Genomic DNA, 144,179 nt, shown 5'->3' on the forward strand with positions numbered 1-144,179 from the left:
CCACTGCAACTTGAGACCATTACTCCTTGTTCTGTCATCTGCTTCCACTGAGATCCATCCTCTTTGGAACCCCGCTTTAGGTAGTTGAAAGCAGCTATCAAATCCCCCCTCATTCTTTTCTTCTGCAGACTAAACAATCCCAGTTCCCTCAGCCTCTCTTCATAAGTCATGTGCTCCCGCCCCCTAATCATTTTTGTTGCCCTCCGCTGGACTCTTTCCAATTTTTCCACATCCTTCTTGTAGTGTGGGGCCCAAAACTGGACACAGTACTCCAGATGAGGCCTCACCAATGTCGAATAGAGGGGAATGATCACGTCCCTCGATCTGCTGGCAATGCCCCTACTTATACAGCTCCATTAGCCTTCTTGGCAACAAGGGCACACTGTTGACTCATATCCAGCTTTTCGTCCATTGTAACCCCTGGTCCTTTTCTGCAGAACTGCTGCCTAGCCATTAGGTCCCCAGTCTGTAGCAGTGCATGGGATTCTATAAATCATGAGGAGAAGGGGGATGGCAATGGAGTTCTGTGTGTTTGCATGCAGTCCTAACAGACGGTATCGGAAACCATGGGGATGCACTAGGCCATGCTGATGCTAACACAGAATTCTGTTGATTCCCTCATGAATTCTGACCTAATCCCAGGTGCCGATAGCTGCAAACTTTTCCTGTAACAGGAACTCCAGACAGGTAGTCACATTTCAGGGAAGTGTATATTTTCAGGGCTACCTCGGTAGCTCACCATCCCACTCCATTTGTAGATGTGCTGTTCAGTCACTATGTGTTTGAATACTTTGGTGGTATACATTCCGTCAGTAGCTTGGAATTACACCTCTCTTTGCCAATTGGAGAACTATTATGTCCTCCAAAATGTGCAATGTCTGAAATGATAGAAAAAACTAATATAGCATGCTGTGGCCACCAACTTCTCCTCAAACTCCATTAAAAAAAAGAAGCGTAAAGGAAACATGATGATGATGATGATTCTCTCAGCACTTCTTTCACTGAGATTAATACAGCTTGTCCACATTGATTCTGTGCTCTGAAGCCGATGTAGTGATGTTCAGTTTTTAAAAGTAACATTTTCTATCCTTGAAAATCCAAAACGATTTTTTCTGTGCTCCTGTACCAAGCTATTCAAGACAATAACCCTCTGGGTCATGTCCTATTCCAGGCCCCTCGATCTCTACAGGCTGCAATAACTCCACAGCTCGCCCACACTATAGAAGCTTGGCTCACTGTACCGTCACGGACCATTCCAAGAGGAAGTGTTTCTGTGATGAACTTATGGTTGAAGTTCTGAACAGGGCCAACAAGCAGGTTGAGCAATAAAGGCAAACAGACTTGTGACGAGAGGAAAGACATGCTGAGAGGCAAGTGGAAAGGATCAGGCTATCTTCACAGCTTGAGGACAGGGTAGCAGTGAAGGAGTAGGCAATCACTTCGCAGTTCCTGGAACAGGAACAGTTGTTAAGGGAGGAAGATAAAGCACAATAGAGAGAACTGTTTCAGCAGCTGCTGGCTCTAATGGCCGCAAGAGTACAGGCTCCTGTTGTGCCAGCATCATGGGCTGCGTCCCTTCCGTGGTAGCCTGGCTTGCATTTCAGGAGCAGCTTGGACAACTCTGTAGCTGGGTGGCCCATGCCACCCAGGCTCTATATGCAGCAGGACAGGCCGAATGCAGACTCCCATGCAGTCCTTAATGCTGAATCCCTTTCCCTTTGGATGCCTCCAGCCCCCTTCCCGGGCACCAAGTGATGGCAAACGTGGAAGGAAAGGAAAAGAGAAGGGGGGGGGGATGGGCAGGGGACACACAATACTGTGGTGGGTGCCTTGTACATAGTTTAACTGTTTGCACTTGTTTATGCAATTTGTTCTTTGTTACTTCTAAAGCTTTTTGTGTTCCTGGTGTTTTGGTGTTCTAATGGCAGCTGGCCTGCCAGGCAATGGTGTAATATTGTACTTTTCCAATACATGTGTAAAAATAAAGGTTTTTATTTTATAAAGAAATGTTATTGCCATCACTGCAATACATCACATAATATGTATTTCAAATAATAAAGTAAACTCATGATCAGGAACAACTGAGAGGTTGTACACAAAATCCATTGTCTCAGCACAACTATATACATCAATCCATACATCAGTTATTTACATCAATCCATACTGTTCTCCCCCCTCCCCATTTCATAAGCAGTCATGTTATTCAAATTATTATGCAGGGAATCAACCTTCTCCAAGCAATCAACACCCTCTCTCACAAGTACATTCATAAAGGTGCTATTTTCCTTCTTCCATTGGCCCATACAAACCCATAGCGTAGGAGCACAAAGTACTCCTGATTTCTGTTGCCCTTGTGCATCCAGCTTCAGCTGTGGTAGGTGGACTTTCTGTCTGAGGTGGCCCTGTTCTGTTCAGTGGCCCCTCACTGACACAGGTCCATTCAGAGAGCAATGGCTCACCTTTGGCTTCACAAAGATTGTGAAGAGGACAGCAAGACACAGTAATGAACACAGCACTGAGGACACAAACAGGTCTGTAGACAGCTCCAATAGGATTTAAATCTGCCAAACATACATTCAATCACCATTCTACACCTGCTGAGAGTGCAATTAAACTTTCCTTTGCCAAGGTGCATTTTCATAAGCAAAGACACAAGGGGCTACCTGGTGTTACCCAGAATAACAGTGGGGACAGTAACTCTGTGCATGACAATGTCATGTAGTGGGAATAGAGTCCCAGCCTGTCCATGAATGTAGACCCCCAATTGTTGCAAAATCCTGGCATCATGAACTTTTCCAGTGTAGACAACACTGACATTCATAAATCAGCCTTTGTGGTCCACAAGAGCCTCCAAAATTATGAAATAGTACCGTTTGTGGTTTATGTACCCACGTGCTCCTTGAGGAGGGCAAACTATGGGCACATGAGTCCCATCAATGGCCGCAGTGCAGTGTTCAGGAATATATTTTATGCCAGCTATCTTGGGGTAAACTACACACCTGATTGCCTCAAAAGAAACGTCAGCCACCACTTTATCCACAGTTGACTTTCCAACACCAAATTGGCTGGCAGTGAACCTGTAGCAGTCTGGGGTAATCAGCTTCCAGATGATTACGGTAACCTGCTTCTGGACTGGCATGGCCACCCTCTTGTGTATGTCTTTATGCTGGAGGGTAGGGGCAAACTGCTCACAAAGCTCCAGAGACCTAGCTTTCTTGATGTGAAAGTTCTGGACCCTCTGCTGGTCATCCCATGTCTGCATGATGATGTGGTCCCACCAGTCCGTGCTTGTTGCACTCCTCCAGCAGTGCCCATCTATGTAGGGTATCAGCAGCTATACGGAGTGTCATGAGCAGCATCAGCCAGTTTCATTCTGCCATATCTATGTCCTCCTCCTCCTACTACTCTGTCATTAGCTCTGTCAGGTGCCTTTGGTGTGTCAGATAATGCTGCTGAACTGCTCATCAGCATCTCATGGAAGCTCTGCCCATGTCCTGAAGCAGGAGTGAAAGTTCAAGCAAGAGAAGTTCTTGAAATGGTGACTTCTCCACATTGCTGGCTCCAGCTGCTGGGAACACGCAGACCAAAATGACAGCTCGGTAGGATGTGTTGGCAGGCTGTTCAAACTTCCTGTAACGTGTTGGGTGGACAGTCAAGGTTTCCCATACTATGAATAAAGGGCTAGAGTGGCCACATTTCGGGACAGTGCTAGGAAGTCTGGGATATGGGTGGTTGGACTCAGGTCTGTGTACTACAGTGTGGCCACCAGAATCCCAGGGATCATGCCTGGGTTAAAAAATTCTTAACCACGAGATGACAATCAGTGTAGATATTCAATCCCTGAGTTCTCAAACTCAAGTCCCACTAACCCTGGGCTTACATTGCAGTGCAGTCATACCCTAAGTGTTGTCTCTTTACCAGGCCCTGGCCTAAAGCCTAACTAAGGAGGAGCTGGTTCTAGTCCCATGTCTACAAGAGCAAATCATGGAACCATTCTGTGCCACAGCTTACCCATCTGTAAAATGGGAATAAAATACTTCCCTATTTTATCGGGGCACTGTGAGTAAAATCCACTAATGTTTATAAAGCATTTTGAACTCCTCATAGGGAAGCTGCTGCAATATACAAGTGTGAAATATTATTTTTATTTTTACTGCATTAATTAAAAATGTACTTAATTCACATAAAAAGTACAGTTGAATATCTAGCTAGATAGCTACAGTATATATGTCAAATAGTATTGAGTTATATGTATATTAAGTCATGTAATTTAACATAACAGATTTAAGAACATACAATATTTAAAAATAGATAGCCTGTACATACTGTAATGGCAATAGCAAGTCATCTGTGAAAACCAGAAAAGGAAACAAATCCACACTGACAAACATCAATATCTGTATTGCACACTACAGTTGTTCATCGTGAGGCTTTGGGAAAATGATAGTAAAATGGAGGCGGTTACAAAGGAAGTTTCTGTCTCTACTCTGATGGTTTCATTTGTCAACAGATGAATTTAGCTCCATGACAAGACAACATTAAGGGAACTATTAAGCAATAGATGTGACCAAATGTTATTTGTTTAAACCATCAAAACTTATTATTGTCAGAGACACTGGCAACGTGACAGGCTTGGAGAGAGAGAATCAAAAGGCTGGTTGCTTTTTAAACTATAACTAGTAAAAAATATGCAGTTATCAGACATCAAAGTCTTTTTCTTACCATATCTCCCTTGATGAGATACTTCTAGAAGAAATCTAAACTAATAATTGCAAAGGTAAATCTTGATTTTATATATAACCAGGGGGTACTTATACATGTAGGTTCAAATCTCCGATGAACAGTTTACAGCCTGTCCATTTTATGGATGTGGTCATGCCTCAAAGCTGGCTGTCCATACCCACATGGGGTCATAGAGTGTTATTAGGAAAGTTAGCTGTGGCTGGATTATAGAAATCTGATGTTTGCAGCTCCTCCCAATTTAGCATCATCTGCAAAATTAAATAATATGGAATTTATTTCCTCCTCCAGATCATTAGTGAGTCAGTCATTATAAAATGAGTTAAGGGTCTCAGTCCAAAGGTAGGTGGACAACTGGTATCTTTGTTCATGATCTCAGCAGAGAAGCCAATGGTAGAGCTGGTTGGGAATTTTCTGTCAATATGACTTCTTTATGGAAAATGCAGTTTCTGAAAAACTGACATTTTCTGCATACAGATTTTACTGATTTTTATTATTTTTTTTATATTTATTTACTTAAATTTTCCATTAGGAAAATCTAATCAAAACATTCCACTCTGGTGTGTTGAGCCAAATAATTTTTTTTTAATTTACAGTCAGTCTGACATTAAGCTGCATCTGCCTAAGGTGCTGCAGTGCCTCACGGGAAGTTGTAGTTCAGGTGCCTTCATGCCTGTATGAACCAGGCTCTTTGGCCTGCCTACATCTCCCATGATGCATTACAGCCTCCCTTCTGACCAAGCCACATGGTGCATCGTGGAAGTAAAACAGTCTGTAGTGAATCATCGAAAATGTAATTCTGCCAGGAAGCCTGGCTTATAGGGAAGAATGAGGGAATGAGGCATTTGAACAACAACTCCCATGTGGCTCTGAGGTACCTTTGGAACATACAGCTTAATATCTAACTGACTGGAAATTAAAAAATTTGATTTGGTTCAACACACCCAAATGAAATGTTTTAATTTAGGGAATGTCGGAATGTTTCATTTCAATGGAAAATGTTGAAACAAATCATTTTGACACCTCCAAATTGAAATTTTTCAGAACTTTTTGCTACATGAAAATGTTTTGCTATTTCAACTTTTCTTCACAATTTGGGGCAAAAACGAATGTTGAACTATTGAAATTTCCTGTGGGATGGAAATTCTGATTCTTGCATAGCTCTACTAAATGGTCATGAAGACTGAAGAAGCGGTTATTCTAGGTCAGAGGTAAGGCACATTGGCAGGTTAGTGTGGTGAAGCATGTGCTGCTGCTACCCATGCCTTACCTGTGCTGTGAATAGACATTTTTTAGTTTCCACGACATTTAATTTAGCACCTCTCAGGAGCAATACAATTAAACAAAACATTTTCTTAAAAAATCAACTTCATCTCCAAAGGTGAAATGCGGCATGCTCTCCACTTCCAATGAGCAGAATTGGGCCCACAAGGAGGGCTTGTTCAATTGTTTATAATTTATCCATCCTCAAACTAAAGTATTTCTAGATGCTTTAAAGAGAACAGAATTTTTGGAAACTAGTTCAGACAGACTATTTGTTCTGAAAGCGTGACTTCTAAGTGCCCAGTTCAATAGGAAGCCATCAGGAGGGATGACACTTACAATCTAGATGACGACGGGGGGGGGGGGGGGGAGAGGAACTCACATAGAAACCAAAGCCATATAAAATGAAAAGAAATAAAAATGTTGTTTCCTGAAAGCAAATCACTTCCCCAGGCTGAATTACAAGCCAGTCAATTTGCTCAGATGGCCCCTTGCTTGACATGGTTGAGGCCTTGCTGCTACACAGCAATCACGCTCCATCCATGTATAGAAAGAGTGACAAATAGAAGACAATAGCTGGCAAACAGAACAATGTCAGAACCCCCAATACTGTAAATTTTACCAGCAGAACTAATTTGGACTGTCATGGACAGGCACAATTAACATGAAGTGACACCACTGTGGTCCGATGATGAGTCTGATGAAAATAGAACTGTCAGAGTGCTTCTCTGTGCAATGATAAATGATGTCATCTCTACTTCAGTACGTTTCAGATGAAAGGAAAGCTTAACCACACAAATCATGGAATGAGAATGACAGGAGAGTATTACATCCAACTCCAAGAATGGAAAAATAGCTTAGATTGCCCGATTCAACTTTATGTAGACACAGCAGCAAAATGAGGACAGACACATGCATGGAATTAAGCCACCGGCCACAACTTTCATTAAACTTTAACACGGGGGAGGGACTCTACTCATCCATCACCCACACTCTCCTATGCCAGGCATTTAATTGTTTCCAGTGCGGGAGTTATAGGGCTCCTTGCCATATAACCCATAACTAGCACCAGGCTTACAAGGTTCCTTTCCATATAACCCATAGCATGGGGTAAACTCTCCTCAGCCTGCCCCCCAGGACTCAGTTCTCTTTGCTGCAGGGTGGGGAATGGAGCCAAAAGAGGCGCCACATAGCCACCAGACCAGGTTAAATCCTGGGAGCTGGGGAATGCTGGCCAATCAGCACCTCTCTCCCACACCTGGCCAATGGGTGCCCAAGACTCCGAGGGGGAAGAGCTACCTATTGTCCCTTGGCAAGTGTCTCCCACCCTTGATGCTGGGACTGTCCCCCTTTCACTACCAGCCCCATCAAGTTCCCCCACCTGTTGATACAAGAACTCTGCATTTGGTTCTGGGTAGATGTTGACAACTTGGTGAGCAGCAAAAATACCTAAGAATCCAGAAGGATTGGCCTGTGAGGGATGATTAAAAATACTAATGGCCAGATTCTGCCTGACCTTTAGACAGGCGAACATTATAGGGTGTAAGGAGTTTCTCCTGCTCTCACAACTGCCCCAGAGGTGCATGACAATGGGATAGTGAGTAGGCAAAGTCATGACTCCACCCCCAGATGCAAGCCAACAGAGCTACCAGCCACCCAGGTGAGGGGAGCATGTTGCACCTCATAAAGGGGTAGTAGCAATGTGCATGTCTAAACTACTAGTGAGTGTATGTTACTTACAAGTCCCCTTCTGTGCCCAAGCTGCAGAAGATATTGCTCTGTTACAGCTCTACCTAGAGAGCCTTGGCTTTTTAGTTCAAGCTATAGTGGCTCACAGTTTGAGCCCTGGGACGTCCCTGTTTCAATCCCTGGTGTATCAGCCAAGATGATTGTTGTCACACAGGCTTCTCCTGCTCAACAGGGAAGCTGCAGGAGGAATGATGGCTCCCTATGGCGAAAAGTCTCCTGGGTGCTTCCTCTAAGGCAGTGAAGCTCTGTACCACCCCCAAAGCAGACTTGTGCCTAAATGGCACAAACAATCCCTAAATGACTGATGAACAGATTTTGCCACTTTTAATGGATGTACTCATGGAGAAAGATACTGTTTAACATGGGTAAGGATGTCAGAATCGAGGCTTAAATTTTTCAGTCTTCTTACTTAAAATAAAATAAAATTGAGGTTAAAGGATGAATTACAGCGTCACTAGGGCAAATCAAGAGTAACTCCATTGTTTTCTTGAAAGTAATCTATATTTACACCTATGTAAATGAGATCAGAATCTGGACAAGTTGTTTTCACCCATCAATCATGGAATCTTGTTTGCTAATTGCTTTACTTGCAGCTAACAAAATGATTATGACAACATGAAACATTCGTTTGGCTGGTGTTTAATTATCTATCTGTTAATTTCTTTGCAAGTCCAATGTGTCAAGCAAAATTATAATATCCATCACACAGATATTTCCTAGCAAAAAACATCAGAGGGGTAATCTTCTTGAAAACAAAGAACCAAATGCACCAGTCACTGGTTATTATGTTTCAGGACATATCAAAACAAGCTAAAACATTTAAAGAGTTTAACAGAGCATTGAAATTACAGTACAGCAAACTAGTCTATTTTAAATTCCAGGCAGACTAATAAATAGCCAGAAGCAAGTTCATATTTTAAAAAGTCATTCACATTAGCCATCTTGATAATATTACATCCTCTGTCCTTTAGGTGATCCAAGTATTAACTGACAAGGAATTTCTTCTTGGAACCTCAGCATATGTAACATTTTATGCTGTTTTAATGCCCTTATCACTTCTCTGGCCCACTTCCAAAGAGTCCTAAAATACAAAGAAATGTCCTGTTCCTCTTCTTTATCATTCCACAATGGGTGGAAGATCCCTTTTTACCACTGCTTTCACTCTCTGAACAATCTCTCTACCTGCCTGAGGAAAGGAAGAGAGAGAAATTAATGATAGTGTATGGTGCTATAGCAGTTTTATTGTCATGAGCTGGAGATTAATTCATTATTAGCTGAAAGCCTGTGATGTCACACAGGGCTAATTTGTAAAGTGTAAAATGGCTGAGAACTTAAAAATTGGATCGCAACAGACCATAAATCGCAATGATGATTGAACCTGGTGATATTCTAGACAAAAAGAGCTCTCAACCATGCTTGTAGGTGTGTCCATCACTTCACACTGACTCAACAGACATTCTAGGCTTCAGAGTGACACACAGACAGAGTGACAATCCTGGAACCTTACTTTATAGATTCATGAGTGGTGCATTACTCATATTCCTGGATGAATGTTGCTGTCTCCTCCTCAGCCATGGAGGGCCCTGACCCAGATGAAGTGCCTTGCTACTACTACAGCAAGTATGGGGAAGGGATCCAAGATTCCAGAACCCCATGCAAGGGATGTGGACTACCTTGTATCATGTAGCTGTGTTCTCCAGAGGTTCACTGTAGAGGCATTTTAGTAGATGGTGCAGGGTTGGAGCAGGGCTAGTGAATCATCTGTGACTATATATCTGCTAGTCATTCCTTCCTTCAAACTAAGGACACAAAACCTCCCCATTTCCCTTGTAGATCTCCCCAGTTCACCTCCCAATTAATCTGTTCACTAAAGCCAGGATTTGGCCCTCTCTGAATAGGGCTATTACATTTCACTCTTATGGTTAGATCATGCCTGTTAGGCAAAGCCCTTCACTGAAGGTGGTGCACTGACACTCTACCCCAGGGAGTACTGTGAGGCAGAATGCCTTCCAGAGCTCCTCAGGACAGGTGGAGAATTCATCTGCTGCTGCACCTCTTTACTGGATGCAGTTTACTCTTCTGGCACCACACCCTCTCCATCCCATGTGCCTGGGTGGGGTGGTACAGTGAATTTCTGTTTACAATCAATGCTGAGACTGAAGCTAAACTCATGACATTCTTTAAATAATTGTTTTTAAATATTTTTATAAATAATACCTATCTTATAGAACTGAAAGGTCATCAAGTCCAGCCCCCTACCTTCACTAGCAGGACCAAGTACTGATTTTGCTCCAGATCCCTAAGTAGCCCCCTCAAGGATTGAACTCACAATTTGGGGTTTAGCAGGCCAATACTCAAACCACTGAGCTATTCCCCCCCCCCCCCAGTATTATTAATACGGAAATATGTTCACAGAGCTACATTTATCTTTCGTGGTTGCTGCTGATTAGGGGCCAGATTCAGATATAGTGTGAGTGTGTGCAAGTCCATTGATGCCCATGGTCTTGAACCCATTTTCACCAGATATGATTTTGGTCCAAAGTATTTAGTAAAGTCTTTATTCAACCAATTTTGTAAATGGTGACAGTAATGAAATAGTTAACATGCAGGAGCAAATACGTCAAGTTAAAAGAGAAAAGAAAATTTCTTTTCATCTTGCTGTCATATGCCAATGATAAAAATATGGGGAGTGTATTTATATCTGATGACACAAGCCTATCCAATTTCTTGCATTATTTAGGTTAGGTCATTTATTCAGGTAATTACTGTAGGACAGACTGTGTATGGAAGACAGCATTTAGTTTATGACCAAAATGGCCAGCAATTGTCTGGATGGCGAAATTACCTTCAGCACTGGAAAAAAATGTTACTTCTTAAAAAAGACAAAGTCAAAACAAAAAATATTTATTACTAACGATCAGCAGGTAGTCACTGCTTCCAAGACCAAGAGTGATTTCCTGATATCATTAGGGATGTCTGAAAATGCATCAGTCGCTAGATATTTTCAGCATCTGCGTGATGAAATGCATGTCATTGGTATTTCTCACAGGAAATCTGTTTGGGAATGGGTCTAGTCTAGACTAGGATTTAAAGGTAGATGTTAGAACATGTTAGTTATTACATGAAGTCAGAAGCACCAACTTTCTAATGTGCCAGGGGATGCTCAACCCCGCTGGCTCTGCCCCAGGCCCCACTCCCATTCTAACCCTTCCTCCAAGCCCCCACCCTGCCCCCACCTTTTCCCGCCCCCGTTCTGCACCCTCCCCTGAGCGCGACCGGCCCTTGCTGCTCTCCCCTCGAGTCTCCTGCATGCTGTGGAACAGCTGATCTGTGGTGGGGGGGAGGTGCTGGGAGGGAGGGGAAGGTGAGGTTTGGCAGGGTGCCGGTGGCTGGGAGGTGCTGTGAGAGGGGAGATGGCTGCCAGTGGGTGCTCAGCACACAGCACCTATGCATGTACTAACACATTTGAAAAGTTTACTGTAGACAAGGCAGTGAATATTTTAATACATATTGAGCTGGTCGAATTAAAACCGAGGCTTCCCTGTAGGCTTTAACTCAACTGTCTAATCACATGTTAAAGGCGATGTGCCTTGTCTATACTAGACTTTTCAAACATGTTAAAACACATTCACGTTCTAATAATATACTTTTTATTCTAGTCTAGGAAAGACCAAGTAACTGTCAGAGCCAGCTAGTCTAGTCACTAAAGAGTAGTAATAAGTATTTTATATCAAACATTTATAGCACATTGTATCTGCTAAGATCCCAAAGCACTTTACAAATGTAAATTCCAATCTTGCAATGTGATGCAGTGTGCAGACACTTACACCCATGTGGAACCACTTGCACGACATGTAGTCTCAGATGGGTACAACAGCTAACATGATTTTAAAGGTGTTAAACTGTATTTACAGTAGGTTCTAAGTGGAGTGTCAAATAATATTAGTTAACTTGAATTAGCTAACTTGATTTTAAAAAACAAACCAACACCATTTTTCCTAGTCTAGACAGATCCTAAGGAAGGTGCTTGTGTTAGAACATGACTAATCTTAAAGAGTCACGTCAACTAACGTGATGTTAAACAAAACTTGCTGTCGGTGTAGACAGGGACAAACTGTATCCTATCAGCTGTTTGTAATTAAACCTATAGTTACAGTAGGACTAGTCATGATCAGCTGGCACAGTGTCATGACTTGCCCCATCAACATTGAGTACAAAGTCATATTTAATGTCATGTTCATTAACATGACACTTCAAAGTCATGTTCCAACACAAGCTAATTTTCTAGTGAAGACAAACCCCACTGCATATCTACACTACAAGCACTACAGCAGCACAGCTAATGTGCTATATATTCGCTACTGTAGGGTAGACACTTCCTATATCGATGGAAGAGGTTTTTTTGTCAATTTAGTTAATCCACCTTTCTGAAAGTCAGTAGCTAGATTGATGGAATTATTCTTCTATCAACCTATCTGCGTCGACAGTGGGGGTTAAGTCGACCTATGTATAGCGCTCAGAGCACAACATTTTTCACAGCCCTAAGCACCGTATCTAATTTTTAAGTGTAATCCAGGCCTGAGAGAGATGTAAACAGGATGTCTGCCTCCAGTTTTAAATAATCAAACAAGAGTTTCCTTAGAACAAAGACCTCGTGAATTACGATTTTGAAGGTGCTAGCCTAGTGTAGATAAACACAAAATATGTTCTCTTGAAAACACAAGATCACTCTCTGGCTATTTATGGCCATTTCTTCTTAGAAGTACATAATGTACTAAATTGTATATTTAGTAGTGTTGCCGGCACAGAGTGCCCGAGGAAAGCAACAGCGGGGTTCGTTGCCCAGTGTGCTTCGCGCCAATGAACACACCAGGGTGGAGAAGCAATCAAAGTTTATTTGAGATCTCAAAGCGGTGCAAGGAGACTGGCACGTCTCAGATCAAGCACACCATCATAAGCAGCTTTTCTCTTTTTATACATTTTGCAGCTAAGCTTTTCCCTTCTTCCCCCCCTTCCCCCTTTCCCCCCCTTCCTCCTATAATAGTTTACATTAAGCAAGTAGCAAGCAATTACATTTAAGCAGTTAAATCATCTTGGTGGCTATAAGTCCAGCTTGTTAGTAACTTCTCTTTGAATTATTATCTTGTCCCTTTCCTTTATTTTGCCAGAAGTATGCAGGCCTCATTATTACCGCTTGTCACCGGTATGAGCGGTGCTGCACCTGATAACTGGCTGTTACACATTCCAATTTCTGCATCTGGCTTTTGAGGTCAATTAGAGTTTAAACATGGAAGGACTTTGGTTCATTTAGGCCTAGTGCAGGAAGGCTTCATCGACACTCGTGGTCTTCCACCCTCCCGAGTTACCTAGGGTTATGCCTAATGACACCAACAGTAGCACTAGGCGAGGCAAACCCACAGCAAGACCAGGGTTGCTCACTCAGGGGGTGTTTACATCTCAGGATTTGAGGGCGGGGGGTGACTCATGGGTATTTTTTTAACTCCCGGGGTTGACACTATTGTTGTCACCCTGCCCCCATTGCACACAACGGGAGCCTCACCCCTGATGGCTGCCGGGGGCAGGATTCAGCAGACTTCAGCCCGGAGGCCCGGCACTCGCTCAAGGCCTGATCCTGCCCCCAGCAGCGGACTCCGCGGCCAAGCTGCCATTAGCGTCACGTGTGCGGAGGTATTGGGCAGGCGGCACCGCAAACGCGAAGGGGAGAGGTTTGAGCTCCGCCGCGCACCGTAGCCAGGGCTCCTCCCACCCTCTGCTGTTGCCAGGTCCAGGCGTCGAGATGGCGGCTCCCCTCCCCGCGCGGAGCCGGTTTGTGGTGGTGGGAGGGGGGATTGCGGGAGTCACCTGCGCCGAGCGGGTAGGTACCGCCCCTCCCGCCCCACGCGCGCGCGACACCCACCACTTCCCGCCGGCCCCCAACCGCCCAGTGAGTGGGGCGCGCGCGACACCCCGCCTCTTCCCCTGCGGGCGCCGGGGAGCACGGGACGGGCGGGGAGAGCTGATTGGGGTCTAAACACGTGCTCCCCGGTTTGCACTATAATAAAATCTCAGCCCCCATTGCAGCTCGCTGAGCTGTCGGGTCCACCAGGGCACTTCCAGTCCCACCCTGACCTGTGCATCCCTCGGCCGTGCACACAGCCCCTCTCCCCTGTGCACCCCCTCACAGCCCCTCTCCCCTGTACACATCTCTTCCTCTGTGCACCCCCCTCAGCTGTACACACAGCCTCCGTCACCAGTGCACAGACCCCACAGCTATGCATATAGCCCCCCTGCACTGTGCAACCCCCCACTGTTGTGCATATCCTCCCACCCACCTGTGTGGCACAGCCCCCCACAGCGGTGCACAGCCCATATGTGCATCCCCCACAGCTGTGTGTCCACACTGCCCATCTGTGCACTCCCTTCAGCCATGCACACAGCCCCTCTCACCTGTGCACCCCCACAGCTGTTCATATTGTCCCCACACTTATGTCCCAAAATGTTTGCTTTTTTGCTACAGTGTTCCATTGTTGACTCATATTAATTTTATGATCCACTATAGCCCCCAGATCCTTTTCTGCAGTACTCCTCCTTAGCAGTCATTTCTTATTTTGTACTTGTGTAATTGATTATTCCTCTCTAAATGTAGTACTTCGAATTTGTCCTTACCGAATTTCATCCTATTTATTTCAGACCATTTTTCCAGTTTGTCAAAATTATTTTAAATTCTAATCCTGTCCTCAAAAGCACTTGCAACCCCTCCCAGCTTGGTATTGTACACAAACTTTATAAATGTACTCTCTATGCCATTATCCAAATCATTTATGAATATATTGAATAGTGCAGGAGCCAGGACAGGGCCCTGCAGTACACCACTCCATATGCCCCTCCAGCTTGACTCTGAACCATTGATAACTACTTTCTGAGTATGGTATTCCAACCAGTTGTGCACCCACCTTATTATAGGCTTATCTAGGCTATATTTCCCTACTTTGTTTATCAGAACATCATGTGAGACAGTATCAAAACCCTTACTAAAGTTGAGCTATATAATATCTACAGCTTTCTCCCATCTGCAAGGCTTGTTACCGTCTCAAAGAAGGATAGTAGGTTGGTTTGACGTGATTTGTTATTGACAAATCCAGGTTGACTGTTACTTATCACCTCTCTGAAAACATCTGCTCATTTTGCAGCAGCAGTCAAAAAAACAAGGTTACCATTAGGAAAGGGTTAGAAAATAAGACAGAAAATATCATAATGCCACTGTATAAATCCATGGTACATCCACACCTTCAATACTGTGTGCAGTTCTGATCTCCCCATCTCAAAAAGAGATATTAGAATTGGAAAAAGTTCAGAGAAGGACAATAAAAATGATTAGGGGTATGGAACAGCTTCCATATAGGGAGAGAGTAGAAAGATTGGCACTGTTCAGCTTAGAAAAGAGATGACTAAGGGAGATAAGATAGAGGTCTAAAATAATGGAGAAAGTGTAAAAGGAGATGTTATTTAACCCTTCATATAACACAAGATCAAGGCAACACCCAATGAAATTAATAGGCAGCAGGTTTAAAACAAACACAAGGAAGTACTTTCGCATACAACACACAGTCAATCTGTGGAACTCATTCGTTCTCTGGGTGACCCTAAGTCAATGACTGCCAGAGCTGGGACAGGATGACAGGAGACAGAATGACTCTTGCTAATTGCCATGTTCAGTTCATTCCCTCTGAAGCACCTGGCAGTGACCACTGTCAGAAGACAGGATACTGGTCTGAGCCAGTATGGCCATTCTTATGTTCTTATTATCTTCTAGTTGCTTTCAAACTGATTGTTTGATTATTTGCTTCATTAACTTTCTGAGTACCCAAGTTAAGCTGACTGGTCTATAATTCCCTGGGTTGTCCTTATTCCCCTTTTTATAGGTAGGTACTGTATTTGCCCTTTTCTGGTCCTCTGGGATCTCTCCTGTCCTGTTCTCAGACATAATCGTTAATGGCTCAGAGATCTCTTCAGCCAGTTCCTTAAGTATTCTAAGATGTATTTCGTCAGACCCTGCTGATTTGAAACCATCTATCTTGTCTAAGTAATTCCTAACTTACTATTTCTCTTTTAATGTAAGAGACCATTTACATGTAAAATATTTATATTAATGATGAATTAATTAATTGCTGGCAATGTACATTCAAACTCTCATCCCGCTCAGGAAGAGAAGAAAATCATTGCTCCAAAAATTGTCATGTAGAGTCAACATCTTTTAATTATTGAAGCTAAAGAATTTGTAAGAGTTATTTAATTTTAAAAGACTGTTTTAAGAACTACAAATTTTTGTATAAAGAACAGGAGTGTTTGGACTTTTTGAAAACAGAATTTCATTTCCTGTGAAACTCTAATAAAATTGAAAGACTATCTCAGAAAATGGGCTGAATAAAAAGAAAGAGTTAGTTTTAACTTTAAAAGTTATCTGGATCTTTTCTGCCACAAGAAGAACAAAGGCAATTAAATAAATGTTACGTATTTATTAAGCAGTGCATATTCAGGAGCTGAAAATGTCACCTAAGCCAGCCCTGAATTCACAAAGCTAATAAAAGAGTGACGGCAACCAAGTTGAGTCTAAATGAGCCTGAAATAGATGTGTTTTCCTATAATTTCTTGAAAATAGGAAGGAGAATGGTATAAAAGACTCTGAACTGAGCACCTCAGATGCTTCCATCCGCTATTCTGGTTAGACAGCAATCATTCCATAACTCATCCTGTCCATCTCCACAAGCAAGCTGCCACATGGAAATAAGAAAAATAGAGAAGACTCGAAGAAACCAACCAACCCAAGGAAAATCTTCCCAAAACTTCAGCATGAATTCATTAGACAAAGTTAACTACGACTTTGCCAAAGGATTAGATTGCATCATGGGGATGTGCTCGCCGTCCTGTGATGCAGTTCTTTCCATCCCATCATTCCTTGGGCTTCCTGCTTCATTTTGTGCCATTTTTCAACAGCCCTTGTAAACTGTGCACTTGCCATCTGTGCCTGACAGCATGGATCCTGAGCTGCTGACCATTCTGGTGATGAGTATTATGAACACAGTGCGGCTGGCCCTGCAGTATTTCATGAGCTGTGAAACAGAGAGTAAGCCGGTGATGCCTGCCCTGCTGTCTGCCATGGAGATAAATAATTCAAGATTGCTGCTGGCATTCATGGACCAGCTTGCCGCAGTGGACCATTGATACTGGGATCGGGAAACAAGCACTGACTGGCGGGATCGCATTGTGATGCATGTATGGGATGACGAGCAGTGGCTGCAGAACTTTCGGATGCGCAAAGTCACCTTTCTGGAACTGTGTGCAGAGCTCGCCCCGGCACTGCAGCTCAAGAACACCAGAATGAGAGCTGCTCTGACTGTGGAAAAGCAAGTGGTGATCGCTGTGTGGAAGCTGGCAACTCCAGATTGCTACCGATCAGTTGTGAATCAGTTTGGAGTTGGAAAGTCCACCATGGGGGCTGCAGTGATGCAAGTGTGCAGGGCCATTAATCTCCTCCTGCTACGAAGGACTGTGACTCTTGGTAATGTCCAGGAAATAATTGATGGCTTTGAGGCAATGGGATTCCCTAACTGCGGTGGGGCGATAGATAGAACACATATCCCCGACCATCTTGCGACAGAGTACATCCACCGAAAGGGCTACTTCTCCATGGTCTTGCAGGTGCTGGTGGATCACTGGAGCCATTTCACTGACATCAATGCGGGGTGGTCAGGGAAAGTGCATGATGCACACATCTTTCGAAACAATGGACTGTATAGAAAGCTGCACACTGGGACTTTCTTTCCAGACCAGAAGATTCCAGTGGGGGATATGAAAATGCCCATAGTGATCCTTGGAGATCCCGCATACACCTTGCTCCTGTGGCTCATGAAGCCTTACACCGGAAACCTAGACAGCAGCAAGGTGCAATTCAACAACAGGCTTAGCAGGTGCCGAATGACCATTGCATGTCCCTCACGGCCAATTAAAAGGTCGCTGGCGCTGTCTTTTTTTCCAGTTAGACCTCAATTAGGGAAATATTCCGATGGTCATTGCGGCCTGCTGTACTCTCCAAAATATTTGTTAATTGAAGGGGGAAAAGTTTCCTTGGGGTGGGCCACTGAGGCTGATCAACTGGCTGCTGATTTTGAGCAGCCAGATAGAAGGGCAGTTAGAAGGGCGCAATGGGAGGCTATTCGAATAAGGGAGGTTTTGAAGAAGCTTTTGACAGTGATTCTCAGTATTGTGTCTGTATGTGATGCATTCAGCCAGACAATGTTTACTTACCCCTGTAGTGCTTGCTTCTTGAGCATTTATTGCAAGGAGAAAATATTCCTACCTATAGCCACTGTGTTTCACTGTTAGCACTGAGTGATGTATGTATGTCACAAATAAAGACTCATTTTATTTCAAAGACTCAAGTTTAATAACAGGATAAAACACAAACTTTTGGACAAACAGGGAACATGAAAATGAGGAACAGTCTTGCGGTTAGGGCTCTCATAGCTGGGTGTAATTCCAGTTTTAATTGGAAAACCAGTTCCCAAGCGTGGCGTGCACAGGTCACTGTGAGGGACCGGAAACACGCAATGAATGCAGTAGGGGAGTTGGGGGAGGGCTGGACCAGAGTTCTGTAGTGGCTGGAGGGGGAGTCGGGCGTGGATTTGCTCTGATTGCAGGCTAATGAGGGACTTCAACATCTCTGTCTGGTCCTGGAGATTTATCATCCGCTTCTGCCCGTGTCCCTTCCTGGCTATCCCGTCTCAGTCTTTCATTAATTGTCTCCCTCCATGCTCTTGTTTCACTATGTGCTACATCTATTGACTGCAGCACTTCTCAAAACATATCCTCCTTATTCCTCCTGGGTTCGCCGCCTTATCTGATGGAGGCGCTCTGCCAGTGTGGTGGAGTGTGTTCTCGAGGGCACATGAGCAGAAGGCAAAAGAACAATGAACAGAGACAGTATTGTGAGTGCGTTCACAGATGTGAATCGCAAAAGTTACACACACTTCTTTCTCACTGTTCCTTGGATAGCACACAGTTGGCCGCGAGTCCCAATTATGGTGAGTTCGCGGGGGGAGGAAAGGAAAGGGCAAGAAAGTACAAAGGGTGATTTTCGAAAGGGTTTCTATTAGTGGCTAGGGAGCCTGTTCCGAATTCTTGTACCCTTTTCCATAGGCTAGGGTAATCAAACCCGATATCTCACTCCTCAGGGTAATTCAGGATGCAAGGGAGCATCTCCTGCATGCATGTGGTTTCCGACCGGCTCCGTATGCTACTTGTCTGTGTGCCACTCTGGTTTCTGCAGAAATAATTGCCGGATGGCGCGGCAAAGTTTCATATGCTGGGGATAGAAACAAGACAGCTCTGCCAAGGAACCTTCGACAGCGTATTGCAGAGTACCTACAGGAAAGTTTCCTAGAGATCACTATGGAGGATTCCAGAGACATCCCCATGTACATTAATACATTTTTCTGCTGTGGCCCCACTGCGTAGATGGACAGGCTCTGTTGTTAATTTCTGTCCCTTATCCCACCTCTACCATATAACAAAGTATATGAGAGCTCAGTCTCCTGTCACCATGCAGTATGAAAGCAAAATGAGCACTTACCAGAGCTCTCCTCTCCTGCATCCTCCGCGCCAAAGTCGGAGTGCTGGGATTAGCTAGACCCCTCTGGATTGGAAAAGAGGTCCTGACTCACTGTGCCACTTGATGACCCTGCCTTGTGCTCCACATCGTCCTCCACCTCCATCTCCTCATCCACCACTTCCTCACTGGAGTTGAGTCTGATGGCCGCTGCCTCCGTGCCCCTGAAGTATCCACAGGGCTCTTGGTGGTGGAGATGGGGTTGCTGCTGAGGATGGTGTGCAGCTGCTTATAGAGGCAGCATATCTTTGGCGCTGCACCAGAGCGATGGTTGGCCTCCATTGCCTTCTGGTACGCCTGTGTCAGCTCCTTGATTTTAGCAAGACACTGCTGCGTGTCCCTTTTGTGCCCCTTCTCCTGCATGCCAATAGCAATCAGCCTGTAGGTATTGAAATTCCTACAGTTGGTCCAAAGCTGTGACTGCACAACCTCCTCTCCCCATGTATCAGCAGATCCAACAGCTCCCATGTGTTCCACACAGGAGCGCATCTGTTGCGTAAAGCTGCCATGGTCAGCTGTGTGAACTGTGCTCACCAAGCAAACAGGAAGAGGAATTTCAAAAATTCCTGGGCCTTTAAACGGGGGAGGGGTGCATATCTGTGTATCTTCAGGGCAGCAGAATTCAAACTGCTGACCAGAGTGGTCATGATGGGCATTGTGGGACACTTCCTGGAGGCCAATTAGGGTGACATGACCAAGTAAGTTACACTGATGCTGTGTTGCTCTAACTACGTCGCAAAAAGCTGTATGTTGCTTGTTGAGATGGTTTTATTATGTCAGCATAGCATAGGAGTTACATCAGCGGGAGGAGCAGTTCAGTATGTATACCTCCAGTGTTTTGTCGACAAAAGCTGACTTTTGTCAACAAAACTGTAGTGTAGGCAAGGCCCAAGAAATAGTGTGATTTAATATTCTTAATGTTGGTTAATTGGCCTGTCTCAAGACAGCTCCTTTAATGGCTTTTTCTAATTGATTTAATTTTTATTTTATTGTATAGGATGTAGTAAGGATTGCCTGTTTTGCGAACTATAAACTGTTTGTTTGTTTGTTTATTAATACCCAACAAGTCCACCTGCCATGAGACTAAATTATAAAACATTTGTAGGTATCTAAACAATGAATTCACAATAATTTTGGGAAACCATATACTTGAGTCTTATCTTACCAAGACAAAAGTATCTACTACCAGAGGCTGTTCACTCTTAAAAGTGTAATTCCTCAGAAAAGTGTCAAAAGCTCTCCTCAGAGAGACATACAGAAGAAGTTGTAACGGAAGTAACTGGTTTATCATTTGTGTTTGGTCATTTGTGGTGTTTAATATTTTCTTTTCCTTTTTTAAATATTAAAATAGCCATGGTTAATAACGGTGATTATTTTGCTTAGTCTTGCTCGTGGCGCCCTTAACGTACCTGTGACTAAATAATGTAAGCCACACCCCTGAGTTGACAGTAAGAGAAGCAATAAAACCTGGCCTACCATTTCTTATTTCTTGAAACTAAATAATTGTAGTAATTTTTAAAATAAAATTACTTCGCATCCAACAATTTAAAATGATCCCTTTCAACCCTACCTGGCCTTAGTCAATAATAAAGGTAGTGAATTGCATGAGAATTTATACTGCACTTAGAAGAGGTGAGATCTGAACATCTGGGCCCCTTGTTCCTAGCTAAGGGAACTTTCCCTTATGTAAGCAAGCCCACATTTTGTAACAGACAACATTCTTGCTGTGGCACAGATTTTTGTCATCAAATTAAAAATCAGTGGCTTCAGATTAACGCACAAACTTGCTGTTACCACTTTAAAGTCCTTTTGTTTAAAAAATTGCCATTCTCTTACCCGAAGATCGTATTCTAGGAACCTGTGTTACGGAAACAATGATTTGTGCAAATTTGAACCATATCTGTGATTGTATCTTTCTTCTAGAGGACTACAGAAGCCAGTGAGACCCTCCCTGGCAAAAATAGCCAAAACATGAATTTTTAAACAGCTTAATTATATAACCAGTACATCAAAAAATTCATAATTAGCCAAAGATTATAATCCATTTTCCATAAAACTCACTCAAAGATACCAGGTATTCACTGTTCTTTCTACAGTCAAAAGTCTTTAATACAATCTTAACTGAGTTACCACTGCCCACTAATAATTGGACTCCAGGCATACAGACTCTTCAGATCTCAGTTTGTGTCATTTTACACCTCCCAGTTTGGCTAGTGTGATGGTATGAAGGGTCGTCTTGTGGTTAGGCATTCGTGCCATGATGTGAGTCTTATGGAAATGTCTGTAAATAAAGAAAGCCCTGGACCTGGGAATCAGGTTCGCTTCCATTGTATCACCCAAGCCAAGTTTACCCTTCTGTAAAATGGAGGTAATATTTGTCTACATCTCTGGGATTTACAAGACTAAAATCCTTAATACGATAACTTTTGTTTTTTTAGTACTGTTATTGCCTTATTTAAAGTCAAATTCCACTGACAGCTGTGTTCACTCATCGTGCTCTCTCTTTCTTTACAAGTTGGCTACAGAATTTCCATCAGAAGATATTCTCTTAGTAACAGCTTCTCCAGTTATAAAAGCAGTAACAAATTTCAAACAGGTAAGAGAGAGACTTAAATTTTGTTTTTGTGTAGGCGTCTATAAAAGTTACTAAAGCATTTACTCAGTAGAGATAATTTAGGGCCTGACCCCGCAAATGCTTATGCATATGGTTTCAGTCTCTTGCCCTTTTCCCCTTCTCTCCCTGACTCCCAGTCCCAGTCTGCTTGTCCGACCTGTTCTAGCTTCCTTCCCTCAAGCTCCCAATCTCGGTCTCCATTCCCCCATCCTGGGTCCCTGTAACAATCTCCATGCCCAGCCATTCCCAGTTTCTCTCCCCTGAGTTCTTCTAGTCCCAGTCTCACCAGACTCCTTTTCCAATTTACTACTTTCCCACCCCCTGGTCTGGCTTTTATCTCCTCTGCATTTGAATCAGACAGCTTCATCCTCCACAGTACCCGGGTGCCAACAGAAGAGACTGCGCACGCCAGCTTGGAGCAGTCATTACAGGGAAAGTCTGACTTCACCCCCTAGCCCTGGGCTAGAGCATACTCAGTTGCTGTGTGGGGATGGTTTATGCAGAGTCTGGTCACAGGTAGGTGCTGTGAGAGAATGGATCATGCTCAGTTCGTGTGTTAGACCAGTCTGCACTAGGAGCTGTGAAAGACTCAAGCATGCTCTGTGAAGATGGAATCTTCAGAGATTTTAGCTGTGAATCTCTGTCTCTCCTGAATACATGTATGAACTGGGATTTTTCATTCACTTTTATCACTTGGCCAAATTTGGGCATATTTTCACAGGAACAGCAAAATACATATCCCTTACACAAAGGCCACCCCCTGCCAAATGTCAAGTCCCTGCTCAGAGCATATGGGTCATAGATCTGTTCAAAGAAAAGGTCACCAGAATTTTTTAATGTGGGCAAAACAGTGTATTTTTTTCTAGCCTTGTTCTTAAAAACAACTGAACTGTTGTGGCTAAAATTTTCCAAAAAAAATTTAGGCTAAGGCCAAGCATGGAACATTGCAGCCCAAGTGAATTTAGATTTGCAAAGTTATAAGCAAATGGAAACAGTGTTAAAATGGAAAGCATAGGGCTACCTTAATAGATGGTTCTACCAGCCCCACTTATAATAGTTGAAATTAGATATGGAAAAGACCTATTTGATTGTCTAGTCAATCCTCCAGGGGGCAAATATAGTCTCAGGTGCTTAATCTAGTCTAATTTTAAATTTCTCAAAATAGGGATTTAGAAGTCCAAGTTCCATTTTGAGTGGTAACGTACTGCTGAGAGCCTTTCTTAGGAATATTTATTAACAGATTATGTACCTAAATGCTTAATTTTAGTAGCAATTTTCTAACTTGGTGGAAAGAATTTGCTGAGGGTTTGGTGCTTTAAGTTTACAGACTGGGAGTGAACATCATCTATTTTCCAATCAATAGGTTTGGTTGAAAACTTAATAAAAGAAGAAAAACAATTAAAACAAAAATGATTTCTCTCTCTCTCTTTCTCTCTCTTTCTTTTTTTTAAACTATAGGTCTCCAAAACACTAGAGGAATTTGATGTTGAAGAACAACCAAGCACTATGTTAGAAAAACGGTATCCCAACATTAAAGTTATAGAGTCTGGAGTGAAACAGTTGAAAAGTCAGGAGCATGTAAGAGAACTTCATTTTGCCTAATTTTCTATGGATCCTGAAAGTGAATGGGTTTAAGAAGGGATCCATTTTTCAAATGAAATATGTTATTAAAACAGAATTTCTAATGATTTAAATTAATTTACCAAGATTTAGAACAGAAGAGAAATGTCACAGTTCACTTATAGTGCACATTTAAAAGAAATGTAGGCAATGGGGTAAAAAGCAATCATAGGTCATAAGTCATTAGAAAAAATCAGTGGTTAGGATGGTTAGATCAAGACTCCTGATTCCTCTAATATATTGCCTGGCTCTTTAGAGCAGAGTAGCAAAGAGTTGATCATGAAACCAGATATAATAGAACTAAGATTCCTGAAAAATTCTTAAATCATTAATCGGCACTCTCTGTGAACTGTAACTTGGTTTGTTGCCAAAGAGAAACCAAAATTAGTATTGACTTTATAAATTTATAATAAATACCCACTTTTCATTCTCAGGAGAACAAAATAAATAAATCCCTATGCTTTTTTTCTCCGTTCTCCAGCAAAAATATAGTACACACAGTCTCTCTAATCCTTGTTCAGTGTCTTACTTATAGAGTAAAGTTGGAAGGCTTTGTTTTTCACTTCAATATTACTCATTTACCCACATTCAGAGCCAAGTCTGTGTTTTTGCTTTTATTATATGTAACTGGTATACCTGTAATTAATTCACTGTACTTAGGTTAAGGTAGTATACTCATATTCTGTACTGTATCTGTTAGGCTGATGTATGTGCTTAGGTATAATACATAATAAAGCGCACACACAACAGTTTTAATAAATATATTGTGTTTTTTGTTTTGTTTTAGGGATGTCCCCTGGGATGGCCATTGTGACATTTTGGGGATCACCCAGACCAGTAATGGGTTCAGTAACCCCTGCCCTGTAACCTTGGGTGACCTTAGTGCTATGCTGCTGTAGCTCAGAACCCTGACACCAGTAGCCAGACCATAGGCATAAAGTTTCATCCTTGCTTCCACCAGCCTAGTTACTCCTTATAGGGTGACCCCAACAGCCCTTCTGGTCCTGAGTCTCCCCAAATCCATCTTTCCTGAGTTCTTAACTAGCAGACACTTGGACTTTGCACAGTCTCAAAGACGGGGATCTATCTGTGAATGCTGGATCCCCCTGCTTGGGCTAGGGAGCACTGTGGGAAATGGTTAAAAAACAGTAGGTAACTTTTATTAGAAAAAGGAGTTTAACTAATATGGAAGTGCAAAGCCAGAAGTTGTGTCTTTATGTTTATTTTCTGTGTAACTTGTATGTGTTTGCTTTTCCTTACTATTTCATCTTTGAATCTATGAATTTTCTGTTAAATAAACTTTTTGTTTATTTTTACAACAATCAGGTCTCTGGTGTGCAAATTGTTTGGAGCGTATATGCCAAAGTGAACTGATAATGGGGGGGGGGCTGTTTTCGCACCTTCAGGGGTAACGAACTAGAGGGAAAATGGGGATTTGGGGAAACTGAGAATTGGAAGGGCTGATAGGGTCACCCTGCAAGGAGTAATGAGGCAGATGGAAGCTAGGGTGAGACCTTTATGCTTGTGGGCTGGCTATTGGTGTCAGGGCTCTGAGCCCAAATAGTTTAGCATTTAGGCACTCAAGATTACAAGGCAGGTGGATCCTTTTACTGGTCTGGATAATCCCCCAAAAGTCACAGCCATATTGCACGTGTACATCATCTTTCATCTCAAAGGATCCCAATGCCCTTTATAAACTCTCTACAAGATGGACAGAACCATTGTAATGTAGCCATCTCTGAGGTGGAGAACAGCAAATAAGCTCACAAAATGTTGCATTTTAAATGTTCTGTGCTGCAGCTTGATGTGGCTTCCTCCAGAACCTGACAATGTTGCTCCTTTAGAATCTGATCTAGTTTTGAAGTACTGAAGTCAGTGGTAGCCTTTCCATTGACTTTAATGAACTTTGGATCACACACTTGGTTGACCAGATGTGGCAGTATGTAGAGTTGCATCCATGGCACTTATATTCTTTGAAAGACCTGGGGGAAAAACATTATTTTGAACACAGATCCCAAAAGCAACTACACCTCTACCTCGATATAACGCTGTCCTCGGGAGCCAAAAAATCTTACCGCGTTATAGGTGAAACCGAGTTATATCGAACTTGCTTTGATCCGCCGGAGTGTGCACACCCCTCCCCCCCCACCGAGCACTGCTTTACCGCGTTATATCAGAATTCGTGTTATATCAGGTCGCGTTATATCGGGGTAGAGGTGTATTTATACATGTGTACATACATGTAAATTAATCGCAGCCTTCCATTCTACAAAATACAGAAGTAATCTCCAATATAAAAAATAGCACTTGGACTAGTAAAGCAGTGTAGGTTTTGCCATGATATACAAGCTACTAAAAAAACAGTCTAATGCGCAAAACAAACTCTTCCCTCAACACCATAACAAAATACAGAGTTCCACTAAGAGACAAGCTTTATATTTTGTCTTGTAATCTTATTGAGTTTACTATATGCAATTTCCATTTTACTGATTTAGGAACTCACATAGCACTGTCATGAGCGTAATATAAACTGCTAGATATTTAATCAGTTAGAGAGGACTTGCTTATTTTTTTTTACCTTTCCCATAGCCAGTTACAGTCTGATACCAGTAAAATACTGTGATTTTAAGGTGTACCCTGGGTTTTCTTAGTTGACCTATATAGATGGTTTTCCTTTTTAATCTTTTAACAGAAAATTTTCACAGAAGATGGCAAACAGTGTATATATGAAAAACTTTGCCTATGTGCAGGAGCAAAACCTAAGTTAATTTTTGAAGGAAACCCATATGTATTAGGAATCCGGGATACTGACAGTGCTCAGGTAATATATTTTCATGGTTCATAAATATGTTAGCATTTTGCATCCTAATCATGCACATGTGGTTAGTCACAGTGTAATGTAAAAATTATTGTGGAATGAAATAGATAAACAAGATGTTATCCTAATATCAGAAATAAATAATAGAAACCATTGTTATACATTTTTAGAAGCAAAGAAGTAACTCTGAAATGCCATTTTAAAAAATAAGATCTTTATTTTCAAAAATAACTCATGAATGGATAGAGAGGGTTCCCATCATGAGAACCTTCAGAATAAGCAAAATAGTAGTTTATTTTGTGCTGGACAGGTGCCAGATTGAAAACATACAGCATAGGCAGCAAACTTCCCCATATTTTCTTGCTTACTACAGTATAGGTATGTCTACACCATATATTTTTAGCTCAAGTTCACTGCTTGCCAATTAACTTGAGGTAGTCAACAAATTTGTAAAGGCTTGTGGGGATGCCCCACACATTTGATCCAGGCTGTAAATTTGTTTTTGTAAAGAAATTGGCTATCCATTAACTTGAGTTAAAGAAGGCTAATGAAGACAAGCCCAGAAAGACAACCTCTAGGGACAGGAGAGGATAGTTGTTTTCATAGCCTCTCAGTTTTTTATTTCTCTGTTGTGACTAACCACAAGGGTGGTCAGTTGTGTACGTTGATCCATATGGTACGGGATGGAGACTTCCAGGTCATTCTTTCATAAATTCTCGAACCATCACTAGATCGTCATGACTCTTGGTCACTGCTGATCTGGACTATATTCAAATCAACAGTTCAAAGTTGAATGGCTTTCTGTGCCATGAGCTATTCAGTCCCAGTGGATGCAGATTTTTGTTTAAAATATAGTGTCGCAAGTGATAATGATATGATACAAAATACTGTCTGGTATTCTTTGTTTTCTGAATAGCAGCATCTCTTGCTCATAAGTTATGTAATTCAGGGACTTAATTTTCTTTTTTTAAATTTTTTCCAGGCAAACAAAACAGTCTGTGGCAAATCTAAGAACCTTACTGTTAAATCAATGTTATAAATGCAAAACAGTCTCCTTATCCTGGTCCATTTTGTCTTTTTACAAGATATTGAGTGAAATAAAATTGGACTCAAAGAAACAGAACATGATTTCAATATTGGCTTTTAAATACATTATAAAATATGAGATGAAACGTGCTTTAGTGGTTAGGACAAGGGAGAGACTCCTGGATTCTATTACAAACTCTGCCATTTAGTCTTAACTAAATCACTTACCTTTCCTCTTCTCAGTTTATTTATCTATAAAAGCAATATAGTAGAGGCACACTGTGGCATCCTAACAGAGCTATAGAGTCTTAATTAACTTCAATAAAATGCCTTAACATAATTAGATGTGTATCATTCATAATCATTAACATAATAATTATTAAAATTATACACTTGAGAATTTGAGGAATATTAAATTATGTAAATTGATCAAGTTTGAGTGACTAGAATACTGTAAGCTGTTTTTTTGTTTTAACTATAGGCCTTTCAGAATCATTTGGCCAAAGCTAAAAGAATAGCAGTTGTGGGAAATGGTGGCATTGCGCTCGAATTAGTGTAAGTAAATTATTTTCTTAAGTTATTGAGAAATGTGTGCAAATAAAGACTAGAACAACTGGGTTATCCAAGTGTGTGTTATCTTAGGATTTTTTTAAAATGCTTTATAATAAAGTTCTAATTATTATTTGTTTATATTTAGTAAGGGCATTGATAAAAGGAAATACTTTCATACAACATGTAATTGGACTGTGGAACTCATTATCAGAAAAAATCATTGAGGCCAATAATTCAGCAAGATTCAAAAAGGGATTGGACATTTACATGGATAACAACATCCAGAGTTAAAGTAATGTAAAAATAATTGAAAGGCACGTTAAAGCTCGTGCTTTAGGGTTTAAGCTATTCTCTAACTATTAAAGATTAGAATGAGACCTAATGTGGGAGTATGGAGCAGATCTGCCTACTGTGTGGTTCTTACACCTTCCTCTGAAGTCCTTTTAATACCAGGATTGGTGTTGGAATGAGGATAATGTGCTGGAGGGACTCTTGCCCCCTACTCTGAATTGAGGCTAAAGTGGTGGGGAATGCTGCAGGGATCACCAAATTGGAGGGCCAAGGATAGTCTTGCTTATGGTATTTCTTTCATCAGGCAAAGATTTTCTTTAGGTGGATGTGTAGTGGATGTGACTGGGTTCTGTGGGGGGAGTCTTGTCATGACGCTGTAGGGTCTTGGATCCATTAGTGACATTTTGTACTGTATATGTATATGTAGATTTGTCTCATAAAAAGGGGGATAATATGTAATCTCCGTAACCAGTACTAAAGGGCATGAAAATAGGATGCACACAACTTCTTCTTTCACCAGGGAGGCATTAACTTTGTTTCCAGGTTTAGGAATGAAATCTCCTGCCCTCCTTTAATCTAGATCAGCATTTCTCAAACTGGGGTCTGTGGACCCCGCTGCTCAACTCCCCCCCCTCCTCACTCCCAGGCAGGCTCCCTACTTGCCCTGGCTCCCTACCTGCACAGGGGCGGCCAGGGAGGCTCTGTGCGCTGCCCCCGCCTGAGTGCTGGCTCTGCAGCTCCCGTTGGCCAGGAACCGCGACCAATGGCAGCTGTGGGGGCCGCATCTGCGGGCAGGGCCGCCGAGAGTGGATTCGGGCCCCGGTGAAAAAAAATTTTCGGGCCCCACAGCAAGGGCAGACCGGCTAAACAGGGCTGACGAGAGGTGGGGGGAAGCTGGGCCCCGGCCCCCCTTCCGGACCGCCGGGCCCTGGTCATTTGTACCAGCTTCCCCCCCCCCCCGGTCGGCCCTGTCTGTGGGTGCGAGGGCAGCACACAGAGCCTCACTGACCGTGCATCTGCCTAGGGGCCGCAGGAATCTGGCTGCATCCTGGGACCCACGGTAAGTGCCGCCAGGACCACTTACCCCTCTACACCTAAACCCCCTGCCCCAGCTCAGAGTCCCCTCCTGTACCCAAACTCCCTCCTGGAGCCCCACGCCTCAGCCCAGAGCCTCACCCCCTTCCCGCATCCCAACTCCCTGCCACAGCGTGGTGAAAGTGAGTGAGGGTGGGGGAGAGCAAGCGACAGAGGAAGGGGGGATGGAGCAAGTGGGGGGCAGGGGCTTGGAGAAGGGGTGGGGCCTAGGTGAAGAGGCGGGGCAGAAAAATTCAAAATGGGGGGGCCTCAGATTGCTAAAGTTTGAGAACTGCTGATCTAGATCACTCATAAACAAAAATTTCCTCTGTGGCAACCCATAATTTTATCCATTGTTGAAATGTGCTTTCCAGGTATGAAATTGAAGGATGTGAAGTGATTTGGGCCATCAAAGACAAAGCCATTGGGAATACTTTCTTTGATGCGGGAGCAGCTGAATTCCTTATTCCAAAGCTAACTGCTGAGAAATTAGAGACTGCAATTGCATGTAAAAGAACCAAATATACGACAGAAGGTACTGTGCAAACAGTAAAATACACTCCTTGCTTTAGTATATTAGCATACTAGTTGGCACTTGAATTTACACCATCTAAAATTATATGTAAACCTGAGATCAGCCGAATTAACAATGTTCAAAAAAGCTTCACTGTTCAAAATAGCATTCCCTCTTTAAAAAACAAACATAAAAAAGATTTTAATTATTATACTGCTAAAATGTTTGTGTAATATTGCTCTCTAAAGATTATTTAATTTATATACTGGTATGTATGCATGTATCTCTGTCTCTATTTGATGATGTTACATATTCTATAATTGCCCAAGCACTGCAGCAAGTAATACTGGTAATTGGAAGCACTCTACCCTCTTAGTCAGTACTGAACTAATGTGTCTGCAGAGTGCTAGGAGATGCTACTGCTCAATACAGTTTCTTTTGGATAAGGCACAAAACTAAGATTTCTAGCTTATTGTGGTCATTAAAGATCTCATTACACTAGATGCTTTTTAAAATTCCCCCATCTGTTTTAATTTAGATATTAATATTTTTTCTTTGTTACAATGAGGGCCTGCAGTTTTCTATTCACATGAGTAGCCCCATTGATTCATGTGAGTAAGGGTCTGCTGGAACAGCTCCTTTAATCTGTTATACTGTTGCTGGGTGCTTTCACACAGCGGTTACTTTTTATTCCATGTCTGGTTGCAAGTGAGTGGTGGCTAAGGGGTGAAAGGTGGTGTTAAGAATATTATAAAATAAGATTACAATCCTGAAGTATGATGTGTTCTAGAAGTAGTGGAGTGTTTTGACTCCAGCACATTGTAATCCCTCCTTCCCACCACAAGGTCACACTACTCTCTTAGTTCAGAATCCTTTGGAGTTGTGAGGATTGTATAATCGTGTATAAGGTCTTCGTATCGTGTATATGTTGAGTCTGATATTCTCCACATCCTTGACTTCAGGAAGTGAGAAGGAAGAAGGAAGTGTGTCAGCAGCTGACAAACTAGGCACTGCCTTAGGCCCTGATTGGCATGAGGGCCTACATCTTAAAGGAACTAAAGAGGTAAGGCTGACATCATCCTAACTATATTTGTTTAGATGCTAGTTTAAGTGTGTGGGAATGCACTGGCAGTACAGCGCCACATAGTGTTTCTAGGAGTAAAACCAGAATGCACATGAACTAATTCTCCTCAGACACCAAATTTACATGTGTAAATCCAGTAACTTCAGTAGAGTTACTTCCAATTCTCCTCACATCAGTGAAAGTCAGATCTACTGCTGTGCTTTTGCTCCTTCATCTTCAGATACAAGCGCAAATGTTTTTTATCACATTTCTGTGGGATTGGGCCTGATTGTAGTTTTAATAAAGAGCAACAAAAGCTGTTTGCATACTCTCTAACTTCAACTGCTTCAAATAAAGTTTAATCTCAGAGAGAGGCTATAATGAAACTCACCCAAAGGTACAGTGCACAACAGTCACTTATCACTACAGATATTCATGTTTCCTTTTTTAGTGAAACAATATAAATAAATTTTTAAAACCCTGGAAGTAGGGTTGTGTGGACCTTTTTTATTTGAAAAAAAAAAAAAAAAATCAACTGAGTGGGCATTTCTATGTTTTTATCAGATTTTCATTTTTTGAACTTTTCGGTCACTCTGAAGTATTTATTTGAATATAACATATATTTGAAAGATTTTTATGTGAGAAATATTAGCCTCAAATTTCAATTTTGAATTAAATTTTTAACTATTCTAAAAAGTTAGAAAGAAAGGAATGGGCATATCAAAGTTGTTGCTGTGCCTCTCAAAATAATCATAGAATCATAGGACTGGAAGGGACCTCAAGAGGTCTTCTAGTCCAGTCCCCTGCACCCAAGGCAGGACTAAGTATTATCTAGACCATCTCTGACAGGTGTTTGTCTAACCTGCTCTTAAAAATCTTGAATGATGGAGATCCACAACCTCCCTAGGCAATTTATTCCAGTGTTTAACCACCCTGACAGTTAGGAAGTTTTTCCTAATGTCCAACCTAAACTGCCCTTGCTGCAATTTAAGCTCATTGGTTCTTGTCCTATCCTCAGAGGTTAATGAGAACAATTTTTCTCCTTCCTCCTTATAACAACTTTTTATGTACTTGACAACATGTCCCCCCCACCCCCATCAGTTGTCTTTTCTCAGACTAAACAGACCCAGTTTTTTCAATCTTCCTTCATAGGTCATGTTTTCTAGACCTTTAGTCATTTTTGTTGCTCTTCTCTGGACTTTCTCCAGTTTGTCCACATCTTTCCTGAAACGTGGTGCCCAGAACTGGTCACGATATTCCAGTTGAGGCCTAATCAGTATGGAGAAGAGTGGAAGAATTACTTCTTGTGTCTTGCTTACAACACTCCTGCTAATACAGAATTATGTTTGCTATTTTTTCAATAAGTGTTACACTGTTGACTCATATTTAGCTTGTGATCCCCAGATCCCTTTCCACAGTCATTTCTAAGTCCTTCTTAGACAGTCATTTCCCATTCTGTATGCATGCAACTGATTGTTCCTTCCTAAGTGGAGTACTTTGCATTTGTCTTTATTGAATTTTGTCCTATTTACTTCAGACCATTTCTCTAGTTTGTCCAGATCATTTTGAATTGTAATCCTATCCTCCAAAGTACTTGCAACCCCTTCCAGCTTGGTATTGTCCACAAACTTCATAAATTTACTCTCTATGCCATTATCTAAATCACTGATGAAGATATTGAACAGAACAGGACTCAGAACTGATCCCTGTGGGACTCCATTTGATATGCCCTTCCACCTTGACGATGAACCACTGATAACTACTCTCTGGGAACGGTTTTCCAACCAGTTATGCACCCACCTTATAGTAGCTCCATGTAGGTTGTATTTCCCTAGTTTGTTCCTGAGAAGGTCATGCGAGACAGTATCAAAAGCCTTACTAAAGTCAAGATATACCACATCTAATGCTTCTCCCCAACCACCCTGTCAAAGAAAGCTATTAGCTTGGTTTGACATGATTTGTTCTTGACAAATCCATGCTGACTGTTAATTACCACCTTATTATCATCTAGATATTTGCAAATTGATTGCTTAATTATTTGCACCGTTATCTTTCCGGATATTGAAGTTTAGCTGACTGGTCTATAATTCCCCAGGTTGTCCTTAATTCCCTTTTCAGGTTGTCCTTAATTCCCTTTTTTATAGATTGGCACTATATTTGCCCTTCTCCAGTCCTTTGGAATCTCATTCGCCTTCCATGACTTTTCAAAGATAATTGCTAATGGCTCAGATATCTCCTCAGTGAGCTCCTTGAGTATTCTAGGATGTATTTCGTTAGACCCTGGTGACTTGAAGACATCTAACTTGTCTAAGTAATTTTTAACTTGTTCTTTCCCTATTTAGTCTCTGATCCTACCTCATTTTTACTAGTATTCAATGTTAGACATCCAATTGCTACTAAACTTTTTGGTGAAAACTGAAACAAAAAATCATTTAGTGCTTCTGCCATTTCCACATTTTTTTTGTTATTGTTTTCCCCCCCTCATTGAGTAAAGGGCCTTTCCTGTTCTTGGTCTTCTTCTTGCTTCTAATGCAGGGGTTCTCAACCTTTTTCCTTCTGAGCGCCCCCACCCAATATGCTATGTTGTGCCACTGCAACTGTTTTACAGTAGATTAATAGCCAGGGCCAGTGTTAGGGGGTAGCAAGCAGTTCAGTTGCCCTGGGCCTTATGCCACAGGGGGCCCCACGAAGCTAAGGTGCTCAGGCTTTGGCTTCAGTCCATAGCAGCAGGGCTCGGGATTTGACTTTCTGCCCTGGGCCCCAGTGAGTCTAACGCTGGCCCTGCTCTCTGGTTTATTTTGGCAGACCCCCTCAAACCTGCTCATGGCCCCCTAGGGGGCCCCGGAGCCCTGGTTGAGAACCGCTGTTCTAATGTATTTGTAAAATGTTTTCTTGTTATCATGTATGTCTCTACGTAGTTTAATCTCATTTTGTGCCTTGGTCTTTCTAAAATCGTCCCTAAATGCTTGTGTTGTTTGTTTATATTAATCCTTTGTAATTTGACCTAGTTTCCACTTTTTGTAGGACTCTTTTTTGAGTTTTAGATTATTGAAGGTTTCATGGTTAAGCCAGGGTGGTCTCTTGCCATACTTGCTATCTTTCCTGCGCAGTGGGATAGTTTGCTCTTGTGCCCTTAATAACGTCTCTTTGAAAAACTGCCAACTCTCTTGAACTGTTTTTCCCCTTAGACTTGCTTCCCATGGGATCTTACCTACCAACTCCCTGAGTTTGCTAACGTCTGCCTTCTTGAAATCCATTATCTTTATTGTGCTGTTTTCCCTCCTACCATTCCTTAGAATCATGAACTCTACCATTTCATGATCACTTTCATCCAGGCTGCCTTCCGCTTTCAAATTCTCAACCAGTTCCTTCTTATTTGTCAAAATCAAATTTAGAACTGCCTCTCCCCTAGTAGCTTTCTCCATCTTCTGAAATAAAAAATTATTTCCAATACATTCCAGTAACTTGTTGGTTAATCCATACCCTGCTGTCTTATTTTCCCAACAGATGTCTGGGTAGTTGAAAGCCCCCCATCACCACCACGTCCTGTGCTTTGGATGATTTTGTTAGTTGTTTATAAAAAGCCGCATCCACCTCTTCTTCCTGGTTAAGTTGTCTGTAGTAGACCCCTACCATGACATCACCCTTGTTTTTTTTAACCCTTTTATCCTAACCCAGAAACTTTCAACAAGTCTGTCTCCTATTTCCATCTCAACCTCAGTCCAAATGTATACACCAGGGGTAGGCAACCTTTCAGAAGTGGTGTGCCGAATCTTCATTTATTCACTTTAATTTAAGGTTTTGCATGCCGGTAATACATTTTAATGTTTTTTAGAAGGTCTCTCTCTATAAGTCTATGTTATATAACTAAACTATTGTTGTTTGTAAAGTAAAAAAGGTTTTCAAAATGTTTAAGAAGCTTCATTTAAAATTAAATTAAAATGCTGATCTTACGCCGCCAGCCTGCTCAGCCCGCTGCCAGCCTGGGGTTCTGTTCACCTAGGCCAGCAGCGGGCCGAGTGGGGCCTGCGGCCGGGACGCCGGCTGGCAAGGGGCCGGCAGCCAGGACCCCAGACCTGGGGGGGGGGTTCAGGGGTCAGGGCAGAGGGTTGGGGGTGTGGGGGGGTTCAGGGGTCAGGGCAGAGGGCAGTAGGGGTGTGGGGGGGTTCAGGGGTCAGGGCAGAGGGCTGGGGGGTGTGGGGTGCAGGGCAGAAGGCTGAGTGTGTGTGGGGGGTTCAGGGGTCAGGGCAGAGGGCTGGGGTGTGTGTGGGTGCAGGGCAGAAGGCTGGGTGTGTGGGGGGGTTCAGGGGTCAGGGCAGAAGGCTGGGGGTGTATGGGGGGAGTTCAGGGGTCAGGGCAGAGGGCTGGGGGGGGTGTGGAGGTGCAGGGCAGAAGGCTGGGTGTTTGTGGGGGGTTCAGGGCAGAGGGCTGGGGTGCTCAGCTTGTGGGGGTGCTCCCAGCCCCCTGCCCTGAGCGGCTCATGGCAGGGGGCTGGAAGGGATATGCCCTGTTCCACCCCCTTCCCCAAGGTCCCGTCCCTACCTCTTCTCTGCCTCCTCTACGGAGCAGCGAGCACGCTGCCACTCGTCCCCCTCCCACTGATCGGCGCAGGGAAGGAGAGGAGGAGGGGCAGAAAAGCACCACGCTGGGGGAAGAAGCGGGGGAGGAGGGAAGCTTGGCTGCCGCAGGACCAAGCTTCTGCCTCCTGCCCCCTCAGGGGAGAGCGGTGGGTGGGGGGGCTGAGTGGGGCTGGGGGCCGGGACCGCGGCAGGCAGCAGCATGCCACTCAAAATCGGCTTGCGTGCCGTGTTTGGCGCGCATGCCGTAGGTTGCCGACCCCTGGTGCACACTTTTGATATATAAGGCAACACTTCCTCCACTTTGATACCACTGTTGTCAACAAAATTTAGCTGTGATTTGTTGAAATTTGTACTGAGCATGAGGAAGATTATGATCAAAACATAGCATGCAGGGAAGCACTAAATTTACAAAAGCAATTGAAGGAAGTTTCAGAGATTTGACAGATTGGAGAGTGGTGATACTACTGGTGCAGTCTGTGGGCATTTGGTTTGCTGTAATCAATATCAAAGAATGAGAACTGCACAAGGATTGAATCATAAAATGATTCAGAAAAACTATGGCATCTCTGCATGACTAACATGCCTGATCCCAAATGTTAGTCATAGATTGAGCTCAGAACTGGAATAAGTTGAAATGTGGCGGATGGAAATGTAAGAGAGAAGGAAGTAACTCAACAAATCCAAATCTATGTATGTTGTCATATGAGGTAGTCACAGTTCATTTAATCAAAATGGTGAAAAATTGTGGAATTGAAATCCTGAAAGACAGGATAGTTGAATTCAGATTTATCATATTTTTTAAAAATCTGCACTCTTCTCTAGACAACTCAGTGTCAGTTGAGCATGTCTTTAGCCATTAAGATTGTTTTGGTTAAAATTCTGTGACAAAGGTGATGAGAAAGCAGGTAAGTACTGATACTGAAGGGCTATAACAAAAGGGACTCAACTAATGTGTCAGATTTCAACATTTGGGACATTCTTTTTCATCTTACTAGTATTTAATTCAGGAGAAAGTTTTCTAGCATGTATGATAGTATTGTTATTGCTAATTGTTGTATATCTTGTAACTATCAGTTTTCTTATTTAGTTTTCTCACAAAATTCACATTGAAAAACTGTGTGAAATAAAGAAAATATACCTTCAGCAAGAATTCAAGCAGCTGCAGAAGACCTCTTTATCTTTTCCTAAAGATAATTCAGATAACCAGAATGCACACCCAGATGACGGTAAGTATCACAGAAGAAACAATATGCAGATACTAATTTGAAACCCTCCTTGAGGATGCAAGCGTAGCAGAAGTACAATATATTTGTATTATTTGTTTCAAAGCAAATAAAATAGATGGGGACAGATCATCTGTTTCCGTAAGTTAGTATAGCTCCATTAAGTCAATGAAGCTATGAAAACTTATACCAGCTGAGGATCTGACCTATGGGCTCCAAACCAGCAAATAGATATGCCCAGACTTAAGCCCGCTGGAATCAACAGGGCACTGTGCTAATAATGGGGACAGTCAGATAAAGGCACATACCTATTATCACAGTAAAAACAGAAAAAAAAGTTCTTTCATTATCCTTATTTGAATGCCTGAGAGAATATGTAAGGGATAATCCTGAGATGGTAGGGGAATTGACTAAGACCACCTTCTGGTTCCAGCTTTAACTTTTGATCCTATGTAGACGATTCCTATTAGAATTTTATAAGAATGTAAGAATGGTCATACTAAATCAAACCAATGGTCCATCTAGACCAGCATCCTGTCTTCTGACAGTGGTTAGATGCTTCAGAGGGAATGAACAGAAGAGAGCAATTACTGAGTGATCCATCCTGACATCCAGTCCCAGCTTCTGGCAATCAGCGGTTTAGGGACACCCAGAGCATGAGGTTGCATCCCTGACCATTTTGGCTAATAGCCATTAATCGACCTATGCTCCATGAATTTACCTAATTCTTTTTTAATCCAATTATACTTTTGGCCTTCACAACATCCCCTGGCAATGGATACCACAGATTGAGGGTGTCCGATGTGTGAAGAAGTACTTCCTTACGTTTCTTTTAAAACTGCTGCCTATTAATTTCATTGGGAGACCCTTGGTTCTTGTGCAAAGGGGTAAATAACACTTCCTTTTTCACTTTCTCCACACTATTCATGATTTCATAGACCTCTATCATATCCCCCCTTAGTCTTCTCTTTTCTGAGCTGAACAGTCCCAGTCTTTTTAAATATCCTTATGTGGAAGCTGTTTCATACCCTTAATCATTTTTGTTGCCCTTCTCTGTACCTTTTCTAATCGTAATATATTTTTTTGAGATGGGGTGACCAGAACTGTATGCAGTATTCAGTATGTGGTCGTACCATAGATTTATAGTTGCATTATGACATTTGCTCCCTTACTATCTACCCCTTTCCTAATCGTTCTTAACATTCTGTTAACTTTTTTGACTGTTGTGGCACATAGAGCAGATGTTTTCAGATGATGACTCCAAGATCTCTTTCTTGAGTGGTAACAGCTAATTTAGACCCCATCATTTTGTATGTATAATTGGGATTGTGTTTTCCAATGTGCATTACTTTGCACTTATCAACATTGAATTACATCTGCCATTTTGTTGCCCAGTCACCCAGTTTTGTGAGATTGCTTTGTAACTCTTCACAGTCAGCTTTGGACTTAATTATCTTGAGTAATTTTGTATTGTCAGCAAACTTTGCTACCACACTGTTTACCCTGTTTTCTATATCATTTATGATCATGTTGAACAGCACAGGTTTCAATACAGATCCTTTTGGGACCCTGCTATTTACCACTTTCCAATATGAAAACTGATCATTTGTTCCTACCCTTTGTTTCCTATCTTGCAACCAGTTTCTGATCCACGAGTGCACCTTCTCTTTTATCCCATGAATGCTTAGTTTGCTTAACAGGCTTTGGTGTCAGATTTGGTCAAAAGCTATCAGCCGGATCACCTGTGTCCTCTTCCCCAACATATCATGTTAATCTATGTGTTTGATAATTCCGTTCTTTGCTATAGTTTCAAACAATTTGTCTGGCATTCCATTAACTATCCTCCACTTATCTGATACAGAGGCTGATTTAAGCGATAGGTGACAGTAGTTCTGGAATTTCATGTTTGAGTTCCTTCAGAACTCTTGGGTGAATACTATCTAGTCCTGACTTGTTACTGTTTAATTTATCAATTTGTTCCAAAATCTCCTCTGTTGAAACCTCAGTTTGGGACAGTTTCTCAGATTTGTCACCTAAAAAGAATGGCTCAGATGTGGGACTCTCACTCATATCCTCTGCAGTGAAGACCAATACAAAGAATTAATTTAGCTTCTCTGCAATAGCTTTGTCTTCCTTGATTGTCTAGTGAGCACACTGATTGTTTTTGATATACTTTTAAAAAATTGCTGTTAATTTTTGTGTCCTTTGCAAGTTGCTCTTCAAATTCTTTTTTGGGGCCTAATTATACTTGTACACTTGACTTGCCAGAGTTTATGCTCCTTTCTATTTTCCTCAGTAGGATTTGACTTCCATTTATAAAGGATTCCTTTTGCCTCTAACCATCTCTTTTACTCTGTTGTTTAGCCATTGTAGCATTTTTCCCCCTCTTACTGTTATTTTTTTTTTTTAATTTGGGGTATATATTTATTTTGAGTCTCTATTATGGTATTTTTAAATCGTTTTAATGCAGCTTGCAGGTCTTTCGCTCTTGTCACTGTTCCATCTAATTTCCATTCAATTAACTTCCTTAGTTTTGGGTAGTTCCCCTTTGTGAAGTTAAATGCTATTGTGGTGGATTTCTTTGGTATTTTCCCCTCTAGAAGGATGTTAAATTTAATTACATTATGGTTGTTAACAACAAGTGGTTCAGCTATATTCACCTTTTGGACCAGATACTGTGCTCCACTTAGGACAAAGTCAAGTACTGCCTCTCCCTTTGTGGGTTCCAGGACCAGCTGCTCCAAGAAGCAGTCATTAATGGTGTCTAAAAATGTTATCTCTGTACCCTGTCCTGAGGTCACATGTTCCAGTCAACCTGGGGAGAGTTGAAATCCTCCATTGTTATTGGGTTTTCTGTTCTCGTAGCCCCTCTAATCTCCCTGAGCATTTCACAGTGACTGTCACCATACCAGTCAGGTGGTCAGTAGTATATTCTTAGTGCTAAACTCTTATTATTCGAGCATGGAATTTCTATCCATAGAGATTATATGGTACAGTTTGATTCATTTAAGATTTTTACTATATTTGACTCTATGCTTTCTTTCACATTTAGTGCCATTCCTGCACTAGCATGATCTACTCTGTTATTCCTATATATTTTGTATGCTGGTATTACCATGTCCCATTGATTACCATTGTTCCTCCAAGTTTTTGTGATGCCTTTTATATCAATATCCTCATTTAATATGAGGCACTTAAGTTCACCCATCTTAGTATTTAGACCTCTAGCATTTGTATACAAGCACTTACAAAATTTTTCAATATTAAGTTGTCTGTCTTCATGTGATGTAATTAAATGGGATTCTTTTCCATTTGACTGTTTCTCTTCAGTTCCTACCTGTACTTTATCAACTTCTATCCTCTCCTTTTTACTAGGATATAGAGTATTCCCTTTAATAAATCCTCCCTAACTGATGTCTCTGTCTGAACTTGTGCTCCTCTTAAATAAACTTAAAATGTTAGTGCATTAATTCAGTAAAACATTTTCTGGGTATTACATGTATAGATTTAATAATAATACTTAGCATTTATATAAGACTTCATATCTTCATAGTACTTTACAAACATAATATAATCCACATAATACCCCAGTGAGGTGGAAGCAGTGGTGAGTAGTAGTAGTATTCCTATTTTCCAAATGGGGAAACTGAGGCAGAGTAAATCCAAAAAGGAGTTAATGTCAGAACGAGGATTTGATCTTTGGTGTCTAGGCTCCTAGGCCTATGATTAAAATAAGAAAAGTGGTGGGCAAATTGTGAGAATTATTTTTGCCTCGAATAATAAGGTAGGGTGTTCGCAAGTAACTCTTTATTCCTTATGTATTTCATGTCTTATTAAAATAATAACATGCAGTGGTTGTGTTCTGAGGTTAGAATTTTCACTTTTTCAGAGCTGTGGCCTGTATATATGGAATTAACCAATGGGAAGATATATGGCTGTGATTTCATTGTCAGTGCAACTGGAGTTGTGCCAAATGTTAAGCCATTTCTTGATGGTAATAATGTAAGGGTCATTATTAAATATAACTACTGACTTCTTTTTAAAACAAAATAAAATATACTTTGGTAGCTATTTTATGTTACATTTCCTAAGATAAAATGTTGAAAGGTAAGGATTTTGCATGTTGTAAACAAATTTAAAATGAGGTGTATGCTATGAAATTAAGTACTCTAGAAATTCCTAACATATTAAAAAATGAATTTCTGTAGAGTTATGGGCTCTTACAATTGGACCAAATCAATATCAAAGCTGGAATTAAAATTTGAGAATTCCTAGCTCACAGTTACATGTTGACACCATGAGATTATGCTGCTTTCCATACTTATATCTATGTTAAGAGTGTTGTTTTTTCGTAGTTTACGGTGTTGGGAAAACACCAGTCACTAAGCAAAACATACAGCTGATATTACAAAAACATCTTTGTTTCTTACCTAGTGTTCAGTACTGAGGTATGAAATGTAAATTGTGAATTACTGCTATATGTTGACTCGCTTGTGAAGTCACTCGTACTCCTTTGTTACATCCCTATGGGATATCAGTAAATTAAAAAAACCAAAAAACAAACAAAAAAAACCCTTGCAAAGCTACACCATGTACTAAAAACAACATTTTATGCTCCCTTAGGGTTCTATGCTTTCTGTAACACCAAGGAATTAATGTATGCTGATGTGTTACAATGGAGTGTAATCTGGCTGACTTCCACTTCAGGCGATCTTAAGTTAAAATAAGTTTAGAATCATAGAAGTACCAATGACCGTCTTACCAATGCTACATCTGGATTTTGGAGTTAGCTCACTTTAAAAGAAAAATATGTTCAGATCACTTGTAAAACACAGCACTGATCTCAGTTTTAAACTGTGTTCTAATAGTTTTTATGTGACTATGAACAGCACATATTAACGTGCTCTCTGTGGGACTACAATTTAAAACCACTATGAAAATTAAGTTAACACTGAATATGCCCAGCCGCTTATTAAACAGATATTCAAACAGAGCATATTACATCTGTAGTCTGTACTGATTGCCTGTTTTGGATTGAATTTGAGGTGTTGATTTTGACCTATCGGTATAAATCCCTAAATAATATGGAGCCTTTCTGTGTGAGAAACTGCCGTTGGGTGATTTTGGGAAAAGGGACAAGATGTCTGCTGCTGATCAAGCAAAAGGAGGTGGCAGGGAAGTAGAAAGAGAAGAGCTTGAGGAAGGCTGGAACACATGATCAACAATTTGAACTGGATTCTGAAATGAATGGGGAGCCAGGGAAGTAGTTTGAGGGTGGGGGTGGTGTGATAGCACTTCTTTGTATGTGTGAAAAGGTGGGAAGCAACATACTGAACATGTTTGATCTTGGTGAAGCTGTAAAAAAGGGAGCTGCCATAGCTAATAGCATCACTTTTTGATATTGGGCCAGATTAAATTAATTTAGTTGGTAAATTTACAGAAGGGATTAATTTAGTCCATTATATCCAAATGGGATGCTGCTGTAAATAAACTAAATAAAAGAAATGAGATTGCAGCAGAATAGTATTGCTGTATTCAGGAATGAAGGCTGACTTAAAGTACAGGGTAGGAAAAGAATAAGCAGCCTGTAAAAGAAGAAACCACACCACATTTTTTAACTAATTTATTTTTGCCATTTTGAGTGTCTTTTTATGTTTGAATGATAACATTGAGTGGTATTGAGAAATTAAATTTAGCTCTTGAATATAATATGGAGAAGTGTTTTATTAGCTCAGCCAAAGATATTTAACCAGGACATACATAGATAGTTGGAAAAGCTGCTTTAATGTAGCGTGCCTCCGGGAACCTATTTTCTTCAATTAAAATAAATGAGTTTTCTGTTTTAACAAGACAGTTTTAATTATACAAGCTGCTTTGTGGTGATGGTTTCTTCTCCTGACAGTTTTAAGTAGTCCTATTAGAAGCATGGTTAAAGGTCACAAATTTGGCTAATAACTAGGGCTGTCAATTAATCACAGTTAACTCACGCGATTAACTCAAAATAATTGCGATTAATTGCACTTAACAATAGAATACCAATTGAAATTTATTAAATATTTTTGATGTTTTTCTACATTTTCAATATTGATTTCAATTACAACACAGAATACAAAGTGCACAGTACTCACGTTATATTATTTTTTATTACAAATATATACACTGTAAAAATTATAAACAAAAGAAATAGTATCTTTCAATTCACCTCATACAAGTACTGAAGTGCAATCTCCTTATTGTGAAATTATAACTTACAAATGCAGATTTTTTTTCGTTACATAACTGCATTCAAAAACAAAACAGTGTAAAACTTTAGCGCCTACAAGTTCACTCAGTCCTACTTCTTATTCTTCCAATCGCTAAGACAAACAAGTTTGTTTACATTGATGGGAGATACTGCTGCCTGCTTCTTATTTACAGTGTCACCTGAAAGTGAGAACAGGCGTTCGTGTGGCACTTTTGTAGCTGGCTTGCAAGGTATTTACATTCGAGATATGCTAAACATTCGTATGCCCCTTCATGCTTCAGCCACCATTCCAGAGGACATGCTTCCATGCTGATGATGCTTGTTAAAAAAAAAATGCATCAATTAAATTTGTGACTGTACTCCTTGAGGCGGAGAATTGTATGTCTCCTGCTCTGTTTTACCTGCATTCTGCGTATATTTCATGTTATAGCAGTCTCGGATGATGACCCAGCATATGTTCGTTTTAAGAACACTTTCACGGCAGTTTTGACAAAACGCAAAGAAGGTACCAATGTGAGATTTCTAAAAATAGCTACAGCACTCGACCCAAGGTTTAAGAATCTGAAGTGCTGTCCAAAATCTGAGAGGGATGAGGTGTGGAGCATGCTTTTAGAAGTCTTAAAAGAGCAACACTCTGATGCGGAAACTACAGAACCCAAACCACCAAAAAAGAAAATCAGCCTTCTGCTGGTGACATCTAACTCAGATGATGAAAATGAACATGCCTCAGTCCGCACTGCTTTGGATCGTTACCAAGCAGAACCCATCAGCAGCATGGAAGCATGTCTTATGGAACTGCGGTTGAAGCATGAAGGGACATATGAATCTTTAGCACATCTGGTACGTAAATATCTTGCAACACCAGCTACAACAGTGCGACATTATAAACAAGGAGCAGGCAGCATTATCTCCTTCAAATTATAACCAACCTTGTTTGTCTGAGTAATTGGCTGACCAAGAAGTAGAACTGAGTGGACTTGTAGGCTCTAAAGTTTTACATTTTTATTTTCGAATGCAGGTTTTTTTTTACATAATTCTACATTTGTAAGTTCAACTTTCATGATAAAGAGATTGCACTACAATACTTGTATGAGGTGAATTGAAAAATACAATTTTTTAAATTTTTTACAGTGCAAATATTTAATCAAAAATAAATATGAAGTGAGCACTGTACACTTTGTATTCTGTGTTGTAATTGAAATTAATATATTTGAAAATGTAGTAAACATCCAAAAATATTTAAAATGGTATTCTATTGTTTAACAGCGTGATTAATCTTTTTAATCGCTTGACAGCCCTACTAATAACCTTAGCCTGCATTGCCCAGTGGTAGCCAGGGAACTGCCCTGTTGGATAAGAGACGTAAATGTGATTTTAAAATTGCATGTTTTGGTTGAATGGAGTTGCTGAATATGGCAGAGACATGTGGCATGATGGACAGCTTTAAGACAAATACTATGTAAATGAGATGGGCACTTAACCAGGATGAATTTAAATCTCCTGGAGCATTCCAATTAAATGGCTTTTGCTAGGTTGTTTTTTTCTTCAGCACTGATCCATACAAATATTTAGTTTGCTCTAGGTGAAGATGGCGGTCTGAAAGTGGATAAACATATGCACTCTTCAGTAGCAGATATCTATGCAGCAGGGGATATCTGCACTGCATCGTGGGAACCTAGTCAGGTGTGGCAGCAGGTGAATAAATTTATATGCATTCTAATCCAAAGGCTAAATAGCACATTATTTTTGTACATCTAATGTATGTACATATGAGGTTTATTCAAGCAGTATATCTCAATAGAGTGTGATGATTCTACCTGATATCAATGCACCTATAGTTTGTTTCTGAAGACCAAGTCACTCCTCATCTCTAGATGGGTGAGGTTACTAAGTATATACGATATGTGAACTGATATGTTCATTACACATAGCATGTCTATTAACCTTGTATTTTTTTAGATGAGGCTTTGGACCCAAGCTAGGCAGATGGGATGGTATGCAGCAAAGTGCATTGTAGCAGATTTTTTAGGGGAATCTATTGACATGGACTTCAGTTTTGAACTCTTTGCTCATGTTACAAAATTTTTCAATTATAAGGTAAGTAAACTAATTCTTACAGTTAGTTTAAAAGCACTCATTATTTGGTATTGGCATCTGTTGATTTGATCAAACCAACCATTATGTCACTCAAACAAATGATTTCTTAGTTGGCTAATATTGACAAAGACACTGATTGTGTACTGTATATAATATTCTGTTAATGTTTCATTCATTGTTTTTTATTGATGCTAACCATGAAGGCTAAACACTAGAACTGAATAGAGGGCCTACAAACACAAGTCAGCTTATGTCAACGAACTTATCCTCCATCTTTGACACACATTGCTAGCTCTATCCTTATAGTGCATTCTGTGGTTATATTCACTGCAAACTCAACATGATGGCTGGTTCGTTAAATGCTTTTCATCTTAATGGATGATTACTCTTAACCCCGACTCTTGAAATTAGTCATGTTCCAATGACAACTTTTTAAAGTAAATTGTCACTACGACTTCTGTGCCAAAATGATGGTCTTTATGTCGTGGAAAAATATCCACGGAGATGAGATTTAGATCACCAAACTCGTTTAATCTGAAATCTAAGAGATGCAAATTCAGTTTTCTACAGGTGATTAAATATATCTTTTGCCATCTGGTTCATAATCCCGTTTTGTAACGTCTGTGAAATCATCCTACTATCAAATATACACAGTGCAGTTGCCACTGTGGTCAAATGTCAAAGTGCTTTTTAAAGGTAAGTAATTTATTGCTCTTATGGAGAAGGAAATTAAATCACAGGGTGATAGCAGACTGCCCCAAGGTGATATAGTGGCAGAGTGAGGAATAGAACCCAGGACTCTTGACGCCCAGTTCTCTGCTCTAGATCATGTGCCTGTAAGCAAGTGAGAATTGTTTGTACACGTCTGGGAGTAGAATTTCCCATTCACATCAACCCTTTTGAAGTTTACAGCATTTGCAGTAAAGAGAAGATTCCGAATCATTGTGTTCCTCTTGTAATATCTTAATTTTTCTCCCCATCTCTAGGTGGTGCTTTTGGGAAAGTACAATGCTCAGGGTTTGGATTTAGACCATGAACTAATGTTGAGGTGTACCAAAGGGCAAGAATACGTCAAAGTGGTGATGCAGAATGGACGAATGATGGGAGCTGTATTGATTGGTGAAACAGACTTAGAAGAAACCTTTGAAAACTTGATTTTAAATCAGATGGATCTTTCAGCATATGGAGAAGATCTCCTAAATCCAAATGTTGACATAGAGGATTATTTTGACTGAAACAAAAACACTGCTCTCCATTATTTTATTTAGAGTTTGAACTTCCAGTGCTGTGGTTTATATAACAGTTTACTCAGAATTTACAGAAATCAAGTAACCAGGTGTAATTACAATTCTGGAGTGAAGATATTGTGCTGGTGCTGCCAGACACTAAGAGGCAGTTGGGAGATATGTGCTGAAATGGAGCAGCACAAAAAACATAAAATTCTTCAGCATATCAGGGCAAAGTGTATATAAGTCTACTGTAAATCACATTGGGTGGTGGTGGTTTTTTTTTTAAAACAAGAATTTTTCACATTTTAGTAATATAGTACTTGAAAACCTTGAACTGTGGCAACCCAATTGGAATTATATATTGTTTGACAACTGGCTTTTCCTTCCTTGTCATTCTTAACCTAGCAAATCCAGTGTTTTGGGAGTACTGCGCTGGCTTGTCCTAGAAGTGTCAGATAGCAACTTTGGGCAGGTCGAGCACAAAGGCATTTAAAGAAAGAGGTAGCAGTCACACTGCATTTTCAATATCACCTGCAGGAAGACTTGCAGTAAAAGGATCCCCTGGAGGAGCCTTAGTCTTGGTAACTGCCATATCATGTCAGTTTGGGCATTATACAAGTTTTCATTGGCCCATTCCCAAAGGGGAAGTCCAGGGCACGCATTAAGTTCTTTGTGGCCCCTTGTGTCCAAAAGTGTGCGCAGGTTCTTCCCAGGTAACTGACACTGTCATTTAAGAAAGACACTTTTAAAGCAGGCTTGTTTTTGCTAAGACTTTTTTTCTCCCTCAGACTTATTTGCACTTTGTTTCCAGGGGGGAGTTTGTGGAGGTATTAAAGCCTAAAATTTGTATTGTGGCAATTGCCAATGGAATATTTAATTTTGAGCTGCAAAATAATTACATGTTTTTATTTCTGCCACTAAAATAAATTTACTATAACAATCTAGCACATAGTATGTTGGAAGTTATACAAGCAGCATGTTATAAATGGTGAGGCAAGGGTGCAAACCAACTCAAATCTCAAGCATAGCTAGCTTTCACTATCTGTTAACCCTGGAAAATAAGTGCTCAAAAGAGCCAAGAACTTTAAAGCCATTCCTAAATATCTTCCCTGTATTCTACAGTGCAAGCTACAGCAATAAGATATTTTAATATAAAAAAAGTATTAATTTCCAAAGCAATTTTTTTTTCTTTTTAAAATTAACAGTACGGTGCACGCCCCTGAGTCAGGATAGCCATTTTCATTGCAACTTCTTCTAAAAAATCCCTTTAGCCTAATTATGTAGTACTCATTGCCATTCATAAATAAGCAGGAGTGAATTAATTCCACTTAAAGGGAAGCTTTCATTTAAGTGGTGGTTAATCCTGTATGAAATTTTAAGCTTTAGTCTTAAGACATTGAAATTACTACAAGAAACAATAGAGATGAATCAAAACAAGTAGTTTTTATGCAGTACAAAACTATTTTGGTATCTGTGAATATCTCTGGAAAAAATGGTCTTAAATGGAAAATTAGTTAGACTGTTACATTTATTCCCAAAACTATACTAGGGCTCAGAGCCAAAAATATTGAAACAAGGAAGTTCAGCATTATTACAGATGCTCCATCACTGACACCTGCTGTTCAGAGAAAGGGGTGAGTGTGGGAAGCATGACTGTATGAGAGAAGGATGAAACTTAATCCAAGCTCCTTACAGAAAAGGTTATTTATCATGAAGCACTAACCTACAAACATCAGGTGTGACCACCCTCCGTGGCCCCAGCCAAAGCAGAAGATAAATGTAGTTTTAACCAACTGGAAAAGCTGTTAGATAAATACAGCATGTAAGAGTTTTGAAAACTTGAGCACACTAACTTTATAGGTACCTAAATATAGCTTTATTGTAGGTATCTATTTTTTAAAAAATCTTGACAAATGCATATTTATGTAGATTTGTCAGAGCTGCGCGAGGAATCTTGCATCATGTCTGCTCCTATTAAATCTACATCTAAGCATGTGAAGTCACTTGCTTATTAAATTCAGCTATAAAATTTTTTCTTTTGGTGGAGGGGAGGGAGGTTGTACCGTGGAAGACAAGAGAAGAGAAAGGTAAGTTTAGTTTTTAAAAAAATCATTATTTGAAGATTTTCTTTGGTGGTATGGACTGTTAATATAGACACATATGAAGGTTTGGTAAGGGAGCAAAGGATAGTTAAGGTGATCAAAACCACAAGTTGAAAAGTAGCTTTTTTTCATAGCCATCATGTAATGTCCCAAAGCATGCTCCAGCATTCTGGTATGATCTGTTACCTGCCTACTGTTTCTGTGCAGCAATTATTTAAAAAAAAAAAAAAACTAAAGAAGTCAATGACAAAAAAACGCTGACTTCAGTGTTTGAAGGATGAGGCCCAGGGGTAAAAGTATGTGTGGCAGGAGAAGGTAGTGATATTCTAAACTCCGCCCACACAAGTACCATTAACAGGAGACAGCAGATGTTCAGAATATAGTTACCCTTTGTGGGGGTTGAATATACGAAGCTCATCAGTTCTACTGGGCTTCACAGGGTTAGCTGCCCCTGGTTGTGGTTTGTGTGCTAGGACCTGCTAGGTTGGTTCTTTGGGAGTTCAGACCTGCTAGAGCTCTTAACGTTTGGGGAGGAAAGTGGTGGTACTCTCTCTCACCCACTCATTTAGTAGGGCTAAAACAAGCTGTTGTTCCCAAGAGATTGTGCAGATCTTTATAATATGATTTTTCCTCTTATCACTGAATGATCATTTAGAGTATTATTAAGCATGTGATTAACATCCATTAAAATGAATGAGGTAGGTCACACCTCTGAGCTATTGATTCAGGTTCTACGAACAAACATCAGTGCAACAGCTAGCTTCGAAAAAGTGACCCAAATGTACTCAGCAACCACACCACAGAATCTTACAAATGGAATCTGGTGGAGAACAATGCTGTAGCATGAAAGAGGGACTGATATACCAGCACTGCCCAATCACAGCCCTGATCAGGCCCAGCCCTGCCAACCTTATCCTGGAAAAATGCAGTAACATCAAGAAGTGTCCCATAATAAAACTTGCAGAATTTAGCCAAACACTACTGGTAGAATTGTGCGTGTTTGACCTCAGTCATAGAAAACTGTAGCCCAATGTAAAATATTAGCTGTTTTCTTTCATAGGATAAAAGATAGCTAAACATTTTTTGAGATTTTGCCGAGGGGCTTGCACACATTTCTAGCCTTCATAATTATTTTCATGAAGTTGGCCAAAAGACTTTGCTAAATGCTAATTTTATAAATTTATAAAAAAATGCAGCAAAATTTCTCAAAACAGCTAAATATCCATTTGTTACTGCTTTTTTAAAGCCCTCCATGCCAAAATTTTCCTAATTAACAGTTTGTGTGTTTAAAAAGTAGCTGCAAGTAAGGATATCTGACATAAGAAATAGCACAACTATTTGGTGTACCATAGCTGCTCCTGCTGTGGTACACCAAACTTCTAAGGTACCTAGTAGCACACCAAGTGTACCACACCTGTGGCAAGCACTGAAGGCACGTCAAATTCTAGGCACTTAGACCAAATGGGTCCCAACAACTCCTCATACACATGGCTAAAGGAAGGGGCATTTAGCTAAGGTTGGCCAAAAGGAGAAGGTTGCAAATACTCTAGCTACAGTGGCTTAGACAGTTGCAATTTAAGGTGGAACTACAGTGGTTCCTAGTTGGGCTTGGTGAGGGGAGGGCTGTGGGTGTTAGGGTTCCTCAGGTCTAGTATCTGGGTGCCTCTCTAGTCCAATCTCTGCTAGAGGCAAATAGGAGCTTTCAGGTTTTAAGGCCAGGATCTGTTAGTGGAGTGTATTATTGAGGCTCCTCTGCAGTTGCTTCCTGCCCAGTCTCTGCTGCTTGCCCACAGGTTCTGCACTACCTGATCTGGTTGCAATATCAACCACTCACAACCTGTTCATGCACAGTATGAGCTCTACCCATAACTCCCCTGCATTCAACTTCCCTGCTACTCCAAATTTACCATGCAGCCACCACTCCTTCAGAGCAAGATTATTTGCTGGGTCAGGTTCTTCCATAGAGTTGCTGCTTCCTCCCACTATGGACCAGGGGAATGGGATGACATCCATCATAGATGGTCAGTGGGAAGGGAACTGATGGGAATGGTAGTTTCCTGCTTAGCCGATTTAAACAAAGCATTCTGCGAGACTCCTACATGTTAAAACCAACAGTAAGTCAGATACCATTTGCAAGTTAGAGATAATGGCACAGAAGAAGTGAGGCAGATGCCGGGGAGGGGGAAGGGGAACAAGACTACATCTTAAATCTGTTTTCCACTATTGTAGCTATTGTTTTTATATATCAAGCACATATAGTTAAAATACACTATTCAGATACACAAAATAAAACCAAGTACAGCAATTGTTTCAAGACAACATTTTGAAGCAAAATAGTGAGCTTTCAAAGAAATACAATGCCCAGTTCTGTAACAAAGTGCAAAAAGTCAGTACAATCACTTCTATGAAAATATTTCCTGTTTAAGTGCACATGTGCAGGTAGAATGTCAGTGTGCAACCAGGCGCTTACAGGCCACTTACATAAATTTGTCTATATTTAATAAAAAACATAACATTTGTACTCTTATCTTTGAGATTAAAAATTGTTGACATTTGAGCTTTCCAGCATAAAAGCCTGGCAGTTATCATCCTGAAGTTATAACAAAAGTAGGGTGGACCAGTACTGCTTTTAGTTCTTAAGCCATATGCGATGTAGAATTGGGCACCTACTCCATACTCACTTCAATTCTGATCCACTGTGATTTGTTAATGTACAATACTAAAAAAATTCAACACTAGATTTTCTGCAAGCTTATAGGTGGAAAAACCACCAGGATGGATTTATAGCAAAAAGCAAGAGTAATAGTTTGGCGGGGATCTCTCAAAACACTTAATTTTCTACTCATATATTCCCTTCTACGATGAAATCTCCCACACCTTCAGCCTCAGGCCCGGTCAATGCTTAACTTGGAACAGAATTTGGAAACTGTTTTTGAATGTATTTCCAGCAAAACAGGCCAAAAACTATTCAAAATTAGTTTTGTTTGCAACAATATTTAAACTCACTTTCCAAATTCTATTCCAGGGCCAGTGTACATAGCATCATAGTCAAAAGTTAATACCAAAGCTACAAACTTTAGCTGTATGTCAGAAATTACCAAATTCCCCACACTTTCAGAATATTTATCAAGACCAGTTGTTGTCCTACCACCAACCTTCCCTGTGATCTAATAGATCATTTTTCAGCATCATCTCGGTCTCAGTAATTATTACAGCTTTGACTAACTAGTTCAGCGCCACAAAGAACACTTAGCACATTAAGGATGAACCTGCTATGGACAACCATTCCCAGAAACATAAGCCAGCACAATAATGCAGTCCCCTGAAGTTTCCTTATGCCACCCCATTAAAGGGATTCATCTATTTGTGCAAATTTTGTCTACTACATTTCAGTGATCTGCATTTTTTCATGTCAACAGCATTACTTTAAGTAGCTGATCTGCAGATTGCCCACCAGGACAAAATTCAGTAGTAAAATGTAAAATCTCTGTTTATATGGGATAAGAAAAATGTTAGGCATGGGCTTGTGTCAAATTTCAGATCCAGATCTGAACTTCACCAAAGTTCTAGGGGCTTGGGTCCATCTCTAATATACATATGTAAAATATACATACACTTTAAAGCATGTGCATGCAAAGAAAAAAAATCTTGGTGCATTTTTCCTTAGGCAATGTTACAGGCAAGGATGAATCCTAACAAGCCACTTTACAAAACCTGCAGTGGCCACATAGCATCCTGCCATCAGGCAACATGCTTTTATTTGCACAGTTCTAATGAGTATAGGCAAGGCCATGTATGTTCAGGATTTAGGAATGACAGATAGGATTGTTACATATTAAGACAATTCTTTCTCAGATTGACTAATGCACACAGCTTTCCTGATCAGCCTGATTGTTATTGTAGGGCTGTTGGTAACCTTATGCATCCAAAGGTTTGATGATGTATTTAAGATAAAATAAAGTTAGTCAAAGAAACATGTCAGTTTCAAGTTTCCAGGGTGTCACTGCAAACAAAAATGATAACATTCACAGCTAGAGTGCCATCTCAAACTTTCCCTAAAATCATTTTTTAACTTGATTGGAACCGTTCTTTTATGTTCTCTTGTAGAAATTTGAATGTGAGGGACCATATCCTCAGCTAGTGTAAATCCACATTGATTGTTCCCTTGACATGTGGGGCTATGCCAACTTGCACCACTTGAGGATCTTGTCCAAGGTCTTTCTTAGTAAATTTTGTTCTTTTCTGTCTGCTAGAAACACTGATTTACTTCCTAGTTTCTGACAGATGAGCCAACAAAAGCTGCCTTGTTTGCTATCAACATCATCTAAGCTGTTGTCAATAATTATCAGCAGTATTCTACAAATAGGGATTGTTCAGTGGCTTGTGCTCTCTTTGCTGTCTACAAAAATAACAGGCGTGCATACATGAATATATATGTACGTTTCTCAGAGACAAAGTGGTTAAGCTAAAACAAATTAGGATTGAGAGGCCATACTGCAGTAGATAAATTTAATGTAGGCCATATTCTAGGACTAAAAGATTTAACAGTGTGAGTACTGGAAAACAAATTTCCATAGCTGCTCCATGTCCTCCATGAAGTACTGATGCGCCAACAGATCAGAGAATACTGTCCACATCCTACCACAGCACAGATTGGAGCAGAAGTATGTATGTTCCTGTGAGACTTTAGGCCTAATTATTCCTCAGTGAATGGCAAGGTTCCCATTGACTTCAATGGGAGCAGGATGAGGTCCAAGCTGAGGTATGTTCAACTAGTTCTATAGTTTGTGTTTAAAGATAATGACTTATTATTTTCTTGGTCAGATTCATTAGTGAAATTGTTGTTTGTACATACTCCAAATAATACAACGTGAACTAAACCAAAGAAACATGCTCAAGGGCAACGAAGTGGGGTTTTTTTGATTTGTTTTTGTTTTAAATAACATGCTTTTGAAAAGCCCACAAGGGAATTAGGTGCCTAACGCCCATTGACTTTCAGTAGTTCAGTAAGAGTAGGGCACCTAATTTTTTCACATGCTTTAGAAAATACAACCATTAAACCAACATACCCTTTTCTAACATTTAAACAGATCTTGAAAGAGTAATTTTTCCATCTGAACAACAAGCAGGAGAAATTTAAGAAGATATGACCCCAATTTTTAAGAGATAATGTGATAAATATATTTGTTGTTGTGTATGTGAATATATACTGTTTAGTTTGCTTTTCCCCCATCATTAGAAGCAGCGTAGCTAGAGGGTATAATGAGGATGCCTTACGTTTATATGAGTTTTAAGTGCATTACTACAGTATATTTTACTATCAGACATTGTGTGCTTTGTAAAATAAAGAGGGTTGAAAAAAAGCAATATATACGGAAATGATCTGCAGGAGACATCAGATATGGACTGATTATTTTGAGGATAACCGTTTGTTTCTCTATTGTCTACTTAACTGCATGATGCCAGATTTTTGTCTGCTTGTATGTTCAGAAATTGCATACATTTGTTTTTTGCCCAACCTTTCTGATGAACACACAAATCCTTTGCATTTAAAAGAAGCAATTAATAAAATACAAATTATACTTCTGTACCGAGTTCTCATAGAGAAGCAGAAATGGTGGGATCCTAGATATATTTTTCATTGTAAAATTCAGTACAGGACTACCAGCTAGTCGTCGTCATCCTCGAGCTTAAGCTTCTTTGCTTTAGGTTTGTTCTCACAATGGCGCCGATTCTGTGCTTTTGTCTTCTTTGCAGCAGAGTTTTGGACAGTCTCAGAAATGTCTTCTCGTACGTTTCCACCAATCCCTCCAGAATTAGAAGACTGAGGAGATTTGAGCTGTGGATCATAAACACAGCTCAATTAAGACTAAGACTCTCTTTCTCCTTCCTCAATACATATTGAGAACGTACTATAATGATCAAGCTTTATTAAGGGTGATGCAAAGAGGAGTTCTTTTTGTGGCCATTGTTCTGCTCCTTTACAACAGCATCTGTGAGATGTTCCTGTGGCATGTCCAAATTTCTTCAAAAGATAATGCACACAGGGCAGCATTAACAGTGTATTATGCTGCACAGTACCTGCTACATTCAGGAGAATGATGCAGCTGAACCTGAAATACCCCTTTAAAGGCAGTAACATCTAAGACAAATACATATGATGTAGCAACAACACATTCTATTAAGCTACTGTATGTAAATACTTGAGATTTTCAGACTAGTCAGAGTAATTATTTCACACATTCAAATGACCAACTCCTGCTAATGATAAAGCCAACATGGCTGTTGAGCAACCAATTGCAGCCTCATTAGAACTGATTAAGGGTCCGATTCTATAAACTCTTGCTCACATGGCACAGTTCTTACATGAGCAAAATGTGGCAGGATCTGTACCTGTTTTAACTTTATGTCCAAATAGCTATAGAATGTAAGTGGTCCCTAATTTAATGGAAGTGCCACTCTTTTGTTAATCTGTATTTTAATTGGGGATAGAGAGGCAAGTTGAAATAGCATTTACAGACTGATTCAGTTATATTTAATAGTGACTACAGCAACAATTCTTTTAAATGAGTCTAAACACTGGTCCAAATTCTTGTTACATAACAAGCTGTTAATTCCTATTACCTCAACTAAAATTGATAGCATTGCTAAGGATTTGTATAGGTATAACTGGAAAGAATATGTTGCTATAGCTACATAGCTTTCCACTTCTTATTGTCAAAAGGGTTTCAAATAGAAATCAACATCACTATAATGCCTAACGTGGAATCCGTAACTTATGAGAGCTGTAAGAGACACTTCACAGTGACAATTCTAAGTCTTGTGGTTTAATATTTATATTACCTGGAATGATATTCTTGCTGAAATATGATTCTAAATGCATTCATCACTCATGTTAATTCCATTGCATTACACACAGTGAGAAAGAGTAAATCTGCTCAGGTGAAGTGTAAAGAGAACACGACACTTCTGAATTTTTTTTTTTTAAATCTGTACTGAACTTTTTTCCCCCTCCTCCTCACCCTCCTACATTTTGCATCTTAAGATGTGTAATTGGAAAGACACTACTGCCAAAGGATCAAAAGAAACATATTTAATAAGGGAGAGAATTATTCCAGGAGTGGGTGAGTCAGCTTTTGTGGCCTGCATCATGCGGGAGGTCAGACTAGATGATCATAATGGTCCCTTCTGACCTTAAAGTCTATGAGTCTATGAGGTAGAGGGGGAATACAGTGAGGAAAACATTCTTAATTTTGCACATAATAAACAGGCACTAACCAGCTGTGGTAAATACTAATGGAAAAATAATCATAAGTAGTCAATATATATATACACACATACAAATACCTTGTCAACACTTTTTTTGTTTGATCTCCCTTGCATGGTGATAACATGTGCCTCATTTTTCAGCAGATCAGCTTTGGGTCCTATTTTCAAGTAGGATATTGTGGCAAATGCTGTGAAACTGAAGTCTTCTCTGCAAAAGTTAAGCCACAGTCAGAGGAAAAAACTGGAAACAGGAGTAGAGTGGGCAGAATAGATATAAGGGAGAAATGTGGAGACATTTAGGAACTGTTATGAACAGATGCCCCACTAATTCCTTGATCCTGTTGCACCTATGCAACCAAATAATCAGTGAATTCAAATGGGAGTTGGCAGGATTGGCTCTTACAGTGGGCACTTTATACCTTATTTCATTTTGCTGACTTTTCAGCACTTCTCATTGGTCTAGTGGGGTTCAAATAATATGATATCTAGACACTAAGCGAGAAAAAAAAAAAGTTTTGACTCAGTCAACCTTCCTGTCCACTTAGGCTCATAAAGGTCAAGTGTGTAAATCTTTTGTCATTTTTTGTTCCTGATAGAAAGTTAGGATCATGGGATGTCAGTCCCATATATTCAGAGGTCCTTATTTTGAAAAGAAAGCAGCACACATACATGGAATAGCGGTGTCATTTTCATTGTGTTTTCTTAAGTCTCACATGCCACAGTAAACCCCTAATCCTGCAATAGGTTCTGCACAAGCAGCCTGCTTTGCCCATCTCATCTCACTGCAGTCAATGTGGTGCTGCACAAGTGCGGCAGCCAGTTTGCCTCTGTGGCACTTGTTGCAGGATTGGGGACTCTCATTAAAAAAATTCAGTATTTACCCCTCCCCCAAATAAATAAATAAAAAGCTGCTTTTTTTTTTAAACTACAAAAGCAAAAAAGTGTTACTTTAAGCCAAATTTCTATTTTTTTTAATTTTTCAACTTTTCGGTCTTAAAAATGAGAGATGATTTTTCAAGCGTCAACAGAAAAATAATATTCTGTGCCAACTTTTTATAGCCAGATTAGCAGCTTCTGAAATGAAGGAATTGCTAAAACATCCACTACTGTGATATTATACCAAAACAGCACTGTTGCAGAGATAATAGTACAGTAAAAGAGTTGTTATCCAGCATGTGGGAGGAATGAGGGTGCTGGTTAGGGCATGGGAGGGGTTTCAGGGTGCCGGATCTGGGCGGTGTTCACCTCGGGTGGCTTCCCGCAAGCAGTGGCATGTCTCTCAGATCCTAGGCAGAGGCGCAGCCAGGCAGCTCTGCGCACTGCCTCTGCCCGCAGGCACTGCCCCCACAGCTCCCATTGGCCACGGTTCCCAGTCAATGGGAGCTGCGGAGCCAGAACTTGGGGTGGGGGCAGCGCATGGAGCAGCAGGGACAACCGGACACCTGGCAACCCTATTGAAGATTTGTATTGGGAGATATCAGAAATGCCGGTTTCTAGGGCTTTCTGGTTGGTAAAGTGCCGGATAACACAGCTTTTACTGTAAATTAGTAGATTTCAAAGGAAAGAATGAATGGTCACACATACTTCAGATACTGCTGCAGAATGAAATGGGCAATAATCCTCTCCAGTTCATCACGAGGGAGTGTTGGAGGAACAACATCAGCCACTCTTAACTTTGACACACCTTTGCCCAGCCAGGCATCGATTAATTTCAATGGAGTGAGTTTTTCACTCATCTTATCCGCTTGCTCTAGTATTCTGATTAGATCCCTGCAGTATCCTGTTACATCCATTCTCTCAAACGCTACAAGGAAAAGAAGAGGACTAGTACTTCAAAACAAAGCATACTGTGCCAGAGGTGTTACTTTTCAATAAAATATAACAATTCTATACTGCTGTAATCTTTTGAACAATACATGATAATCACAAGTCACATTTATGCTTGTACTTAATAATTTAATTTAATCTCCAGCCCAGAAAAGACTTTCATATATGCTGAACTTCACACTTTGAATAGTCAATAATTTCAGTGGCATTACTCAGAACATAAAGTTAAGCATGTGCTCAAGTCTTTGCAGGTTCAGGCTGGTTATTTTGTCAGTAATCTGCAACGCTGATATACTACTGAAGCTTTTAGGATTAAAATTCTACCTAGAATTCAAGACCTTTCCCAGCTACCTTCTAATGGGAATAGGAACAACACTGACATTTCAAATAATAAAGCTGATACATCCAGCTAGTTTTTTAAAAATGGATTTCATAGTAGCTTGTCATGAATAAGTCTCCTAATTTAGGGTAAAAAGCAATTTAAATCTCATTTGGACGTGTAGTGTGACTTTAGTGTTTTTGTTATTTGTGGCATTTTGCTGACTCACAAGCTAAGTAATATATTATTTGCAACTGGGTTCTCTCTCTCCACAGTGGTATTTATTCTGAAACATTTACAGAGCAAAGTAAAGTTACACAGAGCTTTACAGCATATAAATAAGACATTTCTTGTCTCAATGAGTTTACAGACTAGAGACAGAATACACATTTTTTTAAACAGAAAAGTCTCAAACAAATTTATTCCAATGGGAAAATGGATAAAAATGGCTGAGACACTGTAATAGCATCCAATGTGGGTCACTGAAAGGAGTGTCTTTTTCATGGCAAGTTGCACAGACCCCAACCTAATGTTACTAAGGTAAGTTTCCCCACTGGCATGACTGTGTCAGAAGACTGAGAATAAAATAGCAACCAGACAGGTCATCCTTCAAATATTTTTCACTGACCAGTTCTTATTAGACACAGATCCAAACGAAAACCCAAGATCTGAATATCCAAACTAGGCTTACGTTCAGTTCCAGATCTAAACTTTACTGTTCAAGCTTCATCTCTAATTATTATCTAATACTTCAATACTTACAAAAAAAATAAAAAAAATAGTATTGTATACAAGCAAATTCCAAAAATTGTATCCCAAAGAAGTAATTCAAAAATCTTCCTACGTGTCTCTCCCAGCCCACCATTTGAAGGGGAAAAAAAAAAAAATAGAGAGTGCGCACAGGGAAGGAAGATAATCTAGTGATCAGAGCTGGGGACTTGAGAATCAGGATTCTCGGTGATTTACTCCAAGCTGATACTACACAGGGCTATTGCGACATTTAGATCGCTCTGAAATCTTTGGATGACAGGTGCTATGTAAATGGTAGGACTGCTGTGTTTGGATTCCCTCCTTTTTGAGTACTCTCTGTATTCTTAATATAATTACATTAAAAAAACATTTTGAGTACTTTTCTTTGCAATCTCTTAATAGTTGCAGAATGCCAGAATTAAGGTTGCCTGTAACCTTCGTTCTGCCCCCTTGTGTATATGTATGATGGTTAGGGCTGCAGATGTGTCATGGCACTTTTTTAAAATCACAAATCAGAGTCGTCATAGTTAATTTAGTAAAAGTCACAGGTTCAGTGACTGCTCCGTGATTTTTGATTAAAAAAATGCCCTGACAAATGAAATTTAACTATCCTACTTCAAAATTATAGTGTCCCAGTGCCCTTGTCCTCCATTGCCTCCTCACCACACCAAAGGGGCACCAACTGCTCACGGCAGCACCTCTACTCTGGCACTGCAATAATAATCCTGGGCTGGTGAGAGGGGGATCCTGGGAAGCGGGGCATGAGCCTGCCCCACACACCTCAGGCACAGGTGGCAGTAGCTCCTGTGTCTTGCAGGGCTTGGTTCGGCTCACTACCCCGGGTGTTGTGACCTGGCACTCGGGATGACAGCACTGCTCAGGTTTGGCCCTTCCGGCTCTCTGTCGTGACTGGGTCAAATTTGAGTGAATGGTGCTGCAACCCAGTGCACCTGGTTGTAACACCACTCACTCAGATTTGGCTCGGCCATCCCCCCACTTGTCACAGAGGGGTGGCAGAGCCAAACGTGAGTGGCTCTGCAATCTCACGTGCCAGCCCACAACGCCCAGCCCCATAGGATAGGAACTGCCACTGTAGGATGAGTGCAAGGTGGGCTTGCTCTCCAACCTACTCCCCCCAGACCCACCAAGAACCTTTCCACAGGGTAGTCAAACAGCGAAGCCACAGTATCCATGAGTTTTTCCACCACCATGACAAGCCTGTAGCCCTAATGTGATCAGTCTTTCAATACATGACCACACACTACTTTTCCCACAGGACCCCTGCCTCATTCAGTGCAAAAGTAACAGAATAATTGTAGGTGGTCATCCTCTATGTGGACCAGCACTAGAGGGGGGGATGACACACACACTTTGCCAGTGTGTTTAATTGTTGATAGCAGAGGAATGGTGAGATACTGGAGTCTTTGATTCCATTCCAGGCTCTGAAAAATAGCATGCTCTAGTGGGCACAGACCCTTCTGCCTGTTCCTCTTTCAGTCCCATCCCCTCCAACCTGTCCCTATCCCAGTCCTGTCTCTTTCCCAACCCTGGCTCTTCATCCCAATCCCATTCTCCTTGCCCACCACAGTCCCAATCTGCACTCCTTAGACTTGCCTCCCCACCATCCCAACTCTCAGTCTCCTTTCCCAGTCAGTCCCAAACATCTCAACTCCCAATTTCTCTCTTCCCCCACCCCCACCAAGCTCCATGTCCCAATCAACTCCTTTCCCTCACCCCCAATCTCCACCTAGTCCCCTCTGCATTTGAATCAGGCACCTTTCTCCTCCATACAGCCTGGGCACCAGCAGAGAGCCATTGAGAGCACAGCCCAGACAGCCTCCCTGCTCTCAGTTCCAGAGCCTGGCCCAACCTCAGTCCAGAGCAGCAATTACAGTGAAAGTCCTCTTGATCATCCACAACCCTGGACTAGAGCATGCTCAGCTGCTCTGTGGGGAACACATGTGCAGTTTGATCACACATAGGAGGCCTGGGGGCTGGAGCATGCCCAGTGTGAATGGAATCTTCAGAGATTTTAGCTGCTGAATTCTAAAGTCTCTACATGTGTGAACTTAATTTTTTCAAAGAGAAGGCAAATTTGGGCAGATTTGCACAGGGACAGCAAAAAGGCACATCTGACACAAAAGCTACCCCTGGCCAAATTTCAAGTGCCAGCTGCAAAGCATTAGGGCACTAGAGCTTCTCAAAGAAAAGGACATCAGAATATATTTTAACATGGGCAAAACAACATGTTCTCCCTTAGTCTAGTTCTTGAAAACAGCTGAACTGTTTTGGCTGAAATTTAAAAATTCAGCTTAAGGAAGATACCCAGCAGCATAGAACATTTTGGCCCAAATGGTTAAAGTTAGGCAAATTTATAAGCAAATTAAAACAGGGTCTTGCAATGGGAAGTGTTGAGCAACCTTAATAAACAGGCAGTGCTACTAGCCTGCCTATATGATTGACCTATTAGTTGAATTCCCCTTTCAGAAGGCTTTAAACACCTTGTCTAGACTGGACATTTCTTTGAAGCATATAGTAACCCTACTATCTGCTTTCAGATTAAACATCAGTTTACTTACAAAGCTTCTCTCTACAGCAGTTATCACACATTTTGTTGCAGTTTGCAGAATCCCACACTTCATCAAAATGCTGAGCAATCAATACACGGCGACACCTGAGAGTATAGATATATTTTTAGAGATGAGGCAAGAATAAGAGGAGATTGTAAAATGCAGATGCACATATATATTACATCAAATGAATGGTACAGAGAAAGTGACTTAAGTGATCCTACCTTTTTCTCATAAAAAGAAAAAGGGGTCACTCAAGGAGTACACAACTGATGAAGGAAATACTGTTTTACACAACATATGAATATCTATGGCATTCACTGCTATGACTGTTGAGTGAACAGCTTTCATTTTGAGGCTTTAAATAGGAAAGAAGATTAGTTACATGAAAATGAACAGCATCTGCAATTCCAGTAAGTAGGATGAAAATGACAAGGACGATTGATTGATTCTAATGCTTCAGAATATCAATTGGATTGTTAGATTAGGCCAAGAAGATTTTCCCCTACACCTGCTGTACAGTATTCACTAACTGGCCAAGAACATTGTCAAGGGCAGGAGTTCCACCTTCTTCTGAAGCATATCAGATTAAACAGGATTTTGAGCCAGTATGACTATTATGTATTGATATCTCAAAGCAAAAAAAGCAAAATGTTCCGGTACATACACTGAAAGGGGCTTGAAACCTACGTGCTTTAGGCTGACTTGTATTACAGCTGTAATACAACTACTTCTACTTCTTCCATGCACATTTTTAAAACAGCGAGAGACAGTGAGTGGTAAGTTAACACTCTTATTTCATATGCTAGATAAAACGTGATGAGCTTCAGATATACAAATCCTGGCATATGTGACTGTTCCTTATTAATAACTTTTCTTCCATGTTTATAGATATTTAAAAAATAAAAAACAATCAGAAAGCCAGAATAACTTACTTGCTCATGTTGTGGCAGTAGGATACCATATCATATAGTTTCTGTTGCCCCACATTCTCCATCACTACCATGCCACTGATTCTGAATATATCTCCAAAACCATAATATAAAATGCAGTCAGCTTTCTGGTCATCTCGACCTACAATGCATTTGAAACAACACCATTTAGACTTCTCATTTAGACTTTTCACAAGTTAGGAACAAAAAAGAAATGTTTTATGAACATGCAACTGTGACCCGAAAACTAATTAATGCCAACCAGCAAGGGAGTGCAGAGGATTTACAGGAATCTCTGGATTCTGTATGTACATTCTGGTTCCAAGAATGTACAGTGAGATCTCAAAATGAAAGCCAATGTCACACTGGTCATCATTATCACTGTGAAATGTATGCAGATACTATGTAAGGAGTTATGTATACACATACCCCCTGAAAAATATGCTCTCAGTCTATATCAAGGAGGTTGCCTGACAGACTGGAGATGTCTATCCATTTAGATGTAAATTGAATATTGTCCCATTCACAATAGGTCCCCTTTCACCACTCTGAAGTGAATGAAAATGATGGATTGTAAAATGAACCAACAGGAAGAGAGAAAAAGCAGAGGAAGAAAACATTATCTTGAGGTGCATATCAAAGTTTTTCTTGAGTACATTTGGGGAGACAAAGGGGATGCCCAGTCATCCTCCACTGAGGGAGTAAAAGGACAGCATTTTGCTTCATGAAAAAGGTGCCTCAACAGGCTTGGTTGAAAATACTGAAGAGAACTTTGAGTGAAATAAACTTCTTTAAACAGATTAATCTGTTAATTTAGTCTCTAGAACAGGGGTTCTCAAACAGGGGGCCAGGACCCCTCAGGGAGTCACGAGGTTATTACATGAGGGGGTCGCGAGCTGTCAGCCTCCACCCCAAACCCCACTTTGCATCCAGCATTTATTATGGTGTGAAATATATTTAAAAGTGTTTTTAATTTATATGGGGAGGTCGCACTCAAAGGCTTGCTCTGTGAAAGGGGTCACCAGTACAAAAGTTTGCAATACCTAGAGCAGTAGTTCTCAATTACGTTTTATATGTAATTATTTCCAATATTCTTACTCACCATTACATGAATCTCCATACTTTGATGATAGATATATTTATAGTGAAAACAAGAATAAGCTTAAGAGCTGTGGTATTAAGCCAAGTGTTGGGCCTAAACTGAATCTTATAAACTGGTGTGCACTGTTCCCTTGGGACTAGCAGGACCAGTAATTCCATGAGTGTTGAGGGACAAGAGGCTGGAGGCAGCAGGGAATGCTCCGAGCATTCAGGGGTTGGTGTGTACCCATCGCTACCTGTACAGAGAGAGTGAGGTCTGCAGAGGCCTGGAAGACAGTGTTTGTGCTCCCAGAGGCTGTTGGTTTCAGAGCACTGATCCACAGCAGGCAAGGAAAGACTACTTTATGCTAAGGGCAGGTAGTGGGGAGGTGCCTCACAACCCTGGATACTCCTGGGGATGTCAAAGCAATCACACAGATCATATAAAATGGAACAAATTCTGCCCCTATAAACTTGCGTGTATGCAAACAGGCTCCACAGCTGTATGACAGAGAATCTGGCATACGCTATCAACTGAGAGAACTTTAAGAATTTAATACCACATAAAGCTTAGGAAAAGAAAGATGACTTTACCGTATTCTTATATAAATAGAAAAATACAGATGATTAACATTTTGCTCCTTAATCAAAAACTGCCAAAACCAATCTATTCTATTCTGCAGAACTTAAATTTAAGGCCCTTTTATGGCTTAAGTACAGTCTTAATGTGTACATAGGAAGTCAATGGAAGCAGAGATAGGCAAGCACTGGTGCTTATGAAAAATACCTCCCTAAAAACATGCATTGACATTAATCTAATTCACACAAATTTTTATATCAAATATTTGTCGCCTACACAATTTCAGCCATTTTATTAGGCCTCCAAGAGGGCCAACAAAAGAGAATTTAGTACAAAGGCAGCTGTTTAACTGCCACTACACCTCCTGAGCTATAGAGAATCAAACCCTCAAGTGTTGCTATCACATTGTGGAAATACTCTAACAAAGCATTCTATTTAACAGCAATTCTGCTTTATCTAGCTAGGATGAGTGACAATTTTTCCTTTTGATTCCTGGTAGGACTACGTACTGTTGGGTGTTCTCATGCACTTGTCTCCCATTCCCATAACCTTGGCAAGGCCTATGCAGCCGGAGTAAATGCACCCCACATGGAAGAGTGAGTCAAATCAGTAGTTACATGAGCAATGGCATAAAACTTTCATAAAACAAGTTTAAGTAGGTGTAAGCAGCACCAGTGTAATGTGAATTTACACTAAACATTTAAGAGCAGCAGTGAGACCCATTAACTGGTGGTCCCTACCTCATCAGCTTTAATTCATCCACAACATCATCCCCGACACTACCTGCAAACAGTTCAGTACTAGTATAAGCAGATGCAAAATCCCATTGATTTCAGTAGTTGTGGTGCCTCTCTTACACCAGTACTGAAGCTGATGCCTAACACATACATATGAAGAAAAGGCAATGTTCAAATCTCAGTCAATTGCTTCACATCATCTTCAGAAACCTTCCATGTAACTTCAAATCCTGTCCCTGAGTTTGTGCATTACTACCGAGCCAAAGGAAAACCAACAACTGTCCAGCCTTCCAATATTTGTGTATCACTGAGTTTTCCTCAGTTTATGCTGTTGCATTCTCTCTCTCCTACTATGGTACTATTCCCTCTGAATCAATATCTAACCAATGCTACAACAGGTGCTAAGGGGTATTTCTGTGGGAGATGTCATTTTTCAGATGAAACAAAACAGAGGTCTTCACTATTTATGGTCCTGTAAACATTCTTTTAACTCTGGTTACAATTTGGTCAGTACACTAATTACAATTCTCCCTGTAATTTCAATTAGCTAGGATGGTATTATTCACTTTTTGCCCTCAGATGATGTGTAGTGTTGGTGTGCACTGGTCAATAGCTGATGCTCTATTCCCAGTAGGTGGCTGCAGTTCCATGTGAAAGAAATGAATCTCGTATAGAGCTCATAGATCACTTGAGAGAGTTTGGGATGAAAACCATGATAAAGACATGGGTCAAACATCCAAGTAAAGTTATACAAAGAGCACACATCTGATCAGCCAACAATCTGCATGTTATGAAGTAATTTGGTAACAATGGGTGTCACAAAACAAGAATCTGCTAAAAACAAAAGGCAGAGGGCCAGATTTTCATTTACATTAAAGCTCTTTTACACCGCTCTGGCAGTGTAAAAAGCCCTTAAAGTGAGTGTAAATGTAATTTATGGCCACTTTAAGACCTCTAATTGCCAGAATGGTGTAAAGGGGCCTTAAGTTTAAATGAGAACCAGGCCAAAAGCACAACATATATTAGCATAAGAACGGTCATACTGGGTGAGGCCAATGGTCCACCTAGCCCAGTATCCTGTCTTCCAATAGCAGCCAATGCCAAGTGCTTCAGATGGAATGAACAGAACAAGACAATCATCAAGTGATCCATCCACTCTCCACCAGTTCCAGGAACTGGCGCTCAGCAGCTTAGGGACACCCAGAGCATGGGACTGCATCCCTGACCACCTTGGCTAATAGCCACTGATGGACCTATCCTCCATGAATTCATCTAATTCTTTTTTGAACTCAGTTATAGTTTTTGCCTTCACAACATCCCCTGGAAAGGAGTTCTACGCATTGACTATGCAGTGTGTGAAGAAGTACTTCCTTTTGTTTGTTTTAAACCTGCTGCATATTAATTTCATTGGGTGACTCCTGGTTCTTGTGTTATGTGAAGGGGTAAATAACACTACCCTATTCACTTTCTCCACACCATTCATGATTTTATAGACCTCTATCATACCCCCCTTAGTCACCTCTTTTCCCAGATGAACAGTCCCAGTCTTTTTAATCTCTCCGCATATGGAAGCTGTCATACCCAGAATCATTTTTGTTGCCCTTCTCTGTACCTTTATATTATATATTCCCCTAGATAGGATGACCAGAACTGTGGGCATACCATGAATTTAAATAGTGGCATTAGAATATTTTCTCTTTTATTATTTATCCCTTTCCTAATGGTTCCTAACATTGTTACCTTTTTTGACTGCTGCTGCACATTGATCAGATGTCTTCAGAGAACTAGCCATGATGACTTCAAGATCTCTTTCTTGAGTGGTTACACCTAATTTGGACCCCATCATTTTGTACATTTAGTTGGGATTGTTTTCTCCAATGTGCATTAGTTTGCATTCATCAACAACGAATTTCATCTGCCATTTTGTTGCCCATTCACCCAGTCTTGTGAGATCCCTCTGTAACTGTTCGCAGTCAGCTTTGGACTTAACTATCTTGAGTAATTTTGTATCTTCGGCAAACTTTGCCATCCCACTGTTTACCCCTTTTTCCAGATAATTTATGAATATGTTGAACAGCACTGGTCACAGTACAAGTCCTGGTAGGACCCCATATTTAGCTCTCTCCATTCTGAAAACTGAACATTTATTCCTATCCTTTGTTTCCGGTCTTTTAACCAGTTACTGATCCAGGAGAGGACCTCCTCTCTTGCCCCATGATTGTTTACTCTGCTTAATAGCTTTTGGTGAGGGACCTTGTCAAAGGCTTTCTGAAAGTCCAAGTATACTATATCCACTGGATCACCCTTTTGTTGACCCCTCCTCAAAGAATTCTAGTAGATTGGTGAAGCATGATTTTCTTTTACAAAAGCCATGTTGACTCGTCCCCAATAATCATTTTCATCTATATGTCTGATAATTCTGTGCTTCATTACAGTTTCAACCAATTTATCTGGTACTGAAAGTAGGCTTACTGGTCTGTAATTGCTGGGACTGCCTCTGGAGCCTTTTTTAAAAATTGTCATCACATTAGCTATCCTCCAGTCATCTAGTACAGAAGCTTATTTAAGTAATAGGTTATATGCCACAGTTAGTAGTTCTGCAATTTTATATTTGAGTTCCTTCAAAACTCTTGGGTAAATACCATCTGGTCCTGGTGACCTATTACTACTGTTTAATGCTCTGTGTCAACATACTGCAATTACAAGGCTGTGATGGGATGTACAAACCCCACACTGGGTCTGAAGGAGTGAAGGGACAATACTGGGCTCAGGTAGCCCCACCCCTCCAGACCTACAAAGCACACTTCAACTGGAAAGGAAGCTTAAAAGGGGAGCAACTCAGCTCAGAAGGGGGAGGAAGACAGACTTAACCTGCAGGCTCCTGAATAAGGGTGCCAAAGAAGCCTCCATGTGAGGAAGAAGACTGCCTGCTGAGACCAGTTGGGGCTGAAGGTTTAGTTGTCTTTTCTTTTACTTATATTGGACTTGGAGATGCTGGGGGAGGACGTGGGCTCCCCTACCAACTGCCCTTGTTGCAGGAGGGGCATAAACTTCATTTCCACCCCACCCCTTTCAGTGTATAAGGAGTGTCTATTCCTTATACACTCTAGAAAGGAGAGGGTAAGGATGTTAAGAACCCTGACGTGAAGATAAGCCACATACAGGGATTAGGAACTGGACTGAAGGCCTTTCCCACTGGGAACCATGAGACTAGAAACTGGGTGTGTTAACCACTAGGCCGCCTGGCCCTCTGCGAACTGTATTACAATGGCATAACAACGAACACGAGATTATTAGTTTATGTAAATCTATTCCCTTTATCAGTAGAAGCCAACTTGTTCACAATACCTGCACGTCCACTCTCTTGATAGTAGTTCTCCATGGATTTGCTCATTGAATGATGAATTACAAACCTCACATCTGGCTTATCAATTCCCATGCCAAATGCAACTGTTGCCACTACGACCTGAAACAGGAGTATAACCATTAAACCATCAGGATACCAATCTATATAGTTATTTAAGTCAGATAATTCTGTAGAAATAATTGTATACCTAACCTGTATTTCATTGGCTGCCCATCCCTTGTGAACTCTGGTCTTATCTTTGGGCTCCAGATTTGCATGGTAAGCATCTGCCTTAATTCCCAGTTTCCGCAAACTAATGGTAACTTGCTCTGAGTCCTTCTGTGAAAAACAGTAGATAATTCCTGTACCAAAGAAAAACAAACAAAAACCCCCACTTTTTTATGGCAATGAAGTGTTTAAAAAAATGTAAGTGAACTTCATGTTCGTGCAAGGTGCAGGATTAATAGGCTTGAAGATAACATCCCCTGTCTGTCCAAAGGAACTGACAAAACATGGGGAAAGAGTGCAAAACTTCCCAACCACTGACTTAATAATATGCTTGGTCATGCAAAAGCAGAAAAAGCAGTTCAGTCTCCGCATCAATTCCAATTTTGGACTCTCTGCTTAGATAGCAATGGTATCTCCTTAGGTATCATTTATAACAACAACATGACAAAACCACCACAGTCTTATATAGCACTTTATCAGTAGACCGCAAGGTGTTTTACAAACAGCTCAAATTAGCTCATTTTACAAACAGGAAAACTGAGGCCTTGGCTACACTTGAGAGTTACAGCGCAATAAAGCCGCCCACAGTGCTGTAACTCACTCCCCGTCCACACTGGCAAGGCACATACAGCGCTGTATCTCCGTGGCTACAGCGCTGCAGGTACTCCACCTCCCTGAGAGGATTAACAGCTGGTGCAGAGTGGCTGAGACACTGGTGCTCCAGTGTAAACGGGGAGTAACCTTATTACGCAGTGATTGACCTCTGGAAATGCCCCATAATCCTTTTAAGTGAAGGTTCCTCTCTTTGTTTTGTTGTGATGCCTCTCTTTGTTTTGTTGTGAACTCCGGATGCTCCGGGAGCTGCTTATCAAAAAAACAAACACAGCTACTGTTTGCTGTGAATGAGTAGAGGCAGGCAGGCAGGGGGGCTCCCTTTACAATGCCCACAGCTAATGTTTGCTTGAAGAGAGAGGCGGCGCGCGGAGGCAGGGGGGGGTCCATTTCGGCAAGCGGCTGCTTATCTGGTCTGTGAGGGGAAAAAAAAAAAAAAAAAAACAGCTGCTGTTTGCTTTCAGTGAATGAGAGAGGGGTGGAGGAGGAAGCCGCCTTCATACAGCTGAGCAGGGAAAGCGCTGCAGTCTGTCCACACTGACAGCTGACAGCGCACTGGCGTGGCCACATTTGCAGCGTTTGCAGCTGCATTGGGAGCAGTGCCTTATGGGCAGCTATCCCAGCATTCATGCGGCTGCAACGTGCTTTTCAAAAGGGGGGGGGGTGGAGTGTGACAGGGAGTGTGCGGGGAGAGAGTGAGTGGGTTTTTGGGGTGCTGAAAGTGTGTCAGCACCCTGCTTTGCAAGTTCCGACACCCCTGATTCTCATTCACTCACTCAAAGCAAACAGCAAAATGTTTGCTTTTTCTCTCTGGTACGGAGCTTTGAAACGGCACTTCCGCATTCCTGGAGCCAATCACAACAATGAGAAGAGTGGCCACTTGATAAGAGGATTATCACAGCGCAGCAAGCTAACTCCTCGTTCACATTGACACCCAGGAGTTGTAGCCACTATGCTGCATCTCTTATTCCTCTCGGGGAGGTGGAGTACCTGCAGCACTGTAGCCAGGGAGATACAGCGCTGTACGTGCCTTGGCAGTGTGGACGGGAAGTGAGGTACAACGCTCTGGGCAGCTTTATTGCGCTGTAACTCGCAAGTGTAGCCAAGGCCTGAGAGTTCATTCGAAAGCGTAGCAATTGTCTGGTTTCGCCCATATACACCTCTACCCCGATATAACACGAATTCTGATATAACGTGGTAAAGCATTGCTCCGGGGGGGTTTACGGATGACTGCGCACTCCGGCGGATCAAAGCAAGTTCGATAGAACGCGATTTCACCTATAACGCAGTAAGATTTTTGGGCTCCCGAGGACAGCGTTATATCGGGGTAGAGGTGTAGTAGTTTATTGGGGCATTTAGTGCCCTGGATGAGCTCCATCACATGTTGTAAGACCCATGGATCTTGAAAGGTGTGTTGATCATTGTAGCAGTGAAGATAGGTCTGCAGGTTTGCATCCCTTGTTCTGGCAGATTCTGGTGCCGCTTTGAGACGGTGTGTCCTGGTCTGTGGGGAGCTTGCCTCTGATGAGGAGCTTGGAGAGGTTGGTGGGTAATATGAAGGCAAAAAAGGGGTTCCCCATCCTGAAATAAATCTTTCCTGAAGCCCCTCCTCTGGCCTTCATGCTCTTACTAAAGACACTGGATTTATTACAATAATCTGCAACCCATAACCCTCTTTTTTGTCCTATGACTACAGGGGTATTAATGGGCCATTTCACCTTGAATGGGCTCTTAGAATGTGCGCTTATGCTAAACTATCTGTTCAATCTTGTATTTAGCTGTGACATGCTTAGTACCATTCCCAGACCTGAAGAGGAGCTCTATGTAAACTCAAAAGCTTGTCTCTCTCACCAACAGACATTGATCCAATAAGAAATATTACTGCACCCACCTTGTCTCTCCATTTTCCAAAGCGCTTTCATTCTAACAGGGTATTTCACAGCACCTTTAAATTACTTTCATAATACAGCTCAACCTATTTTAAGCTACCACTGAAAAGAACTTCAAAATGTTATTATTATATGTATTGGAGTAGTGCCCAAAGACCTAATCAGGATCAAGGCCCCACTGTGTTAGGCACTGAACACACACAGGAAGACACAGGCCCTATTCCAAAGAGATTACAATCTAAATAGACAAGACAAATAGTAAGGGACAATACAATGTTGGAAGTACATATCTTGTTACTTTTGTTTTGCTTTTAAATTAGATACTTAATGGAAGGGGGTCTTCTGATAGTGATGAGTTCTCAATACATTTTGGGGATACTTTGGAGCAGTTCCATAACATAGGAGGTTGCTTAAAAAGAAGGTCTCTTGTATAGGTTTCACTGGACTGTATACTAATTGTTGGGTTAAAGAGAAATTCAGGTCACCATAAATGGAAAGTCATCTATTCTTCCAGACCATCTTAGCAGCTTTGGACAAATTTTCTAAATTCCTCTTGCCGAGCCCCTCTCTCCTAGCTACATTTTTTTTTTTTAAATAATCAGGAATTTATCCCTAGGAAATATCAAAGTGATTATTAGTTGTGGATAAGAGCTGAAATTACTCAATTCAGACAGCTGCTCCTGGCTTGAAATTATACCGAGAGAGGTATGTAATACATTAAATATACAGATCCCATATTTTCAATATTTACAAGTCAAACATTTTATTGTGAAATCTGGATACAAGGTGGCTCTATCTAGACCTTTAACCAAATTTGAGAAGTTGATCGAGGAACAAAACGTTTAATTTCTAAGATGTATACATTTTTGATTCAAAAAGATGTTGATAAAAAAAATACAGCCAATGAAAAGATGGGAGAGGGATTTGGACAAAGAATCTGATCTGGAGGAGTGGGTCTCTATATGGGGAAGGGGATATAAATCTCCAATTTATAAAAGTTACTGTATAGATGGCATTTCACTCCAGTTTACATCCATCAGATTTTTGTTATTAGGGAGGTGCTCTGTTGGAGAGGTTGAAGGGAAAATTGGAACATACTTGCACACATGATGGTTGTGTCCAGGAATTAGATTGTTTTCACAGGAAATTATTAAAGAGAATCGTCTTAGGACAAAATGCCAGCTTCCAAGAGATCCCGACCTGCCTTATTTAATGCTCCAGTAAAGGATCTACGTTTTACACAGAACAAATTAATTCATTTTTGACTGTTAGCAGCTAAACGATGTATTGCACATTATTGAAAATGTGTGGATTCTCCACCCTCCCTAGAATTGTGGCTTTGTAAAATATGCTGTGGCTTTGTACTGGGAAACCTCTCTCACCAAATACATACACAAGAGATGCACCAAGAGGAGCACTGCTATTTAGAAATTTGGTCACTGTTTCTAGCGTATTCAGAGGAGGAGGGCTCCCCAGCCAGCAACCTTTAGCCAGGTTCTTTGAATATTAACCTGATCCTGAACAGTGATATACCATTTATTATGTTACTGTTTTATTGTAACTTTGCCTTAAATAAAAAGTTAAAAAGCATTAGTTTTTATATTGTTTACCTGAGAGCCCTTTGTATCTTCCATTGATGATCTTAACAATGTCCTCAATGAAGTCCTCACTGTTTGAAGGTTTTTGACGAACCTGAAAAACATAATACACACACACACACACACACACACACACACACCACATTATGTATATTACCAAAGAACTCTTAAATGGCCATTCAGCCAATTGGTTATACTTCTATTACTATACTCCTCCTAATACAGTAAACTCATCTATTCTTCCCTTTGATTAATTTAAATTTATTCTACAGTTTAAAGATCCATCACAACTAAAAAGCTCATTCAGGAGCTGTCCAGTAAAGAATGTGAAAGAAACCACAGAAGTCCCCAACTTTTCAAGACAATTGCACCAGTTTTCAAACTAAAATACTGGCTGTAGCAGCCAGTGCTTGCCACCTGCCATTCAATTATGAACATTCTAGTCTGCCAAACCCCACTCTCACAATGTATGGAGCAGCCCAAATTCTACTAAAAGCTAAAAGATACAAATTTTAACAAGATGTCATGGTGAAGCACCAAGGCCCAGCTCAGAAGCTAGCTCATTAAATAGGAAAGGATAGCCTCCAATATCACAAAAGCCTTGAGTTCAGTACCAGTTCACAACTCCTGGTTCCCAGCTACTGTTTAGAATCAAGTTGGCAAAAAGTAGTTTGAAGTAAACTTTAAAAATAAAAAATAATAATAAAAAGACCATCTAAGACATAAGCAAAACAGACCAAGAACACAAATACTTGGATAATGGGGGGGGAGGGCGAGAACCTAATCTAATTGTTTAAGATAATCTCTTTGTATTCAGGGTTCTTTTTGTCATACTCCTGAGTTTTCTCCCCGCCCCCACCTCCACTTCTTTGCCTTTCATTTCTTTGTCATTTCCTCAGACGGAAAAATATTCAAGAGAAATGAATCTGCCAGAGATTTAGCTTGGAAGGATCCTGTGGGAATTAAACATTTCCAAAAAACCCAGAACAAATTTAGCTATTATTTGTCCTCAAGATAAATTAACTATTAGAACACTATCTTCCAGGAAATAAATCACCACCACAGAAAGGAGAATATTCTCAAAGGCACCTGGGGCAGTTAGGAGCCAGACTCTGAATGAAGTCCTAACTGTGGCTGGTGCCCTCATTCTGCCCTAGAACTATAGAATGAAATTCTGTCTTCCAGAAGGCGTAACATACTGATTGTTCTGTATTTGTACAGCACCTAGCACAACGGTGTCATGGTCCATAACAGGGGCTCATAGGCACTACTTCAAATCAAATGAAGTCAATACATACCTCATAGTAAAGATTGGGCCGATTGAAAGATGCAGTAAAGGTAATGCATTTCTGAACACACAAAATTTTCTGAGCATCCTTCAGAACATGACTTGTTGCAGTTGCAGTCAACCCAATCAATGGAGCATTGGGAAATTGTCGTTTTAAGATACCAAGTGACTTGTAGTCTAAATAAGAATAAGGGAAAAAAGATTTGGTTTCTTACACCACCAGTGATATATTAATACATCAAATCTGCAGCAAGTTAACAAGTAATAACAGAACTAATTTACAAATCCAAATGAAGTGATCAGCAGGCAATGCCATATTGACATAGTGGAGTGACTGGCCTTGTAATAGATTTTTACCTACATTCAGAATGTACTGTTTATTAAAATGTATTCAAGTTAAGAGAATTAGAAAACAAAACTAACATTAAAAAAATCTAAAACATTCATAATTTATATTTTGATTTGTGTCAATTCTAACAAACAATTGCTGTCATTAGCAAAAAGAGATAAAGCCCATTATGTGTAATTTGTAAGCAATACTTTCTTTAATAAGAAATTTAAAAGAAAAGTCCAGAAAAAGTTTAGTAGATGATACTGTAGTCATCTGTACCCTGAATCACAAGTTCTTTCATAGGCTGAGAAACAGCATTGATAAATACTAGTTTTATGCAGCTGACAAGACACGAGACCAAAATGCTGCACAATTTTTCTTCTTGTAAATTACAATAGAGGTGACTAAAGTGCATTCCATGAAATTCCACCGTGTAGCTATGGTATTTTCACCTTCAATACAGAGGTATTAAGCACCATGAAGAGAGTTACACAGACTTGTATTTTCCACAGGAAGCACATCTATATTAGAGATGACAGCCACAATCTGTTCCACTTTATGCAAATAAGGTGCAACTCACAGTCCCCTGGAAAACTGCCAATGTAACCCACAGTTAAATGTCCCTGACTTAAATGAACTTTAGACAAGGCCATAAATTATTTGTGAATGGTACCGAATTAATGAAATTAAAAATCTTTGAGCCAATGTACAAGTATTTTCTGTGTCATGTATCGTGCATAGACTTCACTATCAAAAGGAAAACATTTCCCCTCATTTCAAGCTTAACTCCTCATTTATGCATGCTTGAATAACTTTGCATACGTATTTCTGGATGGGCATACCAGGCCTGAAGTCATGTCCCCATTGACTACAACAATGAACCTCGTCCACAGCAATACGAGTGAGTCTCCCTGCTTGATAAGCTTTCTCCAATTTTGACATAAACATTTTGCTTTTTGCAATCTTCTCTGGAGTAACATAAATGAGTTTTAGCTGCGAATTCTTATCCAGCATTTCATTGTGAACCCACTTGACATGTTCCTGTTAAAAAACAAAGAAGGAAGCTGGAAATGGACAAACCAGAATATCATACTCCGGTTCCTTAGTTCTAGAATAAATTGTGGTTCAATGCACAAAACACACTGCTACACCCAGCATAAGACTTTGCAGGTGATCTATGTAGATACACATAAAGTGATTATATTTTAAAAACAAATAAATATTAGCATTATTTTAGAAAAAGGAAGCAAATATACTCTGAATATTTATACTGTATTATTTAGGGTCTTTATTTTCTTTGTAAAATATCAGGTGCCACCCACATCTCTGCTGCTATGTTTTGAGAAAAAATTCCTTATGCAAAACAAATATCCCAGACTGTAAGCTTTATTATTGGATTTTTGGAGACATTCATTTTTGAAATTTGTTAGACCACATCAAGCCATTAATTCATTAGGTCCAGTACCCTGCCTCTGAAAGTGGCTACTATCTGATGGTAGTTACCATCAAACTACACACCCACACACAAAATGCAGCTAGCCATTTCCATAATGCCATATCACTGGGGAAAAAATCCTTTCTGCCCTTTGTGGCAGTCAGCTTATACCCAGAAACAAGAGACTTGAGTCCATGTATACGAGTCTACATTACTAAACATATTACTAAGTAACACAGTAATGTCCATCTTCTTTTAAATCCAGAAATGAGAGGTATGGCCAAAGAAAAAACACTTTAGTATCAAAAATGTGCATAACTGCAAAATATTTTTATGTCACTAATGCAGTCCCACAAAATTCTATTCACTTCATGTAAGGTTTTGGCTTGTTTTATTGGTTTTAAATAGGATTGCAATATATTCGATTTAGATTAATATCATCATGGTAAGGATTGGCAGGAAGATGTCCTTTGGCTTATAAATTTTCATTACAATCATGCAAAACTGAGCTAGTCAATAAGAATATCCACATAATGCTCATAAACAACATGAATAAAGGTAACAATGTCGCATGGCGGTTAAACATACCTTACTGCTTGAAGCATTTAATAAAGCTGCAGAAATTCCCAGCTGTTCTAAAACCATTAGCTGATCTTCCATAAGTGAGATCAAAGGACAGATCACAAGTGTGAAACCTGAAACGAATAATCATTCATCTTACTTACCTAAATTTTTAGCTCATATGATTCCTCACTGCAGACTGAATTGAAACAAATTACTCAATTGCAAAAAACAAAAAGCACCACATAAGAACTAATATATCTAACCAAAGGAGGTTGGGTATACAGTGGCCATATAAAGGGGATTAAACAATGCTAAGCAACAAGTTGGCCCCTTTTGTAAAAATTTGCTTTTTTTAAATCCAAGGCCAATAAAAATGGTTTCACAATTAAGAAAAAATAAATATCCCAATAAAGCAATTGTTGTTAAAACACATTCCTCTGCAATATCTGAAATCAAAGCACTTTAGCACTAAGGAAGTGAAACTGACTTAAAAACAAAAGCTAAACTGGCTTCAATGATTTACATTGTACAAACTGAAATTCAAGAAAAACAGACCAAATTTAGTGAGGTAAAAAATGGATTTTTAAAATATCTCACTTTTAATTAGCTAAAGATGTTGTTAGGAATCTAGACAAAGAAATTTGTTTAGAACAAGTGTTTGCAAGATCTGTGCCTATGTTTTTAAGCCGACAGTGTCCCTTTAAAGTGAAATACAGAAAACTAGTAGAAATATATTTCTAAGATAAGTTTTTGTCTCAAAATTGTTGCTCTTTCTTCCCATTATTGGGAATTATGTTCCTTATTCCAAATAATACTTAGCATTAGACAATTTTATTTACAGTAACAAAATATAGCATTACATCTCTACAACTAATCATACAAAAAAGAAAACTGAAATCTATTTATTGGTACATGACATTTATTCTCATATACCTTCAGAACATACTGCAGGTAACTGATAGCACAAACTCTTTCCACCTCCAGTAGGCATGACAAGAAATATATCCTTTCCTGCCATTGTAGCATTTATTGTTTCAAGCTGCAGAGACCTAAACTTCTGGAGTTTAAAGCTATTACGAAGTGCAGCTTTGATCTTCTCACACCATGGGAAGTCTGTAAAAAGGAGCAAGCAGTAAAAATACATTTTATAAGTTAGAACATCTAAAACATAAAAAGGAAAGCCAATTAAAATATAGAAGCATTTTTTACTAAAAGTAATGTGATGTCATATCAGGCCAAATTTTCAAAAGACTTGAAAAACAGCACCCATAAGATTTGCACGTATAAACTGAGGAATAGTGTGCATAAGTCTATGACTTGCATGAAAACATTTTGCAGATCCTTTGAAAATATAAACACAATATGTTGCCAGGCTTAAGGATATAATCATCCTGTAATGTGTACTAATGCTCAAAAAAAGCAGGCACACCACAAAGTACTCTAAAATGCTAATCCTTAATTCATAATATTAGTCCAATCAATGTAAATGGAAAAAAGCATTATGCCTGGTACTCAATGTTTACAGGATTAGGCCCTACAACTGTACCTGATCCTTTAGTTATTTTTCAGGGTTCTCTTAAACCTGTGTTCCTCAAAGTACAAGTCAGAGAAACAAGCAAATCCAGAGAAAATATACAAGGAGGAATATTTTTTTTTCTTTTATGGCCAAGCAGAGCCAGAGTTTATTTACCTGACCAAAATTGCCTTCATTATACCAGACAAGCTCAAAGACTACAATGGATTATTTGGTAGAGCTGGGGGCAGAATTTGTCCCAGGATACTTAACAGATACCCCCACCACCAAAAGAAAATTTAACTTTATATTCTAGTTAGTAACTTCAAGTTCCCAAATTATGATTCCATAACAAGCAAAGGAGAAAACTGATGAAAATCAGTTCCTAGAAGAATCTGCCCAGCAGAGCCCACTTCAGTATTCAGGAATATCTGAGCGAGCAAATATAAGCTTCACTCTATTAAAACGTACGGCAAACCAACCAACCAAGACAACAACAAAAACTTCTTGGCAAAAGGAAATGGTACAATAATAAAATTATCCATATGGAAATCAAAAAGCAACTCCTCGTGAAACACAGGTGGGCCAAAATACCATATTCTAACTTTCATTATCTCATCAACATTGATAATTCTTGGTACATTCTTCACATTAAATGGTAAAGATGATAATAATTGAATTTGATTTTGTAAACCTTGTTTGTTCCAGGCCTCAGCTGAGGTTTCAGTTTCTTCACTTTCCCCAGCCTCTGAATCTTCTGAAAATTGTTTTATTTTATTCTTTAACACCGTCTTCTTATGAATAAGCTCCTGTTGTCTTTCCAGAAGTTCCTGAATCTGGATCTCTACTGCCTGCAGCTCACTATCAGTGGAAACCAGCTCCTCCTTTAGCACTGAAGTGAGAGAGGGAGAAAAATACAACATTGTAACATGTATATTTTGCTAATTACAACTTCAAATCACATTAGACATTTTGCATCCAGTGGTTGACAGCAATCCAATCTACAATCAAGAGTGTCTGGAAAAATGGAGCAAGTACTCTCTTAGCACCTTGACAGGACTGTTGCGGAACTTAAAATATTTAATATTCATAAGGCACTCTAAAGGTGTAAAATGCCATATAAATATATTAATAAACCACAACTGTACTCTTCTTTGCTGCAGCTTAGGAGAAGTCTGCCACACTGTAATGATGGATGATTACCTTGGTTGTTGTAGAAAAGTCATGTCATAGTGTAACTTCTGAGAGACTATATCCACCTTGGCACAGGAATGGACTCAGATTCATAGATTTCAAGGACTGATGGGACCAGTGTGATATAATAAGATCTTTTTCATCTTGTGATCCTATAGTCAAATTTGGCCGTGACCACTTTTAGTAGACAGGGATGCATGTTAGCACCATGAAAATAGCATTAACATGCTACTTGCAAATATTCCAAATTGAGGGCACAAGCTCTGTGCAGCTGCACAGTGAAAAGTCTTCATATCAGGAACAACATTAATTCCAGCAGAGGAAAGTGAACTGAGGATGGAAGCAGGAGAAGATAGGGGAATGTGCTAAAATATATAGACCACGCTCCCAACTCTACCCTGTGTCCTGATATGTCCCTCCTCAGGTCTAGAAGCAGAAGATCTGCAGAGCATGAATTCTGCATAGGTTTGCGAGCACAGCACAGAAGTCACAGCTTTTTAGGAGTACAGCCTAAGATATAAATTTGCTTCTCTGTGATTAAGCACACTAGTGTGAATTGAAGTCAAGTGTTTCAGTATGTGGCTTCATTACATTTTCCATTTAATGGACTAAATTAGATCATGCATTATTTAGATGAATGTAGCAATATTTCTGAGACAGTTTACAATCCCATCAGATAAAACTACACCAACATATTTTTTCAAAAATGTTATGCTTTGATCCAAAAATAGCAACCATGATAGTTCTCATGCACTGCAGCTACAGTAAGTCTGTGTATCAAAAATCCTCGTTGCAGATTTTCTGGAAACAGAACAAACCATGGAGGTTTTCCTTCCAAAATACCCTAAGGAACGAGTCCATGTTACAGACTAGTGGCCTGTGAAATATGCCTTTAAAAAAAAAAAAAAAAAAAAAATTAAAACCACTTTGAAATTGTTAGAAACCAGGAAAGCTTTTACAAACTTGTGTGTGTATAGCTACAGAAATGAAAAAAATGTCCAAAATGAAATATGGAGGAAAACGTGATTTAAAAAATTATAGCAATTAAAATAATTTTCAACCTGAAGAAAACGCATACAGTTGAGATAACAAGCAATGAAAACAGAGTTTTCTAACAAATCTGATGAAACCGGTTAAACGGTGGTGGAATGAACAGTTACCATCCTAATTTTGGCTTACCTGAAATGGTTGTCATCTTCAAAGTTGAAAGGACCCGTCCTTTATTAATAAATGTTGCTTAAACAAGCAATTCTCGCTAAAAAAAATTAAAATATTTTATTAAAAATCTCTATAAATACATTAGACTGTAGTAAAGAAATGGGGGAAATTCCATAAGCTGATATATCTTCAAGCTACACAGGACAAAGCATTATACAAATATATCATATAGAGCAATCCTCCTCTGGCAGGGAAACGACCAAGAGACCCTCCATAATTTCCATGGTATTAATAACAAAACAGCCAAGCTTATTAACTGGACATCATTTAGTACTTTCTTGTAAAATCACACTGAATATATTACATTAAATCATATGCCTGTAATTCCAATGTTTGCTAAATACCGATCCGCTTTTGTACTAATTTCTCAGATCCTGTCAGTATTCACAATCCCCACTAGAGGGCATCACACATTTCCCTCAACAAAAACACACTGATGTTAACTTAAATAAATTAATTCACAGGGAGAGGTCAATGACAGGATCCCTAGCACACTGCCAGACTTTCAAGATAAGTGTTCTGCCAATTTGGGTCCTGAGTCAAGTCCCACAGAAGTCAGTGGAAGTCTGTCATCCCCATTAATAGGAATTGGAGCATGCTATAAAAACGTAGTCACATGCTTTAGCGCAACAAAACAGAGAGCTGACTATTCATAAATGCAACGATAAGACTATCAGAATTAATTACATAGTGACCTGCTAAAAAGCATTGAACCACCATGATAGGACTTATGGGATTTTGTTTGTTATTCTATAGGAGTTAGAACAGCAGCAAAAAACTCTTCAATATATTAAGTTAATAAATATTTGTGAATGATATTCTTTGTATTACAGTATATCTTCACTGTATTACAGTAAGAAAGTAATACAAAATTAAACAAAACATAAAAATAAGACATCCTCCATTACCTCAGTAGGAACACTGATTTGGGGAGAGGAAAAGGAAAAATCCCCCAGCAGACTTCTATTGTCACTGCCTAAAAACCGATCATGAGATAACAACATTACCGATGAATGGAACAAATAATAGATCCAGCTAAAATACTTTGTTTTGTCAGAATATGGAGTCAGAATAACTGAAAGGAGCTCTGCCGTGGACAGAATCAGATTATTGCATAGAAATAATTTCAGAAAATATTTGGCAAGATTAAGCTATCTACTATATAGGACAGGTGGCACTGTTCAGAATCTACTATATCTGATCACAAGTTCATGAATCTGAAATTGACAGCATTAATGGGATAACCTCCCTTAATTTTTTATGCAAGTGAATTTAGTCCTTAGTAAAGTTACCAGGCTGGCAGCTCTGTAGACTGAAGTACCTAATTTATCCAAAGGACAGGAATAGAATGAGCAGGTGGCAATGCAAGCATCCCTACAAATGCCCTGCCAACATTAAACTGAGCATCCACCTCTATGAGAGAAAGTTCAGTGCTCATAATGATTCAGTCCTTGGCCTCTCTGTGCTGACGCTGCCAACGAGTGCACCAATTATTAGTTGCTTTTTCTCTAATGCAGACACTAAGGAACTGAACAAAGGCTACTGACTCATTTCACATAGGCCACTGAACAATCTTCAGATAGTGACTGGTTTCACTTACCAACCTTGCATGGATTCAAGCCAGCAGTCTAGAGGTGACAAGCTCTGTATCTCACTTGCCATCCAGTTTCCAAAATAAAACCTCAGAAGAGTCAAACTCTAAAAAGAACCATGATGTTAGTAAAGCACGGCAAAAAGCTTAAAGTTAGATAAACTAAAGCAAGGTTAGCTTCACAAGCAAGCTGTGGCTTATCAAGCTGCGTTAGATAATTCAACAACAAAAAAGCGAGATGAGATGTTCAGGATCTCATTAAAACGCACAGGAAAAAAATCCCAAGCTCGCAAAAGTTAAAAAGCATACAGAAGAACCTCAGAGTTATGAACTGACCATTCAACCAGACACCTCATTTGGAACTGGAAGTACATAATCAGACAGCAGCAGAGACCAACAAAAAAAAAGCCAGTACAGTACAGTGTTAAATGTAAACTACAAAAAAAAAAAAAAAAAAAAAGTAGCATTTTTTTCTAATAAACTGTTCAGTTGTAAACTTTTAAAAGAACAGCTATGACATTTTGTTTAGAGTTATGAACATTTCAGAGTTATGAACAACCTCCATTCCCAAGGTATTCATAACTCTGAGGTTCTACTGTACTTAAAACTAACTCAACATAAGTATCAGTCAACAGCAAATAAGAGGAGTATGGCAAGTGCAGGAATATCATCATGTCAAGAGATTTAATGACCATGTCCAAGGATAAAGAATTTTTTTAAAAGAGAAGGAAAGTGTTAAATTACATGCTCCACCCTGTAGAGAGAGGCAGCTGAACATCTCAAATAGGCTAAGTATAGACAGAAGATGATTCAGCTGGATAGAGGATGTTTATATGGAAAATGTGCATCTGGCAAACTGTACCAGAATGCTCATGTAGTGATTCATTGGTGAATTTCCTTAGGAGAGGGATGGCTAAAGTCAACAGCAGACAGAGCATATGGCAAGCCACAAAAAAGGGAAGGTGAGGACTAGGTGGACAATGCCTATCCAACCCAGCTGAGAATTTACTGAAGCTGGAGGTAGTGAATTGTTATTTAGCAATTAAGTGGTGGGGGTGTTTTTGCATATTGGACATTCACACTGCTTTAAAGACCACCACCAAAAAAAGGTATTAATCCAGGGAAGTCCTATGGTTCTATGTTACACAGTATAGGCACCGACTCAGTGGGTGCTCAAAGGGCTGGAGCACCCATAGAAAAAAAAAATAGTAGCACACACCCTCCCTCCCCCCATCAGCTGTCTGCCAGTGGTCAGGAGGCACTGACAGGAGGGGGAGGACCAGGGGTGGAGCTTCAGGTGGTGGGGTTGGGGTGGGGGCAGGAAGAGGCAGGGTGGGGTGGAGCCTTAGGGGAAGGAGTGGAGTGTGGGGCAGGGCCTTTGGGCAGAGCGGGCTTGGAAAACCCCTGGGGAAAGCTGAAAGTCAGGGCCTGTGTTACACAGGTCAGACTAGATGAGCACAGTGATTCCTTCTAGCCCTAAACCTCTATGCTTGGGGAGGGGAGCGCTGAGAGGGAATTTCCTCAGCTTCTGTTTTAGTCAGTCATTGAATAGCTCTTGCCCCACATATGATACCCCGCCCTGCCCCTACATCTCTACCGCTCCCTTTACCCTTCCTTCCCCTGCTCCCGCCCTGCGTGGTGCACGTGGGAAGGGATAGGCTGATACCGCCACCCCTACTCCTCCTATCCCATCCCCACGTGAACTCACCCCGGCCCTTCCCACGCGTTAGGCTCAGCCCGCCCGTCCTAAGCCCCCACCCCGCCTGCAGCCGCCGCACTCACCTTTCACTCTCGGCGGCGGCGCCTCGGTTTCCCGCCCGCTCGCGCTCTTCCCTCCCTTTCCCAGCCCGCCGCAACTTCCGCAGCCGGCTCCGGCCTCTCCCGGCCAATCACAGAGCGCGCCCCGCTAGGATTGGTCCGGCTGAGCCCCCATACCGCGAGGGCAGCGGGAGGGAAGCGAACAAAGTAGGCGTTGATTGGCCCGACTTCCGCCAATGGGCGGTGCCGGGGAGAGGGGAGCGGGGGGCTGCGTGTTTCCGGAAGACGTGGCGGCCGCTTCTGCCGCCGCTTCCAGCCACCTCCCCCCTCCCTAGTTCCCTGCTGCTGCCGCCGCCACCGGCCTCGCCGCCACCATGATCTCCCTCACCGACACCCAGAGTAAGCGTCCGCCCGGCCCTGCGGCTGGAGGCTCCGGGCGGGGGCTCCTGGGGCGCTGGCGGTTGCTGGGGGGCGCTGGCAGGGGGGGCTCTGTCGGGGAGCTCCGGGGAGGGGGGGAGTCTTGAGCGGAACGGCGGCGTCCAGCTCGGGGGTGAGCCCGAGCGCGCCTGGCCGCTGCCCCTTTGTTCCGGGAGCCGGGGTCTGCGCCGCGCTCTCCTCCCGCTTCCTGTTCGCAGGTGAAGGGGGGAAATCCCCTTCACCCCTGTTGTGGGCGGGGGAAGGGCCTTGCCGGCTCCAGGGTCGTTTCGGGTCGTTTCCGCTCGTCTCCGGCTGGCCACCCTCCCCTCCCGCTGGACACGTGCGCCGGGCGGCCTCTGCAATACCCGGGATCTCTCGGACTAGCTTCATGCGCCAAACACGGACTGAAGTCCGAGCAGCCCTGGTAGTGAGGGGTCTGGGGAGCTCAGTGTGTAACTATTTACAGTGTGTTTTCAAACGCCTCCGTTCGGCGAGCTAGCCCTGCGTTAGTTACCTTCTAATTCAAAAAGGAAAAGTTGTCCCAGCCATACTCACCATTTGGAAGACTGAATTTTGAGGAAGTGTATCTAATTGTTAGTGTATCCTTTAATAAAACTGGTAGATTTATAAGCAACAAAATTAAAATTGTGCTGCGTTCCGACTTCTGAAGTGAACTGCAAACATCCCAAGTAAAATTATACAAGTAGCACACATCTGATAAGCTAACAAACTGCATGTCAGGACGCAATCTTGATAACAAAACCAGACTCTACTAAAAACAGAAGGCAGAGGGCCAGATTTTCTTTAAATTAAGGCTCTTTTACACTGCTTTGGCAGTGTAAAAAGCCTTTAAAGTGTGTATAAATGTAATTTATGCCCACTTTAAGACCTCTTTAATTGCCAGAGGTGTTCTTAAGAACATCCAAACGGCCATAGTGGGTCAGATCAATGGTCCATCTAACCCAGTATCCTGCTTTCCAACTGTGGCCAATGACAGATGCTTCAAAGGGAATGAACAGAACAAGGCAATCAAGTGATGCATCCTCTGTCGTCCAGTCCCAATGTCTGGCACTCAGGCTGAGGGACACCCAGAGCATGAGATTGCATCCCTGACCATTGCTGCTAATAGCTGCTGATGGAGCTATTCTCCATGAATTTATCTTATTCTTTTTTGAGCCCAGTTAAAGTTTTTGCCTTTCACAATATCCCCTGGCAACTAGTTCCACATGATGACTATGCATTGTGTGAAGTACATCCTTATGTTTGTTTAAACCTGCTGCCTATTAATTTAATTGAGTGACCCCTGGTTCTTGTGTTATGTGAAGGGGTAAATAACACTTCTTTATTCACTCTCTCCACATTATTCATGATTTTATAGACCACTGTCATATCCACCATAGTCATTTCTTTTCAAAGCTGAACATTTCCAATCTTTTCAATCTCTTCTCATATGGAAGCTGTTTTATACCCCTAATCCTTTCTGTTGCCCTTCTCTGTACTTTTTCCAATTCAAATATATCTTTTTAGAGATGGAGTGACCAGAACTGCACTCAGTATTCAAGTTATGGTCTTACTATGGATTTATATAGTCACATTATGATATTTTCCATTTTATTATCTATCCCTTTCCTAATTGTTCCTAACATTATCTTTTTTGACTGCTTCTACACACTGAGCAGATGTTTTCACAGAACTATTCACAATGATTCCAAGATCTATTATGACTCAAGGAAGCTAATGCAGACCCCATCATTTTGTATGTATAGTTGGGATTACGTTTTCCAATGTGCATTACTTTTCACTTATCAACATTGAATTTTCTCTGCCATTTTGTTACCCAGTCACCCAGTTTTGTGAGATCCCTTTGTAACTCTTTGCAGTTTGCTTTGGACTTAACTATCTTAACTAATTTTGTCTCATCTGTAAACCTTGGCACCTCAATGCTTATTCCTTTTTCCAGATCATTTATGAATATGTTGAATAGCACTGGTCCCAATACAGATCCTTGGGGAACCTGCTATTTACCCATCTCCACTGTGAAAATTGACCATTTATTCCTACCCTTTATTTCCTATCTTTTAACCAGTTATTGATCCATGGCAAGACCTTCCCTCTTATCCCATGACTGCCTACTTTGCTTAAGAGCCTTTGGTGAGGGACCTTAGACTTAGACTTTCAGAAAGCCTTTGACACACTATCTTCTTGAGCACCCTTGTTCACGTGTTTCTTGACACCCTCAAAGAGTTCTAATAGATTGGTGAGGCCTGATTTTCCTTTACAAAAACTGTGTTGACTCTTCCCCAACATATCATGTTCATCTATGTGTCTGATAATTCTGTTCTTTGCTGTAGTTTCAAACAATTTGCTGGGTATTAAAATGACAGGCTTACTGGCCTGTAATTGCCTGGATTGCCTCTGGAACCTTTTTTAAAATTGGCCTTCCACCGGCTGTCTTCCTTGTCATCTGGCTCAGAGGCTGATTTAAGCCATAGGTTACATACCACAGTTAGTAGTTCTGAAGGCACTCAGATATGAAATTGCACAACTCTTGGGTGAATATCATCTGGTCCTGGCAATTTATTACTGTTTAATTTATTAATTTGTTCAAAAACCAACTCTGTTGATCACCTCAATTTGGGACAGTTCCTCAGATTTGTCAACTAAAAAAAATAGCTCGGGTGTGGGAATCCTCCCTCGCATCCTTTGCAGTGAAAACCGACGCAAAGAATTCATTTAGCTTCACCACAATGGCCTCGTCTTCCTTGAGTGCTCCTTTAGCACCGTGATCCTGCTGTAGTCCCACTGATTGTTTGGCAGGCTTCCTGCTTCCGATCTACTTAAAAAACAAAAAATGATAGTAATTGCAACGGCTGTTGAGGGTTGGTCTGTTCTTCTCACCAAGGTGTTGTCACTGCATCTTGTGCAGTATGTTCAGGAATTCATCTCTTATCAGCCTGTGACTAGTATATTTAGTCCTACGGCTAACAGGTGTCTGGTACGTCTTTCAAGACCTGCTTCCTGGTGGTGGTTGATTCTTCATCTCCTTTTCAGAATTCAAATTGATAAGGATATCCGTGATGTTTCCCTTTGCTAGTGTGAATGGAGTTGGGGAAGAGGACAGATTCCAATTATAGTCCTCAGTCAGTAATTGATATTTGATATATTTAAGTTTACAGTGAAATATGGGTGTATACTTTTTGAATGTCAGATTAGGGAGTGGATTTTTACAGTATCTTTTAACAGAACATCTAAAGTAATAATCTTGTCCTTGTAATAGTAGTGTAAATTTAATTAGATCTTGAATCTGTTTGCAATCAAAATGAAAATTAAAGCAAATTTTAAAAATATGTACTGTTACAAGTCAGTCCACGGAAATATAATTTGGATATCAAATGGTGTTAAACAATATTGAGAGATGAGCTCACAAAAGTAAGGACGTTAAAGGCTACCAGAGTAGATATAGCTACACAGAGTTGTGAAATCTTCTACTATTGCTAGTAAATGGAAGTGCTAGAATATATAAGCTACCAGTGGTTTTAATATATTCTATATATTATAGAATATATAAGCTACCCTGTGCTGTCTGACCAAGATAAGATGACACTGGGTATGTCTATGCTGCAATTAAAAACTTGCTGCTGGAATGTGCCTGTTGATGCAGGCTAATGGGGCTTGGGCTAAGGGGCTGTTGTAATTGCAGTGTAGATGCTTGGGCTGGAGCCTGGTCTCTAGGACCCTGCTAGGTGGGAGGGCCCCAGAGCTCAGGCTTCAGTCTGAGCAGGAACCTCCATGCTGCAATTAAACAGCCTCTTAGCCCAAGTGAGTCAGCTGGCACAGGCCAGCTGCAGGTGTCTAACTGCAGTGTAGACATATCCATTGTGATTAAAACATTGTCACCTGGTTTACACTAGTGCTAGGACTGGTGACGCTTTGCTGCTGTTTAAGCCAGATGTAGGAGAACTTCACAGAAACCTCAGTCTAGATGAGGCCTAAACTTGCAGCCCTTTGTGTTTTGATCTTGATCACTGTTGCAGAGAAGAATCTTGTAGGTTTGCTCTTCAGGCATCCCTACTGAAACTTATCTTGCAGTTTAATCTAACATGTCTAATGAACTATAATTTTAAAAACTCAAACTTTGATTTACTAACAAGTCACTCAAAATCAATGATAAAGCTGTGTTTATTTTCATCTACAGAACTCAGATGTACACATGCACAATCGTGCTTATATGCCGAACTCTATTTCAATATGTAACTTCTAATTTAGTGATGTATTGCACAATATACAGTACATTTCATACACTTACTACTTATAGATCATATCATCAGAGAAGTCTCAGGTAGTTAAAATCACAACATTTATGACAAATAGGAAGCTTTAAAATGAACTAGCTGAAAACTTCTTGAAGCAGGACCCTATTTTATTTTCCATGCTCATAACAATTTAAATAGGTAGAATTCGCTATGGCCATAACTCCCCCCCAGTCCCTCCACATCAAGATAGGAACTAAATGTTTCCACATTTTACATTAATTTCTGCAGCCTATTCATGTCAACTCTTAATTTGTGAAATAAATTTTCTTATACTTGTATACATTGGTGCTACTTTTTTACTAACCTTTTTTTTTTTTTTTTTTTTGTATTGCAGAGATTGGAATGGGATTAACGGGCTTTGGTGTGTTTTTCCTTTTCTTTGGAATGATTCTCTTTTTTGACAAGGCACTTTTGGCTATTGGAAATGTAAGTGTTTGCTGTTCACATTTTAGTTTATACACATAGTTTCGACATGGAAGGGTAGAGTATTTTAAGTACATGATGCATTTGTATTAAATGTTCCCCTTTGAGATTTTTTTTATTATCAAATGGAAACTGAGCCTTGGAAAATAGAATCATAGAACCCTAGGTTTCGAATGAACAAGGGTCATCTAGTCTAACCACTACCAAGATGCAGAATTTGTTGTGACTAAATCATTCAAGACAAATGGCTATCCAGCCTCCTTTTGAAAACCTCCAGTGAAGGAGCTTCCATGACCTCCCAAGGGAGTCTGTTCCATTGTCCTACTGTTCTTACAGTTAGGAAGCTTTTCCTGAGATATAGTCTAAATCTGCTATACTGAATAAAACAGAATCTGGTATAAAAGAGAGATTATGTTCAATGCCTTAAGTGCTAAACTTCCACTGACTCTGAAAGTTAAACCAATCCCCCAATCACTCTAAAGATGGTACCACTGAGTCAGACTTGAGTCAGCCACAGTGAAGAAACTTGTGCTGCAGCTGCTTGTGCCACTGATTCTATACATTAGACTTCTCAGATTGACTGTCATGGGTAGGTCTACACAGCAAAGAAAAACCCATGGCTGGTCTGTGGGGCTGTTTCATTGCTGTGTAGATTTCCGGGCTGGGACTGGAGCATAGGCTGTAGGACCTTGTGGAGTGGGAGGGTCCCGGAACTCAGGCTGCAGCCCGAGCCCGGAAGTCTACACAGCAATGAAACAGCCCTGCAGCCGAGCCCTGTGAGCATGAGTCTGCTAGCACAGGTCAGCCGCAGGATTTTCTATGCTGTGTAGACATACCCTCTGACACCTTTTTTACAGTCTTGTATGTAAGGTAACTTAATAGAATTTGCATATTTATTTCCATCTAAGAACTCTAATATTTTGTAAACACTAACAAAGTTAGCCTCTTAACACTTTTCTGAGGTAGGGAAGTATAATTAAGTGAAAACTGCTAATAATAAATTGAAAAAAACCACCTCTTGTCTGTGGTGAGTAGGAACTTTTACTAGTCAGTGCCTTCATCCTCTGCAGTTTTAAGTTTTCACTTAAAAAATTAAATTTCTTGCTTTTGTAATAGATTATATTCAGTTCATGTGGGAAAGTTAACTGATGTGATGTTGCCTTTCTAAATCTGACAGTTCCAGTGCTTGCGCTGCTGTTCACAGCTTTGCCCATCTACAGGAGATGAAAACTAACTAGAGGATTGTCGTTTTTCAATTGTTGCTATTCAGAACCCTGTGGGCAGCAGGGGTTAAGTCATCTTCACTCTGTTGCTACTGCTTGTGGAAGCTAGGGACAGCAGGGCAAATGTGGAAGCTGTTCACTGAATGAAAATCCCAAAATAGATACTTGGAGGTGGGTATAATTGCAGAAGCCCCTCCCCTCCAAAGTATCAAGAAAGAGAATTTGTATATGGCAAAACATACATAAAATAAATATTTGGGATACAAAAGGAAAAACCATAAATATAGGGCAGGAGGTAAATAACTCAGTGTAGGGAAAGTGATATAAAGTGGGAGCTAGAGAGAAAGTAAAGAGCAAACAGAACTGAAGACAACACAAGAAAAGATACACTATCCTTACAGGAAAGGAAAAAAGTGGAGTGATACCAGGAAGAGAAAAAGATGCAACAAGAGAGTAGAAGAGTAAAAGTGACCTAGTACATGTGTCTTATTCCTTTAAAATGTAGTTGGTGTGGCTTTGAGAGTTTTGCAGCACAAGTATATTTCACTCTAGCTAGTAGGGTTAGTTCTCAGACTGGCAGGTGGCAGTTGTGATTAGAGAAAGATAATTAGATACTGATGGCCGAGCATCAACTATTGTCAGTGGTACTACTTGGTCAAACAGAGTGAGTAGCATTTATTCTGCAACAGTGATAGACTGATAAACTATTATCAAAGCTGAGATGTAGTGGAAAAACAAGGAGCATCAAGACTGATACTTTATCTTCAATTCTTCCCATTATGTTATAATGAATATGCTTAAATATCTGTAAACATCATGCATTATGTTGATCCACAACAGCTAAATACAATTTATGGATGGTGAGTCAGTGACTTAAAGAAACACTGCCAAGGTAGAGCAAGATATGACCCGCCACTTACTAAGGCTTGTGTACACCAAAAGTTATTAGACAACCTTGGCCAGGGACACGATTAGGGTCATGTCTACATTACAAAATACATGCCTTAATTTTTGGAGATAACTGTCGTCATAGAGACTCCTGGCATGGTTATATTTGTAATGTAGATGATTTGTGTATCTAGGGTGACCAGATGTCCCAATTTTATAGGGACAGTCCTGATTTTGGGGTCTTTTTCTTATATAGGCTCCTATTACCCCCGTCCCGATTTTTCACATTTGCTGTCTGGTCACCCTATGTGTATCTAATTTACAAACAGTGACGGACAAGGGGTTGAGATGAATACTTCCACATCATAATGTTTCCAGCTTTGTAGAATGGTTATTAAACATTTGTAAAACTCTAAATTCATTTGGAATATATTCTCTCATTCATTATTGGATTTGTCTCTGTCTCTTTCAGGTTTTATTTGTGGCTGGCTTGGCTTTTGTTATTGGTTTAGAAAGAACATTTAGATTCTTCTTCCAAAAACACAAAATGAAAGCAACAGTCTTTTTCTTGGGTGGTGTGCTTATAGTTCTCATTGGTTGGCCCTTGATAGGAATGATCCTTGAAATGTATGGATTTTTCCTTTTATTCAGGTAAGACTTGTTTAAAATGGGGTTCTTCATTGGTATCTTTTTGTTATTAGGAGGAAATGTTTTTGCTAATTTGGCAGCATTCACTACTTCCACAACAGTTGCTAAACTGAAATTTCATCTCTAAGCACACTTTATAATTTATACAGATCATTAATTTGTATTTGTAACAACCTGGAACTTGATATGTACTAGTTTGATACTTTTAAAATCAACGTTGCCTAAATCCATTTGATATTTGTTACATTGTTTCATATGTGTGAAAAATTGCACTTGACAATTTCGCACTCTTCCCACCCCCCAATCAAGCAAGGATTTTTTTAAAGAACCAAAATATCCTTTGGGCCTAAAATGTGGACTTTGTCTAACTTACCACCACCCCCAGTAAAAACCTAGCTTAAATCTGAAGAAACACGATGTTCTTTTGAAAAAAAAACCACATTTTATTTAACATTTCCTTCTAGTGTTTGCAACCTTGGTATTGTGCTAGTGTATGAGAAACAAACTAAAACAGATTTGTTTTCATTATCCAATCACCTTATGTCTCATAATGCTTATCCCTAGCATAATCACTTAAAATGGAGCAACATTTTGTTATATGGTTAACAAAAGTGAGTTATGTAAATCTGAAAAATCATTATTCATATATAGTAAGTTTCATACTTGTGCCTAGCATTCCCATAAGAAGCCATTCATCATTTTTCTTCATATCACTTCTGACTTGCTGAAATCCTCATCCTTTGGGGAGGGAAAGAGGAAAATGTCACATAGATGACACTATAGACCTTTTTGAACTTAACCCTGAACTTCTGATGAAATCAGAACTATTTAAAAAAAAGAACAGGAGTACTTGTGGCACCTTAGAGACTAACAAATTTATTAGAGCATGCATCCGAAGAAGTGGGCTGTAGCCCACGAAAGCTTATGCTCTAATAAATTTGTTAGTCTCTAAGGTGCCACAAGTACTCCTGTTCTTTTTGCGGATACAGACTAACACGGCTGCTACTCTGAGAACTATTTAACAGACTCATGACTCCAGTATAGTAGCCACTAAAGCTTTTTCCATGGTGCTGCAGTGGCAGGTGAAAATTAATGCAGTTGCTGTGGAAGTCAAAGGAAATGTGATTTGGATCATAATATCTTTAACTCACTAAAGTTGGATATATAGTCCTATATTTAAACACTTAAGTTGGGAATTTCAAAAGCGCTCAATATTGACCTGCCTTTGCTCCTCCTGAAGTCAATGGAATTTTTATTGTTGACTTCAGTGGGAGGTGAGTTATGTCAAAAGCAGAATGCTTTAAAAAGTCCCATCCTTAGATCTTCCTTGTTTTTGTTGGTCCAAGTTATTTCATCCTTAACTTGCAAAGTATTACCACAAATGTTTTGCAAATGGTTATGCATTGATCTAAGACTTCCTTCAGTAATTGGTATGTTAACAAAGAGGCAGTTTTGCTTTAGTCACTTGTAAATTGACTCTTAAATTTTGTTTTAAAGTTGTAAAAGCACATGTTGATATGTACCTCATTGCATCTTTAGGGAATCATAATTACGGTTCCGTGTCTGTCACAGATTCTGTGACCCTGGCAGTGGTCCCTGGCTAACCGGTGCAGCCGCAGTCCGCTGGCCTCAGCACTGCTCCCTGACCAGCCAGCCAGAGCAGCCGCAATCCGCAGCCCCGGGCAGCATTCCCCGGCCAGAGCAGCCGCAGCCCTGGGCAGTTTATTGCTCGTGACCTGTCCATGACTTTTACTAAAAATACCATGACTAAATCATAGCCTTATTAATAATATGAATTATTTCACTGAGTGTATTAAAATGGTTTATTTGAATGTGCTATTTGCATCTCTAATCAGCCACTTTGAAGCAAGAAAAATTGCTTTGGTAACACTTGAAAGCTTTAAAAGCAGCAAAGTACATTGTAAAAAAAATCTGAAATGTTGTCCGTGGTGGCACTTCATGCCTCAACAGTGCTTGCTGTGTGACAGAAGTCTAATATATATGAAAGAACAATCTCCAAAGAAATGAAGTGGCTGGCTAAAGTCAATGCACACAGAGTCCTACCACAATCTTTTAAAGCAGAACAATTAGATTATTTATTAACTAAGAGACATTAAAGAGCTCTCATAGTCTTACTTTCAAACCTAAAAGACTTTGGCGCATAAAACCACTTATCTTTAATTTAACTCTTTTCTTGACACTTGGTAAATCTAAAATTTGTTGTAAAACAAGTGGTTGCTATTTCTTAGCCCATCTCCACTATGGTGCTGCATTTGTTATATCATGCAGACTTCCGTAACACAGTACAGTATCAAAAAATAGGTGTGTCTCCTGCAGAATCAAATAGGAAGAATAAGCTCTCTTCCACACATCAGTCTAAAATGTCAAAACAAAAACAAAAAACAAAAAAAAAACCCCACAGGAAATAACTGGCCAAATGCATAGTTTTTTACGTAAACTTTTTAAAATTTACTTTAGTAGTCTCCATTGGAATTACAGTAGAACCTCACAAGTTCTCACATAGCTAATCTGTATATCTGAGAATTTATTCAAACAGCTCTACTCCTACTTCTCAGCATATGTCTAATAAATGACTGCTGTACTGAGGCCTTCGTTACTTTATAAAATGCATTTGCACTGCATTAATGATATACTATAAACTATCAAATAGATTAAAGAAACTTGTCAAAACAAGTGAACAGATGGTATTTTAATGGTACAGCCTTTGTTTTTGTAATTATTTGCTTGTTAAATTGCCAGTTTTGGTAATCTGCAATGGGAGTCCCAGGTTACTCAGTAAGTTTCCCAAAACTTTAAACATTGAGAGAATTTCTTTCCCATTAAAACATCAAATCAGCCCATGCATCTGTCATAATGTACTATAGCGTCAGCTTCTGAAATAATTTAATCCTATATTTGGGCATAAAATAACTGGTGAAATGTATTTTATTTCTACTAAATATTGGTGGGATTTTCAAAAGTACTCCAATTGTTAGGATTGCTGGCCCTAGTGACCCTCAATGTGCTCCTAACTCACTTAGGTACTTTATAAAATCCTACCTCTATCGGGTGAGATTTTTAAAACATTTAAAAAGGGGGGGGGAAAGCTTTTGAATATTGTATTTTTTCCTGCCACTTCTTTCTCTCCCTCCTCTCCTGAATTAGTAGATCCCATATATATATGTCAGAACTTATTTTCTGCTAAAAAGCTACAAGTAATTTTTTTAATGCAATCTCATTTCAAATAACTCATTCCTTCATCCAGTCTAATATGTGAGAATAATATCACGTCATGTTGGACCTACGTAACTTCAGAATCTTTTTGTTTAAAGGGGTTTCTTTCCTGTGGTGGTTGGTTTTATTAGAAGAGTGCCAGTCCTTGGATATCTCTTGAATTTACCTGGTATAAGCTCGGTAAGTATTCATCTACTTAAAATTAAGTTTGAACCTTTTTGTTCAATCCATGGTGGTTGTATTATTTAGCAAATAATAATGCAGAAATACTATGCACATAGTCATAGAACAATAAATGGTTACTGTGTATGCATTTTGTACAGTTCTTGCACCATACGAGTCATATTCAATTCTAAAGAAGAGATTAAAATAAAACGAATTTCCACTGAAGTCTCTAAAGTAGAGACACTTATAGCTGATTATCCCTGCATCATTATATTCAAGTTTTGAATTACATATGCATGTTACAAATGCCAATGATCTGAGACTCCATTATTCGTGTGCACCACTGGGTCAAAAATAAAATTAGGAGCGGTTTTAATTCTGACTTAGGTTTTTATGTTTGATCTACTTAATTTTGCATAAGTTAAACATAAAAAAGCCCCAGAGTAATTTCAAATTGCTCTCTTTCAGACTAGCATAGACCTTCAAGGTGAGTCAAGAATATGCCTAGTAACTGTCTCTAGGCACCAGCATCCTTTGTGTAGGTCCTTTGGTACCATATTAGTAATGAGATGAATGAGATCTGTGTGTATAATTCATTGGGCTAATTCATAATGCCAGAAGAACAATCGTGATGTAGCATGTTGATGGCTGGAAGTAGAGCCTTGTTGATGTTAATGCAGGTATAATAAGGAAATAGACTAGATGTATTATTTTGTACTATATGGTAAAGTGAAAACGGATCCATAAACTTTCATGTGATACATAATCATTTATCTAATTAATACTTATTCGGGTCCACTATGCTTGGGATAAGTTTTGCCATTTACTGAGATCTGTGTTTTTCACATTTGCCATTCTTTTAACGAAATAACCAGGGAATAGGAGAGAGGCAAATAGCACCAGAGAGAGGATAACCTAGGATTTGTACTGTGCATATGTCTCTTTGTATTTGGAAATTTGTAATTGTAAGTGTTTTAACCTTAGTCTTGAAAGCTACCATTTAATACATACATTGTAAAATTCAGAAGCTGTACAATTAAGACATACAAAGTCCAGTTTGCAAAGATTGATTCATTTTAAAGTTCAAGTTCATCTGTTTGAATGTTGTAGTCTAACAGTCCCAGGCCAAGGTCTGGCTCATGATCCATGATCAATTGAATGTTCCACTCAGCAATTGATCTTACCTATATATATAAATTGATCTTAATGGGGTTAAATCCTGTTTAAAAAGATAATTGTTAATGTTTTATTCAAAGCCTACGTAGGCTCAGAAGAGAATCCACAGTAATGGTCAGTTGAAATATCTTATTTGGTCTGTTAATGCATGAGTGGCTGATATTTTTTTCTTTTAGTTAATTATTTTATTTTATTTTGGCCATTAAGCTAGCAGTGTTACCTGCATTTTTCTAATTTATGTTTTCATTCTGTTGCATTTTCATGTTGCACCATTAATATCCATGAAAAACATATCATGCAGAAACACAAATTGCAATGTAAGGTATTTTTGATGTTTACAAATTTATAAATCTCATGAGACCTTGGTGAGTACTATTTGACTATAATCATTTTCAGTCACCTACTAAATGCGCACAAGTACCAATTTATATTTCTGAGATAGCATTTTGAATGTACATGCATAAACGTGCAAGTAACTTAAAGAATTTTTTTTTTTTGTCTCTTCTCTCCTACAGCTTGTAGATAAAGCTGGAGAAAGCAACAACATGGTATAATGACAAGTGGGCAGAAGGCTGGTTCTAAATTTATTGTATTATTTATAAAGCTTTTGAAGAATATTCAGCACAAAGATTAAATTGTGAACAAAGGAAAAGCTTGTAACATTCTTTATATAAAAGTTTAATTTAAAATGTATAGTCTACAAAATACATCATTAGACAAGAAGCTCAGCAAGCATGCTTCTGAGACAAGCTACTCGAAGAATTTGGGAAGTAAACCGAAGAGGTGAAAGTCATGGGATAACCCATGCTACAACTGTTCAAGACTGTTTTTAATGTTTTTGGAAAATATGCTAAACATAATGAACCCTCATGGAACTAACGGTGCCTGTACTTTACCTCCTTATTTTGAAGGTTTGGTAGAGTGAACAGGTCTTTATTTTTAAGGCATTCCCCTCCTACCTACCCAACCCACCACCTGCCACATCCAAAAAAAAAAAAAAAAGGAGGGAGGGGGGGGCAAAAAATATTACCTGTTGTTTAACAAAAGATGTCTTTCTTGCATGAAAGTTAAGATGGATAATCATTTTTAAGTATATGTAACAACAAAGGAAACCCCTCTACACTTCTACTGTAAACATTTTTTGTAAATATGTGGCTAAAATAAAACTTCATTGTTATCTTCATGTTTCATAGCCAAATGTAAGTTGGATTTGCCTTCAGTTTTGGAATATGCAAAAGGTCAATCTTTACTAACTTCAGTCTAAAAATGCAATTGGTTCCGAAGTTGTACAGTTTAGCTGGGAACTCTTGAAACTGACTTACACTCCTTTGGATTTTTTTTCTTCTTGACTCATGTTACCTGTGCACATCAAGATGAGGATGTAGCTCTTTGTCACTGAATAAACTTTTGCATATCCTGTTTAGTTCATGAAATGATACATTTGGTTTTACACAAACCCTGTGAAATATACCCTACTCAAATATGAAACATGTTTTTAAATAGTTGGAAGCCCTCGCTTCTTTTTGCCATAGGACTACAAGTTACAAATCTTATTTTTTACAGTAATAAAATGAAAACTTTAAACTCTGTGTGTGAGAGTTTCTGGAAAATTGAATTTAACAAATTTAACTGAAAAACAAATGCCAGTCTGTGTGTCTATTTATATGACTTAATTGCTGCTTGATTTCAGTCATTTTTAAATTATTTATCCCGTCAATCATGAAAGCAATTAGCATCTATAGAGCATGTATCTGATCTGGACTATAATTTTCTTTGGCCTAAATTGAGGTAAATGAAGATTGCATATTAAAGTGCGAGTAGTGATTTTTCTAATTTTGTTGGAATGTCTAACATGCTTTTCCAATAAATCTAGATTCATAGTATTTTTCATCTAAAGTGAGCAGCAAGTAACTTGTATCTGTGCAAACGTTGACTTTAGCAGTTTCTCAGAATTTTTTGACTCAAGTAGCTATAGTCTCATCAATCTAATAAGTGATTCTTTTGCAAAGTTAGAAAATACCAAACTAATTTTTTATAATGTTTTTAAGATGGGATAAGCCATCACATACAAAATATACATTTTTGGAAGTACGTAGTTTAAAAACATCTTTGCATATGTGGTGGGTTTTCCAGTTGTAGATGTATAAATCGCCATGGATTATTTTCTAAACATCCCCATTTACTTTGTTTTCTTCTGGGGAACAAGGTAGTGGAAAGTAAAATGCAAAACACTTTGGGAACAAAATGAATAGGGCAATAGCCTGGTAGCCCAGTGCATCTTTTAAGTTTAGTCAGTGCGCATTGTGGCTTTTTAATTTTAATAACGAAAGAACTTGGTTGTGGGTTGGGTTTTTTTTTTGGTTTGTTATATTCCTGATGGCATGTGTGTTAATTTACAAACAGGACTAAATATGACTTGTGGCTCCTACCTCAAGAGAAGAATCAATTTTAATTGCCCCTGTGTATCTGTTCTGTTTCAAGCAACACCTTTCTAACACTAGTGAAATAATTTACTTTCTGAACAACCAAATGGGCTTGAAATACTAGTCTGCATCATGGGAATCAAGTAATTTTTTTTATTTAATCAGACAATGTTACTTCATTTACAATAGATGTGGAAAAATGCTAAGGTCTTTACTCTTATCTTCTAAAAGGTAATCTAAAGTGCAAAAGCTGGATTGTACCACATGACTGTTCTGTAGTCATTTTGGAAGAAAATTGCTTGATAAACTTATGCCAAGTACCTTCTTCCACAAAAACTTTGGACAGAATCTTTAAGATGGAACAATGTCTTGCTGTTCCATGATCTCTCAGCCCTTCAGTGAAACACAGAGGTCTGCAATTCACATCACTTCTACTTGAATTCACAGTTTTACATCAAGTATCCGCACAAGTGGTGCTCGTTTTTTTGTCAGGAATGAGACTGACAAATATACTACTCAACTGAGAGGGGACAACATTGTGTGTAGCATTTAGCAGTCTGTATCCCTCAAGGTAACATAGTCTCAAAGACAAACATCGGTTTTGCCAAGTACCTGTACGTGGTGGGGAAGAAGTAAAAACTACTCCTTAGCCTTAAGTGTTTCTGTCATTGCAAAAATGTATCTTCTGTAACAGAAACATATTTGGAGCATTTCCTCTTTTAAATGTAATTTATAATTGCTGCGTTAAGGCTCACTAACAGATCTATCCTGAACAGAGGAATACTGTAAATACACTTGTCATACCTTGAATAAATGAGTACTTTTTTCTATTAATTGTTCATGTCTTTTTATTTTTTAACTGCCACGTCTTTGAAGAAAATATTCTATACCATTTTGCTTGCAGGAAGAGGGACACTGCAGTTCTTATCTGTGTTGCTGGATTGCATAGTGGAGCATATGGAGTCTGGAATGAGTGTCTTGTATTAGATCTTTGGAATGTTGTTGTAGCCATGTTGGTCCCAGGATATTGGAGAGACAAGGTGGGTGAGGCAATATTTTTTTATTGGACCAACTTCTGTTGGTGAAAGAGACAAGCTTTTGAGCTACACAGAGCTCTGTGTAACTGGAAAGATATTTCACCCACCTGGCTCTTTTTTGTATTAAATCTGTCAGACAAGCATTTCTTAGGTAGGCATCCCCTTGCTACTGTTAATATCATCTTGGTATTTAACCGAATTTCTTAATTGACACACTTTTTACAAGCAGCAATCAAAGAAGCAGTGTGGTCCAGTGGTTAAGGTACTCAGCTGAGACTCAGGCCTATATTCCATTCCTTGCTGTCACTGATCTACTGGGTAACTCTAGACAGCTCACTTCCCATCTTTCTGTTACCCTAAATAGACAAAGGCTGGAAGAGGAATGTTTACACAGCAAAGGAAAACCCCTGGGTGGCCCGTGCCAGCCGGCTTGGGCTGCAGGGTTGTTTAATTCCTGAGTAGACTTTCAGGCTTGGGCTGGAGCCCAACTCTGGGACCCTCCCGCCCTGCAGGGCCCGAGTCCCACACGCCTGAGTCAGCTGGCAAAAGCCAGCCACAGATTTTTCTTTGCTGTGTAAACATACCCTTAGATAGTTCCTGCCCAAGAACTGACTGTTTCTGTGCTTGTACAGTGCCTAGCACAATGTGGCCTCACTCTCAGTCTCTAGGTGCTACTGTAATATAAATGCTGTTTGAATGTAACAATTACTGTATGATGGAATGTTTTAATGATATAAATGCTAAACCTACTTGTGGCTCATTGGCATTTAACAGCGCTAAGCAACTGTGCTTGATGCCTTGGTTTAATTTGAGATGGGTAGCATGTCCCAGCTATGACCATGGCATGCCCATAGCTATGTTTCTAGCTGCAATGATGCCAAGAAACTTGTCTTGCATCTAAAGTAAAGATCTAAATAAAGGCAGGGCTATCTTAGAATAACAATTACATAATCATTTCTTGACAAATTCCATGTGGTCCCATAGCTACAAAATATCCATCTTTTTTTTTCTGACTTGCCTGACTGAAATACCTAACAGGCAGGGCTGAGGAAAACAGAACCAACAGTGTCAGACTAGCTAACTTAACTGTTCTCCAAAATGGGATAAATGCCTAGTTTGGTTACATCTCTCCCTATAATGAGGACAATGTGAATGTATGGCTCAAAATACAGATTAAATGTTAATTAAAACCAACCATTGCTGATACAAAAAAAAAAAAAAAAAATCTTAATTTTGCTCTTGGTACCTCCATCCCTTTATTAGAATGGGAGGTGGAGAATAGCCTAAAGAAACTATAGAATTTCATGTATAACACTTTTTAAAAAAAATAGGAGGACCCAATTTGACTCACTTTCCAGGTTGAGGATATACAAATATACTATTTAAAACTTGAATAAAATACCTATTAGGGACTATTTGGCACAGCTTTTGCTCAGCCCCCACCAATGATAAAAATAAGGGGTGATTTATGCTGTGAATTTTGCAAAGCATATCATCACCCTGTGGTTAATGATCCCTTAAAGAAGAGCATTTCTAAGTGTCTCAGCACTCCAGCTCAGTCACAATGTCTTGGGTTTTGTTATTTACATTGTTAGACAGGGTACTGTCCTGTAGATTGTATTTCAGGATAAACATACATTATGCTCCCTAGGCTAAGGGATCCTGCTCCACAGTGATCTTCTTTCCACCATGCTAATTTCAGAGTATTGATTATCTGCCAAAGCAGCTTTCATATTCATGTGAATTTGCAGAGAAATGACAGCATTGATGTAAAGCAGTTGTTGTGATGCTCTTCAACCTGAATTGCCTTTTTATTTTGTATGGACGCTTCTATTCTTTTGTAATGTTTGGATCTATATTAATAACAACTAACCATATTTAGGATCTGTTTTTCAAAGATGTGTGCATTTTTCTGTGCTGATACAAGTGCATGTGCCTGATTTATACTTTCATATAATCCATGTGTGTTTGGGGGTATCTATGCTTCAGTGCTAAAATTTTGTTTAGTGGTGCTGTGTGCTACTCAACAGATGCCATGTTCCACGGCAAATGTGGCTGCATTTTAGTAGAGGGTGAGATGACTCCTCTTGTATGAATAAATTATTCTCTTATCGGCTGCAGTGCAAAAGGGCCAGAAAACAAGGGAAATAATAGGACCCTATGTCCCGGGGTGGTGTGAGACTTATTTAATGTACATAAATCACTTTAAGATCCTACCTGTCATTATAAACTAGGTTTGACACACACACCCAGCCCATGGTGAGTTATCAGTGCAGCAGGCATGTGGGCAAAAATGTGGGTGCTTTGCAATTTGTCTCTTAGCACTCAGTCTTGAATCTTTACTCAGGCTCAGATTGTCCCTGGTGCAGGTTTTTCCTACATACAGCACAAGCAACTCCCTTCAGTGGGTTGCCCCTCAGATCATCCCATCCAAGGGGTGGGGGGGCAGGGAGGGAGGGTATTATTGCTCACCCCCTGCCCTGCAGATCGGGGAGGGACTCTATCCCCTCATTTCTGGCTTTAGCCCAGACCCTAATAAGAGGTATCTGAATTTCTAGCATAGGGGAGGTACTAGACACTGACCCAGAGCCAGACAAGTTGCTCTCAGCTGAGAATGGCTCGGATCACATAGATGGAGGCGGTGCCACACTTACCCAGCAGGGGGAGCCAAAGGGAAGAGAAAAGCCTCCTGCTGTCTCCCCGCAAGGAAATAATTGCCACTTGCCAGCCACCCTCCCAATCCAAGGGTGAGGGACAGCAGCCCCATTGGGCAGACAAAGAGGGGCATAGAGACTCAATAGCTTGGGGTGTGGGGTGGGAAGGAAGTGACAGAGACCCTGTTGTGCTGGGGAGAAGATGAGGGTGTGCTACAAAGGGCCCTAGGCGTATGGGACAGAGGGAAGGACACAGAGAATCCTCTGGTGTGGGTAGGGTGCCAGTCTGAAGTAAGAAAAAAACAACAACTGGGACCTGTGGGATGATCCTGAGCCCGTGGAGCTGGACTGAGCCCCTTTACAGATTTTTCAGGATAGCTACCTCAAAAAAGGGACGATCCTGGGGAAACCTGGACAGGTGGCAACCCTAGCATGTGGGGGAGAGAATGGGGTACATAGAGACAGCCCCGGGAGAGGGGTAAGAAGTGACTGCACAGTCCGAGTGTGTGTGCATGTAGTGGGGGGAAGGGCAGAAAATGGGGGCCACACAGTGCTTCTGGTATGAATGTTGGGTATTGAGGGTACACAGATCCTCTAGGGCAGTGGTTCTCACCCTGTGGCCCATGTGCCTCTTGCGGCCCTATCAGCACACAGCTGCGGCCCATGTGACATCCTCAGGGCCATACAGGTAGTATCTATATGTGCATGCAGCCCACATAACACAGAGAGAGCTGCATATGCAGCCCACAATGGAAAATAGGTTGAGAATCACTGATTTAGGGCCAGAACAGGGGAATGCAGAGGTCAGGGAAAGAGGGAGGCAATCAGAGACCCAGTGGGCATGAAAGAGGCAATCTTAGAGCTGGAAAGAGAAGACAACTTGGCAGGTGGGACTGAAGCTGGATGAGATGCCCACACATACTTTGAACACAGCAAAAAAGTCTCCCACCTTCATCAGCAGGATAGCCTTGCAATTAAGGCATGGGAGTGCGACTTGAGCTTCTTGGATTCTATTCCTGACTCTGCCACTAAGTTTGTGTAATTCTGGGGAAACTATTTAACAGTTCCATGCAGCGCTTTGCCCATCTGTCAAATAGGGCTAGCACCTCCCTCCAGGAATGTGAGGCTAAATTCATTAATGTTTGTTCAGGGGCTTAGACATGAGGAGTGACATAGAAAAGTATATAGAGAAATCATGTAAAATGTAAGATACGAAAGGAAAAAATGGAGTTACTGGGTGCTCCTGAAAACACTAGATGGGTATAGCCGATCATCTGGGCTCCCTCTAAATAAATAGGTAGAGGATGCAGGGAGATGACAGTCGTGACTGGAAGAGTAGTGAGAGCCACTGGAAGCTTTCACAGGTTTCAAAAAGCATCTGAACTGATCCAAATATCTGAAGCTTCTGTAATTAGTGTGTGTGTATATATTTGTTTCTGTTGTGCAAGCTCTAATGCAGTGTACAGTTTTGCAACATTGAAGTCAGTTCTGTACACGCTCTTAAATGTAATTTTTGTGCTATTGTTGCTAGTCTTTGTGTACTTTTATGTTTTTTCCCCCATGTTAAGGCTTTTCTTTGTTCCAGTCCCCTATTACCTCATTGTGATGAAACATCATAACATGTTATAGTAATGTCAAAATCAATAGGTGGGGAGTAGGGAATGTAGGATTTAGTGGATTTTTTTGTCTTATTTTTTTTGGCCAGGCTTTGATCTTGCAATTGGATCTACTAGCACAGACTCCTATGCATGTGCAGGATCTCACTGTGTGTAGGGTCTATGCTAGTGGATTTGATTAGAGAATAGGAGCCTTGGTACAGAAGAAGGAGAAAATTTGCCATGGTGAACTGCAAAGATATTTTTTTGTTTGTGTTGAAAAGAAATGTATAATGAACTGTGTTAGATAAATATATATTAAATACTGTTAGGTAAATAGGTATTATATATTGAATAGCATTATGAGAAAATGTTAAAGGGATTTTTTTCTGTTTTCTCTATGTATCTTATTGACCCAGCTTTCGAAGTTTGTATGAAATCAGAAAGTAGGTTTGTGTCTTATCTACAGTGGATTCTTGGTCTATGTAGATAACAAGACAAAGCAAACCAGACAAATGTGTGATTTATTAGCCAGATGTGGCTAAAACAGAGTAAGGAGGATGAACACTGGTTGAACAGAGTATCAGAGGGGTAGCCGTGTTAGTCTGAATCTGTAAAAAGCAACAGAGGGTCCTGTGGCACCTTTAAGACTTATGCTCCCAATACTTCTGTTAGTCTTAAAGGTGCCACAGGACCCTCTGTTGCTGGTTGAACAGAGTTAGCCAACCAGTAATTTTAAGGCCACAAGGAATAAATAAGTAAGAGTATGACAACTGTTGCAAGAAATAATGGAAGCAATAAAAAGACAGCTGGACTGAGTGAGGAAAACAGTTAATAGCTAGAAAAAATAGATAAGGAGGTACCAGTGACAATTTTAGCAGGATAAGTAAAACGTATCAGTTAAAAGGATTTGGGGTTAGTGTGTATGAAAATATATTTAGAATAGAATGTTTATAGATGCAGTTGTTTTAATAACATGTGCCTGCATTATGTTATGAGAGAAGGTATAATGGTTGTTTAACAAAGGGTACTAGAGCAATGCAGGACTTGTACCAGATTGGACCAACATGTATCCTACCTGCACCCCAGGACTGGTAATTGATCATTACATTACCCTGCTCTATCTGCTTTAGTTATGCTTTGTTTGATTAAGGTAGTAGCATATTGTCCTAAAATGTTCTTATTAAAGCTTTAAATTAGTTAAGCTTAGTAATTGATGTGGAAAGTGCTTTTCACCCAACATTATCCTTTTAGCTCATGCTCAGGGTGGGGCCTTATTATGTGTAAGTGGGACTTGGGAAATATTGCCTCAAAATCCTTTCTTCTTGTAAGTTTGCTTTGTACTTTTGTAACATTTGAATATCAAGTCTTCACTTCCCTGTTTTAGTGTTTGGAGGAATGAGGAACTCAAGTGTGAAAGTGGTATTAAAATAGGAGGGGAATATTGAACCTTTCACAGACAGAGGTTCTGTCTGGAATATCAGTTAAACAGATTGTGACACAAACTCAAACCCCAAAGAATTTTAAACAGTCTGTCTAAACATCCCCTCCCTTGTCATATGAAGGCTGGGAAAGCTGCAGCTCAGATTTCAGTCTGTTGCAGTCTCGTTATCCCTGCTTTTCTCCAGTCCTACAGAAGATCTTCCAGCAAAAATCAGAAAAGCCAAGATTAGAATAAAAATAGACATCCTGGGGTAGAAATATTTGGAGAAATAAATGTTATTTTTCTCAGCAGTTAGCCTTTTAATTAAAATACCATTTTAGTTTTCATACAATAAAATCAACCTTCAATTCAGAAGAATGTGCATACAATCCTTCCAGTACTTGGGGTTGTCAGGTATCACCCACAGATCCTCATGCTCATCTTCAGAATTGTCCATTGAAAATTCTTTCTCAAAACGTTGGCTGCTGTGCACAGTGCAGCGTTGCCAACTCTTGTGACTTTGTCATGAGTCTCATGACTCTGAAATATGAGAATTATTGTTTTCCTTAAAGCCCAGCTCCTGGAATCAAGTGGCTAGGTGATGATTTCAGCCTTCATTCTTAAAAAAGAAAGTAAGTTTCTAGCCCTCGGGGCTGTGAAGAAACCTTCAAAATGTGACCCCAAAGGCTCAAAAAGCAGAAGGCAAATAAAAAGACCCCCAAATCTATTGTTATTTACATAATCTCGTGATTTGAAAGCCAGCCTTGTGATTTTTGGTGAGCCTGACTCATGATTTTTGAACATTGGGGGCAGGGGAGCAGTTGTAAAATATTGTCTCCCTTTTTCCCTTACAGCTGCCAGGGAAGGGGGAAGAATCACTTCTGGATTCCTTAGGGAGGAGGAAAGGAGCTGGAGAAGAAACACAGCCTAGCACTCCGTTAGCAAGGTGAAAGGTTAGCTATAGGGGATGAATGAGAAGTTTTGAGAGAAATCCAGTTTTGGTGTGATCCAGAGGATAGGGCACTGGATGAAGAATCAGCAGACCTGAGTTCTGGTCCTGGACCTTGGGCAAGTTTCTGTCTCTCAGTTTCTCCATTTGTATAATGAGGATGACATCTAATCTCTTTTGAAAAGCATTTTGAGATCTACAATTGAGAAGCACTATAGACACTTGATCTTGCAAGATGCTGAGAATACTGGTCCCAATCCAGCAAAACACTGAAGCCTATGAGTAGTCCCATTGACATCAGTTGACTTAAATACATGTTTAAGTGCTTTGTTGTATCAGGACCAGAGTGCTCAGCATCTTGAAAAATCGAGTCATGAGGGAGCTTTATTATTATTACATTTGAGAGGCTTAGGAGGAGGAAGGCCAGGAGAGGAGGAGGAGGAGGAGGAAGGCCAGGAGAGGAGGAGCATAGAAAGAAGAGGAAGAAAATACTGCAGGGGCCAAAATCAGGGGGAACTGAAGAGGGAAAGAAAGTAGGGGGGAAAACCCCTAATAATCAATTCAAAGGAGGTGTGAGGAAAGAATGGTTTAAAAGTAATACTTTTGCCAAGTTTTCATTCCAGTAGTGATGAATATACATGCTGGATTCAATAAATACAGGTTAGTTTTGCCTTGATAGCCAATAGAGATGGAGAAAAAATGGGAGAGATAGTAAGCAAGAGAGAGCACTGTTGGGGGAGTGGGTCTGAGATGGATGGTCAGAGGCAGGCTGCTGCAGGAGGGAAATCAGTTCTGGAACTGGGGGCTAGGGGGATAAAGTTGAGGGAAGGAAAGAAAAAGTGGAGAGACTGAAGGGAAAGAAAGAAAAAAAGAAAGAATGAAAGAAACCAAGAAAGAAACCAACGGAGCCATTGTAAGTGAATGTTTTATTATTTTAATATGATTTTAAGGGAACGTAAGAACGGCCATACTGGGTCAGACCAAAGGTCCATCCAGCCCAGTATCCTGTCTACCGACAGTGGCCAATGCCAGGTGCCCCAGAGGGAGTGAACCTAACAGGTTATGATCAAGTGATCTCTCTCCTGCCATCCATCTCCACTCTCCGACAAACAGAGGCTAGGGACACCATTCCTTACCCATCCTGGCTAATAGCCATTAATGGACTTAACCTCCATGAATTTATCTAGTTCTCTATTAAACCCTGTTATAGTCCTAGCCTACAACGTCCTCAGGCAAGGAGTTCCACAGGTTGACTGTGTGCTGTGGAAGACTTTCAAAAGTGCCATTGGCTTTCAGTGGGACTGGTGCTCCTAAAACCTATAGCTGCTTTTGAAAATCTCTGGTTTAAGGAGTTACAATAAAATACACAGTTGTTCTGGACAGGGGACTGGGTTTTTTTGTTACCTATTTCAATAGTACCTAGCACAGGGGTGGGCAAACTTTTGGGCCTGAGGGCCTGTAATGATGCTGGTTCTGGCGGGACCCAACTGAAAGTGCCAATTCAGGACAAATTGCTAAAACAGGGCAGTTACAGCCCAAGGCTGGGGGTTTTCCACCTCTAAGGCAAACCAAACCAGCCAGACAGTGAAGACTTTGGTCTCACCCCACTGGCTAACCACAAGTCACACAAGCAATTCCCTTAGACACTCCAGTTTCCCAGTATCACCACCAGTGCCACTCGTTATGGGGACAAATGGTTATGAAAACCAATACCTCAATAAAAGAAAAAAGGTTCTCTCAATCCCAAAGGACCAAGCCCCAGATCCAGGTCAATATACAAATCAGATCTTACCCACAAATCACGCTGTTGCCAACCCTTTAGAATCTAAAATCTAAAGGTTTATTCATAAAAGGAAAAAGATATAGATGAGAGCTAGAATTGGTTAAATGGAATCAATTACATACAGTAATGGCAAAGTTCTTGGTTCAGGCTTGTAGCAGTGATGAAATAAACTGCAGGTTCAAAATCAAGTCTCTGGAGTACATCCCTAGCTGGGATGGATCATCAGTCCTTTGTTCAAAGCTTCTGTTTGTAGCAAAGTCCCTTCAGAGGTAAGAAGCAGGATTGAAGACCAAATGGAGACGAGGCATCAGTCTTTTATATTCTTTTCCAGGTGTAAGAACACCTCTTTGTCCTTACTGTGGAAAATTACAGCAAAATGGAGTCTGGAGTCACATGGGCCAGTCCCTGCATACTTTGCTGAGTTGCAAGGCGTATTTGCCTTCTCTTAATGGGTCAATTGTATAGCTGATGGTCCTTAATGGGCCATCAAGCAGGCTAGGCAGAGCTAACACCAACTTGTCTGGGATGTTTCCCAGAAGCATAGCATAAGTTTTAAATACAGACAGTATAGAGCCAACATTCATAACTTCAACTACAACATTGATACACACATATAGACAGCATAATTATAACCAGCAAACCATAACCTTGTCTTAGACACCTCATTTGACCCCCTTTATACAAGATTTGGTGCCACTACAGGACTTTGGTTGCAATCATGTTCTATATGGTCCCAGATTATGTCAATAACATTACAGGGCCACATCGTGTGCAGGAGAGGGTGAGGGCTCTGATTGGGGGTGCGGGCTCTGGGGTGGGGCTCGGGATGAAGAGTTTGGGGTGTAGGAGGGTGCTCTGGGCTGGGACCGAGGGGTTCGGAGGGGGATCAGGGCTGGGGTAGGGGTGCAGGTTCCGGCTGGGGATGAGAGGTTGGGGTGCAGGAGGGTGCTCCGTGCTAGGATCGAAGGGTTTGGAGAGCAGGAGGGGGATCAGGGTTGGGGCGGGGGGTTGGGGCATGGGGAGAGGCTCAGAGGCTCAGAGGTGCAGGCTCCGAGTGGCACTTACCTCAAACGGCTCCTGGAAGCAGTAGCATGTCCCTTCTCCGGCTCCTATGTGTGGAGTGGCCTCCGACCTTCGGACCAGGGCCATGCCATGGCTTCCGGGAGACACGTAGGGTGGCTCGCAGTCTCGGCTGGAGCGCCGGAGAGGAGCCGAGCCGCGTGGTGCGGCCCCTGACCCAACGCCCCTGCTGGAGCGCTGGGGGGGGCGGGGAGAAAGCCCCCGACCCCGCTCCCCAGCAGGAACTTGTGGGCCAGCTTAAAATGGCTCACGGGCCGGACCTGGCCCACAGGCTGTAGTTTGCTCACCCCTGACCTAGCACAATGCATTCCTGATCAATGATTGAGGCCACTAAGTGCTACTGCAATACAAATAAATAGTAATATATTTCTGTCTATATAACACACAGTATGGGCTATAAGTTCTTCACTGTATTGTACAATATATGTTCAATACAAATAGAGTCTGCATTGCTACTGGCAGCCTCTTGGAGAAGGAAGAAGGCTGATTTTGCCTGTGGATTCTAAAGTGTCAAATAAATAAATAGATATACCTATCTCATAGAGCTGGAAGGGACCCTGAAAGGTCATTGAGTCCAGCCCCCTGCCTTCACTAGCAGGACCAACTACTGATTTTTGCCCCAGATCCCTAAGTAGACCCCTTAAGGATTGAACTCATAACCCTGAGATTAGGAGGCCAATGCTGAAAGCACTGAGTTATCCCTCCCCAATATTATCTCCAGTTTATAAACATTATTATAAGAACGGCCATACCGGGTTATACCAAAGGTCCGTCTAGCCCAGTATCCTGTCTTCCAACAGTGGCAAATGGCAGGTGCCCCAGAGGGAATGAACAGAACAGGTAATCATCAAGCGATCCATCCCTTGTCACCTATTCCCAACTTCTGGCAATGCTATCTGTGCAGTTTGTACTATTTTAAAATATGTAAGAGGCCTGTGTACATTATTAACAGATTTTACAGATCTGAAATACCCTTCTCTCTCCATTTTAGAAGATCATTGTTTTAAAAATTCAATTAATGGCAAAAAGTGTCCCAAACCAACTTTTTAACTCTTAGAGCATAAAAGTAGCCTATTTTTTAAAAATTGCAAAAATATTCTCACTTGAAACCTTTGGCTATGTCTACACTAGATTCTTTTCCCTAAAATTTCCCATCATGCAGCTCTAGTGCTAGCAACAGGGGAGTGGGAGGCTAGACAAGGTGCTGGTATTTGAACCACAATGTTTTCTAACCCTCCTCAGAACAGATCTAGGTGACACTGTAGTACAAATGATGGCAGCTGCTGGGGCACCTTATCTGCACTACAGCTTCCATCACTGATAGCGCTGCAATGATGGGAAGCTTTAAGGAAAAAAAACCCAGCATAGACAAGACCTTTGATTGTCATGGTTCAAGCCCATAAGTATATTTTTACAGCGGAGTTACACATTCATGTAAAATTCATTTATCATCAATGTATGAATTAACCCTGCCCAGATGCACAAGATATTTTGCAGACCTTTGTGCTATATAAGGGAACTTTTCCCCTGCTGCTGAATAGAGCCCATAGATGGGCTCTATTTAAAAATCGAATTATCCCTGCACCCGTCCACACAACAAAGCCATTTATTTCAAAATAAAGGGCTCTTAAAATCGATTTCTGTACTCCTTCCCGACGAGCGGAGTAGCGCCGAAATCGATATTGTCATTTCGAATTAGGGTTAGTGTGGCTGCAATTCAATGGTATTGACCTCCGGGAGCTATCCCACAGTGCACCACTGTGACCGCTCTGGACAGCAATCTGAACTCGGATGCACTGGCCAGGTAGAAGGAAAAGCCCCGTGAACATTTGAATTTTATTTCCTGTTTGCCCAGCACAGGAGAGCACAGGTGACCACAGAGAGCTCATCAGCACAGGTAACCATGCAGGCCGATAATCGAAAAAGAGCACCAGCATGGACCGTACGGGAGCTACTGGATCTGATCGCTATATGGGGAGAGGATTCAGTGCTAGCAGAACTTTGTTCGAAAAGACGAAATGCCAAAACTTTTGAAAAAATCTCCAAGGGCATGATGGAGAGAGGCCACAATAGGGACTCAGATCAGGGCCGCGTGAAAGTCAAGGAGCTCAGACAAGCCTATCAGAAAACAAAGGAGGCAAACGGTTGCTCCGGGTCAGAGCCGCAGACATGCCGCTTCTACGCTGAGCTGCATGCAATTCTAGGGGGGGCCGCCACCACTACCCCACCTCTGACCGTGGATTCCGAGGCAGGGGTAATCTCATCAGCCACACCTGAGGATTCTGCGGACGGGGAAGAGGAGGAGGAGGAGGAGGACGAGCTTGCGGAGAGCACACAGCACTCCGTTCTCCCCAACAGCCAGGATCTTTTTCTCAGCCTGACTGAAGTACCCTCCCAAGCCTCCCAAGCCAGTACCCAAGACCATGACCCCATGGAAGGGACCTCAGGTGAGTTTACCTTTTAAAATATAAAACATGGTTTAAAAGCAAGCGTTTTTTAATGATTAATTTGCCCTGAGGACTTGGGATGCATTCGCGACCAGTACAGGTACTGGAAAAGTCTGTTAACGTGTCTGGGGATGGAACGGAAATCCTCCAGGGACATCTCCATGAAGCTCTCCTAGAGGTACTCCAAAAGCCTTTGCAGAAGGTTTCTGGGCAGTGCAGCCTTATTCCGTCCTCCATGGTAGGACACTTGACCACGCCATGCTAGTAGCAAGTAATCTGGTATCATTGCATGACAAAGCCTGGCAGCGTATGGTCCCGGTGTTTGTTGGCATTCAAGCAACATCCGTTCTTTATCTCGCTGTGTAATCCTCAGGAGAGTGATATCGCTCATGGTAACCTGGTTGAAATACGGGAATTTAATTAAGGGGACAGAGGTGGCCCTTCTTACTGGGCTGTTTGCCTGTGGCTGAAAAGAAATCCTTCCCTGCAGTTAGCCAAGCACGGCGGGGGGGGGGGGAGGAATTGGCGCTGAGCTTTTTTCTGTTTGGCTAGCAGGGATCTTCCCTGATACCAGCCACACAGTGGGGGGAGGGGTACAGCGATCATCCCAGATAATTCATGGCGGGCGGGTGGGGGGTTAGTTTGGTTACTGCAGGGATCTTCCCTGATACCAGCCACGCAGTGGGGGGAGGGATAAAGCGATCATCCCAGAGAATTGGATGGGGGTGGGGTTAGTTTGTTTTCTGCTGCTGAAGGTTAACAGGAAAACCACAGCACTCAACGGGCTTTGCTTGGTATGTGGGAAAGGAGGGTGCAGAAGCCGAAAGACAATGGCTTACCATGGCCGCATGCATGCAAGCCGAATTCTGTTGCCCGGACCTGCATCTGTGATCTCTAACACCAAAGCCACAGGCACTCAATATTAAGATGCAAAATGTGACCTTGTACTGAAATCACATGTGCTATGTAATGTGAATAGTGTTGTTCACCGTGAAAGAGTATAAGCATTGTTCTGTAAAATGTATCTTTTTAAAAACTTCTCTCCTTTTTTCTATCCCTACAGCAGCTGCAAATTTTTCAAGCGTCCCTCCTCCGTCCCGAAGGCTATCTCAGGTAAGGCGGCGGAGAAAGAGGACGCGAGATGAGATGTTCTCGGAAATAATGGAATGCACCCGCAATGAAAGAGCTCATTTGAATGAGTGGAAGGACACGGTATCTAAGTACAGGAAAGATGCCAGTGAACGTGAGGTCATGAGGGACGCTCAAGATGAGAGGTGGCAGGCTGAAACACTGGGGCTGCTGTGTGATCAAACGGACATGCTCCGGCGTCTGGTGGACCTTCAGGAACGGCAGCAGGATCACAGAGTGCCGCTGCAGCCCCTGTATAATCTCCCTCCCCCCTCACCATGACCTCCCCCCTCCTCACCCAGACATGTAAGAACGCGGGGGGAGAGGCTCCATGCACCCTCCCAGTCCACCCCAGTGGACAGCCCAACCAAAAGGCTATTATATTGAATTTTTTCAGTGGCCTTTTACTTCCCTCCTATCCTCCTCCCAAACCCCACCTGGGCTACCTTTTCGGTTCTCTCCCTATGTTTATAATCAATTAATAAAGAATACATGATTTTTAAACGATAGTGACTTTATTTCCTTTAAAAGCAAGCTGTGATTTAAGGGGGGAGGGTGGTTTGCTTACAGGGAATGAGTCAATCAAGGGGGCGGGTTTTCAACAAACAGAACTTTCACACCGTAGCTTGGCCAGTCATGAAACTGGTTTTGAAAGCTTCTCTGATGTGCAGCGCTTCCTGGTGTGATCTTCTAATTGCCCTGGTGTCTGGCTGTGCATAATCAGCAGCCAGGCGATTTGCCTCAGCCTCCCACCCCACCATAAAGGTCTCCCCCTTACTCTCACAGAGATTGTGGAGCACACAGCAAGCAGCAATAACAATGGGGATATTGACTTGGCTGAGGTCTGACTGAGTCAGTAACGAGCACGAACGACCTTTTAAACGTCCAAATGCACATTCTACCACCATTCTGCACTTGCTCTGCCTGTAGTTGAACAGCTCCTGACTCCTGTCCAGGCTGCCTGTGTATGGCTTCATGAGCCATGGCATTAAGGAGTTAGGTTGGGTCCCCAAGGATAACTATAGGCATTTCAACATCCCCAACAGTTATTTTCTGGTCCGAGAAGTAAGTCCCTTGCTGCAGCCGTTTAAACAGAGTAGTGTTCCTGAAGACGCGAGCGTCATGAACCCTTCCCGGCCAGCCCACGTTGATGTTGGTGAAACGTCCCTTGTGATACACCAGTGCTTGCAGCACCATTGAAAAGTACCCCTTGCGGTTTATGTACTTGGTACCCTGGTGCTCCGGTGCCAAGATAGGGATATGGGTTCCATCTATCGCCCCACCACAGTTAGGGAATCCCATTGCAGCAAAGCCATCCACTATGACCTGCACATTTCCCAGAGTCACTACCTTTCGTAGCAGCAGCTCAGCGATTGCTTTGGCTACTTGCATCACAGCAGCCCCCACAGTAGATTTGCCCACTCCAAATTGATGCCCGACTGACCGGTAGCTGTCTGGCATTGCAAGCTTCCACAGGGCTATCGCCACTCGCTTCTCAACTGTGAGGGCTGCTCTCATCTTGGTATTCTGGTGCTTCAGGGCAGGGGAAAGCAAGTCACAAAGTTCCATGAAAGTGCCCTTATGTATGCGAAAGTTTCGCAGCCGCTGGTAATCGTCCACACCTGCAACACTATGCGGTCCCACCAGTCTGTGCTTGTTTCCCGGGCCCAGAATTGGCATTCCATGGCTATAACCTGCCCCATTAACAGCATGATCTCCAAAGCGCTGGGGCCTGCGGTTTGACAGAATTCCATGTCCATGTCCTCATCACTCTCGCCGCCGCACTGCCGTAGCCTATTCCTCACCACCTGGTTTTGCAGGTTCTGGTTCAGCATAAACTGCACGATAACGCGTGAGGTGTTTACAATGTTCATGACTGCTGTCTTGAGCTGAGCGGGCTCCATGCTTGCCGCGGTATGGCGTCTGCACTGTTCACCCAAGAAAAAGGTGCGAAACGGTTGTCTGCCGTTGCTTCCCTGGAGAGAGGGGGAGGATGTACCCAGAACCACCCGCGACAATGTTTTTGGCCCCATCAGGCATTGAGATCTCAACCCAGAATTCCAATGGGCGGAGGAGACTGCAGGAACTATGGGATAGCTATGGGATAGCTACCCACAGTGCAATGCTCCAGAAATCGACGCTAGCCCCGGGGTACATGGAAGCACACCGCCGAATTAATGTGCTTAGTGTGGCCGCATACATTCGACTTTATACAATCTGTTTCCAAAATTCGAATTCTGTAAATTCGGATTAATCCTGTAGTGTAGACATACCCTAAGAAGCCAATACAAAGAGTTCCTCTTACACAAGCATTCAGGTCTTGAGCAGTTCAAGCAAACAACACACCTTACAACAAAGCTTCAACTTGTTCTTCATAATACTTTTAAAAACAACACTAGCTGCCTATTTAATTTTAAAAACAGCAAAAAATATCCAGCTCCCTTTCTATTTCTTATAAGGAGTCTTGAAGTTTAAATCTCCTCAGTGTGATAGATGTGCTTACTTTGATCTGCTTAGCTCTTGGAAGTCCTGGGGCTCCGGGCTGCTGGTCCCCTGCTCCCTAAGGACAGCTCTGTCCGCCATTAGGGAATTTCCCCCCAAGAACCTCCTGTAACATTTCCCGAACCCCAGTTTGGGAACCACTGCATTATGGGGATGCTGCTTCTTTGGGAAGGGAGATCTGGCTGCAGCAAGCACTGGGTGATGTCCCGCGGCTGCTCCCCCTAGCGACGACCAGGGGAAAGTGGCGTTGCCGCGCGCTGATGCAATCGGAACCCCCAAGCAGCAGCAGCAGGAGCAGGAACAATATCAGTTTCTTCTCACAGCTGCAACGTGTCCCAGCAGGGAGGCGTTGCATAGGGAGAGACAGATAGTCCGTAGGCGCTTCATCCTGCTCGCTGGCCGAAGGGAGTGGGGCCGCGGAGAAAGCTCTTCCTGCCTCCTCTGGCAATTACTGCTCTTGTACTAGCATGATGAAGGTAATTGGAGTCAATTGTGCTGCAGCATGGGTGCCCGTCCATTGTGGGATGCACAGTGGCAATAAAACAGCATTTCATGGATTGTTGCTGTGATTTGGCTTTGGTGTCTTGCAAGGGAGGCTCTGTCCTCGCTAGTTGATTGTTTCTGATTCAGAGGCAGGATGTGCGTGACTCTCTCGTCTCCTTTTTTAATGGTTGAATTGCAGGCGGCATTTGAGAAAAATAATAGGGGGAGGAGGAGGAAAAACCTTTCAATCTAATTTTGCATGGGAGAATTATTTGTTACCGGCGCGGGTTTCTAACATGGGTCTCTTAAGGGGTTAAAAAAACAGAAGGGAAAAAAAAATCTGCGAAGGGTATAGTCTGCTGACAGGCGACATGGATTTAAAGTGCCCGGGAGTTTATTATAGCTCTTAGCTGTGCAGTCATGCTAGACCTGAATCTGGGTAACAGGCAGCAGAATGTAGCGTGGTTTAGTGTAAATGGAAAATGTAACGTTTTCACGGGTTAAAATTTAATGTGAGATGTTGCATTTTTTTGAAACCAGTCTTTTATAGTCGCAGTTTGCTCTCTACTTCCTTTAAGTGTGTGTGTGTGTGTGTGTGTGTGTTTTGTCGTCCCCCCCTTGTTCTTCCAAAAGGACTTCGTGCGGTTGCTGCTTTTTTAACTTCTCCGCTGGTAACTTTACACTGCCCGGAACAGCTGCACCATGTGAAGGTCTGGGGTCTTGAAGAAGGTTCTGTACAAAGCTGGCTTTGAACTGACCATTATTTGTCCTGAATTTGCACTTCGGCTTGTACATGGTTGCTCCACTTAAATGATTCTGCTAGATGAGATGAGAGCTTATTCCACCCAGGGGAAGAAGGGGAAACATCAGTAGACTTCACTCATGCTGCTCTCCCCTGCCGATTGTCGTGTTGTCCTTTTCTCATCCTTGGATCTTGTCTACGTTGAACATTTTCTGAAATTCCCTCGCTGTTGCCTTAGCAATGGTGCAGCTGCACAGATGCTGTCAGTAATGGGAACACTAGTAGATAAGTGTTTTATCACCACCCCACCTCATCTGTGCTCCATGTACATGAGGATTCCCACAACTGCTAGCATCAGTGCAGCTGAGACAGGACTAGACCAGTGATGGGAGAAGTTCTGAAAATGCTCCTAGTAGCCCACTTAGGGTACGTCTACACTTACCGGAGGGTCCAGCGGCAGGCAATCGATGTTCTGGGATCGATCCCGGAAGTGCTCGCCGTCGTCGCCGGTACTCCAGCTCGGCGAGAGGAGTACGCGGCATCGACGGGGGAGCCTGCCTGCAGCGTCTGGACCCGCGGTAAGTTCGGACTAAGGTACTTCTAATTCAGCTACGTTATTAACGTAGCTGAATTTGCGTACCTTAGTCCGAAGTGGGGGGTTAGTGGGGACCAGGCCTTAGTGGCTTCTCCGGTTCAGCATGCTGTGAGCTAGGGGCGTAGGCCCTGGGGAGCAGGTTACAATCTTGCATTGCCGCTATTCATAGAATAGAATATCAGGGCTGGAAGGGACCTCAGGAGGTCATCTAGTCCAACCCCCTGCTCAAAGCAGGACCAATCCCCAACTAAATCATCCCAGCCAAGGCTTTGTCAAGCTGGGCCTTAAAAACCTCTAAGGAAGGAGGTTCCACCACCTCCCTAGGCAACCCATTCCAGTGCTTCATCACCCTCCTAGTGAAAAAGTTTTTCCTAATATCCAACCTAAACCTCCCCCAGTGCAACTTGAGACAATTACTCCTTGTTCTGTCATCTGGTACCACTGAGAACAGTCTAGATCCATCCTCTTTGGAACCCCCTTTCAGGTAGTTGAAAACAGCTATCCAATCCCCCCTCATTCTTCTCTTCTGCAGACTAAACAATCCCAGTTCTCCCAGCCTCTCCTCATAAGTCATGTGCTCCAGCCCCCTCATCATATTTGTTGCCCTCCGTTGGACTCTTTCCAATGTTTCAACATCCTCCTTCTAGTGTGGGGCCCAAAACTGGACACAGTACTCCAGATGAGGCCTCACCAATGTCGAATAGAGGGGAATGATCATGTCCCTCGATCTGCTGGCAATGCCCCTACTTATACAGCCCAAAATGCCATTAGCCTTCTTGGCAACAAGGGCACACTGTTGACTCATATCCAGCTTCTCGTCCACTGTAACCCCTAGGTCCCTTTCTGCAGAACTGCTGCCCAGCCAATCGGTCCCTAGTCTGTAGCAGTGCATGGGATTCTTCGGTCCTAAGTGCAGGACTCTGCACTTGTCCTTGTTGAACCTCATCAGCTTGCACACAGCTTATATTTTTCAATGGGCCATATTCATCCCTGGTATAACTCCATGGAATTATTCCCCTGGAGTTACACCAGGAATGAATTTCTCTTTAGGAGTACAGTGATCAGTAAATACTCAGGGGTCAGGATTGTCAGGAGAAGAGACGCATCACATTTTATTAATGGCATGAGCACTCAGCCTTGACAGTCTATTCAGGCCTTTTGAAACAATGCATCCACACTAGGCAGGCTAAAGATTCAGCATATGTATTAGCATAGTTGCTCCCATACTAACATTATGTCATTTTATTTGTATCTGTAAATAACTGCGGCTACATAAATAAAAACACTGTGGTCATTAGTAGGCATCGAAACCAGGACTTTTAGCAAAAAAAATTGTGAGGTCTGTTTGCTGTGAGAAAATAGTGGACTTTATTCTTGCTAGCCCCAACCAGCAGGGATGACATGATCATAGTCACTATACCAAATGAGTTATATCTTCCACCTTGTTGGACAAGCTAGTCAAAGGCTTTGAGAGCCAGAGAAGTTCAAGTCCTGTCCAGAGTACTAGTCTGTAACAAAGTGTAGCTACTGACTGAGAGCCCTGGTGTCTGTAATGTGGAGATTGAACTCCTGGCCTCAGCACTGAAAGCATAAACTCCCATGACAGCTTGAGCACATGTTGAGGGAGTATATGGCCATAACTTATCATACAGTCACCCATTCTGGTAACTTGATAACCTTACCTTACAACTACAGGAATGCCTGGCCCCACTTTCCTTAGAAATGGTTCCGTTGGCTCATAGCTTATACTTTAAGGAACCAGATTATTACCTCGTAAAACAGAGCACCTGTCATCATAAACCTTTATTATACTAGAGGTGAGATTAACTCTGGTCCATTAGGAGTCTAGCAAATATTACCATATGTTACTGACAGTGAAAATCCAGTTGTTTGCTTGTCTAAAGGTCCAGCGATTCCTTCTCTTGTGCAAACCAAATAAAATAACATGAAGTTCCAATTAAAACTGTTGTTAAAAGTAATCAAAAGCTTTAACCCATCTGTCTTCCATGATACACCCATTTTGGCACATGGGTTATTATTGTTTTACGGACCAGAGTTATTCATTTACTTACCTTCCCTTTTGAAGTTCACCGTTCATGCCCAAGTTACATTTTTAGGAGATATATATAATAGATGAAAAGAACTATATAGTATGAGTACTTAACTATGTGCATAGCTAATACTAGTACAACTTACCTACCTGAGTGTTTCATGAATTTAACAACAATGCTCATGCTGATTGTAAGACTAGAATATTGATTTTTGTTGGTGCTTCTTGGTGCCAGAAGTGGTCAGGATGGGAGGAGGAGGAGACAACCAGCCGGGACAGACGTAGAATCTTGCAGGATCAGCAGCAGACTCTACTATGCCTCCTCAAGGTCACTAAGTCCATGAGAGTTTAGCAGCGCAGGACCAGTCCCTTTGTTTTCTCTTGTTCAGACCCAGCAGACCCAATCCTCAGGGTCTCCCTTACCTCCCCAAACAGTGCTAGCACTTGCATTTACCCTTTCTGTGAGCCAGAATCTGAACGCTTTCACATTATCTAATTTTGGGGAATTGCTCTTAATACTATTTCACTTCAGTTCCTTGTAGCAGCTGTGATTACTACACTCATTCTGCTGCTGGGAAGGTGGGCAGCCTTCCAGAGTGCAGCCCTGCTCCACAATCAGCTAGCAGAGTGCAGTAGTACACGGTATGCTATTCATCCTGGAGCCTGAAAACAAGACTCTCAGATGAGGAGCTAGAGGTCCAAGGTTTCTTTTTCTGAGCCCTCGTCTTGCACACAATAGTACAGATTGGTGTTTGCTTGGGCAGAGGTTCTGTTGTGTTCACACTGCTGATGGTCTTGCTCATGGTTGTCCCTAAGATGAGCTCAAAAGACAGAGACTTCTGTGTGGAAGGTGCTGATGGACTGAACAAGTTGGAGAACTGCTGTACAAAGCCATCAGTAATACTTCCATCCTGAGGAACTTGAAGAGCTTTACAAACAGTAGTAGTTAAATCAACCCTGTAATGTAGGTAGGTGGTTTCTTTAGAAAGCTACCTAAAGGTACTGAATAGATATGTCTTCTGAGACGTGAAGTCTTTGTAAGAATTCTACAGAGGCATAGTCATTTTGTTGACACCCAATTGCTTTTTATGAGCTGAATCATTTAATTAACTCCTTAAAACCCATAGCGAGACTCATCAGTATTCCGAAGCTATGCCAGGGGACAGTGCCTTCCCCACTCGTTTCCAGAGCCTCTGCCAGACAGGCAGCAATGAGAAGGGATTTAAACCCTGAATTTCCTGCCTCCCCCTGGCATGGGGCAGCCGAGCTACTGCCTCCTCCTCTGATCTGGCAGCAGCAGAGTCTACTCCCTCCCAGCTGGCTGTCTTCTCCTCATCCCATTCTGACCACCGCTGGCACCAAGGAACATTACACACCCATCTACCCCACTCTGAGGTATGTGGAAAAGGAGGAGGGAAACAAAAAACTCACAGAGGATGTGAGGGCCAGAATGGCACAGGGGAGATGATGGTCTATGGGATCAAAAAAAGCAAACAGTTTAAAGAATGGGCTCAAGAATAATACTAAAAATGTGATAATGCCATTATATAAATCAGTGGTTCAGCTTCTCTGGGGATACTGTGTGTTCTGTGATGGCCATCCTATCTGAAAAAGGGTCTAGTAGAAATTGAGGAGGTTCCGAGATTGGCAGTGAGAGTGATCAGAAGCATGCAAATACTTCCATATGAAGAGAGATTGAAAGGATGCTGACTGTTTACCTCACAGAGGAGGGGAAACAGAGGGGACCTGACCAAGGTGTACAGAAGAATTTAATGAGGTTCATAGTGGGATGTGGATAATAAGATTGTCCAGAGTTGTTATAGTAAATTATAAAAAAAAAAAAAAAAATTGAGGACTTGGAGCCCTTCCAATCTTCAGGGTTTAAGTCTGTGCTGTAAGCAATGTTAGAGTCTGAGCTAGGAAACACTCATTCTTGGACATGCTGCTTATTTCTATGGGTTAATCCCATTGACTGGGGGAAGTTTTCAGAGGCACAAAAGATGGTTGGATGTTTCAAAGTCTATAGGAGCTGGGCACCACTGTGTCTTTGAAAATCTCCTTCCTTTGATAGCAGCGTCTGCAGGGTCATGGCCTTAGCACATGCATGCTTGTGCACAGAAATAGCATGGCTTGTCAAAGTGTGATCCTTGGTCAATCCTGGCTCTGTCTCATTCTAGATGTGTGAAGAATAGGAAATCAAGTCGTATTTAAGCTTTCAAAGTGTTGTTTTACCAGCTCCATTGCTATGTGAGTTAATTTCCCTCCCCTATCTCTTCTGAAGGCTAGTATGTTACTGTGGTCCTCCAAAAGATAGGCTTTTGCTGTGCCATAGCACTTCTAGAGGTTGATTTTATTATTATTTATTTATTATTATATAAAAATCAACAATTTCTCATTGAGTTTGAAATTGTTCCACATAATATTGTTACATAAGAACGGCCATACTGGGTCAGACCAAAGGTCCATCTAGCCCAATATCCTATCTTCCAACAGTGGCCAATGCCAGGTCCTTCAGAGGGAATGAACAGAATAGGTAATCATCACCCATTCCCAGCTTCTGGCAAACAGAGGCTAGGGACCCCATCCATGCCCATCCTGGCTAATAGCCATTGATGGACCTATCCTCCATGAATTTATCTACTTCTTTTTTTGAACCCTGTTATAGTCTTGGCCTTCACAACATCCTCTGGCAAAGAGTTCCACAGGTTGATTGTGCGTTGTGTGAAGAAATACTTTTGTTTGTTTTAAACCTGCTGCCTATTAATTTTATTTGGTGACTCCTAATTCTTGTGTTATGAGAAGGAGTAAATAACACTTCCTTATTTACTTTCTCCACACCAGTCATGATTTTGTAGACCTCTATCATATCCCCCCCTTAGTTGTCTCTTTTCCAAGCTGAAAAGTCCCAGTCTTATTAATCTCTCCTCAGACGGAAACAGTTCCATACCCCTAATAATTTTTGTTGTCCTTTTCTGAACCTTTTCCAATTCCAGTATATCTTTTTTGAGATGGGGTGACCACATCTGCACACAGTATTCAAGATGTGGGCATACCATGGATTTTATATATTTTCTGTCTTATCTGTCCCTTTCTTAATGATTCCCAACATTCAGTTAGCTTTTTTTAACGCCGCTGCACATTGAGTGGATGTTTTTAGAGAACTATCCACAAAGACTCCAAGATCTCTTTCTTGAGTGGTAACAGCTAATTTAGATCCCATCATTTTATATGTATAGTTGGGATTATGTTTTCCAGTGTGCATTACTCTGCATTTACTTTGTTCTTGGTGTTTTTTAATGGGACTTTGCCTGGAAGAAATGCCACACTTTTAATTTGCATAAGCTGGTAGAACTCTTGTAACTGTTTTTCAGAGGACAGTGACTGATACAATTTTCATTTCTGCAATTCTCAATGGTTAGTTACTAAATGTACTAAAGTGTATAAGATTTCTGTCTTTCTCTGATATGTGAGAAGTAAAATGTTGGCACAGTGTTATGCTCAGTATTTAAATAATTGTAGACACTGATTTCTATTCGCATCACCTTGTGGACTTTATAGTATGTATTAGCATAAATTTAATAATTTAAGTATAAAGGAGATTCATATAATTGACAAGTAGCACATGTAAAAACTAGCATAACTTAACTTAAAACTATTAAATATCTATCATGGGGTTTATGCGGCTGCCCATCACCATAGTATCTGAGCACCTTCCATCAATAAAATCAATAGTGTCATCCCTAGTAATTTGTGGTTTTGCTTCTCTGAATGATTTGCCAGTCAAGAAAATTTTATACTAATAAGGAACAAAATAAGAAATGACAATACTCTTCATTTGTGAAGTGCTTTGTAAACCATAATTTTTTAATGTATCTCCCGCCATCTGTGTGAGGTGGGTGGTATTATCCCCATTTTCCCGATAGGAAAATGGTCAGAGAGGATCCTGCACCAGTCCAGTCAATGGGAGGTTTTTTTTATTGACTTTAATGGGTGTAGGATCCAGTAATGGGGAAAATTTTCAAAGGCACCCAAAGCTATGGCTACACTACAGCGCTAAGGCAGCACAGTTGCAGCTATTCCACTGTAGTGCTGTAGTATAGACACTACCTGTAATGACAGAAGGGTTTTTTTTCTGTCTCAGTAGTAAATCCACCCCTTCAAGAGGTGGTAGTGATGTCCGTAGAAGAATTCTTCCATCAACCTAGCATTGTCTATACTGGGCTTTACGTCAGCTTAACTACATCTCTCAGGGGTGTGAATTTTTCATATCCCTGAGCAATGTAGCTATGTCAACCTAAGCCGTAGGTGTAGGCCAGGCCTAAGTGACTTAGGCTCCTAAATCTCGTTTGCAACAGTGATAAAGTTCCTTGAAAGTCAAAGGGATGCTGTTAAAATGTTTCCGTTGCTGTAGCAAGCGTCTAGATGTAATGTGTAGTATAGAACAGCATTTCTCAAATGCTACCACTGTGGCCACATGGGGCCACCAGGGGCTTTTCTTGTGCCCACAGCCTCCTGGGCTGTGACTGGGGGGCGAGGGGTGGGGGGGGAGACCAAAGTAGCGGCCCCTCCCCTTCCCTGGTGCTCTTGGATGCACCGCCTTGGTGTTGGTTGCTGGGTCTGCCAGCAGGGCTTGGGCCCTGCCCCCCGCTGGAGACACCTGGGGCACAATGCTGGAGGAGCCGGCAGCCGGTTTGTTCCCCACCTTCCCAAGGGCGGTGGGATTCAGGCTTTGGGTTTCAGCCCAGGGGTGGTGGGGCAGCAGGCTCTGGCCATGGGACTTCGGGCTCCAGCCTCCCACTGCTTTCTCCAGCCCCCTTCACCCCCATTGCCCCTGGCCCTCGCTGCCTCCCCCGACCCTCCATCCAGGGCTTAATTTATTCCCAGGCTTGCCAGGGCAGAGTAAGTCTGCTGTAAAAAGTGATACTTGTATGTTTGTTAATATCACTTTTCACAACAGACTTACTAGCTAGCAATAAATAAATTACAATGATTTGGACATGTATATGTGCATATTTATTTGGTTTTCCTAAAGCTAATTAAGTGTTTTAAGAAAAAGTGTGAGAGTGGCTACTAGCAAGGGTTGGTGGCTGCACTCCGAGGCCACCAAAAATTTTCTCCTGAGAACCCCTGGTACATGTGTAGTGTAGATGTAGCCTTAAGCTCTTAACATCCAGGTTTATGAAGGTCTTTAGGCGCCTAAATATGCGGGCACTTTTGTAAATTCCACTGGGCATCTATCTCTGTCTTTAGGCACCTAAATACCTTTGTAAATGTGGCCCCAAGTGCCTAATCACTTTTGAAAATGGGAATTTGGTTCCTAAGTCACTTAGGTGCTTTTGAAAACTTTATCCTAGGTGGCTTGTCCAAGATCACAGGGGGGAGTCAATCTTAGAGCCAGGACTAGAAGTCATTAGCTCCTGAGTCCTGGCTCCCAGTCTTGTCCCTTTGTAACTCCTACAAATATATATAAAAGGCATTTATCCTTTTAGATAAAAGGATAAATGCCTTTTAGGAGAGAGATCACTTGATCATTGCCTGTTAGGTTCACTCCCTCTGGGGCACCTGGCATTGGCCACTGTCGGTAGACAGATACTGGGCTAGATGGACCTTTGGTCTGACCCAGTACGGCCTTTCTTATGTTCTTATCCTTACTGTGGTATTTGCGGTATGTCTTGTACTTTGAATGGGAAATCCCACATGTATCATGATGAATATGATTGCTGCAGGTAAATACACCAGTTGCATATTTGTATGTGCACGGGGTCCGAGTTACAGTTGTGGGGAGAATCTTTAATTTGACACATGGCTTCGACATGCTTAACCGTGTTTGGTAACTGAAACGGGAATTCAGGAGACAGAAGAAAGAAGCGACAAAGAGTCCTGTGGCACCTTCTAGACTAACAGACGTATTGGAGCATAAGCTTTTGTGGGTGAATACCCACTTTGGGCATCTGACGAAGTGGGTATTCACCCACGAAAGCTTATGCTCCAATACGTCTGTTAGTCTAGAAGGTGCCACAGGACTCTTAGTCTGGATCTGTAAAACGCAACAAACATGGCTACCCTTCTGATAGAAGAAAGAAGGTTTCTGATGTGGGGGGGAGGGAGGAGGGAGGGAGCTTTTTCTGTAAGTATGAGGGGAGTCTGGTGGGCTGTTTGTCTCTTGGGTGCAGTGAGAAGGCATACGCAAGTGAATAGCCTACTCTATGCTAAATCACACACACACACACACACACACACTATATAGTCCAAACTTGCCCGCTTCCTGGAGTTTGCCTTTATTATTAACTTAAACAAGAAAACAAACAGCATAAGCGCTATCCTCAAACATGGCTTGAGTCCCTAGAGTTTTCTGTGCAGTATGTCTCTATCTCCAGTACCCTTTGCCGCAGAAAAGGGGCTTCAGCTCCTCTTATCCTTCAAGATAAGAGCTAACTGGACGTAATTTAAAGCTACCCTTGTAAACACCGTGAGTTGCACCAAGAGGATGTAACTCAGGCTTCATCAAAACTGAGGAAATTCTCCCTCTAAATTCAAACCAACTACACCAGTTTTAAAACATGCTGGAGCAGCAGTGTAGACAAGATTCGAGCAAGCAGTGCCTGTGCGCTGTTGTTCAGGGAGAGAATATGCATAGAGCATGGCTTTGTGCAGATGAGATACGGCCACTGCACAGCCCTCAACTTCCCATGTGTGGTGAAACCACACTAGTTCTGCCTGGGAAGCCTCCACAGCCACAGAGGAGAAGGCTAGATGTGTTCTAGTGTGAGAGAAGATGGTCTTGTGATTAAGATGTTCAGTTGGAACTCAGAAGATATGGCTTCTGTTCCTGTCTTCTCCAGTGTGAAGACTCCTAGGCAACCCCCACCCCCAACCGTGGGCCTAATAATACTTCCCTACCTCACAGGTGTTGTGAGGATAAACCTGTAATCGCTTTGGAGACATTTAGCTACTACAGTGATAAGCACCATTGAAAAGCCTATAAAAATATGGACACAGTTCCTCTTCACCTTGAACAAAGGTGGCAAAATAACTACAAGCATCACAGAGACCATTCTGCCCTCCAAATTCAAGATAAAGCACACAATTCTAGCCACCATTTAGCCAGAAGCTGCTGTCTGCCTGTTTGTCTTGGTTTGTCCTGCTTTGTAACCACCCTTTCCCAGCTGAGGTCAACCTCTGGGTCTCTTGATCCATATTTTGCTCTTGCAGTGCTGTTCACACTCACTCTTCAGACAGGTGGCTAGATGTCCATCCAAGAGCCACATCTAGCTGTTAAGGATTCTGCATCCAGACAAAGAAAGCATCCATACCAACCCACTACTTTTGAAAATAACCACTGCCTTTAACACATTAAACGCTACCTTTAACACATACAAAATGTAACAGCCTAACCCTGTAAATATCCTTCTAATGGTTGGACTGGGTCCAGCTGCAGTAACTAACCCATTCAGATCCTATGACAGATTATTGCTGGTATAATTTATCAGCTTCATTTTTCCTAACACCCTAATTCCAATAAATTTATTATACTATAGCCAGCTGCACTGGCAGCTCTACTCAATCCAGAAAGTCAGGCTCCTTGTGTCTCCATGCACCAGTGGCATTTACAGCTCAGTAATCAATTAAGTTGTCTGTAGAAGTTGCTAAGGCTGAATCCGGCTTCAGACCAGTGTATATCTGCCTCTTACCAGCCTGCAGTCACATGCACAGTCACAGAACATTTTGATTCTCTTAGCATTGTTGTTGGTGACTGGTAGAGCCAGCAAGTTCTTGTTTGACTAGCTCCGGTGGGAGTGTAAGCATGACTTGTGGGACAAAAAGGAGTCGTCCTTGTCTACCAGAAGAATACCAGAGCCTTTGTTTTTAGTGCACATGTTGGGTCTGATTCACTACTGCCCTGTATCTTGTAGCCCTTTACCCCAGGGCAAAGCGGGCCTAAAAGTTACCATTCTGATTTGGAAGTATTTTGCATTCACTTTGCATTGTTATAACTGGCTACACAAGGTGCAGGGCAACAGTAAATCAGGTCATTAGGGTTCGATCGTATGTTCCTTCCAAGGCCAAAACTCCCACTGAAATTTGTAGGAGTTGGATCTTCAAGAAATCAGGATGGATTGTTTTAAATCAAAGCAATTTAAATGGCTGATTTTTAATCCTAATTTAAATCGGCAAGCAGGAAACCTTGGTTTAACTCATTTTAATTGTTTTGCATTTGTACTTTTCAGATATTTTTCCAAAAAAAGGTTGATTCTCATTGGTTGGTAACCATTAAAACATGTTAATTGGCAACTAAATATAGCCTTTACACTAAATTTGGTACTGGTTTTGCTAACCCGGAGGATACATGATAGCTATGTATATTCATTTATACAATTACATAGCTTAACTTACATTAATTCAGATTCTTAATTTTTACATTCTTTATTATGTTAAAAGATAGCGAATGACACATTTCTTAATTACTAGATGGTTAATTTTTGTTACTTGTGATTTGTGTCACATTGCATTTGGATAGAAATTAGAATTCAATTACAAATGCACAAAAGCAAGCATTTTCAAATTCATTTATTAGTTAAATAAAAGTACCTTAAGTGTGCTGATGAATACATAAGAGAAAAAAGTCAGTTTACCAAAATATGTTTTGCACTGAAAACTAACAGATTTATTAAACAAAGGAAGTATTATCTGTAGAGAGTGAATTTAACTGATTTTTTTTCTGGTCACCATGTCCTTCCAGATTTTAGAAGTAGTACATCTCATTCTTTCACACCTCATTTTTATTTCATATATTGGAGGAGGAAAACAAGCTTTCCTGCTTTTCTAACTCCTAACTGGTTTCTTAACTTTGAATGAACTGATCATTGAACTGAATTAGTTGAAGAAATGAAATGAAGAAAATAGTCTCTCTCTGCACTTACAGAAGAGACTACTCATGTCAAAAGCTGGCTCAGCACTTCAGTAAACTCTGGTTCCAGGTGCCTAGCCAGTGACTTCTACCAGTTTAGTGGTTTGACTTTCTTTAAAACTTGGCAGCAAATATGTACTTCATATTATTTTCTGTATTTCATTTAAATGATTTTAATAAGTTTAAGCCTTAACCTAAGTTTCAGTTTCCAATTTAATTATAAATAGGGTTATTTAAAAAACCAACACCACCATGTATTTAAAAAATCCAATTTTTTATTTAAAATAAAATAATCCAATTTTATTCACTGCAAGAAATAAAGGATCAGGTCCTTAAATGTAATTTTTTCTCATATTTGCTTTCTTCTTTAAGCAGTTCTCATTTTGGAATGTGCTTTTTAATTAAATAAATACTACTGGGAATTGTGTGATTATGGAGACTATAATTTCTCAGATATAGTTTGGAGGACAAGTGCTACTAATAATAGTAAGGCCCTGATTTTCCTGGATGTGATAGCTGACAGATTTCTTCACCAAACTGCCACTTGAGATTTGGTACTGGTGAGTGATGAGGACCTTGTAGAAGAACGGTTGTAGAGGACAAGCTGGGTTCAAGTGATCATGCACTAATTCAGTTTAAACTAAATAGAAGGATAAACAAAAATAGGTCTGCAACTAGGATCCTTGATTTCAAAAAAATTAAGGGAATTAGTTAGGGAAGGGGACTGGACTGAAGAGTTCAAGGATCTGAATGTGGAGGAGGCTTGGAATTACTTTAAGTCAAAGTTTCAGAAACTATCTGAAGCCTCCATCACAAGCAAGGGGAAAAAATTCATAGGGAAAGGTTGCAGAACAAGCTGGATGAGCAAGCATCTCAAACAGGTGATTAAGAGAAAGCATACAAGGAATGGAAGATGGGGTGGATCAGCAAGGAAGGCTACCTCTTGGAGGTCAGAAAGTGTAGAGATTAAAGTGAGAACTGCCAAAAGCCAAGCACAGTTGGACCTTGCAAAGGGAATTAAAACCAATAGTGAAAGGTTCTAGAATCATGTAAATAAGAAGAAAACAAGGAAAGAAGAAGCACTGAGGATGGGGTGGAGATTAAAGATAATCTAGACATAGCACAACACCTAAATAAATACTTTGCCTCAGTTTTTAATGAGGCTAATGAAAAGTTTAGGGGTAGTGGCAGGGTGACTGGTGGCAATGAGGATATGGAGGTAGAAATTACCGCGTCCAAGGTGGAAGTCAAACTCAGATAGCTTAATGGGACTAAATTGGGGGCCCTGGATAATCTCCATCCAAAAATATTAAAGGAACTGGCACATGAAATTGCAAATCTATTTGCAAGGATGTTTAATGAGTCAGTAAACTCGGGTGTTGTACCCTATGACTAGAGAATTGCTAATATAGTTCCTATTTTTAAGAAAGAGGGGGGGAAAGTGTTCTGGGAAAATACAGGCCTTTTAGTTTGACATCCGTTGTGTGCAAGGTCTTGGAACAAATTTTGAAAGGGAAAGTAGTTAAGGACATAGAGAGGTTAACGGGAACTGGGATAAAATACAACATGGTTTTACAAAAGGTAGATCATGCCAGACCAACCTAATCTCCTTCTTTGAAGATAACAGATTTTTTTTTTTAGACAAAGGAAATGCAGTAGATGCGTTCTACCTGGATTTCAGTAAGGCATTTGATACAGTGCCACATGGGAAATTATTAGGTAAATTGGAGAAGATGAGGATTAATAGGAGAATTGAAAGGTGCATAAGGAACTGGTAAAAGGGGAGACTACAATGGGTCATACTGAAAGATGAACTGTCAGGCTGGAGGGAGGTTACTAGTGGAGTTCCTCAGGGATCAGTCTTGGGACCTAAGCTCCCTCTAAGCTGCGTGGGCGTGTGGCCGCGCAGCTGCCTATTAAGCACCACGGAGGCCTCTCCCCAAGCTCTGGACCTGCCACGGTGCCCCTCCCCTGGCCCAGGCCAGCTTGGAACTTGCTGCGGCTGGAGGAGAGGCGCTCTGGCCCCCACCCAGCCCAGCACTGAACCTGTTGCAGTTGGGGGCCAGGCGCCCCTTCCCTGGCCTGAACCCAGCGCAGCCCCTGACCTGCCGCAGCCGGGGGACAGGTGCCCCTCCTCCAGCCCAGCCTGGACCTGCTGCAGTGGGGAGAGGCGCCTCTCACCCCGCACCCATCCCAGGTGCTACTGTGGGGAGAGAGAGCTAGGGAGAGTCCTCTTTCTCCACTGTAGCCCTGGGGAGCCCAACTGAACCCCAAACCTCTCATCCCCAGCCCCACTCCAGAGCCCGCACCCCAAGCCAAAGCCCTCCCCCTCTCCACCCCAGTCCTGAGCCCCTCATCCCCGGCCACACCCCGGAGCCCGCATCCCTAGCCGGAGCCCTCACCCCTCCTGCACCCCAACCCTCTGCTGCAGCCCTGAGCCCCTCATCCCCAGTCCCACCCTAGAGGCCACACCCCCAACCAGAGCCTGCACCCCCCCCCACGCCCCAGGCCTGAGCCCCTTCCCACACTCCAAATCCCTCAGCCCCACCCCCGCTACATGAATTTTGTTATGTGCACCTGACACATCACCTCCATATTGGTGCACATAACAAAATTAATTCCGCACATGGGTAGGAAAAATTAGAGGAAACACTGCTTGGGACCAATCTTATTTGAACTTGGGGAAAAAACGTGGGAGTGTGCTAATGAAATTTGCTGATGACACAAAGTTGGGATTACAAAAGAGGACCGGAATATCCTACAAGAAGATCTGGACGACATTGAAAACTGAAGTAATAGAAATGGGATGAAATTAAATAGTGCAAAGTCATGCATTTAAGGACCAACAACAAGAATGTTTGCTATATGCTGGGGACATGCCAGTTGGAAGTGAAAGAGGAGGAGAAAGACCTGGATGTATTGATCATTGGATGACTATGAGCTGCCAGTGTGAAGAAGCTGTGAAAAAGGCTAATGCAGTCCTAGGATGCATCAGGTGAGGCATTTCCAGTAGAGAGACGGAAGTGTTAGTACCATTATACAAGGCACTGGTGAGACTATACCTGGAATACTGAGTGCAGTTCTGGTCTCCCATGTTTAAGAAAGATGAATGCAAAGAAGGGCGACTAGGATGATCCAAGGAATGGAAAACCTACCTTATGAGAGGAGACTTAAGAAGCTTGGCTTGTTTAGTCTAACCAAAAGAAGGCTGAGGGGAGATATGATTGCTTTCTATAAATACATCAGAGGGATAAATACCAGGGAGGGAGAGGAGTTATTTAAGTTAAGCGCCAATGTTGACACAAGAACAAATGGACATAAACTGACCATCAAAAAGTTTTAGGCTTCAAATCAGGTGAAGGTTTTTAACCACCAGAGAAATGAAGTTCTGGAACTGCTTCCCAGGGAAACAGTGGGGGCAAAAAATCCAACTGGCTTCAAGACTGAGCTTGATAAATTTATGGCGGGGGTGGTATGACGAGACTGTCTACAATGGCATGTAGCCAATCTGCAACTGCTAGCAGCAAATATCTCCAACGGCAGGTGATGGGACACTAAAATGGGGAGGCGCTGAGTTATTACAGAGAATTCTTTCCCACGTGTCTGGCTGCTGGATCTTGTCCACATGCTCAGGGTCTAACTGACTGCCATATTTGGGATCAGGAAGGAGTTTTCCCTGAGTCGGACTGGCAGAGACCCCTGGGGGGTTTTCCACCATCCTCTGCAGCATGGGGCCTGGGTCACTTGCAGGTTTAAACTAGACTAAATGGTGGATTCTCTGTAACTTGGAGTCTTTAAACCTTGATTTGAGGACTTCAGCAATTCAGCCAGAGGTTATGGGTCTATTCTAGGAAAGGGTGGGTGAGGTTCTGTGGCCTGCAATGTGCAAGAGATCAGACTAGATGAGCATCATGATGATCACTTCTGGCCTTAAAGTCTATGAGTCAGTTAGTTTAATTTTTTTCAGTTTTAATAGGGTTGCCAATTTTGGTTGGATGTATTCCTGGAGGTTTCATCACATGACATAATCTTTAATTAAAGATTAATCTTTAATTCCTGTGGATTCCAGGGCAATCCTGGAGGGTTGGCAACCCTAAGTGTTAATGACTCATTTGCAAGCCAGGGAAAGTCTAATCCCCCACGAAATTGTTTCCTGGTTCTAAAAGTTCAGTAATTCCTCAGACAATTATTTTATTTGTCTCCAGTATATATACATTTGAGGAGTATTCACATTATCTTGTGCTAAATATGTGTGAACAAGCCACTTAGCTTGGTTAGAAACTTAAAGATCTGTGTGTGATTTCCACCAACTAGGAATGTCACAAATAAAACACTGTTAAATTTTATTGCATTTTTAAGTCTGGTTTACAGTAGACAAGGTTAGCTGGTATAGCTGTGTGTGTACGAGCAAAAAAGTGCTTTTGCCAGTATAGCTTATACCCATTCAGTGAGCAAAATAAACTATCCCAGCAAAAGTACTTTTATGCTAGTATAACTACATCTGCACTAGGGTTTTTGCCAGTATAGGGATTTAATAAATATAAAACCATACCCCTGACCAACAGTACTATATGGACAAAAGTTTACAGTGTAGACCTGGCCTTATAGAATACCTAGGCAAAGCAAAATGCTAGACCAAAAAACAATGAGGTTAAACATAAACACAAAGGGTGGCCTGATTTTCATTACATTAAGACCCCTTTTTGCTGCTCTGGGAATATAAAGGTGCTTTTAAAGGGGGTATACATTATGTTTATGTCCCCTTCATGCTGCAGGAGTGAGAATCAGGCCAAATAGAACAAGGCCCTCGTGGTTTTTATACACATCGAAAAATTATTTTTTGTTTTTAGCAATAACCATGACACACAGCCATGAATTGTGTCTGTTTAAGAAACCTGCTTATGCATTTATAAGTCAACTGAATACAACTGGCTGCTTTAATGTGTTTTCCTTTGTGTCATTCCAGCAAACAATGCCCTTGTTAAACAAACTAATTAATGCGAGAACTGACAAGCCAACAAAAGAGACACTTTGAAGCAGTGTTCATAGGGGTTAGAGATGGAAGAAAATCATTAGGAAATCTAGTCTTTCTGTCTACCAGTGCAAGATTGTTTCCTACAGTGACAAAGGAAGAAGCTGTTGAACTAAGCAAAAGGGTGAAGAGAGGAAATAGTATTGAATGTGATAACAAAAGTTTCATAGAGAAGAAAACAAAAGGAAGAACATTAGGGGAAATAGGCGTAGAAAACAAAAGGAAGAAGACAGAACATTAGGAGGTCACTTGGGAAGGAAACTTCTATAAGGTCATTGTATCTCTAGGCATTGGACTAATGATATAAAATAGGAAGTAGAATTGTTTGTCTGTTTTCATCTCTTCAAGGCAATAGTAATCTGTGAGAGAAAAGCAGCAAAAATAAATAAGGGGGGGAGATTCAAGCTGTTCTGCACCTGATGTCGTAACGTATGCTGGTGCTAGGTGGTTTAGAACACTAACCAGTCAGAATGGTAACATTTTAGACCCACACTGCATAGATGTAAATCAGTGGCTGCACGTGGTGTAAGGTAGCAGCAGTGCCTAGTCTGAGATTGCATAGCTCTTTAGACAGGTTCCCCTTAGGGCTTACTACAGTGAATAAAAATACTTTACATTTCTAAAGAGTGTTTTCTCCCCTCCAGATCTCTCAGTCACCCAGCCTGTCAGACACACATTCTTTTTGGGTTTCAGGTGTGCTTTATTCTTTACCTCTTGCTATACCTCTTTATATATATCATCTCATTTACCTGCTGCTATATGTATCAGGCGTCTTTGCTGTTCCTAGCTTTTTATCACAGTAGAAAGCCAAATTCAGAATGTTACTCAAGTGTTGTGACTAAAAAGTTTCATCTCCTGTATTTTTGTTCCCCCTTTTTATTTTTCCACCCCACGTAAATATCCCCTCCTCCAAGACTGTCTAACTTGACTGCTGGCTTTGATGACCCTACTTTGGCAACTTATTCATCTTGGCTGCAGTTGCCCATTGAAACTAGCTCAGTCTGCTTTTAAAGATACAGCATAGATATAACAATACTGAACCTTCTTGACATTAACCCTTGTCTATATAAACATAAAATTTTGACAGCCTAATTGATCTGTCCCATCTGTAGTAAGTTTTCTTCTACTTTGTCCAATGTAGTGTTAGGGCTTGTATAACCAAGAAAGTTGTACTGGTATAACTTGAATGGGCTTTTACATCAATTTAGTTAAACCATTGAAGACCCCTGGATGGACACTTATTATGATTTAAGAGCAGTATATTTCAGTTTCACTTAATCGACTTAAGGTAAACCAAAACAAGCCATTATTAAACCAAAATAAGAGTGACTATGCAGCCTTTTGGATTATTTTAATTATATTGGTTTTAAATTCAACCATAACTTATGCCAGTGGAACTTTCTGATGTAGACAAGCCATTGAATTTGCCAAGCTTTGGAGCTTCTTGTTTCCTTGGGAGATTAATGAGAAAACTAATTACATCATTGTGAAGTTTTTCCTGATAGCCTAAATTTTCCTTTTCTTTATTGCATCCCACCAATCTTATTTTCCAGTCTGTATCCCAAACCAAAATTTGAAAACCTTCTCTGAGGGAAACATATCAGAGATCAGAAACGACCATAACTTTAATTCTGCTTGGCGGAAGAGAGGCTAAGCCCTGAAAGAGCCTAAAGCTGAATTGTCCTTTTTGAGGTGGTCTCTGCAGAATGGGGTTGAGGCACTTCCATGGGTCAGTTTGGGGACGTGCACTATTACTGCCTGTGCTGTATATGTTCTGTGGATAAATAGAGGACTTCTGTATCTTAAGTTTGTCAAGCTGGTACCTAACAGATCCCAGCAAACCCAAAACATTTCAAGGGCCGCCTGTGTGTGGCTTGATTAGTGGTTGGAACCACAATTTGAGTAGCAGCCAACCAATCATTCCTCTTAGTTCAATCTCACCTGAGGAAGAAGGCGTGAAGAGAAGTATTTGTGTAAAATGTGTGTGAGATATACCCATTCGCTTACAGTAAAAAGTGTCCAGTCTTACTCTCTTATAAGTGAGCTAGCTCAGCAGATATTTTCTTTTCATTACTTTTTGTACTGTGCAACCAATTGCTGAACATAGTATAGGTTAATTCAACAGAGTTAAACTGAAAGCATCTGTGTCTGGCTCTGTGATACCATGAATGAGTTTCCACGGTCTAGAGGCCCCTTGTAAAGGTCATGATGAGCTAATGTTTTTTTCAGTTGATGTTATAAATAGTATTCTATGACTCAACCCCACAGCAACATGCAAAAATCTCTCACTCCATCCGACAGAATTTGTGGACCTTTTTTAAACACAACAAGCACCATTACAATTTTCAGTGCAACTTTTTCTGTAGCCTCTTTTTTTTTTTTTTTATGTTGTGTGGCTGCCAAGTGGTACTAGAATTCCCTGGAAAGCCACAAAAGAGAGTGATCTTTCTGCATTGTTATAGTTTGGTCTTTAATTACTGTTAGCTTTTTAAAAAACAGGGATGTTTTGTTTGACACTCTAGTCACACAGTATCAGAAGGGTAACTTTTTGTCTTAAGCTTTTTCTCCTGGTGCTTAGATAAAGGCAAAATTATAGGTGGCTCAGTAGAGCAAACATCATTTGCAGCACCTCAGGCCCATGGGTGCAACTCTGTTTACTTAATGATTGTACAGCACCTAGCACAGTGGGGCCCTGACCTGGTTGGCCTGTAGGCAGTACTTAGGGTGACTAGACAGCAAGTGTGAAAAATCGGGACCGGGGTGGGGGGTAATAGGAGCCTATATAAGAAAAAGACCCAAAAATCGGGACTGTCCCTATAAAATCGGCACATCTGGTCACCCTAGCAGTACTACAGTATAAATGTTTAACAATAATAATGAAGTAATTGAGGCCCAGCTCCCCAAAAGAATTTAAGGATCTTGGCCTGAGCCACTAATTACACTGGTCTACAATTTTTGAGAAGTCGCCTGCTTCAGAGATAAAATGTGCTATTTATTATGTATTTTGATGTGCTGAAGTCAAATATGACAATTAAAACAACTGATTGGCTACTGTTTCTAAGATATTTAAGTTTTTACATTTTATGTCTATGTATATTGTGTAGATAGAGTTTTAATCATAAATTGTAAACCTAGGTCTTTTCATGTGTTTATGGTTGCTTTACATGATAACATTTCACCTGTCCTGTTTATGTAACACTTTAAAAATCAGCAAAAGGGTTATATAAATAAAATTTATTATGAAACAAAAGGAAAAAAACTATTCTGTACATAGTTTAGTCCTATTCAGTGTCTACTCGGCGCTTCTTGGCTTGTCTCTTGTATTCATTAAATGGAACATCTCTTGTCACTGTCCAGCAATAGTCTGCAAGCATTGATGGGCTCCATTTGCCTTGATAGCGTTTCTCCATTGTTGCAATGTCCTGGTGAAATCGCTCGCCGTGGTCGTCGCTCACTGCTCCGCAGTTCGGTGGAAAAAAATCTAGATGAGAGTGCAAAAAATGTATCTTTAGTGACATGTTGCAACCAAGGCTTTTGTATGCCTTGAGGAGGTTTTCCACCAACAACCTGTAGTTGTCTGCCTTGTTGTTTCCGAGAAAATTTATTGCCACTAACTGGAAGGCTTTCCGTGCCGTCTTTTCCTTGCCACACAGTGCATGGTCAAATGCATCATCTCGAAGAAGTTCACGAATCTGAGGACCAACAAAGACACCTTCCTTTATCTTAGCTTCACTTAACCTTGGAAATTTTCCACGGAGGTACTTGAAAGCTGCTTGTGTTTTGTCAATGGCCTTGACAAAGTTCTTCATCAGACCCAGCTTGATGTGTAAGGGTGGTAACAAAATCTTCCTTGATTCAACAAGTGGTGGATGCCGAACACTTTTCCTCCCAGGCTCCAATGACTGTCGGAGTGGCCAATCTTTCTTGATGTAGTGGGAATCTCTTGCACGACTATCCCATTCGCAGAGAAAACAGCAGTACTTTGTGTATCCAGTCTGCAGACCAAGCAAGAGAGCAACAACCTTCAAATCGCCACAAAGCTGCCACTGATGTTGGTCATAGTTTATGCACCTCAAAAGTTGTTTCATGTTGTCATAGGTTTCCTTCATATGGACTGCATGACCAACTGGAATTGATGGCAAAACATTGCCATTCTGCAGTAAAACAGCTTTAAGACCCGTCTTCGATGAATCAATGAACAGTCTCCACTCATCTGGATCGTGAACGATGTTGAGGGCTGCCATCACACCATCGATGTTGTTGCAGGCTACAAGATCACCTTCCATGAAGAAGAATGGGACAAGATCCTTTTGATGGTCACGGAACATGGAAACCCTAACATCACCTGCCAGGAGATTCCACTGCTGTAGTCTGGAGCCCAACAGCTCTGCCTTACTCTTGGGTAGTTCCAAATCCCTGACAAAGGTCATTCAGTTCACCTTGTGTTATGAGGTGTGGTTCAGAGGAGGAGGATGGGAGAAAATGTGGGTCCTGTGACATTGATGGTTCAGGACCAGAAGTTTTATCCTCTTCCTCTTCCTCGTCTGACTCAAGTGAGAATGATTCTGGTGCATCAGGAACCGGCAGTCCTTCTCCGTGGGGTACTGGGCGTATAGCTGATGGAATGTTTGGATAATGCACAGTCCACTTTTTCTTCTTTGACACACCTTTCCCAACTGGAGGCACCATGCAGAAGTAACAATTGCTGGTATGAACTGTTGGCTCTCTCCAAATCATTGGCACTGCAAAAGGCATAGATTTCCTTTTCCTGTTCAACCACTGGTGAAGATTTGTTGCACAAGTGTTGTAGCATATGTGTGGGGCCCACCTCTTGTCCTGATCTCCAATTTTGCAGCCAAAATAAAGGTGATAGGCTTTCTTAACCATAGTGGTTATACTGCGCTTTTGTGATGCAAAAGTCACTTCACCACAAACATAGCAGAAGGTATCTGCACTGTTCACACAAGTACGAGGCATCTCTGCTCACTTTGGCTAAACAGAAATGTGTCCCTTTGCAAAATCAAACACTGACAAATAAGAGAGCACGACACTGTATGATTTCTAGAGCTGATATAGGGCAATTTGTTCAGCAGAGTGATGTAAGCTTCGTTATGATTGCATCATCCATGACTTCTAGGAGTAACATGATGCAATTCATATCATGTATGACGCAATACCAGCTTCAGATTGCATCATTCATTGTTTTGCCTAAAAAGCAAGTACTGTCCAAACCCAGTCATAGATTTAGTCATAGATCCAGTCAAAGATGTATTTTAGTCATTTCTGGTTTAAATTGAGATCCCTTCCCTTTATAACTCACTTATCCTCCGCCAAGTCAAGGGTCGTATATACTGACCCAATAGCATATCTTGAAAACTAGAGCCAATCAACAATTTTAAGCATCATTTTTGTTCTCAGTGACCCAGAATTAGTAAAGTTTGACTACATTTATTTCAGAAGCATTTTGGCTGTAGAACAGTGTTACCTGGAATCACACATAACAGAAGCTGGAAGAAGTGGGTTGTAGCCCACGAAAGCTTATGCTCTAATAAATTTGTTAGTCTCTAAGGTGCCACAAGTACTCCTGTTCTTTTTGCGGATACAGACTAACACGGCTGCTACTCTGAAACCTATCTTGATAAGGGAGATTAGAGCTTGAAATATTTGCCTCTGGCTAGTAAGTGTCTGACAAATATGGAAGAGGAGGGTAGGTCACTCTCCATGGGCAAGGCCTTAGTAAATTTGCCAGGAAGGGTGCTCTCCTTGGAGCCTCATTGGAAGTGCCACTTTTCATATAGCCTCTGGCTATTAGGTGTCTGATATATCTGAAGAACCTCCTCTGGTCCTGAAGGGAGGAGGAACATTAATTTATTCTCTCTGCTGGAGCCTGAGGGCTGCTTCAAGAGGGTTGAGTTTGAGCTACCTTACCCCATCTGCAACCTGGTGGCAGCTGTAGGTAGTAGACGTGCTGTAAGAAGATGTTTCCACTGCACCTTCTCCACTGTAGGTTAGGGTTGCCACGTGTCCAGTTTTCGACAGAACACCCAGTTGAAAAGAACCCTGGCGGTTCCAGTCAGCACCGCTGACTGGGCTGTTAAAAGTCCGGTTGGTGCGGGGATGGCAGGCTCCTTACCCACCTCCGTGTGGCTCCCGGGAAGTGGCTTCCATGTCCCTCTGGCTCCTAGGTGTAGGGGTGGCCATGGGGCTCTGCGCGCTGCCCCTGCCCTGAGTGCTGGCTCTGCAGCTCCCATTGGTCAGGAACTACGGCCAATTGGAGCTGCGGGGGCGACGCCTGTGGGCAAGGGGTAGTGCACAGAGCTGCCTGGTCGTGACTCTGTCAAGGAGCTGGAGGTACATGCTGGCTGCTTCCGGGAGCCGCCTGAAGGAAGTGTCACCCCCTTCTGTACCCCCAACCCCTTGCCCCAGCCCTGAGCCCCCTACATCACCCAAACTCCCTTCCGAAGCCCGCACCTGAGCCCTCTCCTGTACTCCGAACCCCTCGTCCCCAGCCCGGACCTGCCTCCCACACCTTTAACCCCTCATATCTGGCCGCACCCCCAGCCCAGATCCTGTACCCCCTCCCACACCCCAACCTCCTGCCTCATTCCAGAGCCCCCTCCCACACTCCAACCCCATCCTAAGGCCCCATCCCCCAGCCCGGCGCTCCCTCCTGTATTCCAAACCCCTCATCCCCGGCCCCACCCAAGGGCCCGCACCCCCAGCCGGAGCCCTCACCCCCTCCTGCACCCCAACTCCTTGCCCCGGCCTGGTGAAAATGAGTGGGTGAGTGAGGGTGGGGGAGAGTGAGCAATGGGAGGGTGGGGGTGGAGTGAGTGGGGGATGGGGCTATGGAGAAGGGGCAGGGCCTTGGGGAAGGGGCTGGGAAGGGGGTGGGGCAAGGGTGTTCTGTTTTGTACGATTAGAAAGTTGGCAACCCTACTAGCTGCTTCTTTGGGTCCTCTTTCCCAGTGAATAGCTCTGCATTGCTTGCCTCTTCTACTAATCCTAGCTTTCCCAAGCAGTAGCAGAGTGAAATTGACTTGCTCACTGCTGCCCATGTATTTTTAAATAGCCGAAGTGAAAACCAGCAAAACTCTGGTCAGTTTTCACTCTGTTTTCATGGATGCTCTGAGTAGCAGTAGAGACACCGGAACGGTCTGTGTTCAGACTCATGTAAGACCTCACTGCATCAGTTTACACTCAGTTAATGTTTGGAAGGCTATTTTCGCAGCCATAAAGACTAGACACTTAAGGACAGATTTTCAAGAGAGCTCTGCTCTTGTTTGGGCACCTAAAATCTGACCACTTGGTTTCATAAGTGCTCAGCACCTAGCAACTCCCAGGGATGCTGCTTAGGAAAGCTATGAGTGGTGGCAGGGGTAGGCACTGCAGCTATTCAATAGAGAGGCGGCCCCAGAAAGGAGGCTGGAGAATATGTAGATTAGTATGTGCCCACTCAAATGTTTCTGCTGCTGTTCCCAGGAATTGCTAGAAGTGCAACTATTTTCAAAAGCTGGCCATTAATGTTTCTTAAATGAAAACTTGGCTTCTGCATAAGTTGCTTGCAATGCCTTCGTGTCTCCCTCCTCCCCCCTTCCCCAAATTCTCCACTTCTGGTCCTCAGTGATGAGCAAGTGAGTGGAGTTTTCAAGCTGTCAGGTCAGTAGACTGAGAGCGGTACAGATTACAGTGTGAGGTCTCTCGACTGAGGCCTTAAAGGGACACTGTGAACTTTAAAATCTCGCTCTGTCTGGAAATGCTTCACACATTTTTGTTGCAAATAACATTTAGGATTACAGTAATTAACAGAGATTAGAAAAATATTTTTGTTGTGGACTTTCTTAAGTTGATTTTTTTTAAGTTTGCACATTTAACAGCAGTTACGGTGACTATTTCCCCTTTTGTCTGTGTGCATCCTTCATACAGGATCAGGTGAGGGAATTTAAAATAGGAAAATGTGATGGTAAGACAAACAAAACTTGGAAGGGGGACTGCGAAGGAGGTGTAATACCTGAAACTAATTTGAACTAGTGTTTTAATTTGACTAAATGTCAAGGTGATTGTGTCCTTGCTCCTATTTACTATGCATTTATATTTGTATAAAGTTAGGCATTTGCCTCAAAATCCTTAGTCAAAATTTCTTCCCTCTACTGTTGTGCTCTATGCCATTTGTCTGTCACTCTCCATTCCGTGTGCAGCTTTATTTCCATGGTTCTATTTGTGAATCTTTTTGCCTTTCTTTGGCATGAAAGGTTCTATATAAACACAAAATATTGTCAAGTCTATAACCTCCATTAGTGTTAAAGGGAGTAACATGCACAGCTCCCTCACACTGATAGGTGACTAATATAAACCTTTAATATAACCTTTAATAAGGTTTATATTTCCTTTATGCTGGAATTACAGTGGAAATCCTACAGAAGTGTTTGAGAAAGGCAATACTATTACCCACTTGAACTCATGCAGAATATTAGCCTTTTTCGTAACTGTATCACATTAACTCATTTCTAATTTGTGATCCTTAAAGGGACACTGTGAACCTAGATGTTTTCAGCAGTACTACTGCCTAGTCAGCTGTTCTCTATTTTGTATTTGTGCATTTGATTTTTCCTTCCTAACTGTAGTACTTTGCACTTGTCTTCATTGAAGTCCATCTTGTTGAATTCAGACCAATTCTCCAAGATCATTTTGAATTCTAATCTTGAACTTCAAAGATTAGAGGGGCTTGTAACCCCTCTCAGCTTGGGGTCCTCTGCAGATTTTTTAAGCATGCTCTACACTCCACTATCCGCGTCACTAATGAAAATATTGAATACTACAGGACCCAGGAATGACCCTGTGGGACTCCACTAGATATGTCCTCTGTGTTTGACAGTGAACCATTGATGACAACTCTTTGAGTATGATCTTTCAACTATTTTTGCACCTACTTATGGTAATTTCCTCTAGACTACATTTCCCTAGTTTGCTTATGAGCATATCAAAATAACAAAAGCCCTACTAAAATCAAGATATAGCGCATCTATTGCTCCCCCCATTCACTAAGCCAGTAATCCTGTTAAAGAAGGAAATAGGTTGGTTTGGCAAATCCATGTTGGCTATTCCTTATAACCCTGTCATCGACTAGGCACTTACAAATTGATTGTTTAATAATTTGTTCCAGTATCTTTCCAAGAATTGAAGTTAGGTTGACTAGTCTATAATTCCTTGGGCCCTCTTCATTCACTTTCTTAGAGACAGGTTCTATGTTTGCCCTGTCCTCCAGGAGTTCATGAAAATAATAACGAATGGTTCCAAAATTGCTACAGCTAATTCCTTAAGTACCTTAGGATGGATTTCATCAGGCCCTGCTGACTTGAATACGTCTAATTTACCTAAATATTCTTTAATCTGTTCTTTCGCTATTTTGGCTTGCATTCCTTCCTGCTCGTTGTTAATATTAATTGTTAAGTATCTGGTCACAATTAACCTTTTTAGTGAAGACTGAAGCAAAATAGGCATTAAACACCTCAGCCTTCTTGATGTCATCAATTAGCTCTCCTTCCCCACTAAGTAAATCTTCCCTTTCCTTCTTTCTGATTTTTGCCCCTATGTGCTGTTCTGTTGTACTCCTGCTTAGCAATTTGTCCATATTTTCAATTTTGTTTGTAAATTTCCTTTTTGATTTTCAGGTCAATGAAGAGCTCCTGGTAGAGGCATATACTCTTACTATCTTTTCTTCATATTAGAATAGTTTGCTGTTTGCCCCTAATATTGTCCCTTTGAGAAGTTGCCAGCACTCCTAAACTACTTTTTCCCCTTATATCTTCTTCTCAGGAAAAGTCTGCTTTCTTGAAGTCCATTGTCCTTATCTTGCTGCTCTCACTCTTTCCTTTCCTTAGAATAACAATATCTATAATTTCATGACAGGTTTCAGAGTGGTAACCTTGTTAGTCTGTATCAGCAAAAACAAGGAGGACTCCTGGCTGTTGTGTGTTTTGTTTGTTTGTTTTTGTTTTTTGTTTTTTTTTATTATTTCATGATCACTTTCACCCAAGTTGCCTTCAGCTTTCAGACTCACAACCAATTCCTCCCTATTAGTCAGAATTAAGTCTCACATGTCTGTGTGCCTGGTTACTTCCTCCATCTTCTGAAACAGAAAGTTGTCCCTAATATATTCCAAGAACTTGTTGGACGTTTTGTGTTTTGCTGTGTCTGGGTAGTTAAAGTTCCCCATTGTTACCAGGTCTTGTGTTTTGGATATTTCTGTTGTTTGTTGTAGAAATGCTTCCTCCACCATCTCCTCCTGATTTGGTGGTCTGATCTGCTCAGGGGTAGATGTCATACTTGGCATTATCGGTAGAGCCCATGTGGAGGAGCAGCATGAGGTAGTGGTCAGAGGGATGGATGAGCCTCAGCAACCTTTCTGTGATGTCTTGGATGCAGACTGCAGGTAGGCAGTACATCTCCCAGGATTTCAGGTCAGCAGATGGATGCCTCTGTCCCTCCTCAGAAGGGAGGCCCCGACCACCAGAACCCTATGGCTCCTCCTCTTGGGTGCAGTGGCCATGAGCCTCCCAGATGTGGGGGCAGGTGGCTCCTCCTCAGTCATTGGGGTCTGCTTCTCTCCTCTTGTTGCCAGTACAGCATAGTGGTTCTTGACTGCAATGAACAGGGGATCTGGAGTGGGGTGGGGGGTGAAGCACTGTCTGGCTGCATGGCCACCTTGTGCAGCAATCTCCTTCTTGCACAGCAGTCGGTTCTCCTTTCTTCTCTGGTGCTTCTGTAGTTGGCCTGGATGACTCCATGTACATCTTGTCGATGAAGTCCTCGTGGTCCCAGATGCTATGCAGATGAGCCATGTCCTCCTGCAGCTCTCTTACCTGCTTCCTCAGGGACACCAGCAACAGACCTCTCACATGAGGTGGTTCTCCCTGCCTCATTTTCTTCAGGGACATGCAGGCTGCGTTCCCAGGAAGTCAAGACTTGGACCTCAGTAGAAGCCCCCAGGTCAGATTGCCTGTCTGGCCAGGGCCAGCGCAGGTGCAGGCAGAGGAAGAGCTAGTAGTGGTGTTGGTGATGTGCCATTTTTCTCCCATTGTGGGTTCTTCATTGTAAAGTATCTGCATTCCTCCTCTAACTGATCTTAAATGAGTGTGTGACCCATAATTCCATGGCAGAGCTGTGATGTGACAAAGGGGAAGGAAGCAGAGGAGAGAGTTGAGGTTAAGGATGAGGACAAGCAAGAGGATGAGCATAAGGGGCAAGGGATTGTATGTGGTTACTGGGACAGATGGAGGTGCAAGCTTCCTGAACCCTGTGGGGATGGTTTTGTTGCAGACTGTCATCCACTAAGGGTTACTTGGAGACCACCACATCCCTATTCATTTGTGATCTATTCTAACCCATAAACAAACCACAGGGCTGCAAAAGTGAAAGAACATTGTATTAGTCTCTCAACTACTAAACTCTCCTACAACTTCTGTGCTTCAGTGACACACACTGCGTTGTTCTTCGAGTTCAATACTCTTTGGCTGAAGAACCTGGCATATTAAGCCACATTGAAATGATTAACCTAGTCCTTCACCTGGTTCCCTCTCCTGTGTCTGTATAAATTATAATGGCTAGACCATACCTTATCCTGCTGTTGATGGCAGTGGCAAAACTCCCATAGCTACAAGGGAGCAGGATTGGGCCCTACACGTTCAGCTCAGAGCAAATTTGGTTCTGAGTTACACACTGCCCAGAACCAGACTTATGACGGAAATGAATGTCCTATCACAACTGTG

The 144,179-nt window shown here is 41.3% G+C and overlaps 3 protein-coding genes across 4 annotated transcripts; 2 read left to right on the forward strand and 1 right to left on the reverse strand.

The window, feature by feature from the left end:
- Positions 1–13,549: 13,549 nt before the first annotated feature.
- PYROXD1 (pyridine nucleotide-disulphide oxidoreductase domain 1) lies at positions 13,550–46,560 on the forward strand. 2 transcript variants are annotated; one of them, XM_065417720.1, is made up of 12 exons: positions 13,550–13,627; positions 21,933–22,013; positions 23,490–23,609; positions 26,344–26,472; positions 27,977–28,050; positions 29,787–29,947; positions 30,889–30,989; positions 36,657–36,795; positions 40,682–40,794; positions 44,609–44,731; positions 44,996–45,133; positions 46,120–46,560. In XM_065417720.1, the coding sequence occupies exons 1-12, from the start codon at positions 13,550–13,552 to the stop codon at positions 46,366–46,368; spliced, it is 1,506 nt and encodes a 501-aa protein (XP_065273792.1). In that variant the 3' UTR covers positions 46,369–46,560. The 2 variants fall into 2 exon arrangements, with proteins under 2 accessions (XP_065273792.1, XP_065273801.1); XM_065417729.1 differs by having other exon boundaries at positions 13,553–13,627; positions 30,904–30,989.
- A 7,572-nt stretch (positions 46,561–54,132) lies between these two features.
- Positions 54,133–79,721, reverse strand: RECQL (RecQ like helicase). The gene is made up of 14 exons (XM_065423300.1): positions 79,706–79,721; positions 78,027–78,224; positions 76,753–76,932; positions 75,844–75,950; positions 74,663–74,861; positions 73,500–73,666; positions 72,214–72,295; positions 68,088–68,236; positions 67,877–67,994; positions 62,135–62,273; positions 61,209–61,303; positions 57,318–57,537; positions 55,812–55,941; positions 54,133–54,303 (listed from the first exon to the last, which is right to left on the reverse strand). The coding sequence occupies exons 1-14, from the start codon at positions 79,719–79,721 to the stop codon at positions 54,133–54,135; spliced, it is 1,971 nt and encodes a 656-aa protein (XP_065279372.1).
- A 3,629-nt stretch (positions 79,722–83,350) lies between these two features.
- Positions 83,351–96,763, forward strand: GOLT1B (golgi transport 1B). The gene is made up of 5 exons (XM_065400412.1): positions 83,351–83,492; positions 88,158–88,249; positions 90,830–91,008; positions 94,338–94,419; positions 96,096–96,763. The coding sequence occupies exons 1-5, from the start codon at positions 83,468–83,470 to the stop codon at positions 96,132–96,134; spliced, it is 417 nt and encodes a 138-aa protein (XP_065256484.1). The 5' UTR covers positions 83,351–83,467; the 3' UTR covers positions 96,135–96,763.
- Positions 96,764–144,179: the final 47,416 nt, after the last annotated feature.

The sequence above is a fragment of the Emys orbicularis genome, chromosome 1, assembly GCF_028017835.1.
Source record: "Emys orbicularis isolate rEmyOrb1 chromosome 1, rEmyOrb1.hap1, whole genome shotgun sequence".
NCBI lineage: Eukaryota > Metazoa > Chordata > Testudines > Emydidae > Emys > Emys orbicularis.

Excerpts from the sequence above, each read along its gene's own strand:
- RECQL (XM_065423300.1), bottom strand. Across the intron at positions 67,995-68,087 it reads GGGCAGCCAATGAAATACAG|GTCGTAGTGGCAACAGTTGC; the intron begins GTTAGGTATACA and ends CTCCTGTTTCAG. Across the intron at positions 62,274-67,876 it reads TCAAGAGAGTGGACGTGCAG|GTCGAGATGACCAGAAAGCT; the intron begins GTATTGTGAACA and ends AATGCATTGTAG.
- GOLT1B (XM_065400412.1), top strand. The coding sequence starts at position 83,468 with ATGATCTCCCTCACCGACACCCAGA. Across the intron at positions 83,493-88,157 it reads CTCCCTCACCGACACCCAGA|AGATTGGAATGGGATTAACG; the intron begins GTAAGCGTCCGC and ends TTTGTATTGCAG. Across the intron at positions 94,420-96,095 it reads ATTTACCTGGTATAAGCTCG|CTTGTAGATAAAGCTGGAGA; the intron begins GTAAGTATTCAT and ends TCTCTCCTACAG.
- PYROXD1 (XM_065417720.1), top strand. The coding sequence starts at position 13,550 with ATGGCGGCTCCCCTCCCCGCGCGGAGCCGGTTTGTGGTGGTGGGAGGG. Across the intron at positions 22,014-23,489 it reads CAGTAACAAATTTCAAACAG|GTCTCCAAAACACTAGAGGA; the intron begins GTAAGAGAGAGA and ends TTTAAACTATAG. Across the intron at positions 45,134-46,119 it reads CAAAATTTTTCAATTATAAG|GTGGTGCTTTTGGGAAAGTA; the intron begins GTAAGTAAACTA and ends CCCCATCTCTAG.